Source organism: Anastrepha obliqua, chromosome 4, assembly GCF_027943255.1.
Source record: "Anastrepha obliqua isolate idAnaObli1 chromosome 4, idAnaObli1_1.0, whole genome shotgun sequence".
In the NCBI taxonomy this organism is placed as follows: Eukaryota; Metazoa; Arthropoda; class Insecta; order Diptera; family Tephritidae; genus Anastrepha; species Anastrepha obliqua.
Genome location: NC_072895.1, coordinates 15,509,556 through 15,653,734, shown reverse-complemented (window position 1 = coordinate 15,653,734; position 144,179 = coordinate 15,509,556). Strand labels below are relative to the sequence as shown.

The 144,179-nt window shown below is 37.7% G+C and overlaps 1 protein-coding gene across 1 annotated transcript; it reads right to left on the bottom strand.

Annotated features, from left to right (window-relative positions):
• Positions 1 to 23,885: 23,885 nt before the first annotated feature.
• LOC129243433 (putative lysozyme-like protein) lies at positions 23,886 to 128,833 on the bottom strand. The gene is made up of 4 exons (XM_054880435.1): positions 128,696 to 128,833; positions 44,731 to 45,024; positions 44,119 to 44,625; positions 23,886 to 24,173 (listed from the first exon to the last, which is right to left on the bottom strand). The coding sequence occupies exons 1-4, from the start codon at positions 128,831 to 128,833 to the stop codon at positions 23,886 to 23,888; spliced, it is 1,227 nt and encodes a 408-aa protein (XP_054736410.1).
• Positions 128,834 to 144,179: the final 15,346 nt, after the last annotated feature.

Genomic DNA, 144,179 nt, shown 5'->3' with positions numbered 1-144,179 from the left:
TAATGCTTGTAATTAATTTAATTATTTTTTTTTAACTTTTTGCTTTCCGCTATAATGTTTTTTATTTATTTTTTCATTAAAGTTTTTTAGTTTTCTGTTTAATCGGGTTTATTAAATAATATATTACGCTTCTTATTTTTTTATATTATTATATTTACATTCATTTATACTAATTTTTTTTATTTTTTTTTTCTTTATTTTAAACACATTTTTTTATGTTTTTATAATTTTATTTTATTTTATTTTATTATAACAAAATATTTCGGCTTCTTTTTGTTTTTAATTTTATTTTATTTAGCTTTTTTTCTATTTTTTAATATTCTTTTTTTCCCTTTCAAGTTTTCTTTTTAATCTTATTTTATTTTGATTTTAATTTTAGTTTTTGTTTTAATTTTAGTTTTAACTTTAATTTTAATTTTAACTTAAATTTTAGTTTTAACTTTAATTTTATATTTAATTTTGGTCTTAATTTTAATTTTAATTTTACTTTTAATTTTAATTTTAATTTTAATTTTAATTTTAATTTTAATTTTAATTTTAATTTTAATTTTAATTTTAATTTTAATTTTAATTTTAATTTTAATTTTAATTTTAATTTTAATTTTAATTTTAATTTTAATTTTAATTTTAATTTTAATTTTAATTTTAATTTTAATTTTAATTTTAATTTTAATTTTAATTTTAATTTTACTTTTAACTTTAATTTTAATTTTAATTTTAATTTTAATTTTAATTTTAATTTTAATTTTAATTTTAATTTTAATTTTAATTTTTACTTTTATTTTAATTTTAATTTTATTTTAGTTTTAATTTGAATTTGAATTTTTAATTTAATTTTATTTTAAATTTTAATTTTAGTTTTAATTTAAATTTTACACTTAATTTTAATTTTAGTTTTAAGTTTAATTTCAAACATTATATTTTTTTTAATTATATCTGTTCTTTTATTTCATTTTACCCAATTTTTTCAGTTGATTTCTTTTAATTTTTATTTTTACCATAAGCGTTTTGCATCATTAGTATTTATCGTTTCATTTCTAGTTTTTCTCTGATTTTATTGTTATAATTATTTATTTTTCTCAGAAATCTTTTATATTTAATTTGACTTCCTTTTTCATTTTTTCATTTTTGTTAATGTTCTTTTATTGTAATTTTCTATATTTTTTATTCATAATTTTTCAGATTTTTTCTTTCCAGGTAACGATTTTCATTTTTATTGTTCACTTAAATGTTTTTTATTTTTTTTTATTTTATTAATTTTTTTTCTGCGAAATATTTTTTTATTTAATCAAATCAAATACATTTTATTTATTTTTTAATTTTTTCATTAACTTTCTTATAATTTTACTCTATTTTTTTAGTTTCTTAAATTTTTTATTTTTCCCTTTAATATTTCTTATTTCATTTTACTTTATTTTATAGTCTCATCATGTAATTTAGTTTAACTTTATTTCATTTTCTTTCATTGTGTTTTATTGCAAATGTAAACAGTAAATATGATTTCGTCTTTATTCCCCAATGCGACTATTCGCACGAATTCCAGCCTTCAGTAGAAAAACACTCAACACTACCCACTCTACGAATCAATGTTTGCACACTCATATGTATGTATTAACACATACCTATAAACACAGACAAACAATATGCTTCCACCACCAATAGCAATAACAGTAAACAACAATGGGTAGCAACAGTAGCTGTGGCATCTCTAGAATACAAGTTTACAACGTGAAGCCGGAAAGCGCGGAAAGAGGTTAGACGGCGAGGAAATTCTCTTCATTTGTGTCTGATGAGATTAGAGTTAAATCCAGATAAAGGGATAAGGGATTCACGGTAATGCTGTCTCTACCTCTGCAGCGTTGTAACCACTGCTGTTGCCATCGGCAGCTCTTGCCGTTCTCGCTGCCACTTGTGCTGCTGTGGGGCTGAACATCTTCGAAATTTGGCGGCAAATCTAAACAACCCAACAGTGTACCACAACGCATACAAATAAAGGAAAGTAAAGAGACAGCTATGCATGTGTGTATGTGTGTATGTTGGTTTCTCCTTGTGCACGTGCTCGCTTCGGCTGCCTTGGAAACTTTCATGCCGGCAATTTCTTTCGCCGCACCGTCTCAGTCATACACTCTCTCTCTCTCTCCACCCACTTCTCCTGCTCTACTTGAGCTTCGTGAGGAATTGCGTGTTTTCGATTGTTGTTGCTTCCCTGTAGAATATTGTTGCTTGCAGTAGTTGCCGGCAATACCGTTTGCGTTCTATTGCGTTTGCCGCTAGCAGCGCTGCCACGTCGGATAAGTGTGCGCTTGTATGTATATACGCACGAGTATATCCTACTTACGCCAGACGGCGCGTCGAACGGATTTACGAAGTTTCAATCCTTTTGCAGTGGGAAGGTTAAGCGTTTTACATTCCTTCGTACATTGTGGGGCGTTTGGTTGAGTATGCATTTTATGGTGTTGTTTATGTTTAGCGTTATTGTTGTTGTCGTTGACGGATATCTTAACGCGGCTCTAGCCTGAAAGGAGTGGATGTTGCTTAGACACTTTTAATACAGTGTTTGTTTGTTTCCTTCAAGGATTTCAAACTTTTAACCGAGCACTTTTGGTTTCTTTTTTCACTTGAATTTCTTTTGTTTGATTTTCTTTTAAGGAAAACTGGAAAGAAGCAGGAAAACTGGCATCGAATTTAAGGAAATTGTAAGAATTTTACATACACAAAAAAATAGCTAATCCAAAGCATTCAAGGCAAACGGCTAATGAAGTGAAAAGCTACGGAAGAGTAAATAAAAGTAAGCCTCGCAATTTTTTAAGTGGTTATCATTAATGCATCCCGACGAGCTAAACATGCATATGTATGTATGTATGTATGTATGTGTGTATATTTGACACAAATGGAGTAATTGAAGAGGCTCTTACTTTCGTTGAGAAATTACACAGAGAGTGATAAAGCACTTACGTACCTCCTTTCTGCTTTCAGTATCCGCAATGATAATTTTATGGAATAGCAGTTGTGTGGCATGCAGAATGGTTGAAGGATTACTTGTGCTCACGTAATTGAATCCCATTACCTCTCCATCTTCTTCTTCTTCTTCTTAGTGTCAGAGCCCTTGGAGAACCATTGCTTCCTTCACAGCTTCTTGACATCGATCTCCAACACTTCCCTCCAACATTGCACGCGCATTTTCCTAAGATCAGCTTTCACATCTTCTAGCCACCTGGATGGAACGATGAGCTGTATGAGCTTTACGACGACTTTTTCTTAGACATAGAGCAGCGAATAAAGATCCAGCGACTACGCTGGCTGGGTCATATCGTCCGAATGGAAACAAAGGCTACGGCTCTGAAATTATTCGATGCGGTGACAGTTGGTGGTAGCAGAGGAAGAGGTAGGCCGTCTCTTTGAAGCATCAGGTGGATAAGTGCTTGAGTTCACTTCATGTTTCTAACTGGCGCCGGTTAGCATGACGAGAAGAAACGACTGGCGCGCTTTTTTTAACTCAGCCAAAATCGCGTCAGCGGTTATCGCGCCAATTAAGAAGAAGAAGCGGGTAATTTTGACTTATATTTTTTAAAGCCTGAAAAATATTAAGTGTGTGGGGTCGATGAAGAGTTAAAATGTTCCACAAAAATAATCTTCGGAAAATTTCAGTAGCGGTCTCCTCAGACCAAAACCGTGTGCAATAACGGACGTATAACATATTGTGGTAAAATGTTTCACTACTTTTCATTCCGGCAACGCGGAGTCAACAATTTTGTAACTAAAAACATCATCAGCTTCGGAAGAACGAGCATTATTTAACAACTTTGAGGAGCTGAAATGCTGAAAATATTCAATTTAAAATACTTTGTGGAACCTGGCAATAAATCACCCATTCCAATATTCTTGCCGTATGTACGCAGGCATGTGACTCATCAAATGTTGCAATGTTGCATGTTCCTTGTGTGTGTATTTGAATAAGTATTTGAACAGCTTTGTCGATTGGTCATTCGGACGCCTCGTTCGCTGATCGGGTCTAAGCCTCTATTGTTGCCATATGTCTGTGCTCAGTTTTATAAGCAAATATGTAAAAGCAGTGTTGATCTTTGATAAATTTGCATGCAAACATTTCGAAAAAAATGCGCAGCATCAAAAATTACCCGGTTGGTTTACAAGGACAGTAGTGGAAACAAAATTGGGAACTATTGATATAAGGAAATTAGTATGGCTTGCCATTGTACGCCGAACAGCGATCGCCGTTAGAAAATAATTTGTTTCCATTTGGTGATGCCAGAGATGCGAATGCTGCAGTCAATGAAACAAAGAGGCTTGAAAGTAGTGCAAATAGCCAGCGGCTCAACTGGTTAGGTCATGTCGTAAGAATTGTTATAAACGCGTGTGGATGTATTCTACGCGGTATCTGCTGGTGATCACAGACAAATAAAGAAGAAAAACTTTGAATTTCCAGTTAGCGCCAATTGGCGCGAATATGCGTACTTTTCTCTTGCCCAAAATCGCTTGACGGTTACGACGCTAAAAAATTAGGAGAACAGAAGATGAGCTCAAGATCTTCTACCGAATGACAAATTTTATGTGTTTGCATTAGTTTTTGTTCAACCCAGTAAATCCTGGATAAATATTCGAGATTTTTGCGCAAGACACTGAAACTCGCTCTATGAGATACGAAACATATCCTTGACAACTTGCGATTGCAAAGTGAAGACATGAAATTTAAAAATTGCTGAACTATTTTTTAAAATATTGTTCGATGTTCCTAAAGGCAGTTATCAGAATTTGAACACATGAAAACATAAAGGTTTCTGAAAAAACCATTCCTTTCCAATATCATTTCATAATACTGCCATAGCTAATTACATGGCCACCAGTGTAAAAATGCATGGGCATGCAAGTAAGGTGCATTTGAGTGTGATTATACGCATACAAAATACCCAAACATACACACACGCACACCGTTGCATGTACGCAAGTACGCTGGTATTTACAAATGTCGCGCTGTGCAGGTTGCACTATTTGAGCTGCAGCAGCAGCAGTGGTATTTTCGGTGTTGCAAGCACGATTTCTGGATTAAACGCGATTTGCAAGTGTGTGGCGCTCAAGTTATGTGGCGCATTTCCGCGTAGCGGCCGGCCATAAAAAAGCCCACAAAAATAAACGCACACGAAGCAAATCAAAATAGCCGCTGTTGAGCGCGAAATTACCTTACGGGCGACAAGGGGGTGTTTTTTTTTAATATTTACGTAAATACTTGCCGCCAGAGTGTAAATTGCAAATACCTGTGTACATTTCAAGTATTTTCAAATCGCGTTGATTTTGAAAATTGGTTAAGCATTTTCTTCCATGTAAAATAATTCCGAGTATTATGAAAAAAAAATGATCAAAAATCAATGCGATTTTTAAGCGACCTCAAATTATTACTTTTTTATAGGAAAATTTTTGGCCATAAAACTGCATAACCAGAAGTTTTCTAAAAATTCTAAAAAAAAAGGAAAATTTTGATGAAATCACCAGGATTTTTCTGAAGATTTTTATTAAAAAGTGGAAAAATTTGATGGCATTACCAGAAGTTTTCTAAAAATTCTAAAAAAAAGTGGAAAATTTTGATGACATCACCAGAAGTTTTCTAAAGATTTTTATTAAAAAGTTAAAAATTTTGATGACGTCACCAGAAGTTTTCTTAAGGTTTTTATTAAAAAGTGGAAAGTTTCGATGACATCACCAGGATTTTTCTAAAGATTATAAAAAAAAGTTAAACATTTTGATGGCATTACCAGAAGTTTTCTAAACATTCTAAAAAAAGTGGAACATTTTGGTGAAATCACCAGATGTTTTCTAAAAATTCTAAAAAAAAGTGGAAAGTTTCAATGGCATCACCAGCATTTTTCTAAAGATTCTAAAAAGAAAGTGGAAAATGTTGATGAAATCACCAGAAATTTTGTAAAGATTCTTATTAAAAAGTGGAAAATTTTCCCGGAATTTCTTAAATATCAAAGAACTAATGTAAAGGGTTTTTTTAAGAACTTGAGAACCTAAAAGAGTAGTACAAAATATTTCAGTAAATATGCATTTTTTTATTATAATCTGCTAGATAATTTCATGGCATTTATTTTTTTAGTATGAAGTCCGGCAAATGCCCGCAGCGGCTACGAGTTACATGGTTCATTTAATCAGTCCTATTTTTTACTACTCTTTTGCCGTAAATCTGAACAATAAATCTAAATAATCCCAATCAGCAAAAATACGAAGCAAACGATGGTCAAGCGTTCCCACGACAGTCGGTTCTACGTAACCGGCACGACCCGCATTTATATCTGGCCAAGGACTGTTGGCCATTCCTCGTTTATGTATGCTGCTACAACAACAACATTGGTCAATTCTCCTTCTTGGCGAGCTGTATTCTATAGGCATATCAGTAAAGATCTTTACGTAAAATTTTCCACCTAGTCAAAAGATAGGTGGTTCCAATAAGTTAGAAAGGACGAAAAATTTACATTTCTGCGTTGTTGTTGTTATTGTAGTAGTTAACTAACTGCACCTGCCAGTGCGGTGTAATGACTGATCATCATCGTCCGACTCATCTAGCCGCAGCCTCAGAAAGCGTGCTGTTTCGAGAGGTTAGGTTCAGAGTTAGATCGGTGTTAGGTGAGTGGGCTTGAGAGGGCATGTTAATATATGGCTAATATCGTGTGGTGTACCTTCGCATGCTGAGCATATGTTGAGAATGTCAAAGTATCTTCTGGATACGTGGGAGTTCAACCTACTGGAATATCCAATACGTATTTGAAAAACAAAAACAAAACAAAGAAAGAAGCAAAGTTACGCGGGTTTCACGAGGCAGCTCAAGCTCTTCGTCTACAATAGGTGGTCTCTGATAACGGCAATCGGAAGTCGGGAGTTTAGAAAGATGGTACGTGGGAGACTTGTTTGAATGTCATTTAACGTCCGTCTATTTACATTTCGGCGTCGTTTTCAACACTTCGCTCTATGAACTTCGCGAAAAGATTTATTTAATTTTATAATGATGTGCCAAACTTTACTGAAAAGAAAGTTCGCCATTTTGAGCTGTCAAACCAATGATATCGATAGTTCCCAGACATTCGGGTGTCCCAATCGTTGACGACGGGACTGTCGTTTCGCTACCCGACCTGACGAGGTAAGCATAGCGATAACGCGGCTAAAGAACAACAAAACCGCGGGAGCTGAAGGAAGGCTGACTGAGCTATTCAAACATGGCGGAGAGTAGCTTGTAAAGTGCATGCCACAGCGTCTATGCAAAAAAATAAAAAATAATACGGGGTTCTGGCGAGCGCGTGGTGTGAAAGGCTGAAGCCCACCGTCAACCAACTGATTGGACCTTATCAGTGAGGCTTTAGACCTGGAAAATTCATCATAGTCCAGATATTCACAATACGCCAAGTCTGGGAAAAGACCCCTGAAAGGAGAATCGACACACATCATCTTTTCGTCGATTTCAAAGCTGCTTTTGACAGTACGAAAAGGAGTTTACTGTATGCCGCGATGTCTGAATTTGGTATCCCCGCAAAACTAATAGGGCTATTAAAGACGATGTTGCGCAGAAGTTACTCGTTCAGGCACAATTCTTTATAAGAGCATACAATTGTTGGCGTATGCAGCGCTGTTGGTTCTGCCTTCTCCAAACTTTATAACGAAGCAAAGCGAATGGGTCTGGCGGTGAACGAAGACAAAATGACATACCTCCTGTCACCAAACAAACAGTCGGCACACTCCCGTATCGGCACCCACGTCATTGTTGACAGTTATGATTTCGAGGTTGTAAAAGACTTCTGAGTCAGTAAAGTCTTCTCTCGACGAACAAAACTAACACTCTACAAGGCTCTCATCATGCCCGTCCTAACGTATGACGCCGAAGTGTGGTGGATGACAATATCGGATGAAACGTCGCTTAGAGGGTTTGAGAGAAAGATTCTACGTAAGATTTTTGGACCTTTGCACATTGGCAACGGCGAATATCGCCGGCGATGGAACGATGAGCTGTATGAGATTTACGACGACATAGACATAGCGCAGCGAATAAAGATCTAACGGCTACGTTGGCTGGGTCATGTCCTCCGAATGGAGACAAACGCTCCGGCTTTGAAAATATTCGATGCGGTGACGGTTGGTGATAGCAGTTGCACTAAGCGTGATAAGCGGAAAGAAGCAGACAAATCAGAGGTGAAAAATATATCCAGTGCGCTCTGATTTCTATATCTGCTGATTTCTTTTTGAGGTCCTCACCACTCTTTCGTTATGGTTGGCCTTTGGCTCAACGGCAAAACAGCGCACGCCGGGTGTTTGCTAATGCATCTTTATCAAAAAAAGGCTATCATTTGAAATTATATTTTGAGGGATTACGTATGTATGCACATATTCGAATGGAAGTATTGAAGTCTTCCACATGCACTGTTTAATATAAATTTTTCAAAAACTTAATTTTTCGCCTTTAAATTCCAATAATAGGCACAATGCGAAAATGCGATATGTGCAACTACAACTGTGAACGGATTAATAAAATCCGCCGCACGTCCGGTTGTCAGTCAGATTATTGTTATTTTTATCAGCGTGCTTTACAATGACGCTGCTGTTGTTGTTGATAGTGTAGTTTTTGTACAACACTCGTAGCCACAAAAATTGATTCCTGTTTCAAGCGCTCCCCAGCTGCCGTCATAAAAATTATATCAAATGCTACATAAGCTGTATTGGAAACTCAACAACAGAAACAACAATTGTAATAATAATAATAATAATAACAACAACAACAGAGTGCAAACATTTTCATTAATCGTGTTTTGCAACATAGCTTTGGCTGATTACAAACGAACGAGTTGATTAAGAGTAAAATGTACAATATTGGGAGAAGTATGAGGGTGGAGCGAGCAGGCGAAAGGGATATGGAAGCGACGAGCAGCAGACAGTCAATAGCTGTGTATATGGGGATATACACGTACACGCGCACTTAAAGCTAGGGATTAGGTGTTGTTCCATCAGCGCATGAAGGGGCTGTGGAGCGTTCGGAGTTCGGCGTTCGCTGTACGTGAGGATAAAAGCTTTGCGGGCGTTAACGGCAACGCTGGCGTTGGCTGCAACAGCAAAATATATCCAGCAGCGGCATAAGCCAAGGGATTAAAGCACAATTTTGGGTTGTTGGCAGTGTGGATTTACGTGCAAGTATAGATAGACATATACATATATACATACATACATACATACATATGCTCTTATGGTATGTCTGTGGGTATGGGTAGAAGAGCGAAACAGTGTCGTGCTGAGGTATATTTGCTTTAAAATATTTATTTCTCAATTTCTGTGTGGAACAATTTAAATCTATTGATTGATAAATTTGGCAATGAATTTGACATTGCCTATGTATTATATGTACATTAGGGTGCAGCATTCGTCATAGTGGAAGAATCGGAATTATAAAATTTATTATATTTTAAGGCCTCCGCTAGATGATTTCGAAAAATAATTATGATTTATATGAGCTGAGCCAACTGAAAGTACCTAAAAAAACGAGTTTTTACACATAAATGAGTTTTTCAAGAAAATTATTGTAAAAAAAATCACCACAAATATTAAAGAAGTTTCAGTTTAAGAGATCTGCATACATTTTTTTTTTAATTTTATCAATAGAAAGTGATAATATTGATAAACAAATGTGAATGCATGTGAAAACCCCTTTGCAGTGATGCCCCAAAAGTTTAAATCCGTCATTAATTGGCTGAGTTACTCAAGTTTCCTTTAAAAATGTGTTCAAAAACAGTAAAAAATTTCGTTAAATACTTTGATTCCGCTGATAAAATTGTTTACCATTTTTTTGCAGCCATTTTAAGCTTAAATTCTTCTATTAGATGGAAATTATTTACATAAAATAAATTTGTTTTGCGAATTGTGAATTAAAATAAAGGGTGGTTAAGTTTCACAGGCCGGTGTTGATTTTGAATAAAATAAAATTTTGTTAGGAAATTATTGTCATTTTTCTTTATTATGACAATATTGGTATGGCTCAATTATGCTTAAAACAAAATATCGGCCAAATGACCGCCGCGACCTCGGCGGCACACCTCCACACGACGGTCCAAAGTTTTGATGACGCTGAGGCATAATTGAGGTTATATGCCGTTAATGTGCCGAATTATCTCATCCTTTAGCTCTTGAATTGCTGCTGGCTTATCGACGTGCACTTTTTCTTTCAAATAATTCCAAAGAAAGAAATCCAACGGTGTCGTTGACGTTTAAGTGTGGTTCACATTCAACATCGGCCCTTGAAATTTAACCACCAAGTTCCATGATTTCGTCAAATTATATCATAAGAAAAAAGTTTGTTGGGCTATGTAATTTGAGGTTGGGCTAAGTTCTATGAGAGGATGTCTCTCGCGGTTAGTGCTCCAGAACTTCCTTAGATACGCAAAAGTCACAGGCTTATTACAAGAAGCCTACTACAAGGAAACGTAAGTGTCAAGCTCCATCTGGTACCACTAAGGACCAATAGGTCTATGTGATGGCTTCCAGCCAGCCAGCTCACCCTAACCTAACCTAGGTAATTTTTTTAATCTTAATTTTTTTCCATTAACTTCTTTTGGGCATAGAGTAAAATTACCGAAGTGCTGCGTATTTGAGCGTTCGTTGCTCAGGGCCGGTTACGAGGTTTATTCAAAAACTAAGGCGAATTTTCAAATTTCGCGGACCACGTGCATTCGACTTTCGATTATTATTTTTTTATGTTGGTACACTTGTCTCGAAGATATGTTCACGGATTTAGCAATGTAGCCTGTTTAGTTTGTTTGTGAGAGGCATAAGGTAGTAGTAGTCTGGACAAATACTCATTTTTTATAGATATTTTAGGAATTTTTTTTTAAGAAAATAAAATGCGATCGTTCTGATTTTATAGTATGTTGTTATTGACATCAAATAGTATACAAAAACAATGGGAACATTTTTTGAAAAATAACAAAATGGCGGACTTTTAAAAAAGGGTATGTTTTTTTTTGAGTGGAAATTAGACTGTCGTATGGAAAGGTATGGCTGAAAAGAAACGAAAGTAGCACCTACCAGAATGACAAGCCTACAGAATAATAATCAGTTTAAATTTTTCGTTTCAGATGTCCTGAAGAGCCAAAATCCTGTTGACAGGCGACCTATCTTACTTTTGTGCCATCCTACTACAAAAAAATATGTCAAAAAAGAAAAAAAAATGGTTTTGTAAAAAACTATGAAATCAAAACGATCGCATTTTATTTTCTTGAAAAAATTTATAATTAATAACTACGATAAATAAGACAAATGTTTTTCGCTTCCGGAAATTTTCTGCTATCGAAAAAAATGGATCAAAGAAGTTGTATAAAATTTTGTGTAAAAAAAGGAATTAAATTAAAAACACTTGAAATGTTAACAGTAAAAATTTGTTTAATTTTAATTTTTATCTAATTTGTAATTTTTAGTTTTTTATAATATAGCATTTTTTCATTCCTTTTTTTCATTTAATTTATTTTTGATATTTTTGTACTACGTATTTGTCATTTAGTTTATTTTTGTATTGTTATTTTATAATTTCAATTTTTAAATTTAATATAACTCAAAATGGTTTCTTAATTCATTTTTTCATTTCACTCATTTTTTATATTTTTTTATGATCTTAAATTTTTTAACTAAATTTTTTTAATTTTGTGTTTTACAAATTGTTTTTTTATAATTTCTCATTTTTTAATTTTTTTAATTTCAGATTCTGGAATTTTCATTTTTTATATTTTAATGTTTTCTTATGCTTTCTGATTTTTTTTTTTAATTTTTTATAACATACATTTTTTTCATTTCATTTATTTTTTATAATTTCTAATATTTTAATTTTTATTTTTTATAATTTCCGATTTTTTAATTTTTTATAATCCAAAATTTTTTTCATTTTATTTATTTTCTATATTTTTGTGAATTTAGTTTTAAAATTTTTTATAGTTTTACGTTTTTATATTTTTCTATATTTTGTATTTTCAACATCTTTAATTTTTATTTAGTTCCCATTATTTTTTATAATTTTCCAATTTTTTAACCTTTTTTAATTTAACAGTTGTTCATATTTCTCATTTTTTATTTAAATTGTTTTTAAACTTTTTTAATTTTTTCAATTTAAATTTTCTGTATCTTTAAAATTTTTTAAATTTGCAGTTTTGGAAACTTTTGGAATTTAAAATTTTTTCGTAATTCTTGTTTTTTCGTTTCATTTATTGGTTCATGATTTCAGTTTTTAGATTTTTTATAGTGAAACACTTTCATATATGGTATTTTTTATAACTCATTTTTTCATTTGATTTTTTCTTACTTTTTTATAACTTCCAATTTGTAAATTTTTTACATGTCAAATTGTTTTATATTTTTCATTTTTTATTTAACAATTTTTTTTAATTTTTTTATATTTTTACTTTTTATTTAATTAATTCTTAAATTTTTATAATTTATAATTTTTAAGTTTTTTTGAGTATATTTTAATGTTTTTTACAATTGCCGGTTTTTTAATTTTGTATAATTTAAACATTTTTCATTGCACTTATTTTATACATAATATTTTTTATGACTTTAGTTTTTTAATTTTTTATTGTTTTACATTTTTCCATATTTTGTATTTTCCACATTTGATATTTTTTAATTTATTTATTTTTAAAATTTTCTATAATTTTTTTAATTTAATTTATTAATTTTTATCATGCTACATTTTTTCATATTTATTTTTTTTATTTTTTATTTAAATTATTTTTTGCATTTTGTGTAATTTTTGATTTTGGGGAAGTAAAATTAAAAAAAAAGAAAATTGTTTTATTTTTTTTTTAATTTGGATTTTTTTTTGGAGGATTTTCGGAGGTATTTCCAATGGTATAATTTTTTTTTTGGTCAGGCACCCTAATGACCATGTCGTCATAGTGCAATTGTTCTGAGTGGAAGGGTAACGTAAGTAAGCACAAAAGCACCTAAATATTATTCAATATTCAGAAATGTTCCTGCCCAAATCCAGGATTTCGCAACATTTTCCCAAATCTGAACCATCTGAAAAATTAATTAGACAGCAAAAGTTTTTTGTTGGCCTTTAGTGCGTGTAGCTAATCCTCCTCATTTCAGAAGCATCTGAGAAAATGTGAGCAAATCAGCGTAGCGAGATTCAATGATAGGTACGAGTATACAAGCTGGGGTATTTTAAGTTAAAACTGCTTGGATATTGAGGGAACTTAAAGCTTGTGCCTGGTAACAAATGCAGTTATTAGTCATCAACTTCCAAGCGTAAGAATTAGTGTTTAGAGTAACTGTAGACTATTGCGAAGCAATATATTTTCAATTACTCAAGCAGCACTTCTGTCGTTGATACATCAAAGGAACTTATTCGAGGCAGCTGATTAATTGGCCTGAGCTGGAACCAGGCACCTAGATGTCTCGTAAAGTATCCCTCAAACAATTTGAAGTTTAGGCTCGTTGACAAGGTGACATTTCACACTAAAAAATTCATCTGTTGGTTTTTGTTTGTTTCATTCAGTTGTGGATTGTGAGTTATTAAAAATTGTGATTTTCATCGAGTATTGAACATTTCAGCATTTATCTTATGAAACACGGTGTTTAAAAATAAGATTCCAGAAGGAGATTTGTACACTGATCTAAAGTAAGACTAGAATGCAAAAAAATATTGGATTCTAAGTCGTGCAATGAAGTGAGTAAGTAAATTAATTTGTTGATGTGAAAGACCGAATCGAAAAATTGCTTACATTTCTTATAAAAAAATTATGCTTTTGCACAATTCAATTTTCACATATTACAAATAGTAGATTACAAGACATTAGTGAGTGTTTATTTAATGTTGCTTTAAGCTTTCGTATGAGAATGTGAGTGTTCGTGTGTGCGTTCTCAAGGCCGATTTCAATAGGATAATTATGTAATTTAATTAATATAAACAGTTCTAAGTACTCTTCAACTGCATTATTGCCCTTCTACGGACACACACGCGCATATATACTCGTATATGTGCATGCACGCATACACACACACATTTGCATACACATAAGTCACGAAAGTATCGCTTGTGTGTAGAGGAAAACAAGTAACCTTTTTCAGCTTAACAAAAATAACAACCACACACTGCTCATTCCTTCAGCCACTGGATTTTCAGAGAATAGGGTGGTGTCGTTGGCACTGCCAAGCTCTGCTGTGTTTCCAATAAATACGAATAACTAACAAATATTTCGTTGCTACACGCACACACACATACATGCATATGCATATCTAATGCCATTATCCCATTTGTTTATATTGTAGCTGGTGCATACAAACGGACTGTTTTGCCTGTAATGCCTTGGTATTGCATCCGATAGTTATTTTGTCTAAATCGTTTGCCAAAGTGTTGCCGGTTTTTGATAATGCCATACCAAAGTTGTGAGCGCACAGCCCAAAGTGGCGGTGGTGTTGGTGGTGGGGTGTAGTGGTAGGAGCGTTAAGGTGAATAGAAGAGCCTAGTCAGATTTACAGACGCATATGTCTATTGACATTGCAATAGGAATGGCAGCAGCGGCTGATACACAGCTTCAATTCGTTACTCCTCATCTTCCAGGCGACCTCATTCTATCCAATACTATTACGAATTTTAATCCGTTTATAATACGCACATTTAAGTGTATGCAAAATGCAGAGGATGATGCCACAGGCATAAATGCCCAATCGAACACGAATAGCAAAATTTATTCCACCTAAACAAAATGCTTCTAAAATATTGTTTCATGAATATTGGAGTACACTTTATTTGTCATCAAATTGTCACTTTTAACCCTACCAGTGGATTTGCTTATTATAGAGACTACAACAGAAAAGATTTTTTTTATTTTTTTCCAACATATAATACTTTTTTTGCTACTATGAAAATAAGTTTTACCAATATTTTGAAAAAAAAAAAATTATTTAAATTCATTTATGGACTTAAGTCTTACCAATATTTTGGTTAACCCGGCAAAAGGCTGGTAAAAATCAAATAAGTTCCGTTTTTAGGATCCAAATGATTTCGAAAAAATTATTTCATATTTCTCTATCAGCAGTGAAAGCTTACAAAACCAAGTACCAATCAATTGGCGAAAGAACTGAAAATATCTGACCGCAGCATCCACCGCATGCGATGGACGGGACAAGGCAAGAAAAGCGTAGGTCCTTGCGACATCTACTACAGCTGCCATGTAAAGGAGCGCAAATTCGGTGTCGGATTTGTTGTGGGAGAGAGACTTCGTCGCCAAGTACTGTCGTTTACTCCAGTGGACAAGCGCCTCGCAATAATCCGCATCAAAGCCCGTTTTTTTAACATCTCACTCATTAGCGCCCACGCTCCGACGGAAGAGAAGGACGATGCGACCAAAGATTCCTTCTATGAGCGCCTGGAACGTTCCTATGAGCGCTACCCCCTCACGACATAAAAATCGTGCTTGGCGACTTCAACGCTAGGGTGGGCAAGGAGAGAATTTTTGGTCCCACAGTCGGAAAATTCAGCCTGCACAACGAAACATCCGGCAACGGACAGAGGCTGATCGACTTCGCTGGGGCCCGAAACATGGTAGTCTGCAGCACCAGATTCCAGCATAAAAAGATACACCAAGCTACCTGGCTGTCTCCTGATCGAAAAACGCGAAACCAGATCGATCATGTTGTGACAGATGGAAGACACAATGTTTTAGATGTACGTACGATCCGAGGACCCAACATAGACTCGGATCCCTACCTTGTTGCAGCCAAACTGCGCACACGCCTCTGTGCAGCAAAAAACGTACATTTACCTACGCAAAGAATGTTCGACATCGAATCTTAAATTATTTAGGGAACACTTCTCGAACCTGTTAAACAGTGATAGCTGCGCATGTCACAAAGAATGTGAAGAACCCGCTACCCCAATCGTCGACGACGAAATTGTCGTTCCGTTACCCGACCATAACGAGGGGAGAATAGCGATAACGCGACTAAAGAACAACAAAGCCGTGGGCGCCGACGGGCTACCGGCTGAGCTATTCAAACATGGAGGCGAGGAGCTTGTAAGGTGCATGCCTCGGCTTCTATGTAAAAAAATACAAAATTATGCGGAGTTCTAGCGAGCGTATTGTGTGAAAGGCTGAAGCCCACCGTCAACCAACTGGTTGGACCTTATCAGTGTGGCCTTAGACCTGGAAGATCCACAATCGACGAAAAATTTTCACAATACGAAAAATCTTGTAAAAGACCCATGAAAGGAGAATCGACACACACCATTTTTTCGTCGACTTCAAAGCTGAAAGGAGTTACTTGTATGCCGCGATGTCTGAATTTGGTATCCCCGTAAAACTAATACGTTGCTCAATACGAGCAGCGCCGTCAGAATTGGGAAGGACCTCTCCGAGCTGTTTGATACCAAACGAGGTTTCAGACAGGGTGACTCGCTGTCGTGTGACTTCTTTAACCTGATGTTGGATAGAATCGTGCGAGCCGTAGAACTTAATCGTTCAGGCACAATTTTTATAGGAGCGTACAATTGTTGGCCTATGCAGCGCTGTTAGTTCTGCCTTCTCCAAACTTTATAACGAGGCAAGGCGAATGAGTCTGGTGGTGAACGAGGACAAAACGAAGTATCTCCTGTCATCAAACAAACAGACGGCGCACTCGCGTATCGGCACCCACGTCACTGTTAACAGTTATGATTTCGAGGTTGTAAAAGACTACGTATATTTAGGAACCAGCATTAACACCGATAACAATGTCGACCTTGAAATCCAACGTAGAATATCTCTTGCCAACAAGTGATACTTTGAACTAAGCAGGCAATTGAGTAGTAAAGTCCTCTCTCGACGAACAAACCTAACACTCTACAAGGTTCTCATCATGTCCGTCCTAACGTATAACGCAGAAGTGTGGGCGATGATAATATCCGATGAAGCGTCGCTTAGAGGGTTTGAGAGGAAGATTTTTAGACCTTTATATATTGGCAACGGCGAATATCGCAGGCGATGGAACGTTGAGCTGTATGAGCTTTACGACGACATAGACCAACGAGTAGTGCACCGAATAAAGATTCAGCAGCTTCGTTGGCTGGTTCATGTCGTTTGAATGGAACAAACGCTGCGGCTCCGAAAGTTAGCAGAGAAAGAGGAAGGCCTCCTTTGCCTTCGAAAAATCAGATGGAAAAAGACTTGGCTTCACTTGGAGTGTTCAACTGGCGCGAGAAAGAAAAGACTGAGGCGCTTTGTTAAACTTGGCCAAATTCGCGTAAGCGGTTATCGTGCCAATTTAGAAGAAGAAGAGTATCCGCCGCATACTGAAAAATGATCTCAAAGTCCAGCAAAAGGCACATGATCTCACACGAATGCAGCAACAAGTCAGACTTGAGAGAGCGAATGAGTTGCTTCGCTTGGACGGAAGTGGTCAATTTCCGAACATTGTTTGTGTCTGACGAGAAAATTTTTCAAAGTGAGCAATTCGTAAACTCCCAAAACGGCAGGGTTTATTTGACCGATCGTCCATACGAGAATTTGAGTCATCGATTGACCACCAGGAGGCAGCACCCGCCACAGGTAATGGTTTGAGCGGCTGTAACTACAGATGGGCGCTCTCCAATCGTTTTCATCGAGGCTGGCGTCAAGGTAAATGCGAAATATTATCGGGAAAGTATTCTGGAGGTTACTTTTAAGCCGAGCCGTGGGCAGACAAACATTTCGGTGACAGAGCATGGACGTTTCAACAGGACTTCCACCGTATACAAATCTCGAGTGAACCACTAATGGCTAAAAAACAATTTTCTGAACTTCATAACGTCCACACAATGGCTCTCAAATTCACCAGACGCGATTCCGATGGATTATTCTCTCGGGGCCATTTTGGAGTCGGAGGTCCGGACTAAGAGATTCACCACTCTCGAGGCCCTGAAAAAAGCCATTGCCTGTGAGTGGCAAATACCTGCAAGTCACATTCGGGCAGCTGGCGATTCGTTTCTGGACCATCTCAAGGCCATAGTCCAGGCAAAAGGTGGTCATATCGAGCAAAAGTAAATTGATTCTTAATTTTGTATTATTTTCACATATTTTTTTACTTTAATTTGAAAAGTAATTTTTCGAACAAAATTGATGGCCCTTTTAATTGGTTACACTTCGAGTGTCGGTCCCAGTATATGTTCCTAGGACCTCAATTCCTTGCCTAGATGGAAACTTTGCTCCATCTATTTCTTCGTTCTACTAAAGTTTGAGTTTTCAGGGCGATAATTGAGTGAGTACCGCCACATTTTGTTGATTGGGTCATCGAACCGCTATATGCGAATGTTTGCGTGCGCGTGTGTGTGTGCATGTGCGTGCATGTATACAACTAAGCTGCTCAATCCTTTTGCTGGCAACATTTGTATGAATATGAATACACAGAGCCGCTTTAGCTACAATTGCAAGTGTTATTGCAATTGTTTGTGTTGTGTTGTTGTATTTGTTGTTGTCATTATTATAGATGTACGTGTGTGTATTTGTGTTGTTTAGCTGTTATTACCACAACCAGCTTGGCAGCTTGCAACCTTGTTTAGAATTTGTGCGCTGAGCGTGTACAGCCTCAGTCCGAGCAACAGCAGCAACAGCTTTAGTCGCAGCAACCTAGCAGCCATACGAGGTGGCAATGATAGCAGTAGCTGCATCAGCAGCAGCGGCGTTAGGCAACGCAAGGATTTAGGATTTTGTATAGCAAACACATTTGAATCCTCGAAATTTGTCCCATTTCGTAGATAAATTTAGCTATCGAATTCATTTGTAGCAAAATTCTAACTAACACGCACACACACACACACTCACACGTATGTATTTTGATGTATATTTATTTGAGTGTATGCGTGCGCTTAGGCAACTTTAGATTCGCCTGTGAGTGTTTGTAATGTGCTTAAGTCGCACACAAACAAGCGCACCATATCTTCAGTGTCAGTGTGCAATCTATGCGAATAAATTTTCTTACATAAGGATATGTGTACATGCATGTAGATATGCTCATGTGTATGTGTATGCGCCTATGTATGTTTGTTGTGGCATTCATGTGATTGCTTGCACAAAAAGCTTTTTGTTGTGCAAATCCCTTTTGCTTATAACTCGTATTCTCCTTCCTGTTGCTTACTAATCGAACTGCCACCAACACATAACCAGCCCACACACGCGCACACATTCACACATACATTCATGCACTCCAAATCAATTCTTTCTAAATCCACTAGAAGGTGTGTAACTATTGCAAGGCCGTTAGTCTGTGAGTGTATTTGAATGGCATACCTATCGACTGCTGTGTACGTAGTAGTTTCAATGATCCTACTCGTAAGCTTATATGTGTGTATGTATGCATTTATTTGTGCGATTTAATGCACACATTCGCATTCGCATGTGCATATATTTTATTTGGCACTTTTCTATGGCTGTGAATGTCGTTTGCGACTTAAAATTTTGTGCCAAATCTGCTCACATATGGGGTTTGCATAATGCTTAACACTTAAGCTCTCAAGGTGTGCTGGTGGTGGTGCGGCGGTGGCAGCAAAGGCAGCAACAGATTGTGCACGTCCGTAGTCGGCAATAGTTGGCTTCAGATTTTTCATGCTGATTGCTGTTGTTGTGCATTCATTCGATCTGCACTTTCATATGATCAAGAGACCCTCATTTGGTTCACTTTAAAATGTGGCTCAGCTTTAACAGAGTGGAGAGAGAAAGCGATTATACTGCGGTTGTAAGGCTTTCTCTCGCTCGAATCATCCAAGAATGATTGAGTTTCAAAGTTTATGTTATACCCTATGATCAAAACGTACCGGGAATGTTTAATTTAAACGAACCGCACACGTGGGAACCGATCCATATTTTTTTCTTATGTTGGTGGGACTGTAAGACACACATCTGTGACTTCTTAGCGCCATCGAATCGTTTGAGAGATGTTGTATGTCGCAAACGACCGGAAATGTGGGCAAACAATTCTTGGATTTTGCGTTGCTGAGGAGATAATTTCTGTAGCCCAAAGTGATCTAACCGTCTTGAAGTGGATAATTACTGAGGACAAGACATGGGCCTATGAATTTGACATGGAAATCAAGCAACAATCGTCTGAGAGGCGCTTCGAAGATGAGCCGAAACTAAAAAATCGCGCCAAAGCCGCTCAAAAGTGAAGGTGATGTTGACTGTTTTCTTCGATTGCCAAGGCGTAGTGCACCATGAGTATCTTCTATCGGGCCAGACAGTCAATAAAGAATATTATTTATCCGTTTTGAAGCGTTTGAGGGATGCTGTACGTTGCAAACGGCCGGAAATGTGTGCAAACAATTCTTGGATTTTGCATGATTATAACGCGCCATCGCACGGAGCTCAAATTGAGCTGGATTATTTGACCAAACAGCAAGAAAATACCATCGCGCAAGGACCGCATTCACCTGATATGGCCCCGTGCGACTTCTTTTTGTCTCCCAAGTTGAAGTTACCAATTCGTGGAAGGAGATTTCAGTCAATAGCGGAAATCAAAGAGAATGCGACGAAGGAGCTGAGGGCGAACCATCCCTTCGTCGGCCTACCAGGGGTGCATGGAGGACTGGGTTAAACGTTGGCACATGTGTGTTGCTTCAGACGGGTCATATTTTGAAGGAGATAAAATAAATTTGCCTGACATTTAACTCTGTTTTGTTTTATTTAAATATTCCGGCTGCTTTCAGATGATAGGGTAAACCCAAATTAATCTGAAATTACCTTAATATAAAGTGCTCAAGTATCCATAAGTAGGAACTCTCTCAGATGACCCTGCATACAAAACTAAAAATAACAAAAACAAGAAATGTTTCAGTAGAACTTTTTTTTCTTTAATGCAGGGTTTGAAATTCAAGTAATTTTAAGAACTTGAGTTATTCTTTAAAGAAGTTAGTTTGGGTGGGCAACGAGACCTCTGACTCCTTAGCTAAGATGGGATCTGAGGCCAATTTCTTTGGCCCGTAGCCCGTTCTGCCACTCCCTTCTGCAGCCATCAAAGCGACGGTTAGGAAATGGGTTACTACAGCCCACACGCGAGCTTGGCAGGCTGAGAGAGGTTGGAGATGGACTAAATTGATGTCCGACTGACAGTCACAGTTCCTCCTATCATGAAGCAGAACGGACTGCAGACAACTGGTATATGATATGATTTAGATTTACTGGAAGTTTGCACTTCGACCTCGCGGCGTTTTGTGCCCTCTACTCATCGCAGTTCCTCGTCCAGACCCAGTTTCTTTATTAAACTTAAGCTAGAACCGAGTTGGATTGTGCGCATGTGCCTGTTTTCTGACTACAAGTGGCCGAGATGTGTCTAGCTTTTCCGCACTATAGCGCAGAAGGTGCATTGGAGTCTCACAAGAGTAATTGCACCATATCCCTATTATGAGCAGCTAACTACGCAGTCTGCAATGACCTGTGAGAATGCCAGTGAGCATTCTCAGTTCATCCTTGGGGAGAGTTATGAGCTTTTTTGAACCACTTTTGGTTGCCCCTCTAAACCCCACAGTAAGGATTTTGCTTGGCGTAGCCCGGTAGTGACAGGTTGGTTACAGCTGACCTCCGTTTGCGAATATTCAGCTCAGGTGTGAAGTTAGTATTGTTGTACGGAAGTGAAACAAAGCTGGTCTCCAACACCGTCACACACGGGCTACAATCTTTCATCAACAAAGGTCTCCGCATCAACTGTAGAATATTCTAGCCGAACACCATCAGCAACGACGCGCAGTGAAGAGCAACGTATGCCGAATCCATCCTAACGCAGAAAGTGGCGACAGATAGATCAAACCACCAGATAGTATAAATATCTACGTTGATAAATAGCTACACAAAAAAACTGAGAGCCGTCTATCGGCTAAGCGCCTTGCGGACTATCTGCGGCTTCCGTACAATTTCGGACGACGCTTTCTTCGTTATAGCCGGTCTAGTCCCATAGACATTTTGGCGAAAAAAATGCAGAGAGTGTATTTAAGGCTATCCGAGCCCGACGGTAGAGCAAGTCGTAAAAATATTGCAGAAGAAGAAAGACGTTATTCGATCGCCCACTGGCAAGACCGGTGGAACAGATCACCGAAAAGTAGATAGAGGCATGAGCTAGTACCCATTCTTACTATGTGGTTATAAAGGAACCATCCCCATTGTTTCCCCACAAACTTCCATCTAATCCAATTCCTTTCAGTGCACGGGGTGTTCCGAAAATACTTCCATAGATTCGGCCATGATAGTTCACCTAACTGCCCAATCTGCACGGATAGGGAAGAAGAGGCTGATCACGTCTTGTTTCAATGCTCACGCTATGCTCCCGAAATTTGTGGTATATTAAACGGAGAAAATATTATAGATTTTATGCTAAAATCGAATGATAATTGGAAGCGAATCTGCGCGCATGCAAAATATATTCACAATGATCTAAGACGCGCAGAGGTTCCTAGATGAAATAACTAGCAGCCTATAAGCTCTAACCAGCCCCGTGAGGTAATTCCTTTTTGGACAGTTCCGGGGGGAGAGTGGTAGATAGTTGAGAGGTATTTATTACGTAGATGTAGCTGTTAGGCTGTAAGTCGTGCATACTGCTATGCCGGCATAGCAGTACTCATGAGAGTTCCCTCTTCACGGGCGTCATCTCGGAAAAAAGCCAAATAGCATTACAATAATGGCACTGGACTTGAACCGGCAAGGGAGCAGAGGTCGCAGTCGGCCAAAGATTACTTAGAGCAGGTCCATGTTACGCGAGCTAGCAGATGCCGATCTCACATGGAACGGCGCAAAAGTAACAGCCCAGAACAGCGATGACAACATCTGTTGAAGCGACGTTTGGAGTGTTTGAGAGAAAGATTCTGCGTAAGATTTTTGGACCTTTGCACGTTGGCGACGGCGAATATCGCAGGCGATGGAACGATGAGCTTTATGAACTTTACGAGGACGTAGACATAGCGCAGCGAATAAAGATCTAGCGGCTAGGTTGGTTGGGTCATGTCGTCCGAATGCATACAAAGGCTCCGGCCCTGAACGTATTCGATGCGGTACCAGCTGGTGGTGGTAGAGGAAGAGGAAGGCTTCCTTTGCGTTGGAAAGATCAGTAGAAAAGGACTTCGCTTCACTTGGTGTGTCCAATTGGCGCCGGTTAGCCCGAGAAAGAAACGACTGGCGCGCTTTGTTAAACTCGGCCAAAATCGCGTAATCGGTTATCGCGCCAATTAAGAAGAAGAAGAAATACATCCATCTTAGGATTCTTGGTCTACAACCCCAAGAAGTTAAAGTAATTCGCAATTTATTTTTATTTATTTTTCCATTTCTCGTTTTAGTGTTTGCTGATAAAAAAAAATTGCTACAGTATTCAGAGTAATTTTATTTAGCATGCAGCACTCCTCTTAAAAGTCACATAAGCATTGATATCGCACGCAAAATTTTTGAAAACACATTTCATTACCTTAAGCCACTCAAAGCTGATTCGTAACATTTTACCAAAAACTAAATCACGTCATAAATTATAAACGAAAAATTACACATACGGAAGCACACGCACAAAAACGAAAAATTATGCAGCTGAAGTGATGCCAAAAAAACTAGCAAAATAAAAATAGAAATGAGAATAAACTACAGCCCATACAAAGCTAACTGAACGAAATGAAACAGTACGACAAATAAATATGCGCACTTAAACACTTGTACAGAAAGGTCAGTTGTCAGTTGTCATCTGTTATTGTTGATGTAGCCATATGCAAGGACGCACACACATAAATCACAGTACACATGTATGCAACTTTAGGCGATTGTACTCCTGCCGCATATACAACAACTAACATGCAACAAGTGTTACTAACTACACTACAATAGAATGCAACAATAGCTGTGATGTGCTCGCAGCAACTCGCTTAACCCATTCAACTAAGCTCTCGTGTCATTTAGCCGTTGTGGGTGTGCGCCAATAACTATGCTACAAATGTGCAAACCGAAATATATTTGTGTTAGCGCTCGGCGTTGTCGGGTGCGTGTTTGGGTAGTGATGCTGCTGCTGCTGCTGCCGGATAGTTTATACCTTTGCATAAGGCTCGTCATTGAGTTGACTAGCGCGCACAGTTGGATTGTCAGATTGCTGAGCTGCTGTTGCTTCGTAGTCCAGTTTGGAGTTGAAGCCTCTTCACCTTCCTCCGCACGCTCACACCCGACAAGTGACTATTGTTATTTATAAATGTTTAGATGTAAAGAGCTCTTGCGAAAATCCTTAATCCTCTTCGTATAAATACCTCCCATTCAAAAGCTGTCAAACAACAACACTACACTATGGAGGCACGCTCGTGTGCTTATATCCACATGCATGTGTATGTGTGCGTGAGTACACCTATGACACCGGCATAGTTTATACAACTGTAAATATGCACATAAGGTGCCAACACAAACACGCATACATACAGGTACATGAACAGACAGACAAACCGAACAGTGACACATAAAATTCTCAAACATTCTGATACAACAAAATATTGTGTCTCGCATGTGTGTGAGTGCGCCTATGCCATATGCGAGCTGGCTATTGATGATGCAGATCAAATAGAGGATTTTCACAAAAATTAACACAAAAACCCCTCCATCAACGTTTGGCACATCTCAGCAGGATATGTTGAGTATACAAAATAAAAGCAACAGTAGAAATAACCAACAACAAGCACCAGTAGCAGCAGCATTAGGCCATGAGTTTGTTTGGGCACATTTTGAGTTTATTTCAGTGCTTACTTACTTAGTTGAATACGCATGGATCAGTAGAGTCGATGCGATGCGATGCGATGTGATGCAAAGCAGTGTGGCTAACACCCTATTTCTGTACCTGTGCCGTTCCCTGTCGGGGATCGGGGATGGCGTGCAGCAGGCTGATGTTACTTAAAATTGCGGCCAATGCAGGCTAAGCTTTTACGATAGCACTCATCGGCGCTGGTCTGCAGTGGCGCTCGTTTGCTGCCGAACATATCAGTTTGCTGAGGATTTGCACATTCAAGTTGCATTTAGAGTATAGTTTGTAGTCAATTTTTAAGGGGGTGGTTGGACTGCTGCAACTCCATGCGGGTACCTCGAAAAATCGAAATACCTGCTCATTGCTGGCTTCGTAGTGATTTTTGTTTTGTTTTCTTTTTCAGTTTTAGTTGCAACTATTTTGTACATGAGCGATATGTTTGTTGTAGGCCACTTTTTAGGCATAGCTGAGATTAAGTTTACGAACTGTTACTTATCACTTCGCCATATAAATAATAACAAAAACAAGCTGGATAGCGAGCAGGCGTGCATTTAAGGAGTTAGAGTCCAGTTTTAGAGTTTGGTATACACATTTATGCAGGTACATTAGGGTGTACCAGTATTTCTACCAAAAAAAACAACAAAAAAAAAAAAAACGACGGCACGGTAAAATGAAAATTTAAAAACATTATCTATTTTTTCAAAAAGACTTAGATGTTATAAAAGTTTCATAAAAATACGAAAAATTCTCATAAAAATATCAAACTTTTAATCACATTTTTAAAAAACAAAAAATTTTTTTTTTTGCAACTTTTTTCGCAAAAATGGAACTTTTAAAAAAATTTCTTTTTTCAAACATGAGTTGTTTCATAACTGACTTTAGCTAGATATTAAATTTTCAATATTTTAAACTTTTAATCACATTTTTAAAAAACTTTTTTGTTTTTAATTTTTTTTCGCTACTCCTTTTTTTGCAAAAAAGAAACATTTAAAAAATTTTCTTCTTTCAAAAAAGAATTGTTTCATAACTGACTTTAGAAGGGTTTAACATTTTTATGGAAATACGAAAAATTTTCATGAATATTTCAAACTTTTAATTACAATTAAAAAAAAAAAAATTTTTTATTTTTTTCTCTACACCTTTTTCCGCAAAAATGGAAATTTAAAAAAATTATCTTTTTTTTTAAATGAATTGTTTCATAACTGACTTCAGAAGGGTATAACATTTTCATAAAAATACGAAAAATGCCCATAAAAATATCAAACTTTTAATCACATTTTTAAAAAACAATTTTTTTTCGCTACACTTTTTTTTGTAAAAGTGGAAGTTTTAAAAAATTATATTTTTTCCATAATGAATTGTTTCTAACTGACATAAAAGGGTATAACATTTTTATAAAAATACGAAAAATGCCCATAAAAATATCAAACTTTTAATCACATTTTTAAAAAACAATTAAAAAAAATTTTTTTTTGCAACTTTTTTCGCAAAAATGGAAATTTAAAAAAATTATGTTTTCTCAAAAGTGAATTGTTACATAACTGACATTAGAAGGGTATAACATTTTTATAAAAATACGAAAAATTTTGATCAATATTTCAAACTTTTAATCACTTTTTTAAAAAACTAATTTTTTTAAATTTTTTTCGCAAAAATGAAACTTTTTTCAAAAGTGAATTGTTTCATAACTGACTTCAGAAGGGTATAAAATTTTCATAAAAATACGAAAAATGCTCATAAAAATATCAAACTTTTAATCACATTTTTAAAAAACAATTTTTTTTCGCTACACCTTTTTTCGCAAAAATGGAGATTTAAAAAAAATTATCTTTTTCTTTAAAACATGAATTGCTTCATAACTGACTTTACGTGGATATAACATTTTCAATATTTGAAACTTTTAATCACATTTTTTTTTTAATTTTTTTTCGCTACACCTTGTTTTGTAAAAATGGAAATTTAAAAAAATTATGTTTTCTCAAAAATTAATTGTTTCATAGCTGACTTTGGATGGGTATAAAATTTTCATAAAAATACGAAAATTTTTCATCAATATTTTAAACTTTTGATCGCATTTAGAAAAAAAAACTTCTAATTTTTTTTCGCTACACTTTTTGTCGCAAAAATGGAAATTTAAAAAAAATATATTCTTTTCCAAAATGAATTGTTTCTAACTGACTTCAGAAGGGTATAACATTTTTATAAAAACACGAACAATTTGCATCAATATTTCAAACTTTTAATTACAATTAAAAAAAAAAAAAACGAAAAAAGGTTTAGCGAATTTTTTTTTGTTTTTTAATTTCAATTACAATTAAAAAAAATTTTTATTTATTAAATTTTATTAAATTTTATTAAATTTTTTTTTGAAATACTCATAAAAATTTCAAACTTAAAAAAAAAATTTTATTACAATAAATTAAAATTATTAAATTAAATAATTTTTTGTTTTTAAGTTTGAAATTTTTATGAGTATTTCAAAAAAAAAATTACGAAAAAAGGTTTTTAATTTTTATTTTTTTAAATATAAAAAAAAATTTTAAATTCTAATTAAAAGTTTGAAATTAAAAATACTTTAAACTTTTGATCGCATTTAAAAAAAAAAATTTAAATTTTTTTCGCTACAGTTTTTTTTGCAAAAATGGAAATTAAAAAAAATTTATTTTTTTCCAAAATGAATTGTTTCTAACTGACTTCAGAAGAGTATAACATTTTTATAAAAATACGAACAATTTGAATCAATATTTTAAACTTTTAATTACAATTAAAAAAAAATGTTTTAATTACAATTAAAAAAAAATGTTTAAATTTTTTTTATTTCAATTACAATTAAAAAAAAGATTTTCATATGTAAAATTTTTTTGTTAAGTTTGAAATTTTTATGAGTATTTAAAAAAAAATGTACAAAAAAAGGATTTACATTTTTAATTTTTAAATATAAAAAAAAAAAAATTAAATTGTAATAAAAACCTTGAAATTAAAAAAAAAAATTTCGCAAAACTTTTTTTCGCATACCTTTTTTATATGCAGAAAATGCGCAGCACTGTGAATAAAAAAACGTATGAAAAATCTGGAATAGTTTTGAACCAATTCACACTTGCGCTTACTTCTTCTTATTCTATAATACCTTGCTTTTAATTTGCTTAAAAAGTTACATTTTGATAAAATTGGTCGATTTGCTCAGAATATGTTAGAATATCATGTATGATGGAGTGCTACGCGCTGAACAGCACGAACAAGGAAGTATTGTTGGGTATGCGGATGACCTAGCTGTGGTAGTCGTAGGGAAAATACTAGAAGAGGTCTCACGAAGGGTAGAGGACACTATAAATAAAATCAAGCAATGGTTACAATCGTCTGGGCTAAGACTAGCAGACCCTAAGACCGAACGGGTTCTCATAAGGTCTCGACGAAAAGTTGAAAACCTTGAAATAAAGGTTGGTGGTCACAATGTAACATCAACAGCTACCATAAAATGTTTAGTGGTGATGATCGACAGAAGACTCAGTTTCAAAAAGCATCTGGAATACGCAAGCTCGAAAGCTGCAAAATACTGCGCGAATATGAAAGAAAATCAAATCGAATTTATATGAAACTATATTCGATTAAATGTATGAAATTAAAATTTACCACAATACATACATATGATAAACTGAATAAATGTATTATAAAGACATTTGAAATATATGGAAAATATCATCAATTATCAATACTGCCTCAGCGTCATCGAAAATTTGGACCATCGGATGGAGGTGTGCCGCCGAGGCCATACGTAATTGCGCCATACCAGTATTATCAGAGTAAAGAAAAATTATAATATTTAATTTCTTAAAAGAGTTGTATTTTATTCAAAATCAACATCGGCCCTTGAAACTTAACTTCTTATAAAGAAAAAATCAAATCAGCTGCGCCTCTGATTGATCAGCTGCCCTAATCAATATGCCTTGAGTGGAACTGCAAGATACTCAATATTTGACACCCACTTCGTGAATATAGAATAGTTATTCAAATTAAATTTCCATAAAACATTGTCACATCATAAACCATATGCACAAACCCATACAGGCTACCCACCTGCCAAAAGGGATACAAATGCAGAGCAGCAACGTCTCTTTCATACTCACTGCCACATTTGTATTTTTGTATGTATGGCTGTATGTGGATATGTAGATATGTATGCTTATTTGTATGTTTGTTTGCCCGTCTTTATGTCCATTCAGATTTATCGAGCTGTGCACACATTTGAATGTGGCGCTGGGAAATCCTTTGGATTAAGGATTTGCAGCATTCGTTGTTGTAACTGTGTATGTTGCGCACATGCGAGTAGGTGGCATTGAAAGCGTTCATAATAAGCGACAAGTATAGAGCAAAGTGAATAAAATGTATGTATGTAGGTGCGGTTGGCAGAGGCGACACGAGATGTGGCTACTTGTTAGAGGAGAAGTAAAGTTGTTGGCGACGGCGACATCATCGATGGATGACACTATTGACGACGTTGTCAGCGTTGAATTACACACACACACACACATCACACAGTGGTGACACCTGCACACATGCACTCATGCCTACGTGTGCATTACAATTCGAGATGCTGCCACTGCCGCTGCCGCTGCCGAAACTGATGATGATGATAAATGTGCGGCTTTATTTGATGGACCGAAGCAGAGTCCACAAAAATTTGGACTTGCAACTATTCGGGGACTAATGGGAAACAGTAGCAGGAAGGTGCAATATGTATGCGTGCATGTATATGATTATGTCACATACATACATACAGACAAAAACATATTCATACATACGTAGAGACGTTGCTGTAATAACAGTGCGCGCTAAATGTTGATACTCACATTCATACCTATAAATCTATGTATGTGTGTGCGTGTGTATACCTGTGCGTGCATATATTGGGACGTGTCTCAGCGCAATTCGTTGGTAATCGCACAAACCTTTGCTACTATTTGCCTATCTATAAATAGCAACTACTGAATTACATACTTGCATACACTTGTGTTCAAAATAATAGCAGCACGATATGTTGCATACTTTCAGCGATTTTTTTTTTATATATTTAAAAAAAAAAATTTTTTATATAAAATAATACTATATTACAACAAAAACCAGGTAACTCAAAGTTTCAAACTCTGTACAAAACTTAAAAAAATCAACAAATTTTCATGGAAAATTCAAACTTTTTTGTCGGATTTTTTAGTAAAATTCTAGGCATTCAATTTTCTAGCCCATTCAGTTTCCGCAATTTCGGTGTCCGCTTAAAGTCCCATAAAAATCCCATTCGTTTTTCACAACTTTTTTGTTGACGGTGTAAGGCATTTTAGATTCGGTTAGGGTAAATAGCTGCCCAAACCAGGGCCCGCTTGGACAAAAAATCAAATTCGTCCATTGTGGTGACATGCAGCAGAAAAACAGAGGGGCAAAAGCAAAACAAAAAATGAAAAGAGGGGAAAGGAAAAGAACGGAAAGGACGAAAGAAGGAAGATGGTCATCAACCAGACCAAACAGTGACTAATTACGTTAACCGCTTCAATCTGCTGATAAAATTCACCAGGTGCGTAATATTTAAATCTACCATATCCGCAAGTGCAACAAAATAGTGGGAGCCCAGTTATCTGAATCTTAGACCGACGAGAGCAGGGCAGGCGGAGGATAATTCCACCTCATCCTTCAGGTACTCAGCTTCAGTAGAAATAACTTGAAGCAATCGTTCAAGTCTCACCGCATATACACTTAACGGACAATTACCGGTAAGGGCACCCGTCATATTTGAGATCTGCGATTTTGTTAGCCTCAGGAGTTCCCTCAAGCACCCCCGATTTAGCCGTGTCCAGAAGGCTCCCCCGACTTTGCACGTGTGCATACTAAACTAGCGCTCATTGAGTTGGCGCGAGGCCCACCTTTCCAGGAGAAGACCAAAGATTCCCAAGTGTGCCCCAATCCTCTCATTTTGCGGTCTCATCGCGGTTAGCTCATCAGCCCAGTAGTTTCCCGCTATGCCACTGTGACCGGGGATCCAAATGAGCCCTAATTGCTGCTTGGCTGTGCGAGTAGATATTTACATCCTTTACAGTAATTGCAGAGGTAAGCAGCCCAATAGCGACTGCTCGACATCGTTTTTTTTTTTCTTGTGAAGAAAATGAGCAACACCGACAGGGAAAAAAATTATCAAAAATTAACGAGAATTTTTACCCACTTTAAACTTGCATTTTAATGCACCAAAATTCAATTGACTATAAAACTGCGTACTGGAATTTCTCCAAAAATTCTGAAAAAAATTTTTAAAATTTTGATTAAAAAAATTTTTAAATATTGATGAAAAAAATTTTGAAATTTTGATGAAAAAAATTTTTCAAATTTTGATGAAATTTTCTTTTATGTTTTGTACAACGTTTCTAACTAGAAGTTACTTGGTTTTTATTTAATAAAAATCATATTTTTATAAAGAAATAAAAAAAAAATTTCCTAAAAATTCAGAAAAAAAAGTTTGAAATTGTAATGAAAATTTCTTCTTGTTGTAATATAAAACATATTTTTTTGAACAAATGGAAAAAGAATGTATAGGACGTAAAATTATTTTCCTAAAAATTCTAAAAAAAATAATTTAAATTGAAATGAAAAGTTCTTGAATTATTTGCAGTTGTGTGCCAAGTTTGAAACTTTAAGTCACTTGGCTTTTGTTGTAATATAATCATATTTTTATAAAAAAATTTAAAAAATTTTATAGCAAATAAAAAAAATTTTTCTAAAAATTCAGGTAAAAAAGTTTGAGATTTTGATGAAAATTTGTTGAACTTTAAGTTTGGTAGAAAGTTTGAAACTTTAAGTTACATGGTTTTTGTAAGGGGAAAAATTTTTTTATAAAAAAAAATTTTAAAAATTTTATAGAAAATAAAATAATTTTTCTAAAAATTCTGATAAAAAAAAGGTTGAGATTTTGATGAGCATTTTTGGAAATTTTGTAGCACTTCAAGTTACATGGTTTTTGTTGTAATATAAATCATATTTTTATAAAAAAACATTTAACTTTATAGGAAGTAAAAAATTGTACAGGAAATAAATTAGTTCGTTTTCCTGAAAATTCTGAAAAAAAGTTTGCAATTTTGATGAAAATTTCTTCTGATTGTAATACATGGTTTTTGTTGCAATATAAATCATATTTTTATAAAAACAACAATTTTTTAAGTTTATAGGAAGTAAAAAATTTTATAGGAAATAAATAAAAAGTTAGTTTGCCTGAACATTTTGAGAAAAAGTTTGCAATGTTGATGAAAACTTTGTCTTGTTGTAAAAAAAGAAATATTTTTTATAATTTTTCAAAACTTTCTGGAAAAAAATTAAAAATTTAATGAATTCTTGAATTTTTTTAAGTTTTGTAAAAAGTTTAAAACTTTAAGTTACATGGTTCTTGTTTTAATATAAATAATTTTTTATAAAACTTTTTTAAAAATTTTATAGCAAATAAAATAATCTTTCTTAAAACTCTGATAAAAAAAGTTTGAGATTTTGATGAAAATTTTTTGAAGTTTTGTTACTTTTTTTTAATTTTGTTGCAAATAAAGTAGTTTTTCTAAAAATTTTGATAAATAAAATTTGAGATTTTGTTGAATTTAGAGTTTTATAGAAGTTTAAAAATTGAAGTTACATGGTTTTTGTTGTAATATAAATCATATTTTTATGAACAAATGAAAAAATTTGTATAGGAAATAAAATAATTTTCCTAAAAACTCGAAAAAAAAATTTGAAATTTCATATATGCATAAAAAATTAAAAAAATCGTACATAAAATAAATATTGTAAATTGTTAATTTTTATGAGAATTGTAGTATAAAAGTTGGAAATTTTGATGTTAATTTCTTGAATTTTTTTAAAGTTTTAAAACAAAAAGTTTGCAGTTTTAGGTTAGATGATTTTTATTATAATATAAATCATATTTTTACAAAAAATGTATACGAAATTAATTATGAAATATAATAATAAAATATAAAAAAATAAACAATAAAAAATAAATAAAATAAAAAATAAATATAATAAAAAATAGTTTAAATTTTGCAATATGTTTCTCTGCTATTATTGTGAGCACTGGTGTACATTTATTCTACCAGACCAGCAAAAGTAGTGTCACACTTCCAGCAGCAGACCAGACCGACAAAGGCAACAGCCTACTCTTATGCGTGTACATATATACATATGTGTGTGTGTGTGTGTTTGGCAGCATAGTGTGTGATTTTGGTTTCGGCATTTTTGCTGAATTTGTTTGGCTGCAGATTAAGGGAGCCCAACAATTCGTGGCAATATGCGAAATGACTGGGATAACTCTGACTTTAGCTCCCCAGCACAGCTGGTAACAACCGTTGGGGTTACTGCTTGAGGTCTACTACATTTACTTTCTCACCTCACGCTGTGTATGGGTATGCATGTATGTATATGTGCAAGTACCTATGGTGTGAGTGTGGGCGTGTGGGCCTTTATAAATATGAAATAAGTTGCAATTGGTGACGATATCTTTGCTGCTGCTGCCTAATCAGTTGTGGTGATTTGTCAAATTGCATAAACTAAAAGATTTTGATGGTTTATCCTTCTTTTTTAGATTTTATACTACAACATAATTGATTTAAATTACGTTCTATAATTGTACATGTACATACTATATAAATAGTTAGAGAATTTGTTGTTGTATTGTACTAGACTTGAGTTTCGGTAGTTGTCAGAAAGTTTAGTGACAAAAGGCTTTAATAACAGATTGCTTAAGTTCGACTTGATCTAGGACATATGACCCATCTGGATAGAAAAGTTACGGGAATACGAGGGGTGCCTTTTATATGTCGGGATTAGAGAACAAAAATAAATTTTAATCATCGAAAATCACTTTATTGTTTTTCAAAATATTCTCCATGAAGATCTATACACTTTTGCATGCGCTTGAACCAATTGTCCAAGCACTTTTGCTACTCTGAATGAGGTACCTCCAAAACATGCATTCTGAATGCCGCAACCGCTTCTTCAGGTTTCGAAAAACGTTGACCTCTCAGTCATAGACGTGTTTCGAAGCCCCGCGATCGTATTTTTGGAGCATTTCCTTCGACCAATCGACACGAGCCTTTTTTTGAGAGATTGACAAATTGTGTGGGATCCAACTCGAACAAATTTTTTTGACAGTCAAATGTTTATGCAATATTGAATGTATGCTGGCCCCACTAATGCCTAAGATTGTCTCAATCTCACGATAGGTCACATGACGATCTTGCAATATCAGTTCGCGCACAGCATCAATGGTTTTCAGAACAACAACTGATTTTGGACGACCTTCACGAAATTCGTCTTTGAGTGAACTACGACCACGATTGAATTCACCATACCATCGATAAACACTGGTCCTTGATGGAGCTTCATCGCCAAAAATGAATTAAGTTCATCCATGCAATGTTGCTGAGTTAATCCACGTCGAAAGTTGTAAAAAATAATCGCACGAAAATGTTCACGATTTAATTCCATTTTTGGACCGAGATGAATCTTTTAAGTTACTGTAAACAACACAAATAGCGCTGGTATTTCAAAACGTTCTGAGTACGTAAAAGCCAAAAAATGTCAAACTTTGCGATACAGCTGTCAGTTGCCAGATTGCAACACCAGGATTGCCAAATCCCGAAATATAAAAGGCACCCCTCGTAGCACTGCTTACATACTATTCACAATAGAGCAACCGCATCCAACTTTGCACTAAACGTCAACCGACTTTTTGTTACAGACGTACACGGGGACAAATTTGTTTCTTTTTCGTAATATTTGAAGGTAAATTAGTTAAAAAATTCTTAATTTACCAATTATCGAGGAAAAAAAGAAATACGGTACGCAACGACTATGGATCTGAGCTTGGTCGAAATATTTAAAACCAAAAAGATTGCTCGACCATCAGCAGTTAAGAAATTGTAAGTATATCGAAATATATTTCCCTGCGTTCAAGTCTGAGCAATCTGAAATCTTTTGGTTAACGCTTTTCATTCATTGCAGCAACAATTCGGAAAACCCACTTAAAGGATTAACATTGCGAAAAACCTTAATGAAGCCGATATTTAAATAGTGCGTTTTGACTGATGCCCGTAATAAAATAATACAAAATATAAACTGTCAAATATCAGACGGTTAACAGCAAATAATCAACAGAAAATGGTGAGATTTATGATGGTGAATTACTATAAAATATATAAGGTATAGCTCCCTCTCTCCTTTTCCTCTACGTTATATCTTTTTTCTCTCTCGCGGAACGAAAATGCCCAAACCGTTGCATGGCCTTGAAATTTTACTCTCCATTCACGCTCGTCCATCGAAGTCTAAGAAGTTTCACTTCAAAAATTATTGAAAATCATCATTTTTTCGTGCTTCTGACTGCCCTTAATTTTTCAAAGTGAAATGTCTAAATCCGTCAAAATTTCGCTGATTGCTTCAAGTTTGCCTTAAAAATTTTCCAAAAAAAAAAACAATCAGAATTTGCTTCAAAAAACTAAAATTTTTAAAATTTTGTATGCCCACTTCTTCTACTACCTGAGGTTATTTATGCTTTGGAAAAAATACTTTTAAAAACTTTTAATTTTAAATATAATATGTATTTTTACAAAGTATTTGTTGCGGAAGAAAGTTAGTAAACACCATTTTTTTTTTGTTTTGTATGATGAGTTCAGCATTAAAATGTTTATTTGAAATTTAAAGCCTTTCAAAAGCTAAACACAGCAGTCAAATAGAAAATTTCTAAATTTCATCGCACTCCGCAAACTAATTGGAAAATTCGTAAATCTCAGCATACTTTTTTTCTACTTCAAAATATGCCAGATAACGACGTTTTCACTTGCTGCTCCACGCTTTTGTGCACATCTGCTAGCCTATACAGTTACTGCGGGGAGCTGGTGGTAGCATTATGGGCCTTAGACAGCGGTTTGGTTTTCGCGTTAATCCTGCACAGTAGCGTTCAGATGTATGTAGCTAGCGCTGTGTTTGTATGTGCCTACGTACCTACATTTTAACGATATCCTGCACGTAAATATACATATGTATGTAGGCGCACATGTTTGCTTGTTTGTACTTTCTATACAGCCATATAACAATTAATTTGTAAGCGCCCAAAATCAATATTTTCCTTTAAATGGTAATTTTTAGGCAAATCCTTGAAATCCTTTAACAGTTCTATGTATTTGAATACAGATTTAATAATAACAACAACGACGGTCGAATCGAATTCCGGCAAATCCTTTAAATACAAATCGTTAAATTTTTATTTTTTTCTTTTTTTTCTTTCGCTTTATCATTTACTGTCTGTATGTTTTAACGATTTGTTTACAAACATATAAGCTAACATTGCCCATATGTGTGTGTGTGTGTGTATGTTGGTGTGTTTGTTTAGAAACCGCAATGTTACAATTTTCATTAGCGTAGTCGATTAATCTCTTTAATCCCTTAGCCGCTTTTGAATTATTTTAATACATACCATCGCTTTGTAGCTTCAAGCGCAGGAACACACTCACATACTACATAGGCCGACATGCATACATTCATACACGCCAGCTATGCCTGCACTGTACGCATTGCTGTATTGAAGGCTGAGTGAGTTTAACAGCACGTGGGTATGTTGGGTGTTTGTTGTTAACAGCGAATAAAAGGGGTTGTACTGTGCAATTTTGATCGGGCTGAGTAAAGCCGGATGTGTGCGTAGATGTAAGAGTGCGAGTGCGAGTGCGAGTACGAGTACGAGTGGGGAATGCCATAAGCTAAATTTAAACAATGGTTTGAGGCAAATTATTTTAAGCCGCCTTTTAAATTTTTAATAGATTAAAGTAAATTTAAATCAAAAATGGAAATGTGGAATGATGTTATGGATTATTATGGGAGATGAAGGGGAAAATTAAGCCCACATTAGAGTCATCTACATATGTATGTATGTAGACTTCCTAATTTACTTATATGGCCTGATCAAGGATCGCAACCCGTGAGCGGATTAAGACCTGGATACGAGTATACATCTATATAAATATGCCACAGTCAGAAATTGAGTACCTCATTTTAGTGGGCTGCGGTTATTCAATTTCATTTATACCGATTTGAGACTAACTTCCATCTCTAATACACAAATATTAATGCCGATATTTCGTTGACATGAGCATGGAATCCCTTCCGAAATTTTTTTACATAAAATAAATACTAATAGACGCTTTTATGAGTTTTGAAAAATCAAGCAAATCAATTTCATTGATTTTCGTTCGATTTTTGCAGTTAAAAAATAAATAAAATAATAATAAATTAATATTTAATAAATTAGTGTTAAAAATAAATAAAATATTAATAAATTACGATTTTACAACTGAAATTGCAAAAAATTTTATATTTTGTAAAATTGAATTCGAAAAACTGAAAAAAGGCTTGCACTTAAAACCAAAAATTAGCCGCAAAATAGAATCCTTTAACTAAAAACCATAGAAAAAATATAGAAAAAAATGAACGGAAAATAAAAAAAGATGAGAGTTGCCGGTTTCGAGATCACAAAATTTGACTTTGCAATTGAAAATGCAAAAAAAAAAAAATTATTTTGTAAATTCGGGTTTAAAAAAACGAAATGAAATTTGCAAAAAAAAATTTTTTTGTAAATTCAAGTTTAAGAGGGCGAAAATGAAATTTGCAATTGAAGTCAAAAATTAACCGGAAAAAGGAGTCCTTCAACTAAGAACCATAGAAAAAATATAGAAAAAAAAATCAACGGAAAATAGAAAAAATCGGATGAGAGTTGCAGGTTTCGAGATCAACAAATTCGGATTTGCAATTGAAAATGCAAAAAAAAATATTTTTGTATTAGGTGCGCAACTAAGTTCCCGCTGTTTGTCAATAGATGTCGCCAGCAGTGTGTGCTAGTCGATTCTAACCTAACCTAAACGTCTCAAACCAAGCTTAGACATATGGTAAACCAACAGCTTCGACACATTAGTGATTTTGTTTTGGTATCATCTACTTTTGGTTTTTTGAAAATCTCGGATTTTGTGCCGAATAATCGTCATTTGCGGGAAGTGTTGATTTTCCTCTTTCATTCGAAAAAAGACGGCGGTTGAAGCGCATCGAGAGCTACAAAAAGTTTATGGAGCTGCTGCTTTAAGTGAAACAACGTGCCGAGATTGGTTCCGTCGCTTCAGAGACGGTGATTTTAATGTTGACCGTCCGCGTGAAGGAAGGCCAAAGACCTTCGAAGACGATGAATTGGAGGCATTGCTCAATGGGGATCAGTGTCAAACACAAGAAGAGCTTGCTTCAGTATTAGGAGTTACCCGCCAATCCATTTCCAAGCGATTGCATGCTTTGGGAATGATTCAGAAAGAGAAGACTTGGGTTCCTTATGAGTTAAAACCAAGGGATGTTGAACGTCGTGTTTTCGACGTTTCGCCTGTGAACAACTGCTCTGGCGGCAAAAAAGGAAGAGTTTTCTTCATTAAAGCAATCTAAAGAAAAGAAAGTCATGGGGACCGGGCATGTTTCTACGTCGTCGCCTGGGCCGAATATTCACGCTGCGAAGATTATACTATGTATTTGGTGGGACCAAGTTGGTGTTATTTATTATGAACTGTTAAAACCAAGCGAAACTTTCACTGGGGTTCGGTATCGACTTCAATTGATGCGAAAAGGCAAGAAAAAGTGATTCTACAGCATGACAACGCTCAGCCTCACGTAGCAAAACCCGTTAAAACCTACCTGGAAACATTGAAATGGGAGAACCTACCCCACCCGCCATATTCTCCAGGTATTGCGCCGTCCGATTATCACCTGACTAGCAGTTCCATTCATATGAAGACATCAAAAAACGGTTTGAGCCGTGGATAGCCTCAAAAGATGAACAGTTTTACCGCGACGGTGTACCAGATCTACCAGAAAGATGGAAAAAAGTAGTAGCCAGCGATAGGCAATACTTTCAATGATTCACTTGTAACCATTTTTTCAGAATAAAAATGTATTTTCGTAAAAAAAACAGCGAGAACTTAGTTGCGCACATAATGAATTCGATGGAAGAAAGCCAAAATGAAATTTGCAATTAAAAAAAAAAAGTTGCGCAAAAAGAAGACCATCAACTAAAAACTATGAAAATAATTTTTGAGTAGAAAAATTGAAAGAGAGTCTTTGTCCTTTATCTATCCTATCTCTTTCTCTTTGTTACTTCTCTCCTTTGCTCCTTGAGGATAGATAATCTTTTTACCTTGCAGAGCTTCGAATACAATGGACTTTTTAGCCAGAGTGTTTTAGTAGTTACCCAACATTCGCTGCCTCTTGGTTCGCCTCTTCCAAATTTCAATTTCAGCAGCATTTTACTATGCTTTCATGCCAACATTACTTTAATTTTACGAGCAGCTGATATTAAATTACTCCAGAACCCTAAATTGTCTGTATAAACATAAATAATCTTTAAGAGAGAAATTAGAAATCAACTCGAAATGTTAATCAACTCGGAGTTACTCAAGAATGATAGGAACAAGATTGCGCCCATCAGAGAGTGCGTGACATTGCATTAGCTGAGTTGTGCAGTGTTGCCAACCATTTGCTCTTCGCAATAAATTTAGTGCTTTTTTATACCCAAAATGCGAAGATTTTTAGTTAAAAAAAAATGTATTATCCAAGAAAAGATTGTTAAAGAAGGTCACTCTGTGAAAATTTTAGTGTTAATGAACCTTTTTTGGTTCTTATAAAATTTGACGTTTTGAAAGTGAAATTTTAATTTTTTGCTCCTTTTATGGTTTTGCTAGAATATTAAACCTTCTTCTTTCAACACTTCTTAAGATTGAAAATCTTTTCATACATTTTAAAAAGCATTGGAATTTACGGAATGCGAATTAAAACCATAGAAGTGTAATCGTTTCTTCCGGTCCTCAATCCTAAGTGCCACATAGGGCATCAAGAGGTGTATTCATAGTAAGAATAAGCAACAAAATACCAGAAAATACTGAAGAAACTATAACGACATTTTTACAGAAAGAGTACCTTATCTTGTTACATAATCTGACAAAAGAGTGTCTCTTAACAAAAACACTCATAAATTAAATTATACATAACCATAACACATTTATTTAAAAAACCGCACGTTTTAAAAACAATTTGTCACACATACAAAGTTCTTTAAGTAATTCAATAAAAATTTGGTATTTTATTTTTTTTATATTAAATGGGCATTTTAGTGCGTTTTTATAACCAAAGCTAGGCAGCACTTCAGAAGCGAGAGAGAGATTTGACTGCTGGAAGGAGAAGAACACCAACAACAATTGCAATCGCGGGCAATGCGACCAGATGTTAAAAAAAGTAAAGCTAAATAAATCTGAGTTAATCATTGAACTAATTTTTAAAAAATTTATATTGTGCAAAGTTACAAACATTACATTTTAATTAGAACAGGCTAGAAAAATGTCATGAACAAAGAACTAAGACTCCGAGACAAAATAACAAAAAAAACGGCTAAATCAAGTTACGAAAACGGTAATCTGGCCATACTGGTGCTAATACGACGTCACTCTCAATTCGCTTAGAATAAAGTAACGGTACCACGGTAGGCGCCATCTCATTATTCCTTCCATCATAGAAGTTAGTGACTTCAAAATAGGGCAAGTATTAGAGTAAATATGATCATATCACTTTATTTTAGTACTCACACACTGCGGATATCTTTGGAGTATAAGTATTTATGCTGAATTTGATGCTGAGTACTCTGAATCTATACTGAGTAATTACGTAGAATATCAAGTAATGTTTCTGCGCTGTGTACAATTGAGAATTCAGCAGGTTGGGTAGGTTCAGAATTCAGTATACAGTAAATACTTTTAGGAATCGGGTGCTGCAAATTCCTTTCAGAATCGAGTAACTCACCACTTTAAGTATCAATTTTATCCAACACTTAATTATAGTTAAATGCATACATATAAAATATATACAAACATATGTATATATTAATTTATGTACACTTATTTGTGCGCATTCATATTTACTTTGCATGGCACTTTTGATAAAGTCTCATTGCATAGGATTAAGGGATTTGCGTATTATTCGCCTCCAAGTAGCAATAGCACCGGTTTACCCAGGCACAAAGGAAATACCGTTTCCAGAAACCATACTTTACTCACACTCGCCATTTCCTCGCCCTTCCCCTTTGCCTATGCCCAGACTACTAATCACTTCTAACCCGTTTGTGATTTGATGAAACGAGTGTAGATTGTTGTTATTTTAATGATGTGCTACGTAAAGAGGTAAAGAGGGGGGCAAAGGGGGAAGCAACGAACAAGAAATCCTTGAACTGGCATCGAAGGCATTAGGAAATAAATAATAATAGGGTTAGCAAAATTGCACTTATGCAAGGCAGAGAAATTGGCAAAGCGTAAAAGCGTATAGCCAACAAAAAGGGATTATACATTTTATAAAGTTGAGTATACAAACAAGCAAACCTGCAGAAATATAACTACATACACACAAATATACGAGTATTTACATACCCATACAATATCATTATAATGAGGGATAAGTGTATGTATGTATGTATGTAGGCCTGTTTGCATGTGTAAATATGTGGATAAGAAATAAGAGGAAATCCGGTTGGGCTTAATGCTTCAATTTATATGTGTTCTGTATACATGCACACGTACATACATATGTTGTTGCCTGGGGAGTGTCTAGGAAGATACGATTGCCACAGAATGGATTTCAAGCAAGTCATTTTAAAGGTTTTTTTTTCAAATTGCAGAATGAATAAGATTTATGGAGCTATTGAGCTATAGTTGGGATCAGCTGGTAGATTACAGAGAGAAAGATAGATAGTGACTGAATGAGGGGAATAACTGCAGCGGATGAGTTGTGAGGCAGTATGTGTTTTAGATTGAGTATGAGAGAGCATAAGCTTCAGAGTAAGCATAATGTCGAGTGTGTTAGTTCTTATTCAGCATAGGCAGTGTGTAAGTATGAAAGAACAACAACAAGACTGGTGAGAATTAAATGAAAATTTGAAAAAATTACTCCCACACAATCTTTTTCAGAGAGTTGCGTGTGAGAAATGAGGGGAAAGTGTCAAAACAGTAAACTTTTTTGAAAAACTGTGATAACCTAATTCGGGTTAATTGGAAAAGGAAAATATTTAAAAAAGCGCTTAAAAAATGATAATAAATAAACATTTAAAATTATTTCAGTTCAATAACCGGTTATTCCCATTAAAAGTTTGAAATTTGAAATTTGAAAGAAGATTTGTATTTTTTTTTAATTTACACAAAGTTTGAATGGGTAGCTGAAAGGGTTGATGCGTGACTACCATTCGGAAGTGCGTAAGTACGATCTCCGTGCATGAAATATCAAATGATAGAAAACATTTTTTCTAATAGAGGTTGCCCGTCCTCATAAAAGACCATCTGCCATTCGGAGTCGGCTTAAAAATGTAGGTCCCTCGGCAGGCAATGCAAAACCTTCGAGTGTATTTCTGTCATGAAAAATCTTCGTATTAAAAACAGCTGGCGTTCTGAGTCGGCTTGAAACTGTGGGGCCCTCCATCAAGATGCACACCACAATAGAAGGAGGAGCTCGGCTAAACACCCAAAACGGGTGTAAGCGTCAATTATACGAGGTGTGTTCAAAAAGTATCGCGAATTTTGAATTTTCGCAGGTTACGTGCATTCGAATTTCGATTTTTTTGTGGCGATATGTTGGTACTCATGTCTCTCACTCATGCCGACGAGTTCGGCCATTTTGAATGTTCATTTAATTGTTGACAGCTGCTTTGCTTGCACATATTTCGGCTCGTCTTCGATTTTTACCTATTCAAGAAGATGGTTCAAAGAACCTGTATCAAATTTTGTGCGAAAAACGAAATTAAGTCCGCGAATGCATTCCGAATGTTGACTGTGTCATACGGAGAAGCTACGCTACTTTGGACTAAAGCAGCGTTTATCGGTGGTCCAATTGTTCTCAGAAGGCCGAGAAGATGTGAACGAAGAAAAGCGTGCCGGACGCCCGAGTATTTCAAGAACCGACGAAAAAATTGATGTAGTGAAGAAAATGGTCAATTGGAAAATGTGAAGTACGATGCCTAAAACACCCAGCGTGCGTTCTCAAATTCACCAAAATAACAACAGACAAACATGGTGGTCGACCAGTAATGTTATCGGGTTGTTTTTCTGCATTCGGTGTACGAACTTCGGTGCGCCACGGACTACATAAATGCTTTATACAGCCACGCTACCATTTCCTAGGAGAAGGAGATGCTTATAAAGGGAGAGTTGATGCACGATAATGGCCCCAAAAATGCGTCAGTGGTTGTTAAGGTATAAGTGAATGGTTTTGCAGTGGGCACCAGACCTTAAAGCCCTATAGAATATCTGTGGGGAATACTAAAAAAAGGATATGGGGATATAGAGCGTGAAGCAAGCATGCAATTTGGGAAAGGATTAAGAGAGAGTGGTATTCTATAGCTCCTGAAACTTGTGTTAAGCTCTTCAATTCCTAGAGCAAGTTTTTTTCTAATAGAGGTCACCCATCCTCATAAAAAACTATCTGCCGTTCGGAGTCGGCTTAAAAATGTAGGTCCCTCTGGCGTTCTTAGTCGGTTTGAAACTGTAGGGCTCTTCATCAAGATGCATGCCAAAAATAGGGGGAGAAGCTCGGCCAAATACCCAAAGAAGGTGTAAGCGCCAATTATATATTTTTATAAAAAGTTTGAAACTTGAATTCATGTGATTTTTGCAATGAAAATGAACATCATTTACACAAAAAAAATTAATAAAAATAAATAAAAAACTCATAAATTGTCAAAGCTTGTCAATAAGTTCGTGTGCTGTAGATTTTTAGTGCAGTGTTTGTTGTACATTCATAAATACTCACACTTTTTCAATCATACGTAGGGATATTTTGATTTCTTTTTTTTTTTTATTATCAGAAAAAATGAGTAGTTCGAACCAAGGCGCATTCATTAAAGGTTGTGGCACTAGACAAACAATATTATGTACGTTTGATTGTTTGAGTAGTTCGAACCAAGGCGCATTCATTAAAGGTTGTGGCACTAGACAAACAATATTATGTACGTTTGATTGTCAAGGCAGAGTATTGAGAAACTAGAAAATGAATGAATTCGCCTTGTTTCATTCTGAGCTGACAGCCACGTGGACACGGCGAAAGAAAAATCAAAGCTCAGCTGATTTACCAACACCACCGTTAATAGATTCGCCTTGGTTCGAACGCGAGCTCCGGGATCACGTTTCATATATTTACGTACTTACATATTTAATTTGAAATAGTATTTTTTGGAAATTAACTTTTTTATGTTTACTATTTTTTAACGTCCTAATTCATAGCAAATAGAATAAGAATAATAAAAACAAATCTTGTATACTCACAATTCACTTTCGCCGCCGAATCGAATTCACGTGCACGGCTTTCTATCGCCGACGGCGCCGCCAACAGCTGTTCCGCCTGCGTAGTCACACCACCAACACCGACACCGGAATGCATTGGCACACCGCTCGCCATGCTGCTAGCAACTGCATTCAAAGCCGCCGGTGGCAAGCAGCTAATGCTACCTACAAGCGCCGGGACCGCACCACTACCACTAAGACCCACACCACCACTACCACCACTGCCGGCGGCGCCGCGTTCATCGCGCTCCAACAATTTCGGTGTGGCAGCCAAGGAAACATTTTGACTAGAAGGCGTTGAGGAAATATGACGTTCGTTGTCTGTGCTGAGATGTGATGTGGCATTGGGTGATGAAGTGGCATCTGTGGAGCGTGACCGACCAATGCCAATGCCGCTGGCGCCACTGATAGCGCCCAGTCCAACTGGCATAACGCCGAAGCGCGGACTGCGTGCCTCATCGTGAGCGGCAAGCTGTTCACGCAGCTGCTGTTGATGCTGTTCGTGCAAGTGTTGCTGTTGTTGTTGATGATGGTGGTGCTGCTGCTGCTGTTGCTGATGCTGTTGGTGTTGCATTTGCAATTGTGCCAATTTGTCTTGTACTCCTTGCAGTGAGGGGCGTCGTCGATAATTGGCAGCGCCACCACCACCAGCAATGCCGCCACCGCCCTCATCCACATTGCCGGCTAACGTACCACCACCACCACCACCACCACCTGTTGCACCACAACTGCTGCCGACGCTTTGTGGTGGCGACAAAGAATGCTCCTTCTTCAGCGCTAATTCAGCTAGACTTGCCGCGCTGCTGGGTTTGATGCCTTGTGCTGCCGCATTCGCTGAGGCAGCTGCCGCGGCTGCGGCGGCATTGGCGGCACGTGTTAATGCCAAAGCTTGGCTCTGTAATGCAGAGATGAGAAAAAATTTGATTCACTAATTGTGTATTTGTATGCGTGGCTTATAAAATATATATTTTTATGGATTGTTTTCATACTTTTTGTTTGCTGTGAAAATCTCAAGCGATTTGCTCCCAATAACTATAATTTTTTTCCATAAACATTTTTCGCCATTAATTACCTTATTTGCACAACTAAGTGCAAGTTTTTGGAAAAAAAGCAAAAATCTGTATTTTCATTTTGCGTCTAGTTTTGTCAATTTATCTCGGTTTCTATTGTCTACTCTATTTTTTGCCACTAAGCAGCAAATTTCACTTGGCCTGCATTACGCACACTTACGCGCTTCAATGTTAGCTTTGGAAATTTGCTGCTAATTGTTAAAACTCTCGATCATTGTTAGTTCAGCCGAAATCTCTTGACAGCAGTCATTGTCAGAGCAGCAAACAACCCAATTTCGACTATTCTACGAGTAGCTGCAGTGCTGGGCCTGCGCCTGGGTTGTTTGCGCTCGCTTTGTATTTGTGAAAAAAGCAAAGATCGCATTGACCGTCACAATTAATTTCATGATCACCATTGAAGAGCTATTCTGCGCGCGTGCATGATACTCATGTATGTGTGTGCAACTACGCTGATTGTCGCTGTGATTGGATTGATTTACTTACTTGCTGATACTTGATTTGTTTTTGTCCATAAGCAATGGCTTCTAACGATCGATACACCAGCTCGCACTTGATTGGCGCGACATTTTCCTACTCCGTACCTACCTACCTACTCGCTTTCTTTGTTCGTTGTTTCTTTATTAAAATAAATAAATACTTAAATAGATACTTTTACTTGAACATATTTAATTTAGGTCTTGGAAATCTAACTAGAAATCATCGCTCTACAATTGAACGCCTCACATGTCTCAATCGTACGATCAGCGTGATCACTTAAAGTTCGCTTTTATTTCCCTCTTTATGTTCACCATTCATTATTCTTAATATTTGTTTTCTCGCACTGCTCTTTAAAGTTCTTTATGCGCCTTTGGATGCTATCATCTTTGTGCTTTTTACACTTTGCTTTGGTGGCATGCGGAGCTACTAAGTCTGTATGTATGAATGGATGGGTTTGCACTTAATGGACAACGTTTTTTGTCAGATTCGCATTCAATGAAATCAACGAAATTCCATAAATGATTTTATTAGCAAATTAAAAAAAAAAATTTTTGAAAAAGTTTGTAGTTAAGTTTGCTATGAATTGCAAACAATATAAACTTATCTACGAGGGTGGGCCAACGAGTCGGTGAAAATTGGAAGAGCAGGTTTAGCCAACTCATAGCCCACTTTTTGATTGTTATACGCGCAAAAGCCATCACGAGAATGGCACTGGACTGGAACCCGTAAGAGAGTAGAGGTCGCGGTCGACCAAACCACACTTGGAGAAGGTTGATGCTGCGCGAACTGGCAGATGCCGACCTCATATGGAACGGCGCATAAACAACAGCACAGAGCCGTGTACGATGGAAGAAGAGTCTCTTGTCGATGCTCCCGAAAGGAGTGAAAAAAAGCGCAAAAGCACGCACTCAATTTTCTGATCGTTTTGTTAAATAATTTTGTTATGACAGCGATTTTTGTTGGGCGCCAACGCGCATTTTTGGAAAAATGCAATGGAAGTGGAGTGAAACGTAGTCACGAAAAATATAAAAGCTTGTGAGGCATTACGCGAAGTATTAGCAGAAATGACGCCAAAATTTCTGGTCGCCCAACTGAAGTCAGTATACCAAAAGTTGTACATAAAAACCACTTAGCGATATTGAGGATCGACAAGTGAAGGCACGTGAACTTAAAGAAGCTAAAAGCTTATTACATAGAGCAGTGATTTCATGCCTTTTTGGTGCTGTTGAATTAACGCATGAGACACCAAACCTCATAATTACCCACGATACGGAAACGACCCGGATTTATATTCGACCAAAGACTGTCACTCCAGTGGCATTCCACAAGTATGCATGAGGAATGTTGATGCTGCTATAACAAGAACAACGCCAGAACTACTAGTCGCCCTGGCAGAAATGGTCCAGAAACTACATATAATAATTATATTGAAGCCTTTTAATATATAGTAAACGATAGTCAAGTGAAGCCACGTAAACTTGAAGAGGCTACCTGCTAATCGCATGGATGGTACAAAATTAATCAGCTTAACCACAGATTTATAATTTTTACAAGTGGCGTCGTACGTCAATCATATTTGCCACTTGCGAACAAGACAGCTGCAGTGCACAAACAGACAGGGAATGAAGCGCGTAAAGGTTAAAAGTTAAAGATTTGCATAACTCAAAGTAATGTTTTTAATTATTAAAAAAATTAATTTCATTTTATTTCATTTTTAATTTTAATAATTAAAAAAAATGATTCTAAAACAAAATTGTATGATTAATTTTTTACCAACTGATGGTGAGGTGCATTTTCTCTATACTCAAAAAAAATGTCGTTTATCGGTATTTCCATACGAAAGCTGCCGTAGTGTCAGCTGTACAGTTTCAAATGCTTGCAAGCGGTTTTCCATTTTTGTACGAAAATCATTATTCAGTAAAAAAGTAAGTTGGATGTAATTTTTCGGTGCTTAGTACTACATTAGTAATTTAAGTTTTATATAAATATTTGAAATGAATGAAAATGTCATCCACAAGAACTGTTTCATGATAGTATAGTTTTTTTAATTTTTGGAAAAAATTTTGTTTTTATTTATTCCGAAAACCAAAAAGTCAGCTGAACAGAATTTTGAAAAAACTGTAATATATTAATTGTGAGATGTATTATATGTTGAAAATTTTGAAGTTTTTTAAACTCAAATATCTGACGGTCTTTTAAAATTTTTAACATTTATTTTTAGAAATATACTTAAAACCAAAAAAAAAATTAAAATTATTAAATTAAAATTTTTCTTCCTAAAAATTAATTTTTTTTTGTAATTGAAATATTAAGAAAAACTGAAATATAATTAATTTTGTTTTTTAATTGAAATATTAAATTTTTTTTTTAAATGTTTTTTTTTTATTGTCATAGATATTTTGATTTTTAGGTTTTTGAAAATTTAAAAATAATTTTTTTTTTTAATAATTTTTCTAATTTTCGGAAAACATTTTTTGTTTTAATTTAATCCACAAAACAACAAGTAAGCTGAAACAATTTTGAAAAAACTGTAATAATGTTGAGATTTATTCGTGTAGAAAATTTTGTAGTTCCTGAAACTCTAATATCTGACTGACTTTTAAAATTTTCAACGTTTATTTTTTTGAAATATGCTTAAAACCAAAAGAAAGAAAAATTGTTTCCTAAAAATTAAAAAAAAATTTTTTTATTGAAAATTGAAAAAATAAAAAAAAATTTTCTTTTTAAAAGTGTTATGTTTTTTTTAAATTATTTCGTTTTTTTAATTTTTGGGAAACATTTTTTTTTTAATTTAATCCACAAAATAACTGGAAAAATTTTGATAAAACCTAAAAATTAAAATTTTTTTTTTTTTGAAAATTCAGAAGTTAATAAAATTTTTCTTTTGAAAACTGTTTTTTTTTATTTTTTCAGTTATTTCGTTTTTTTAAGTTTTTGAAAATTTAAAAAATTGTTTTTTTTTAATATTTTTTTTAATCCATTTGAAGCATTTTTTCAAATTTAATCCTTAAAACAACAAGTAAGCTGAAAAAATTTTGAAGAAACTGCAATTATTTTGAGATTTATTCAATTTTGAAAATTTTAAAGTTCTTTAAACTCAAATATCTGAAGGACTTTTAAAATTTTCAACATTTTTTTTTAAATATACTTACACCGAAAAAGAAAATTGTTTCCTAAAAATTAAAAAAAAATTTTTTTTTTTCGAAAATTTAAAAATTAAAGAACATTTTTTTTTGAAAATGTTTAATTTTTTTTTTTAGTTATTTCGTTTACTAAGTTTTTGAATATTAAACAACTTTTTTTTTTTAATTTTTGTTTTAATTTAATCCCCAAAACAACAAATAAACTGAAAAATTTTTGAAGAAAGCCTTAAACTCAAATATTTTGAACACTTATTTTTTAGAAATATACTTAAAACCAAAAACAAGTTGCATCCGAAAAATTAGAAATTAAATTGACAAATTAAAAAACAATTTTTATTTTTATTATAATTTGAAAATTGAAAACTTAAAAAACAATTATTATTATTGTTATGTGTTTTTTGAATTTTTTTAATTATTTGTTAAATATTTTGAAAATTAAAAAAAAAAAAATTTTTTTTGAATTTTTGAGAAAGAAGTAAACTGAAAAAAAATAAAAAAAACTCTAATAATTTTGAGTTCTTTAAGGTGAAATATCTAACGAAATTAAAAAATTAAAAAGGATTTTTCTTCTTTAAAAATTGTTTTTTTTTAATTTTCTTAATTATTTTGCTTTTTCATTTTTTTTAATTTTTGTATTTATTTTTAAATATTTTTGAATTCTTGGGAAACATTTTTTTAATGTATTCCAGTAAATAATAAGTAAACTGAAAAAAATTTGAAGAGAACTGTAACAATTTAGAGTTCTTTAAGCTCAAATATCTGTCGGCATTTTTGCAATTTATTTTATAGAATGAAATATATCGAAAACGAAATAAAAATTTTTTTCCAAAAATTAAAAAAAAAAATAAATTTTCTTTGTTTAAATAATTTTTTAAAATAAATTTTTAAAAAAATTTTTTAAATATGTTTTTGTTTCGCTTGTTTCTTTTGAAATTTTTGTTTCTTAAATTATTCTAAAAAATTACAAAAAAAAATTGTAATATCCGCCGTACTTTTTAACATTTTTAACACATATTTTTCAGAATAAAATATACTTATAAAAATAAAAATTATTTTTAAAAAATCCAGAAATTAAAAAAATTATATATATGTACATAATTTTCTATAATTTGTTGAAATTTTTTAAAGTTATTTCTTCCTAAAAATTACAAAAAAAAAAAAAACTGCATATGCCAGACTCTTTAGCATTTTTAACAATTATTTTAAAGAAAAAAATATACATAAAACTAAAACAAGAAATTTTTTCTAAAAAATAAAACAAAAAAAAAATGTTTAGTTAACATTTTTTTGTAATTTTTTATTTTTTTTTAAAGTGATTCCATCCTAAAAATTGCAAGCAAAAAAATTATAAAAATGTTTAAAATAACTGAAGATATTTGACTTAAACCACTCGGTACTTAAACCTTGAATAAATCTCAAAATTATAAAAATATTTTCAAAATTTCTTCAGTATACTTTTTATTACACTCAAGCCTACAAATGAAACAATTTTCAGGAAACTCAAAGCCACGTCCAAAATATTTGACCACTTAACAAAGAAAGCGCTCCCATGCGACTATTTCTTGTTTCGAAAAACAATAAATAATTTGTCTCGAACACAAAGTTTATCGGAGGAACAAACGCCTTCAGAACCACTAGATAACGCGTGAAATATATTTTCATCAAAAAGAAAGAATACTTCAAAACATACTGCAATTTTCAGGACTTATTTAGCCACCCTAGTTTAGTCGCTTGTTTTTTAATAAAACTTAAATGCCCATTTTACCTCGCACTTACCTTCTCTTCTGCGTTGATAGAAAGTCACTTGAAGTTTTCATGGTAGATCTAACGATTCTAATGATTCCCATGCATTTGTTTGTAAATACCCAGTCTGTCAAAGTGTGTGTGTGTGCTTTATGATCTCCGGGGTTAAATGCGCATACGAACAAGTTTTACTTGAAAAAAATTCCAATTATTTTAATAGCGAGCTTACGGCATGGCTTTACTACATATGTTTCGAAAAACATGTGCATGTATTGAATGCCTATGCGTGTGTGTCTAGCACATAACTACATAAGTATGCGAATCAAGCTGCATGTCACAGAGGTTAAACAAGATCACTGATGTCCAATCGTAAGCATTCAGCAACTTAATTAATTGTGGCAAATAAGCGAGAAAGTATGATAATTGACTTTGTGAAAGTAAATGGTAAAAAATAACAAAAAAAAAATGTTTCTTGTTCCACTTTAATTTGTTAAAAAAATATATATATATATATAATATACGAATTAAGTTTAGTTAATCAATCCGAAAGATAGCAAAGTGTGCGCACTCGCTTAAGATTTCTGTACACACCGATAATGATAAATTCTTTTCTATTGCGCACTTCTCATTTGCAAGGCCATAAATGTTGGGCACAGAGAGGGACATTAACATTTGGGAATAGTCCAAAGTTTTTTTTTTAATATCTTTTATGAGCTCTCAGCCATCTTTGGCAATTTTTCTACTTGAGCCATTATTCCATAAGCTTAAAGCTTTTGAAGGATTTTCTTAGCGAAAAATGGTTCGTTGCATTTTGCAAAGTTTTATCGAATTCAAGTTTACATTATTAGGTTTGTCCTGCATAGACAAAAATACTCGTATATGATAATTTGTGGTTATCAGAACGGAATTATATCGTGGATGCCTCAAAACCTTCCAGCCCAGGTCCAGCAGTCTTTTCTGATTTGATGAATGAACTAAGTTCGCAAGTCGCCAGAAAAGTGTTGAGCAAATGGTAAGAAGCAAGTGCAGAACACTTTACCGCCATTTTTCACATTGACCGTAAAGTGGTTTTAGTACAGTCCAAAGTGGGTCAAATCCTTTTAAAATTAAAAAAAAAAAATAAACATAAATTAATTTTTGGTTTATTTCGAAAGCCATCTCGGCTGGCTTCGCAGCAGCCCATAATGCGGGTTTTGGTTTCCAAAACCTTGGCGATGATTTCACGGCATCACACAAAGCAAGGTTTAACGGCGTTAAAACACAACGTCGAGGTGGCTACTTGACATTCCCGAGATGGCTGATAGTACGATTACCGATTTTGGCGCGCAACTCGATTGTGGCATGGGCTGTGTGGCCCGGCGTGGCATTATGTAAGTCTATGTCTTTATTTTTTTGCCACAAAAAGCCGTTTATTAGTGTCATTGTGGCACACACCGTTGACCAAAATGTCGTTTCCAACAACGAGGTCCAAGGAAAAATGGGCCTCTCATGCAACCGGTCCAAGAACGGCTACCTAATTATCACTCCCTAAGTATGCATTGATTTCTCGATGATTTCGTGCAAGAATCCTCAGAAACCTCGGGTTCATCCCTTTGGCAACTCATCAATGTACACTCTCGCGGAACATTCTTCACTCACATTCAATCGTGAACCTGTTCAAGGATGGCTCGAAGATTGATGGAAGGGTTGGCGGAGGAGTATTCGGCGAAGAGTTCCCCATCAGACTCAAGTTTAGGTTACCGGATCATCGCAATGTGTTTCAAGCAGAGGTAGCCGCAATCAAAGAAGCACTAATATAAGACTCATCTGGGACCTGATCACGGCGACAATGCGGCAAACTGCGAGACGGAGGAGCTGGCTAAACAAGAGACCGGTGAGGTAGGTCCCCGTGAAAGGAGAGGATGGGGATCCACTTGCCTCCCTGCGGTCTGCTCCTGGGTTGTGCACATAAAATCGGGGTTTCACGGCATCCTACAAAGGAAGGTTTAACCACTCTCGCTTAGTGCAGACGGAACATTCTTCACGCACAAAATCAAGCTCGAAGGTGGATGGAAGGATTGGCGAAGGAGTATTCTGCGAGGATCATGGCGACAATGCGGCAAACTGCGAGGCGGGGGAGCTGGCTACACAAGGAACCTGTGAGGTAGGTCGCCACGAAAGGAGGGAATTGGGATCCACTTGACTACCTGCGGCCTGCTCCTGTGCGAGTGCACTACGCGTCAACTCAGTGAGCGCTGGGCAAGTACACAAAGGATCGGAGGCGCTCGAGGCATCTTTTGAGATTAACAAAATCTCAGCTCGCGACTTTTGTGTCTTCCCTTACCAAACATTAACCGCGAGGTTTGTATGGTGTGAGACTCAGCATTACTTCGAGTCCTTTTTGCGTCAGCTGTATGGAGGAGGAGGTGTAATCAGCTCACCACCTTCGCGTTAGATGCCTTGCTCGCGCGAGCATCTTGGCAAATTTAGGCGTCTCGGCTCTCATTTCTTTGCTATGCCTGCTGATAACAGGCCTTGATATTAACAACCTCATGTAGGTACTTCATCAGCAGCATGAAGCGGTTAAGACAACCGTAACTCAGTCATCGTTCGGTCGTCGTCGTCAAATACTCAACGCAACCAAATATTTAATGGGATTTAAAATTGCATACCCAGAAGTTTTCAAAATATTCTGATTAAAAAGTTGAAAATTTTGCTGACGCTTTTTTGAAACTTCTTAAATTTCGGTTTATTTAGCATAAAGTTAGGAACTCAGCGTTATGAGATTTTTGTTATAAAATGAGATATATCTTGATCAAAGACTTACGAAAGAAATGCAACATGAAAAAATACGAGTGTGCATATGTTTTTTTTTTTTTATGAGGAGGAACCATCGAAAACCTTACCCCATCAGTATGGAAATTTAACCCGACCTAAACCTCCTACCGTCAAAGTACCAATCCCCCCGGTACAACCGTCAAGTATTTCGTCGGGAGGCGGTTTGAGCGTTGCACTCAACGTCAATTACTGTTCTGGTGCAAAATGTCACAAGCTGCATCTGCCTATTACCACCACTGTTAAGTCATATATGAAGAGAACCACCCCAGTCGGATCTGTATGCCCCCTCCCCCGATGTCCGTTACCATAGAAAAGTTAGTTCTAATAGTGGTATCGTCAGTTTACCTGCGTTTTCATCTCTGGATAGGTTTGCTGCTTCACGGCCTTATTTGGCGTTCGCGCATCCTCCTTGCCTGCTCGCTATGTCGGAGTTGCTGAATTATTTCAGCATCTATGTGCTGGGCTTTGCTCCAATTGTCCTGGCTCTTCAACATCAGTGGCACTAAGTTCTCGGGCGTGATGCTGCTGCCAAGGCTGCCTTCCAGTTTAGCCCTTACTCTTCTGAAGCGGGGACACGTCAGAAGTACATGTTCTGCGTCCTCCTCAACTACTGGTGTGCACTGCTCGCAGTATGAACTTTCTTCGTGTCCAAAGCGGCGAAGGTACGCTTTAAAGCAGCTATGACCACTTAGGATTTGGCAGAGATAGACGTCTACTTCTCCGTGCTTTCAGCTTCAACGTTGGGGATGAGACCGTGGGTCCACCTGGCTTTATTTGCACTGTCCCATCGCGTCTGCCACTGGTCCATGCAGCGGTTGTTTATTGATTTCCTCAGCGCCATGCGACCAGCTGGGTTTCTCATACGTCTCATTTCGCACATCTCCTGCACTATCAGGTCAAGTGGGCATATACCAGCTATGATGAGCGTCGCATCTTCTGAGACTGTCCTGAAGGCAGAGCAGACTCTAAGAGCACACAAGCGGTACGTGGCGTTACTGCTTCGTACTTATGAAGCGTGTTGGAATGCATCGCACCGAACTGTCGCGCCATATAAGAGGATAGACCTCAGTACTCCAGCCAGGATCTTTCTTGTCTGCTGTCTTGGTCCTCCAATATTCGCCATTATTCTGGCCAGGGCTGCTGTCGCGGTCGCAGCTTTGTTGCTAGCGTACTCCAAGTGGTCTCGAAAGCTAATTCGATGGTCTACCAAGACGACTAAGTATTGCATATGTAAGCCCATGTATCTGTATGTATTGGCACACAAATTGCATCCCAAGTTTTTGATATCTCTTTACACCCTTCTTCCAATTTCCGCACTCACTTTCAATGAATTCAACACTTCATTGTGAATACTCAGCTATCAGCAGAATCTGCATACGATCTGCGTGCTGATCCTGTGGATAAACATTAATCACTTCGCCAAAAAATACTTCAATTAAGTTAATGTTAAACCTTATTTCAAACACGCTGCATAGCCCAGAGCGAAACTTGTCAAATAAACTTTGCTGTTGCTACTCGACATTGTGGCCCGGGTAGTTATGTAAGTAGTGAGTGCGTAGTGGGTATCGCTGATAGGCGGTGCGGGCAGGTAGTGGTGAAGCGTGTTCTGAAATTTAATAACGCAATTTTCTCCCTACGACTAAGCCATACACCCTTTTAGCAGACACATGCACTGCATAATTTCCTGCAAATTGTAAAACAAAAGACAAAAAACGAAACGAAAACTACTTTTTTCATGCGCATTCTTTGGGTTTATTTCTGCAGGGCTGCCAGTCAGTCGCCGCAGTACGTCAACTTTTTTCTACAGTAGCCGCATCAAGTTAGCGATCAACGACATCAAGTGATCGATCTCAAGTTATAATCATCTTTCCGGCAGAAAGAAGAAAAAAAAACAACAAAAAAACAAAAAAAAGGAAGCAGCTACGACAATGCAGGCCGGCTATTGAGGGAGAGACAAGTGCTCGCCCGGCTTGCGATTTCGGCAGTTATTGTTGGCAGCAGAAATTCATTTACGCTTTAATAAAAATGTGCCACCCTTTGTGCCGCCCGGGCAGCTATGCCGCGCTATGCAGCTATTCGTGAATGCGCGGGCATGTTGGCGCTGACCGGCGCATGTAGGCATAGCGGTGTATTGTCGTCCGTAGTCAGCGTTTAGCTGGAGGCGTTAAAATTTTACATTGATCTGTTGGAGTTGCAGCTTTCATTATGATTTAGGTTGATACACACAAAACAGTCACCGAGGGGCGAAGGCAGGCCATGATCGACTGTAGGATACCGCTTCGCTTCGCTGATGCAGATGAAGTTGATTGAAGCTATGCATGCGAGTGAGTGTGACGTTGTGTGATGTGGTTCGGTTTGGTTTGGTGGAGATAGTCATAGCTGGCGACGGGCACATGTCAAGCATCATGCACAAATTGACGAAAATTCGATCAAAATTTTAATTGATCGCCCTGCAGTTATGCTGAAATTGCGATCAGCACAAAGCGGCCGTCTATCCAGCCAAACCAGCCAGTCCCCGGTGTATTAATAAAATATACCAATAACCGAGTGTTTGGATGTTGACTAAAGAATTACTTATAAGTGCATAAGTATGTACGAGTATAGTAGCGTATGCATGTATGTGTGTCACTGGTTAGTTGGTTGGTTGGTACGGTGGCTGGCTTGATTACTTGCTGATGGCGTTGGCTCACCGCTCGCCAGTGGCCATGTCGAGTGACTGTGATTATGTTAATATCAGCTACTGCACAGATTTTGATTATACAAGACGGTTTTTCTCGAGATGAATATAGAGTACCCACAAAAACAAATTGTACATGTAGTACGCACACACACATACAGATACACACACATATATATATGTAAGTAGGTATATGTGTTGTACGCACCGGGACCGGAAATTCGAATGCTAATGGCAAGAAAAATGGGATGATTTAAGTTTAAATTAAGTGATGTGCTAGCAATTGATCTCTATAAGGGAAGGTTATTTGTTTTAGAAGACTATTTTTATATGACTTTTTTTTGTTTTGAATTAAATGAAGTTTTTTAGTAAAAATAATTAGATAATTTCCAGGTTGCCAAAAAAAAAGTACAATGCAATTAAAGCCGAATGGAAGCCATGTATTTCCAGTTGATCCTTTAACGTAAGCGATGACGATCATTTGGAACAGACCACGAGTAGAGAGTTTTTTGTTTTTTTTTTCCTTGCTCACTCCTCTTGGGAGCATAAGGCCTCGACAAGACTCAGTGTTACGTTGGTTTCGTTAATCTATTTTGACGAGTAGAGAGTATCCACGACAAATGGATTTATTTATGAATGAAAAGAACGAGCTGCCTCATAATCGGTTGATTTAATGCAGGAAAAAAATAATGAGAAATCAATGAGATTTACGAGCCACTTCAAGCTTGCACTTTATTATATTACGAGCAAAATTTAATGAGTTATAAAACTGCGTAGTCAAACTTTTTTGTTAAATTCCGATGAGATAGTTTGAAATTTTTACGAAAATTGGTCGAATTTTTGTAAGTCTTATGCAATTTTTCAAACTTTGTTTTATATGATCGTTTATTCCGTTATATTATTTTGTTGTAAGTGGGTTATATATTAGTTTAATGAAAATAGATAAGTACATTATGTTTGCGAAAATGTTTAAAACTCTTCTCTGGCCGATCTTTAGCTCCTGGGAGATGCTACGAATACTAATTTGCCAGTCAACTTTGATTATTTCTGTAATTTTATCGACATTTTCGAAATTTTCGAAATTTTCTTAAAAACCAAAAACGCCTTGAACGGAATAGACGAAACTAAAATTGTTCTCGTAATTACCTGTTACAGTATCGGCACCATAAACACCTTTCACAATTTCAATGGACTGGCTGGCATTTTCGCCTTTATCAAAGAGAAATTTTAAAATGTACCGAATTTTCCCTTTGTTGACTTCCATTGTTAACACCCTGTAACTCAAGATAGAATGGAACAAACAAAAAAGAGCAAAAGAATTGGCTTAGAGTGAAATGTCGCCTTGACAACGAGCTTAAACTTGTTGAGCAATACTTTACGAGATATCGATTATCACCGCCATGCACCGAGAAAATAATGTATTTTTTCCCCAAATTAATACTGCTGATATATTTTAAGGCTTTTTTTTAATTTACCACGTTCTGTGGTGTATTGTTCCACAATTTATATGGAGGCACGGCAAGAGTTTTGGTGGCTCCTAAAACACTCAGGCTAAAAACCCCATGGGATTTCGGGCTCTGGAAAGATGGCGGATAGTAAATGGGGAAAGGAGAAAATTATCAGAGAAAGAGATAGGAAAGAACAGAAACAAAGATTAAGGCTAAGTTAAGTTAATCCTGTGAGGATTTTCCAGATTTCCAGATTTACATCACGAATATTACGCATTCTCACGACATCGGAACCGAAAACTCGTAGCCTTGCTCTAGCAAATGCAGGACACTCACAGAGAAAGTGCTCAGTGCTATCCGCCTCCTCCAAGCAAGACAGGTACATTGGGTCTTCAATGATTCCAATAGTGGTCATATGATGGCCCCATAGGTTGTGTCCTGTAATAATACCGACCATCAGCCGCACGTCTTTCCTTCCAATCAGTCTACTGTCTTGTCTCTCGAAGCATTTTGAAATTGATATCTAAAAGAAATCCTTTCCCTAATAGTCTTGATAAAATACCAACTTATCAGTTTCGATTTCGAGAAAAACACGGAACTATTTATTTAAAAGGTTGAACGTATTACCAACGAAATAAGAACGAAACTTGAACAAAAATTGTATAGCTAGGCATTCCTTCTTGACATTGCCCAAGCATTAAACAAGGTTTGGCACAAAGGCGCAACAATATTTAAAAATTCATAGAATATTCAAGTCGTCGGCTAGTGTGCCTCAAGAAATCATTCTTGGTCCAACTTTAAGCCATTAACTTCAACATTTGCGGATGATACCGCGGCAAATGTCTTATAAAAGCCTCTAATGCTTGTAGAGGCGTGGACGGCGAAAGTATAAAAAAATAATTTTTAGTAGACTAAATGAGAACTAAAATATTCTACGAGATTATTTGTTACAAAATTTTATTGGGGTTGTCGACAAGTATAATAGAAACAAGATTGCGCCCATCAGAGAGCGAGTGACGTCATATTAGTCTAGCTGTACAATGTTGCAAACCCTTTGTTTTCGCTAGCGCTTTTTTATGCTCAAAATGCGAAAGTTTTTGGGTTTGGTGTTTTTCCCCTTTTTTAATTTGAAGCTACCAAACAGTAAGTTAAAAAAAAAATTGTGTAATTACAAAAAAATTTAATTTACAAAAAAAGTCCACTTTTGGATTAAAAGCTTATGCTGAGAAGATTTCAGAGCAATAGAAAATTTGTTTATTCTTATGAAATTTGATTTTTTGCTCCTTTTGTGGTTATGCAAGAATATTAGATCTACTTCTCTCAACTCTTCTTAATACTTGAAACATTTGTATAAATTTAAAAAAACCTTTGAATTTACTGAATACGAATTAAAAGCCATAGTAACAAGCCATGAATACACCATAGTAAAAATAAACAAAAAAATATACCAGATAATATTGCGACGTTTTTGAAAAAGGAGTATCTCAACTTGTTACATAACTTCAAATTAGCAAAAAAGTGGTTTTAAGGAAATTCTTTTAAAACTTTGTTTCTTCAACATAACTAAACAAATTTATTTAAAAAAACGCACACAAGAAAGACAATTTCTCACGCATACAAAGTTCTTCGAGAAATCCAATAAAAAATTGGTATTTGCTTTTCTTTAAATGGGCAAAACTAGGCAACCTTGCAGTTGCGAGGGAGAGATTTGACTGCTCGAAGAAGAAGAAAAAACTTGGAAAAAATATAAATAAAGCGAAAAAATGTCACACACAAATAATAACCAACACCAACAACAATCGCAATCGCCGAAAATGTGACCGAACGGTAAATAAAAAGTGAAGCTAAATAAAGTAGAACTGACTGAATTATTGAATTCATTTATAAAAAACATAGATTTCACATAATTATAAATAAACATTTTACCTAAAAAAGGCTAGAAAAATGCCAGGAATGAAGAAATAAAACTCCGAGGCTAGAGAATAAAGAAAATGGTAGAAAATCTGGTCACACTAATCTTCAATTGGACTAGAGTGATGTCACGAAAATCTGCTGATATTTTCAAATTCACAGAGAACAAAACAACGGTACCACTTTAGGCGCCACCTCATTATCCTCTCCCTCGTGGGTGGCCAAAGATACTAAAGCCCTGAAACTAGCGTTTACTCATAATTGAGAGAAATACTTATGTGACGTGTTAGACTACAACTTTGTTCTACAATACTGATCTATCCATGATGCACTTTCAGGATTATATGGCTGCTTTTCAATTCCAAACTAAAAGTATGAAATTGTTGTACTGCGCAATTAAATGCTTGTAATTAGGTTAGGCTCAGTTTTTCTGGCAGTCGGTATATAGTCGGAATAGCCAATACACTTAGACCAGGTAAGTTCGTTGTGGTACCACTGTGTAACACACGAGAGCCTCAATTTTTATTTGTCATGGAACCATTTAGGCGCTCTTATGAAAGCGTAGGATAGGTTTTATCCCAACACCGAATAGTTCCGTGAGAGAGTCAAAAGAGTATTTTCCCAACAATCTTGCTCTACTCCTAGCTAAGGTTGGACAATTACAGAGGAAGTGTTCTACTGTTTCTTCCTCTTTCTCGTCTGTACAAATTCTGCAACATTGTGGATATGTTCTCTCTTGAGAGGTTGAGCAATTCTGCCAACCTTTTCTTATCTATTTGCGAGCAAATCAGCCTGGTTGTAACACAAGTATTTTATTTTCTCCATGACATATTGGCTTCCTGGAGAATATTATTTTTTATGCTGCATTTCCAAGTTGCCTTGAGAATTCCAATATTTCCTCTATTTTCAAGCAGTGGCAGATAAGTACCGTTCTGGTTAGCTCATCGGCCTTTGCAATTTCCTTCAATATCTATATGTCCCGAAAGCCATATAAGATTAACCTTGAAGACGGCGCTAATATCGTTTAGAGCTGCCAAATCACAGAGAATTTTACATGTCTATTTCTTTGTTTTTTATTTTTTATTTTTGTTAATTTCTTATAAATAAATTCGTTTGTAACACAAAATCAGACTAAATAACTTGACAGAAGTGTCATAACGCCAAATATGTCAAACACAAAGAAGTCAGTCACAAAAAAATGTTAATGTAAAAACAACAATAAATAGCAAATTCAATAAAAACCAATCTGACTGCAACTGACAAATAACTTAACCAAACCCGACTCAATAACTATAAAAAGCATAAAAATGTGTGGCAACAACAATAACAAGAACAACAGAAACAATGTAGCGCACATCAATTAGCAAGCAACCGCAACATGGCATGTTCGGTACCAAAAATCTTAAAACAACAACAACAACAACAACAACAACAACAACAAGGGACACTAACTACAATTTACGAAAAAATCAAGTAGCAGCTTCTGTGTTTGCTGCAATGCAAAGAAAAAAGTGAAGCCACCACTAAGGCCACATCATCAGACTGGACATCAACATGCACATCAACGCCGCTGATCAGCGTAAATTGAAACTGTTGTCGAAGTTATGTATCTTGCCAAAAAATTGCTTATACTCCTTTTTATTTGTTGTTGTTGTTGATGGACGCTTTAGTTGACTCTTTTTGGCCGACTGGCTATTTGGTTGGGTTGATGATGAGTACAAGTTGACGTTTGGCTGTCGTCGCGACGTCGTTTAATAACACACATCACAACAGGTAGTCGTCGAGACGACTGTTCCCCCTGCCCCTCTTGGCACTCCTTATGAATGCAACAACGCAAAACGTGCAATATATTATAACAAATAAAAAATATATGAAAAAAGTAACGAAATTCTATGTTGCAAGAACATGGCATTTAGTGGTGCAAGTGGTGCACCACCGAAAACTCGTCACAAAAATGCAATCCCTTGGTAGAAAGAAAGGGGGCAATGCGTATGCACGTATTTCGATGCACAAGTATCACCATCACATATGTGCGTGTGTGTGTGTGTGTGTGTTCAAATTACGTGTTGCAATGACGTTGATAAGAATGATCGCGCAGTGCCGTGTTTCGCATGCATCGATCGCGGACCTTAGAGGACAAAGTTGTTACAGAACTCAAGCTAAGAAAAGTTGCGTCCTCCTTTGACTTCATATCACTTTGTATTATTAGGCACTCACAGAAAGACAACCAGAGTGCTTTGGTAGGTACCCAACCCACAAGAGATGCTACCAAATGTTGGAGGACCTCATGGAGGTAGAAGAAAGACGCTTTCAACTGAACGTTACTGTTTATATTAGCAGTCCCCACGCCTGAAGACAAGATAACATACCTCGCGTATTCCATAGGAAAGTGGCGAAATAGATGAGATCACTCATTCAGAGGCTGATAGACCTATAAGTTGATTCTCAAACTAGATAAACGTTTAAGTAGAAAACACGACGAAACAGATATCTATCTAACCCAGATTCTCAGCCGACATGCTGGCTTTCTTGCTTATCTCCACCGTTTTAATCCAGCAGATAATTCGACTGGCCCGGAATGCCACAGCGCAGATGAGAGAGCAGAACACCTAACTTTTTACTGCGCCAGAATTTTCGAGGAGCGCTCCGAGCTCGCAAATGTCCTCGGCGTCGTTCCCACACCAGATAACCTGGTAACGCGAATACTGAACTCGAAAGAGAAATGGAAAGCAGTAAAGAATTTTAAGTTAAGTTTAAAAGTTGAAGCCCATAATCGGAATCAGTTCCGCAGGAATCATGAACTGGATCTACGACTACGTATGCAATTTACATAAATAGCGCTGGTCCGGTCTAGAACGCTGCAGAACTGCAAAGTGTTTTGTGACAAGCCCGAACAGAAAACTGTCAAACTTTAGTACTAAAACTTGGAAGGAAAGACGTTCGGTTGATGGTCGGTAATATTACAGGGCTCAACTCATGGGGTCAGCATATGACCACCATTGGAATCATTGAGCATCCAATGTGCCGGTCTTGCTTGGAGAAGGCGGATAGCACTGAGCACTTTCTCTGTGAGTGTGATGCCTTTGATAGAGCAAGACTACGAGTTTTGGATTCCGATGTAGTGAGAATGAGTAATATTCGTTCTCTTAAACTGGAGGATATTTTCAGATTTGCTAAAGAATCTGGAAAGTTCCCACAGGAATAACTACCTTTGTCTCTATCTCTATTCTTTCCTATCTCTTTCTCTGATACTTTTCTCATTTCCTCCTTGACTATCTATCCTCTTTCCAGAGCTCTAAATACAATGGGCTTTTTTGCCTGAGTGTTTTAGGAGCCACCAAATCTCTTAGTACTTCTTGGCTCGAGCTGTTCAAATTTCAAAAAATTTCAAGCAAGAGTGTATAAAGTGGCATAAAAAAGACGCAGTCGCCCCTAAGAATTTAAAGTCACTTCAAAGAAATTTCATAGATTGAGCACACGAAAAACGTCGAAATCATAAACGCTGCATCCTGTGCCACTACTTTGCCTAAATTAAGGAAAGCGGAGCCGCGCAAGCCTCGGGCAGGAAACACCAAATGATAGAAAAGTGTATCTAATAGCGGTCGCTTCTGACATGAAAAATTTCCTCATAAAAACTATCTGCCATTCGGGGTCGGCTAATAATTATAAGTCCCTCCACTCGTGCAAGAACGCACAACACAAACAGTGGGAAGAGCAGCTCGGTCAAACAACCGTTTGAACGGAAAAAGGTGCACAAAACTGACTGCCGTTGTATTGCTGCTTCACGACAACGCTCCAGTTCACACAGCACCTGTTTCGAAAATCCCTGTACCGGATTGTGGCTACGAAGCAAACAATTACTTTTCGTATAGTTTAGTCTCCTGGTCTCCTCTAGAGTTTACTCTTTGTTCCCTAATTTGAAAAAAAATCTTAGTGTAAAAAAATTTTCTGACGATGAAGATCTCAAGGATACAATAAATGCACATTTTTTTGGGCAATGAGCGAAAACATTTTTTTAGAGGGCATTGGTAGTTAATTTTAAGATATAACAATTAACTGGAGATTATGAAGGATTATATTGAAAACGAAAATTTACATAAACCTATGTATATCGAATTTAGTACGATTTGCTTTTGATAATGACACTGATAATACATTGAATGTGCGTCGCAAGCCATAGCAAAAGTATCTGCGGCTTAATGGAGGATAGATTTATGAAATTATCGTCAATATTCAAATGTGAGTTTCAGTATCAAAAAATCCTTTAGAAAATGTTTTTTAACTACAAGTACTGAGAAAGTTTTAGCGGTAATCCAGCACAAAATCTGCGAAAAGTTGGTTAGCTTAGGTTGCCCACTATGAGGAACACACGGGCTTATATCCCGTTGTATTGTCGCATGGGGAACTTTTGCATGTTCGGAAACTTTAGAAGATACCAGATTTCCGCCGTCGTGAGATCATCCAACTTACTGAAAAATTGTTTACTTAAAAATTCACGTCCGCATTGAAAATTTAGCTACCTAAAAATCCATGTCTGCATAGAGCAGAATAGCGGCTTAGAAGGTGCAAAATCTTTTCTATCTCCTACTCATTCAGGTAGTTCTGCCTATTAAATTTTATTTTCATAAGGGGTCGAGTTTTTAGTTTTGTCTATTATTTTTTGTGCCATCAGAAACATCATCAAAGGCGCCATCACACCAGTGGTATGTGGGACATGGCCCCACTTACACTAAAACATACCTCCTTTCACAGCTGATTCCACCTGGGATTGCTTGATATCAACTTGTCGTCTGTTTGAATTCATTTACCTCAGGCATTTCGTGCTTGTCGTCTGTTCGTAAATACAGTCATCCCCACAGGATGTGTGCTTAAAAATTACTTCTTTGGATGACGCCTCTCTTGAATGTTCTAGCTCGCTTGCATTCGTCTTGTTTCCGCTTTGCGCTCCTCCCATTCAATATTATGAAGTTGTATTACAATTCTTGTTGCAAACGTTTTTGAAATTTGAATACGTCGAGCCAAAGAGCACCAGGAGATTTGGTGGCTCTTAGAACACTCAGGCTAAAAAGCCCATTGTATTCAGAGCTCTGGAAAAAGGTAGACAGTCAAGGAGGAAAGGAGAAAAGTGATAGAAGAGAAAGAAATAGGAAAGAATAGAGACAGAGACAAAGGTAGTTAGTCCTGTGGGAACTTTCCAGATTCTTTAGCAAATCTGAAAATATCCTCCAGTTCAAGAGAACGAATCTTACTCATTCTCACTACATCAGAACCCAAAATTAGTGGTCTTGCTCTAGCAAAGGCAGGATACTCACAGAGAAAGTGCTCAGTTGCATCCGCCTCTTCCAAGCAAGACAGGTACATTGGGTCCTCAATGATGCTAATGGTGGTCATATGCTGAATCCATGAGTTGAGCGCTGTAATAATACTGACCATCAACCGAATCTCTTTCCTTCCAAGTTTTAGTAGAAAGTTTTACAGTTTCTAAGCCGGACCATCGCTCTTTATGTAGGTTGCATACATAATTGTTGATCCAGTTCATGATTCCTGCGGAACTGATTCCGATTATTGGCTCTGGCCCTTGTGGGGGAACCGCTGATCCACGCTTGGCCATTCATATGCACTTTCGGTTCTTTGAACACCGGAGGGTCCTGGAACCCATATAAGTACAGGGTAGGCCATTTAAAGCGGGCCCATCGGGCAACCCTATAACTTTTGACAGGAACGTCAGATCGACTAATGACATAGCGCGTTGGAAGCGTCAGTCCAAGACAATTTTTACCATGGAGCAGTACACTCCAAAAGAACGCGCTGAAATAATTCAGCTTTACATCCAAAATAACTTCTCAATTGTGAAAACTCAACGTGCGTTTAAAAAAAAAAATAAAGTTAAAAGTGCGCCATCCAAAAGCACTTTACAGCGTTTATACGCAAAATTTATTAACCACGGTAGTCTCAGCAATACCAGCCACGCATCCAGACAACGTACACGACGTTCTGCTGAAAATATCGAGGCTGTACGAGCCAGTGTTGAGGAGGCTCCGCGAACATCGAGTTATCCCAATGTTTATGCCAATCATCGAAGAAAATGACATGGAAGGCTACTGGTTCCAACAGGACGGGGCTACATGCCACACTTCAAGCGCTACAATCGATTTTTTGAAGCCATTGTTCCCTGGAAGGTTGATTTCGAAAAATGGTGATTTTCCGTGGCCACCGAGATTACCAGATTTGACGCCACCGGACTTTTATTTGTGGGGTTATCTGAAATCCAAGGTATACATCAACAAGCCAAGGACTCTAACTCAACTTAAAAACAATATCCGACGCGAAATCGCCGCCATACCGGCCGAAATATTGGCCAAAACGATGGAAAACGCCGAAAAAAGGACACATTTGGCCATCAAGGCCAGAGGCAAACATTTGAAGGATATCATTTTCAAAAACTAGCTGGAACAAATCTCCTTGAATCAAAATAAATGATTTTTCATATCAACACAAAAAAAAATGTTTTTTCAATGTTTTTTTTCAGAAACAAATGGGCCCGCTTTAAATGGCCTACCCTGTACAAGCCTGTTCTGTCTTGCGACATAATTAAGCTTCTTCTTACATTCTTGAATAATCTTTGAGATGTGCTTCGCGTTCTCCAGGGCCCTTAGTTCAGTCTGACTGTCACTGAATACACTCTTGATTACTTTCACGGTCATAGTGATGAAGCCATGTTTCATCTCCAGTAATAATGCGGCCAAAAATGCTCTTTGAATTCCGTAATCGTTGTAAGTTGATAAGTTTACAATGCGGACTCGTGAAACAAACTTTTTGCGGTTTGAACTTTAACGCTTGAATTACTGAAAAAAATTCTTTTAATGTTTGTTTTAATATTTACTTCTCGAACTAGTAATAGTGATTCTTAATACGCGGAAATATGAAGGAAAATATTACTGGTGAATCCTGGAAATTACTTGCTTGAAAGAACTACTTTAGAGGCCATATTTGAAGGGCACCCAAAGGCGCGCTAATGCTTTAAAGCTGATTCTGTTGTACAGTCAAATCGAGGATTGATCATCACTGATTGGATTCTATTGAGAAAAGAATTGTCACAATAACTTTTATATTCATAAACATACGCACATACACACACACACATATTTTTATGCGAAAAATATGATATAAGTTGATGCTCACAGCAGGCACCACCGACTTGGATGATAAAATGCAAGCGTAAGACGGTCGGTCATCCATATCCTTTTTGGTGCTACACCAAGTCTGCTTTTTTATGAGCGTCTATGCACTCGTGTGTCTTTGTATGTTGCGCTCAGCACGATCATCTTGGGCTACTGGAGTTTTTAATATGTTTTAATCATGGCAAGCACATCTTGCTCGTCGCACTAGCAGTATTCAGCTACGATAATGATGACGACGATGCTGTGCAGAAGACGAGAAGACGCAATGTCTGCCTGTTAAATACATTTTTTACAGACACACTTTCCGCTCGATCGCGATCATACACGTGCAAATACATGCAGAGGCACTGTATCATACATACTCGTATGTATGTATATATGTAAGTGCTCACGTGTGTTGTGCTCATGCCTAGTAGGTGATTAAAATATGATCGTCTGCGTTTAATACTTTGAGAAATGAATTATATTTACATCGACTATTGGATGAACTGTGGTATTGCTTCAGAAATTTATTGAATGTGTGTCAGACACGTATGTGCAGTGGCAGTGCATACCATAAATAGGTATTATTATGCAGTTCGATTATCGTCCATGATCGCTTATGTTCAGCAAGGCTTTTTCTTCATAATATATTGGTTTGTTAGTGGTAAGTCATAAAATGAATTACTTTATTGTTAAAGGTATTGGCAAATCGGAATTTATTAAATTAAATGAGCAGATTGAGTTATTGAAATTATACTTGCCATTTTAGGTGACTTTAACTACTGCACGCAGGTTCTTGAAATCTATCAAAATGGTGGCATACTTCGTAAATATATGTGAGGGCTAGTGCGTTAATTGAAAAAGGAAGTATTGAAATCTCGAGGATGCCATTTGGAGTGATTGTTTGAGCTAAAAATTTGTTAAAGTGTAAAAAGTGTATAAAATAATCTTAAATTGAGAAAAAAAAATTTCAGTGATTTACTTTTCCATCTAAGCCAAGCGTGACAGTCCGAATACTTCTTCCTCATTCATGTCTTCAGACTCAATACTGATTAAGAACAGCAATCATCAAAATCATCAATAATTCTCCAATATAAGGGTTTTCCAATAACAGGTGTTATTTACGATATTAACAAGTATTATAACGACTCGGCCGGAATTGGATGGTATTGATCTGGACAACGTTTATTTTCAACAAAACGGCGCTACGTGCCACACAAGCAACGAAACCATTGATCTTTTACGGGAAAACTTTCCGGACCGTGTTATCTCTCGAAGAGGTGATCAGAATTGGTGACACCTTGTGACTTTTTTCTTTGGGGTCACGCCAAGAGCCCAGGGTCGATTCAAGACCTCAAAGGTGGAATTCGTGAGGCTATCGAGGACGAGTGTAGTATGATTATAAGTTGAACATGCTTAATGTAGTATACTCAGTTGTTTTTAATTTAATTAATGCATGCTTCATATTTCAAAGGTTCATTGCATGAGCTGCCAGTGTTGCCAATTTAGCGACTTTGTCGCTAGAATTGACGACTTTTGCTTGAGTCTTGGCGACAAAAAAAAAGTTTTGACGACAAAAATGATTTAGCGACTTATCTGGCGACTTTTGGAGAACAAATCAAAACCGTTTTAGGCAATAGATACTTTTCTGTCAACTTGATTACCCGTGAATGCCCTTTACCTTCCATAATCTGGGGTAACAATTTACTGACTATAGGTAAAATAACGCACTTCCTATTGGTGTGTTATCGTCAATAAATTTCTGATCTATAATTGAAATTTTAAATTTATTTTTACCTTAAAATTTTTTATGAAATTAACAAAAATCATACGTTGTATTAAGAAATAATAAAATATATGCAATTCAACTACACCTTGTTTCACACAATTGTAATGAGTAACCAAATTATTTTTACCACTGATCACATAAGAGCAATGCGGTCAGGGAATCCCCGGATTTTACTATGTTCTGTACGTGAAACAATTGAATTGATATCGGCTCAGTTGATTGTTTACTATCCTCTAGTGTACTTACTTTTTAATTCATTTTAAGTAAATATAAAATATTTAAATCTATATCTCAGAATGAAATTTAGGATCCGCCCCTGATGGAGTTAGCGACTTTCTAGCGACTCAGATCTATTGGCGTTGGCAACACTGTGAGCTGCACAAGCTGACACAAGCATTTTTCGGCATGTGCCTAAATTGTTTGTCCGCACACTCAGTGGAATCAAATTACATTTCTCTTTGCTGCTAAAATTTGTTAAATAAACGTTAAGTAAACATGTGTTATAGAATATGTAGAAATAAGTAAAATAAGTATAAAAGCTCGACCATATCTTAAAGATAAATCAATAAATATTTGACAATACAACCTCCCGGTTATCCGGCATTGGTTATCAAATAGAAAATCGTCTTTTATTTATTACACGAGGACATAGGGCACTTTGCAATTCGGTTATGGAAAATTTCATGAAAAGGATATCGTCCTGTAAGCTTGGTCGTGGTGGTCATTTGCCTGATGTTATTTTCCACTATTACCGGCATATCCTCCTCTTTATAATGAAATAAACATCCGATCATTTATATTAAAAAATAGCATTTTTCTTTGAATATCAAAATAACACCTCTTATTGGAAAAAATATAAGCAAAAGATGATACGAAATTACCTACTTAAAGAAAGCAAACGTAACTAAACATGAAAATTTCTAAGCATACTCGTAAACATGGGCTAAAAAGTCCCGGACTTATCAAAGAAAAAACGGCTTTTTTTTTGGTTCAAAATTAACTTTATTCATCAACGCCATTTCCATGAAGAACAATGCAATCATTCCAGCGCCGCTCTAACACTTCAATACCACTTTTGTAGAACGATTTATTTTACGACCTTTTGCCTCAAAAGAGGCCTCAATTTCTCAGTTTCAGCGATAATCTCTTCATTCGAGCGAAATTTCTTACCAGCGCGATGAGCAATTTTTTAGGTCTGCGAACAGCTAGTAGTCGCTGGGAGCAATTCGAAGTTCAATATATTGTTTTGCCATTGATCGACTTGTGACACGGTGCGTTGTCTTGATGAAACAAAGTTTTTTCCTTTGTCATATGCGGACGTTTCGTTGCAATTTCGGCCTTCAAATGCTCCAATAATACTAAAAAATATTCACTGTTGATGGTATTTCTCTTCTCAAGATAGTCGATGAATATTACACCACGCACATCCCAAACTACCAAGGACATACACCAGCCGATTGTTGTGCTTTCGGGCGCTTTAGACGAGTTGCTGTGCACTCAGATGACGATCGCTTTGATTCCGAAGTGAAGTGATGGATCCATGTTTCATCCATTGTCACATATCGACGCAAAAATTTCGGTTCATTACGTTTGAGCATGGCCAAACACTGCTCAGAATCATCAACACGTTTTTGTTTTTGATCAACAGTGATCAAACGCGCCACCCACTTTGAACAGAGCTTTCTCATAGTCAACTGCTCGTGCAATATAAAGCCAAGACGTCTTTTGATATCTCACGCAACTCCGCTTTCCGGTCACTCAATACGATGTTGTGGATTTTTTAGTTGTTTTCTGTTGTTATCGCCTCATTTGTACGTCCACTGCGTTGTGCATCAGACCGAGATCGGTGTCTCTACGACGACGTTTGAAATCAACAAACCATTGTTTTATTGTTGTCTCTGATGGAACGGAATGAAGCGGAGTCCCCATAACACTTTTCAAGTCATTGCTTCGCTCAACGATCCCATCAAGAAGCAAAGTAAAATTAAAATAACTAGTAATAATTTATCACTGAGTCATTTTGACTTTTCAAAAATTTTGTTATTAATTTCCTTAAGTTCAAATAAACCACAGAAAGACGGGGTAGTAAAAAGAAAATGATTTGCACTATTGATTCTTGACTTGTGACTCTTGTCAAGAGGCATCAAAGGCCATTGCAACTGAAATCAACAACATAGCATCAGCGAGAATTGCACAACATAAATCGATCAGGCAGAATAACTTGTAAATTTCCTCTGTTGAAACAAACAAATTTAAGGAAAACGAAAAGTTTGGCGCAAGAGCACAAGTCTTGGGTGTGGAACAAATGAAAGAAAAATACACCCAGAAAGGGTGTACGCACCAATTATATATGTTACATGGTCTACGAAAAGGTACCTTACGTGCGAAAACAAGTTTTCGAGAAAACAGCAGTTAAAGTTTAACTTCTAAAAACCCTTGCAACTTTTTTAAATATTAATATTTTTCAATCTAGTTTGGCTTATTTTCTTCAGCATAGGTATATCACGGTATCAATAAAATCACAGAAGCAGTGAAAAACATTTTTTTATATATAAATAAATAAGAAAAAGTTAATGCAAATCGCAGAAATCGTGACAAAAATGTTGACAAATTCTTAAAAACCACCATTTATAAAGTTATGAATACATTTTTTGTAACACATTTTTTTGAAAACAGACTTCAGTATCGTATTCATTACACCTCAGACTGTCCAGGAATGGTTCAGTTTTTAATTTGCACAAATTATTGTCTTCGTTATTCTAATTTGTATCATGACAAAAATATCAGTGTTTTTCGTATTTGTACTTTTCTTTTTTTTACTTTTATCAAACTTTTAAACAAATTATGACATTCTGGTTTTCACCATTTTAAAGAGCCTTTCACACACTATTCGAATCAACAAAAAAGTGAAAAATGATTTTTTGACACGTAAGGTACCTTCTCATAGACCAGGTCACATATATAAAATGACACAAAACACAATATTAGTACGAGAATGGTTTTACAAAATAATGTTAAAGCTATGGATTGGGCAAGCCAGTCAACCGACCTAAGCCCCATTCAAAACCTTTGAGGAGATTTAAAAAAGCGAGTCGGGAAGAAAACATTCAAATATCATATAAGAAAGATTTATGGCAACAAATCAAAGAATTATGGGCGATTTGCATAAGGATTCTGGTATTTTCAAGTTAATCTTTCTTAAAACGTTTTTTTTTTTTGACATACAATTTTTTATTTTTTTACTTGTTCACTCCTCTCGGGAGCATAGGGCCTTGAAAAGACTCATTCTTGCGTAGGTTTCGTTAATTTATTTGATATCTGACAGGATAGGTGATTAGCCTGCCGCTACAAGCCTATCTGTCGTTGCTTAGGAAGAACGCCTTCTTACTGATTGGAGCGCCATCTGTGTTTCATATTTTTCGGCCGGAAGGATCGCACAGATAGTTGAGAACTTCGCTAAATTTTTGGTGGGTCTGCCACTGATGCAATGTGTAACTGTTTTGGTGTTGGGGTTGGGCTTGGTTTTTTTGTTTTACTTAGAAACAGGGAAAGGAGGTAAATTTGGAAAAGTGTGGGAACCGTGCTTTACGTGTGATTCGAATCCACAACCTCTGGAATGGCAGGCTAGTGCACTTACGCTAAATTACATATATGTACATAATTACAGATATTGACATACATACGACATTGTTTTTTGTTTTTTTGTAATTATGGAGAAATTGCAGCTCACCGTTAGTTGGCGCAAAATTACCCAGTTTTGTTTTCGAATAACTTCTTTACTAAATAAAGAAACAAGATTTTGAGTGATGGAAATCTTTACTTATATTTTGACATTTACGCGCTCCGTTGCTTGTCTGTTTGTGCACTGAAGCTGTCTTGTTCAAAAGTGTCAAATATGTTTGACGTACGACGCGACTTTGTATTTGTTTCCCGATTGGTTCATTTGGCTATTATTTTTGTTAATATTAATATTTATTATTGTTTTTTTATCATTTTATTATTTAATATTATTTTTTTTTTTAATAAAAATTTTGAACTAATTTTGCAAATATAATATTTTTTTTTTAGGATTTGAAATGAATTTGTAGTTGATTAGGCAACACATTCTATACGATTTTTTTTCATTTAATTTCATTCTAGCAATGCATGAGGCACTTTTAAGCATTTGAAGCTGTAGTAAACGGCGCATAACATCCTGTCAATGTAATCACGGTATTACCAGCCTACAACAAAAACAAAAACCTTTCCAATCTATAGCATCGCACAGTTTAAAGTGAAAAGGCACCTTTCAATTTCAAATTATTTATTGAATACTGTCATCATACCAATTTCATATCGGTCCCTGTATGGTCACAATTAATTTTTTTCCACTGAAATTTACTTAATTTCTTACTCATATTGATATGCTGGCGAGAATGTAAGTTGCATCGGTATACTTACAAAATTTTGGAAATTTCAATAATTCTTGCAAAAATATTATACATATGCATGTAGGTATGAGCCGCATGCAACACCTCAACACGAGACATACGCAGGCAGTCGTACGTAAAATCTTAGCTCGGACATGCGCGTAATAATAAATTCACAACAACGTACATGCCAATGCGTACCAAATTAATGCCAGACAGTAGAATAAGTGCGAAACGTAGAAACATTTCTACAAGCCAAAAATATAAAAATACAAAAATACAATAAGAAATACAAAAAAAAAAGAAAAAACGATAACAAATCCATTCGAATGCAACTTAGTAGCTGCTCTCGAAAAACCTCAACGAACGTTGGTGACAGCGAGCATAATTAGGGAATGCAACGCCATAATTTGTGTGCACATATTAGGGATGCCTATATTAGTAGAAACTCTTGATCGATCCCGCGATTTCGGTATACATTTTTCTATAGTAATCTCGCAACGAAATTTTCCGATTTGAGTCCCGATGCGAACTCTGGAATACCGAGATTTATTTATTATATAAATATTTATTATAAAGGGTGGTTAAATTTTAAGGGCCGATGTTGAATGTGAACACCTAAACATCAAGTTTTTTCTGCATTTAATTTGACATTTTTCAATTTCAGACTAACTCAATTTGAACCATCGAAAAACACACAATCGAGCAACGTGTTAAAGTTATTCAGGAAATGGCAACTGTGAATGACGAATTTTCGAAGAAAATCATCTTCAGTGATGAGGCACATTTTCTGTGAGGCACCTCAGTGGACTCGTCAATAAGCAGAATTGCCGCATTTGGGCGAATGATAATCCAAGAGTGATTGCCGAAAAACCAATGCACCCACAAAGAGTACCTGTTTGGTGCGGTTTATGGGCCGGCGGCATCAATTGAAAACCTTTTAATGCCATAAAATTTTGTGCTTCACTTTTGTCAATTCGATATATCAAATTTTTCGCGATACCGAACTTTTCGAGAGCTGCAAAGCGACAGGATCCCGGAATTACGGGATCCCGCAATTGGAGTCCTCACTCGAAGTGTACACAGCGCACGCACAACGCTTCCAAGCACAGTCTTTGGCTAACTAACGCAATCGGACCAACGCAATATTTTTGTGCTCCACTGCTGTATTGGCCATTTGCCAATGGTACAGCTTCTGTTTTATGATTATTGTTATTATTATGAATGCCTACAATTGGACATGACCACGCAGTGGAAGCGAACAAGTACGAGGTAATACATGTGCGTACGCACACACACACATACATTGATGCAGTCAAGCCAATCATCGGTTTTTCAATGTTCTTAAGCAAAGCCTGGATGATGTGGCGTGGCGTAGCATCGAGTGGATTGTAAGAAGAGTAAAATTTGTATGCTACCGCATTTTGCCCAAAAATAAATAATTAAATGTTTTGCACAAAGTGATATTCAATGCGACCGGTTGGTTGTGCAGCAAAGGCTATAGGCACGTACGCCTTTTTGTATATGTAGTAGATATGCATGCGTTTGTGTGTGCGTTCGCTTGTGTTAGTTGGCAATTTGGCAAAATTCCTGTTGCAGATCAGGCTGCCTGACATTCCATCTTGTGCTTGATGACGTTGATGATGTTAAAGTTGGCGCTGTTGATGACAGACGCGCGCCTCCACGACGAGCAACAAGCGACAAGCGGTCATCTTGTCAACCAGTTGCCATTGCAAGTTAGGCGATCCAACGCGCTGCTTATCTTTGAGTAAAACCCATACACACGCTTGTCTTCAAAGCAGTGATTGTGTTGTTGTGTTGTTGTTTTTTTGCTTTTTTGTTTTTTTTTTTGCTTTCTTCTCAAAGCAAAGTCTCTTTCGCTGCGTGCTCGGTTGCCCGATTCATGCAGCGCAGGCAGCGGAATGCAAACGCATTTTGATTTTTAATTATTTTCAATGAAGGATCATAAGAGGATCGGCGAAGCCACTTAACAATCAATGCGAAGTTTCAAGTGGCGCAAGTTTAAGTTTTGATGCGCGTTTTGATGCGGTGGACAGATTTGTGGATATTTTTTTTTTTTTTTGTAAAGGGTGGTTAAATTTTAAGAGCCGGTATTGATTTTGAATGAAATACAATTTTTCTAGAAAATTATTATCATTTCTCTTTATGATGATAATACTGGTACAGCTCAATTACGTACGGAACAAAATATCGGGGCCAAATAGCCGCCGCGGCCTCGGCGGCACACCTCCATCCGATGGTCCCCATTTTCGATGACGCTGAGGCATAATTGAGGTTCTATGCCGTTAAAGTGCCGAATTATCTCATCCTTTAGCTCGTGAATTGTTGCTGGCTTATCAACGTACACCCATTCTTTCAAATAGCCCCAAAGAAAGAAGTCCAACGGTGTCAAAGCACATGATCTTGGCGGCCAATTGTCACCGCCGCGACGGGAGATTATTCGGCCATCAAATTTTTCGCGCAAAAGAGCCATTGTTTCGTTAGCTGTGCCGTCCTGTTAAAACCACATATCGCCCACATCCATATCTTCCAATTCGTGTCATAAAAAGTTCGTTATCATCTCACGATAGCGAACACTATTCACAGTAACTGCCTGACCGGCCTCATTTTGCAAAAAATACGGCCCAATGATGCCGCTGCCCCATAAACCGCACCAAACAGTCACTCTTTGTGGGTGCATTGGTTTTTCGGCAATCACTCTGGGATTATCATTCGCCCAAATGCGTCAATTCTGCTTATCGACGAATCTACTGAGGTGAAAATGTGCCTCATCACTGAAGATGATTTTCTGCGAAAATTGGTCATTCACTGTTGCCATTTCCTGCCACCATTCTGACCATTGACGACGCTTGAAATGGTCAAGAGGCTTTAGTTCTTGAGTCAATTGCACCTTGTAAGCGTGTAAATGCAAGTCTTTACGCATAATCGATCATCAACGACGAGCGTGAGAGGTGCAATTGTTAGGCACGAGGACGAGTTGAGGTGGATGGCTCTTCCACCACACTATCGCTAACAGCAGCAATATTTTCTGCAGTACGAGCTGTACGAGCAAACTTTTGCACAATTTTTCCGATTGTAGGCACATTTGGACGATTAAATTGACCGAAAATTTCACGAAGTGCGCGATATGCATTTTGATTTGAACGCCCGTTTTCATAATAAGCCTGAGTAACTTTAACGAGTTGCTCGATTGTGTATCTTAACATGGTTCAAATTGAGTTAGTCTGAAATTGAAAAATGTCAAATGAAATGCAGAAAATAGCTTTACGTTTTGGTGTGGTTTATATTCAGTATCGGCCCTTAAAACTTAACCATCGTTTAGAAAAGGAACTATTTGCATTTGGTGGTCTTTGGAGGTGTGCCGCCGAGGCCGCGGCGGCCATTTGGCCAATATTTTGTTCCATGCATAATTGAGCCATACCAATATTATCATAATAAGGAGAAATAATAATAATTTCTTACTAAAATTGTATCTTATTTAACATCAACACCGGGCCTTAAAACTTAACCACCCTTTATATAGAAACATAAACGCAGACGCTCCATGACTTTGAAACACTTAATCATAAGCTGGTATGAGAGTTTTTATTGAATCTACGCGTAATTAAAAACTAAACGGCCGCCACGAACGCCAGTTAGTCTGGAGACGTTTTTCTGCGGCGCTCACAGGCCGCGCGCAATGGCAATACCGAATTTTCAAATCAACAGTTAAACACCTAAAGCATACTAATACCAATAATAATAAAAAATTAATAAATAAAAAAAAGCAAAAAGGAAAAAAAAACACAAACACACCAACAACAAATCTGTAGGTGATCGTGTCAAATCGACTCAAATCATCTTGCACGCAATCCAAGCGAAATGTGTTTAAGAGGCGTATAAAAACCATGCCACCCAATCCCAAAATCCGAATGGCAAAAATGGCATGAGAACTCCAAACAGCCAACAGACCAATAATCAAAACACATACTGGCGTACAAAAAACAAAAAACAACAAAAAATAAAACAAAAAAAAACGAACGGAAGGTACGAACAGACATAATCTCAGACGCATAAGAATGTACACGATCAGTGCTCGTGTAAAGTAGCAAAAAACGCATAACATAAAACGGAATTCCTGGCGCAATCGCGGAAAAAATGTCGGCTGGCTGGTGTTTTGCACAAAAATGTTGTACGCAATGCGTAAGATGACGTTTCTCAAGCAAGCGAGTACAAGAGCTTATGATACACACACATACAAATGTATCTGTGTGTGTGTAGAAATCGTTAATTTTCCGATAAAGATCACAAGATTGGCACTTTTTACAGCAGCCTGCCAACCAAGCAACCAACCAACCAATCAGCCGACTAGCAGGCGTTGAAGAGCAAACGAATGACAGCAGCAGATCTCATTTGGCAGTTGGACGTACATATGTATGTGCATGTAAAATTGCTGCTACTGCTACTGTAGGCGAGTAGGCGAAGAGTTGTTGAGTTCGATAAGTGAATTTTCGCACTTCATAAGGCGTTGCTGGATGACGATGTGATGATGAACACTGCCTCAGATGGAGTAACAGTTGCCAGAGCGTTAAGCTATGTCCCTACATACCAAAAAAGGGATTGCATACTATAAGAAAAGCTGCTAAAGTTGCTGAAGTTTTTCAGAAATAAGGCGAAGTGAAATGAAAAATGCAAAATAAGCAGCATAAGAAAGGGAACAAAAGCGAAAAATCTTCGCTACAAAAAACCCAAAAATTTGTAAAAATCAGTAAAAACGTCACATCGTCAACAATCGCTGGGGACATCAAGTGAGCGAGCAACAAAGGGCACAAGGTGTATGGGGCGGGTATAAAAATCGGAATTGTTCATTGGAATATGATGATTTATTGCACTTTGTGATGAACAGTAGCCGAGAGTAGCTGAGCGCGTGAATTGCAGCAAACAAAAATACAAAAAAACAAAAAAAAAACACAAAAAAAAAAACAAAAAAAAAAAAACAAAAAGCAAAAACCCAAACAAAATTGGCATGCAATGCAGACAGCAGCAATAAAGTGAATAAAAACCAAAGACGTGATTTGAAGATTTGCTGTGGCTGCACACACATCCATACATACAGCCATACTAATACCAGCATATATGTATGTAAGGCTTAGGGCGGCGTAAAGCGCCTGCAGTTATGCCTCATTCGCTCTAAGTGGGCACCTTAAAAATTATTTGCTTGGCGAAAGACCTTTGGCTTTATTCTCTTTTCTTAGCTCTTAGCTGAGCTTTTTTTTTGTGGGCGTTGAGTTGGCGCAAAAGCTTATCATTTTTGTTCGCTTATTTGTATGGATATTTTTTCGTTAGGCGCTTTCGCGCAGGACGCGTCCAGCCATAGAATTATTTATGCGCTGGAATGTATAATTTTTATTATTGCCTTTATTATTGACTGTATTTATACATATTTTGTGTATTTGATTGCCTGCGGTGACTCTGTTTTTTATTATATTTCGCTTAATAACTTTGCTGTATGGGCTGCAGTTATTTTATAAACTTAGCCATAAGAAAATGTGTGACAAAGCCGTGGAAGAATATGGTGTTAATGATCTGGCGGGGTAAACTTGATGAAGAGTATGCATCATTGTTTTTCTGGAGATAAATAAGCACTTTCACATTGAGATTGATCTTTGAATTGTAAGCATGAAAGCAGGAGTTGAGCTTTGGATGGTGAAGTTTTATTTTCTTCTATTAAAAATAGAGATCTAAATGGAATAATTTCGAGGAAAATCGAAATTTAAAACCAAAATGAACCGAAAATTAAAATTTAAATTAAATTAGTTCAAATTTTAATGCAACCACAGTAGCCGAATGGGTAGGTGCGTGGCTACAATTCGGGTGTGCGTAAGTTCGAAAATAATAGACAATTTTTTTTTCTAATAGCGGCCGCCCCTCAGCAGGCAATGACAAACCTCCGAGTGTATTTCTACCATGAAAAAGCTCCTCAGAAGAAAACCATCTGGCATTTGGAGGTGCTTTTTCACGGTGGAAATGAGCTGTCCACTAGGAGCGCGCAAAAGGAAGATCTTCTTGCTATTCCAGAAACAGGTCGTTGACAGATGGACCAACGCGGATACCTGTAAAATAACTAAACAAACATAGCCCAATTTCAACAAATCCAGAACTGACGAGTTGTTGAGAAATCCACGAGCTGACATATTCGGAATTACGTCAACACTAACCGGCCACTGGTCTTTGGAAGACCCTGCTAGAAATATGGAGTGGCCGTACAACGATAGATGTGTTAGAAGAGTCTACGGAAACAGAAATTCACTATCTGTGTGAGTGCCCAAGCCGGATTGCTCTACGAAATGCGATGCAGGGGGAATTCTCGTTAACTTGAAGAAAATCGCAGTAAAGAAAATCGAAATGGGAAAAATGGGCAGATTCATATTCAAAACAAGATGATCCTACTAATAACAAATAGTGGCTCTACAAGTGGTGTATCAAAGTAGCATCTTTTGTGCTAATTGCATCTGGGCTGTGCCACTCAGACAACACCACCGTCACACTTGGTAAATTTTGCCCCTTAGGTTGGGTTAGGTTAGGTTAGGTTGTCCACTGTGGGACACACTCAGGCTCATAACCCATTGCGATGCCGCGTGGAGAACTAGCCCTTATTCCTCCTAGAACCAATGGGTACTTTTGAAAAAATTTGTAAGATCCTTAATTCTGACATAGCCGAGATCTTCCAATTCATTAAAGGATTGTCTACCTATAATGGCGAGTCTACGTCTGGATAAAGCAGGACAGTGATACAGAAGGTGCGGGATCGACTCTTCCTCTTCCTGATCTAGACAACTTCTGCAGAAGTCATGTGTTTGCACACCCATTCTCTGGGCGTGTCTACCGATTAGGCAGTGCTCCGTAATAACTGAAATAACTGTGCTTATCTCTTCTTAGTAGAAGTTCCCTGCGTTTAGCATTGAGAGTCGGCCACAGCTGTCGGGCGATTATGCAACTGGCTTCATTACGCCATCTTTCATTCGCTACTCTTACAATTTCTTTGAAGATTCGTAGCTTATATAGGGTGATCAATCATGAGGTGCTTTTTTCAATAGTTAAAAAAAAACAAAAATGTAAATTATGTTCAAAACCTTTATTTATCATTTGAAAGGACATTCTTTGACATTTACTTTTTGAATATGACTTCATTCAAATGTTGGCCGCAACTACGCTTAAGGTGGTCCATTCTGAAGGTCGAATTTTCAATCACTCGTTCGAGCATTTCGACTGGTATGTCGTAATGTTGGCTTCCAGAGCTTCAATCGTAGCTGGTTTATCAGCATAGACCTTGGACTTCACGAATCCCCAAAGAAAAAAGTCCAAAGGTGTGATATCACAAGATCTTGGTGGCCAACTCACAGGTCCTAAACGTGAAATCACCTGCTCTCCGAAATGACTTGTCAATAAAGCCATTGTTTCACGAGCTGTATGGCAACAGAACGCTGATTTTCATAATACAGTTGAACAATTTGTATACGTTGTTGCGGTGTGAGTCTTCCATGATGAAATGCCAAACGCTGTTCAACAAATCCACGATGACAGTTTGCCACAACTCGCGCGCGATCTGTAAAAAAAACGCAAATGAAAAAAACTCCTCTTAATTCATCACCCTATATGTTTGTAAGGGTATGACCATGTCATTGTCTATGTACTCATCAGTCAATTTGGTACCGATTTTCGTTAGTTTATCGGCTCTGCAGTTCCACTGAATGTCACAATGGCCAGGAACCTAAGTTATCAGACATCTCGTTAAGAGATGCGCGAGATATCTTGCCTACCTTGGAGGTTGTCGACTGTTTTGTGAAGGATTTTATCGGCGCCTGGCTATCAGCGAAAATGTAGATATCATCTCCAGATATCGCACCACACTCTACCAGTGTCACGGCTTTCATTATTGCCATCAGTTCAGCCTGAAAAACACTACAGTAGTCGGGAGGCCGAAAACTGAAGGAGATCCCCAGATCCTCGGAATATACACCTCCATCCTGCCCTCAGGCATTGATACATCTGTGCATACATGGATGGACTCGCGCTGTCTTACCACGTCCTGTTCCCACTCTTCCCTCGAGGGTAGGAGGGTCGTGAATGTTGCAATGGCAAGTATAGGCGGGACTGTATAGTCCACCTGTCCGGGAAGCCTCAACGTGCCATCCAGGATTTTACTGTGGCCATAGTCTGTGTTTGACCACTTACTTGAAGTGCTCAGCCTTATTGCCGCACTGCGCGCAATGTATCTTGGCTGCAGATCTACCAGTCGCATACAGTTCTTTTGATTGTGCGGTTGAGATTTCACCGGTTATAAGAACAAATGCAAGTCTTTGGACCTTGTCAACTCTTTCAATGTTTACGCCCTTATCAGGGACATTTCACCACATTGCAATGCCCTATATAGACAAAAAATTCTCTTAAATTCTAAGTACAGGGTGGGCCATATAGCGTTTGCTTTTTGAACCACCTACTTTTTTAAGAATGGTAACACAAATGACATGTCAAATGTGTTCATAATTTACTTAAAGGTTTGACATTTACGAAATCGGACCCTATACGCTTGAACAAAATTGGGAAATACTGAAAACCTATTTCCAAAGTGGTGAGTCTTCTTCTTCTTCCGCGGTTACAGTAAATGGCGATCGTTACCGTGACATGCCCAACGAGTTTTTGCTTCCAAAAATTGAAGAGGATGGCATGGACGACATTTCGTTTCAACAGGACGGTGCAACTTGTCACACTGTCAAAGTTACAATCGAACTTTTGGCTGCCGTTTTTGAATTCCGATATCAATTGGCCGCCTCGGAGCTGTGATTTAAGCCCGTTGGACTATTTTTTGTGGGGAGCCGTTAAGGACAAATGCTATGCGAACCATCCAGAGACGATTGATGCTTTAAAACACGAAATCGAAGTTGCCATTCATGAAATTGGAGTCCAAACAATCGAAAATGTGCTTAAAAATTGGGTTGATCGAATGGCCTACTGTAAAGCCAGTCGTGGCAGTCATTTGAACGATATTATTTTTCATTCATAAATGACAATGTTCAATCTTCAAAATAAAAAAAAAAGTTTGAAAAAATATTGATTAGTTTTTTTTTATAGCCGATTCAAAAAGCATATTTTACATGGCCCACCCTATAGCTCAAATTTCTCAGCAAAGAATTTATTCACTTAGAGATAAATATATTCCGGTGTTGTCTATCACACAACAACTGCAACAATTTGTTCATTATCTCTGCACAAAATCTGTCGCTCAAATTCGATTGACGTTATGTAAGCTTTGAGAAAACAACTCGACAAGAAAATTCAATCTGCCCCCAATTAAATATCAATAACGGAAAACATGACAATTGTTTGTTTTCAGCGCGCAGAGTGCTTGGCATTCAACGCATATTTTCCTCTTCATACATACATACAAACATAGATGTTTACATACATACATATCTACATACCAAATCGATAGCACTAGCCGAGTTGATAACCAATAGAAGTGCAGAGCGCAAATTCGATCAACTGTTGCATTGGTCGCCAGCAAAAGATGGGCTGACTGCCTGCTGACTGCCTGCTGATGCATGTACGTTACGCAAGTATCAATTAGCAATGTTGCAAGAACAAATTGATATAAATTACATATGTGAAGTAGTAAAGACAAACCCACAGCTATCGATTCGTAGCATCTAAAGCGGGTTAAACTCATAAGCATGAAATCCGAGCAATTCCTACGCATGCAAATTGAAGTGATCACCGCCGATCAGCCAGCGGCCGTCAGCGATCAGGGCACAGCAAATAGTAAGCAATAAATAAAAGCGCCGATGATCAAGTGCGTAGATTTACTACTCAAGTGATCGAACAAAAAAAAAAAAAGAAAAAAAAAAATATAATAAAAAATACCAAGTAAATATGCAAATTAATATTTATTAATTGCTTGGTTCGGCGTAAAAAGTTTTCTTTGTCTTACCACCACAATTTGTAGCCATAATAACTGTAACATTGTAACAGATTGACACAATTCGTGAATATTTGCTTTTATGTGTCTATCTCATTTGTATATTTGCATGTCTGTAAGAGTGGATATTTGTGTGCGTTCAAGTTCGACTTTGTCTCCGCTGCTCGACTACTCGCGTGTCCGCCTGCTCGCCTGCGCGCAATATCGTATATCACTACCAATTAATTTGGTATTCGTGATTCTACTTAACATCGATTGACCTTAACAGATTAGTAGTACAGCTTGAGCGAATGTTGGAAGAAGTGCACAATCAAGCTGAATAAAAAATGTATAGCGAAGAATGTAACAACAATCAACAAATATGTGTTTTAATAAGCAAATTCTCCGCTTAGGTCATATTTGGCGAAGCAGAAAGAAGAGAGCGAGTTATTGAAGAGAGAATTGACTTAATATATTCAATATGTCATATGTGACATACCTACTGGTCCAATACAAGTGGAAGTCCAAAATAAACAAGACTCGCGTCATAATATAAGATGTTTTTGATGGCGACATCTTTTTAATGAGTTAGTGCATTGGAAGTTACATCCCTAGTTGACTTTCAGTGAAAGCTTGGTGACATTCGGTTCAGTGGAAACGAAGTTATTGCGCCTAAAGTGTCAGTATATTTGTGTCATTGGTGCAAAAATGAGTTTCGAACAAATCATCATCATCATCATCATTCCTTCGCCTCCGTTGCGGAGCATAAAGCCGAAGTAAATTTTTTCCATTTTGGGAGATTCCCGAATATAGTTTTCACTTGCTGCCAGGTCATTGTTTTGTTCACGGGTTTGTATTCCTCTTCGATGCAGCGTCACCGCCAAGAGCCCCTAGGTCTGCCTCTTCTGCGCTGTTCTTGGTGGGTTTCAATTCAGTGCTTGTCTGCTGATTTCAGTGCCATCTTTCCGTAGGTTATGGCCAAGCCATCCCCATTTACGTTCTCTTATTTCAGTTGCGGTTGTCTATTTGATGGCATCGTCGATGCAATTCGGTGTTATATATCCAGTTGTCTGGCCACCAGATACGTAGAATGCATTTCAAGTAGCGGTTCACAAACACTTGAAGCTTCTGTATGATTTTCGCAGACAGACCCCATGTTTCACAGGCGTAGAGCAGGCGTACAAACAACTCGAACAAAGAGCTAGTTTTGTTTTAAAATCGGTATAACGTTTACGGAAACATTTAAATTGATGAAAAAAGTTTATGGCGATGATTGTCTATCCCGTGCCAGAGTTCATGAGTGGTTTACACGTTTCAGAGAAGGTTGTGGGGACATAAATGACAATGAACAAACGGCCCGCCCAAAATCAGTAATCACCGAAAACTCCATCGAAATTTATCAAAAATGGACCGAAATCTTCGTTGAAATTCAGGAAATCGGAGTTGAATATCTCCAACACATCGATCTATCGCATTTTAACTAATCAGTTGGGCTTACGAAAGGTCTGTGCACCTTTTATTCCGCACAAGTTAACTGAGGACCAAAAATTGCTCAGAATTCAACATTTGAAAGACATCATTAAAGAGGCGAGCAGAGACGAGAATTTCTTTTACAACATTGTAACTGGTGATGAAACGTGGAGTTTCCAACATGAACCTGAAACTTAGCATCACTGTACTGAATGGAAGGCCCCAGACTACCCACCACTCAAAAAATCGCGCTTCGAGGAGTCAAAAATCAAGTCGATGCTCATTAGTTTTTACAATTCCAAGGGAATTGTCGACAAGGAGTGCGTGCCAAAGGGCCAGGCCGTCAATGTAATTTTTCTTTTTGGGGCTTTGAGGCATTTGTTGCATCGCAATCGTTGAATTCGCCCTGAATAGCGCGAAGGAGGAAGCTGGCGCTTATTGCATGGTAATGCACCAACTCTTCGATCCACTCTTGTGACTGATTTTTCTTCCTCTGACTAGAAACCGCATTTTAACCATCAATCACTCACCGTATTCGCCTGATGTGGCTCCTTGCGACTTCTACCTATTCGTAGGGGACATCCAAAAGGCTTAAACCGACATCCTGAAAGACATTTTGATTAATGACCTGAAATACTCTTTCGAAAAACTTTTAGATCGCGCAACACAGTGTTTCGAGTATGAATAAATAAACTCGAAGTTATCGAAACAAAGCTCCTGTCGTTTCTATTTTAGCTCAGTCTTGTTTGTTTTGGACTTCACCTTGTATTAGGTCAAGTAAGAAGTTCACATAATTTCATATAATTTGCCTTCTCGGCATTAAGATCATCCTACTTAGTTTAAATGTGGACCTCTTGTTTGATAAATGCCCCAGGTTCGCAAGAAAGGAGCACCCGGTGACCTTAATCGTCTAGCTGCCAAACCGGGACATTTACAGAGGTCCCCACAGCTTCTGCGATGGAGGTTAAGTGGTAAGCCCAGCTTTTCCGCGTATGTGTCGATGGTCCAGTGGCCGGTAAACAAAGCTACGAGATTGGAAATTGAATGGCGGGGAGTTGGCAGGACTATTTGCATCCTGTGTCTATTGTACGGGGGCAAAAGGTTTTCGAAATAGCACATGAAGAAACAGAGCTCTATCTGATCTGTGCTTTGCTGAGAACTAATTTGTGCAATTATCCTTTAACAACAGCCAGGGGGATGCCGATGTCTGAGATGGGAGACCTCTGAAATCAATTGAGCCCAGCCCTTCCTGGCAAACTCATCACCAATCTCATTTAGTTCTATGTTGCTATGTCCTGTAAGCCAGATCAGAGAAATATTATCTGCACACTCAAGATATTTGATCTCCTCCTTACAGGAGTTTACTAGTTTCGTTCTACACCATGAAATTGTCAGAGCCTTGATCGCGGCTTGACTGTCGGAGGAACTGTTAATATCTCCCTCACTCCCGCATTCCCTAAGCATTTTGCATGCCTGCAGGATCACAAAGACTTCTGTCTGAAAAGCTCTAGTAGTATTTGGCAATTTTGTGGAAATAGAAAAATTGGCTGATTTAGAGACAACCCCTGCTCCGACTACCGATTCCATCTTGGAGCTGTCAGTGAAGACAGAGACAGAGGTAACAACTTCGATACAGATTTTCCTCTCGTTACAATCCTACCTACTTGGAAAGATTCCCAAGCACGACCCTCAAACTCCACTTTGCGAATAGAAAGATCTGTACGAAGTTCAGAGAAATACGGTGTTAACTGCACAAAAGATTTCTCAATTTACTAGGGATAAATAAAGGTTAGGTTAGGTTAGCCTGGTTGGCAATAAGCCACGCATAGACATTTTGGTCCCTAGCGATACCAGATAGAGACCGACCTCTATGAATACCTAAAGTAGACATTATGTAGGATGTCAGCGCTTTTGGCGAATCTAAGCAGAGCTGGGAGATCCGCTTTTGAGACATCCTTCAGACCCTCAAACAATGGGGCTCCCAGGGCATAAATAAAAAATATATTAAAATAATAAAATTAAAAATAATAAACTATTATAAAATAAATTTAAAAAATATGCTTTTACAAAAAAAAAAACAAAAGAATGGGACTTCAGTCCGTAAGTGATTGAACTTTATTTGAAACCCGTTAAAAGTCACAACAACGAATGTATTCTTTTCAGCCAACATTTTAGTAGATTATTGTGATTGCTTCTGCTTTGCGTGAATATGAAAAGCTGCACTGCATCACTGAATGCTTAGGAAAAACCTGCATAAATTTTATGTAGAATCCTGGGCAAAATTCATAAAGTGTGACGATTCTTTAGAAAAAGTGTGGCGATTCTCAAAAATACACCAACCTAGTGGAGAGCAAACCCCGTAAAGAGAAAATGCAGAATTTTCAAAAAATCGATTTTATGTTTTTTCGATATTTCAAAAGTATAGCATCTTAGGAATATACTGTGAAATTTTCATGCGAAAATTCCCAATATTATAGCTTCTACAGCCCATTAACTAAGTAGAGAGCGGTTCGCGCGCTTCTATACCTCAAACTTTAAACTCGTTTTTCTCGAAACTACTTTTTCCGGCACGGTCTGCATGATAACTCATACAGTTTTTAATATTTTTTGATGCGGGTTTTTTTTGAAATATTCGAAAGTGTTTTCTGTATAGATTTGATTTTTGATATTTTTACTAAAAAATTTTATAAACATAATTGAAGTGTGCATTTATGACGTAAAACGCATCCTTTTTTTAAATTCCGTAAATTGCAAAAATTTGCGATATTAAAAAATCCGGCTCGACATATAACTAAAACTTTATTTTACAAATTTTTTTTCCTTTTGACAGATCCATCAACACTTGAAGGAGAGATGACGCAGGCCGTGGAGCAACCTTTTTTTTATTGCACTTTTTTATGTACAAATTTTTGAAAAGTAAAGAAAAATTAAAATAAATATTTTTATAAAGTTTAAGTACTGATAAACAATGTTTAAAACTTTTTTATATTTATTTCTTTGGTTATCCCTTCGAAAAACATTTTTTCTTTTAGCGCTTTGGCGCCTTTTTTTGCAAGAATTGTATGAATTTAATTTTAGAAAGGAATGCAGTTCAGAGCATTGAAGTGCAAAAGCTATACAATTAGGAAAGGAAACATTGATGATTGCTCCCGTAAGCGATCCTCCAAAAAGTATGACGTCTACCTATAAATAACAAATATCGTCATATATTTTTATTTAGGCACACAAATCACCAGCACAGCAGTGGTCATACATATAAACATATGTATGCATGTATGTATGCACAAACTCTTTAATATTGCTCTACAATTATTAAATGATTGTCTGACGTACATTTGGTAAACGACCTTCTCGTAATGGAGAGGAGCTAAAAATCGCCATAACAAAGCAGCAAATCCAGCCAGCTAAATGTCCGTGAATGCGAGCATGCAACGATATGCGCCCAATACAAACGAATCCAACGAACATATGTATGTATGTGTGTGTAAATATGTGCACACATTTATGGCATCTGCGTCGATATGAAATTTCATTGCGCTGATCATCGTCAGTCAGTAGGTCGACGCTTTTATGACGCAAATAGTCACTTTAAATGTTTTCATTCTTTTAAGATTTCCATACATACATACATACATACATACATATATACATACATACATAAATTTGTATAATACATATGCCATAAAGTCAACAACGAATACATACATACATAAATGCATATCATATACCAAGAAAAAGTGTGTAAAAACTGTGAAGAGGAATTTGATGGTGCATCTGCTGTTGCCAGTGTTGCCAATACTCTCGCTATTCGGTTGCTTAATTGTTGCCCATTCCACTAACACACAATGCGACCTGCAGCGAACGACTTACTGCGACTATTTCGCCGTCGTAATGCCACCCATGGCACACATACATGCATACACACACACACCCATTCATATACAAGTAGAGTACAAAGCGACTTGCCACAGCCATAGAGCAACATTGCACGCACTTGTACATACATACATACATACTATATATACATACACACCTATTTGTAGCAGCAACAATTTCTAGATGGACATTACTTGTTCCCGATCAGCCGATTGCCGACGTTGGTGTGTGCGCGCGCATTGAATACTGAATGCCGCTGAATGTGCTTAATTGGTGCGATTTAATTAAAATCTTTTACTACCGCGCTCAAAGTTTACGCCTGCACACATACATATGCATGTACATACATACATGTGCCAGCAAAGGCAAAATCAGCCTGTATTACTTTTGAATGTTTATAGCGGCACACATACACACGTACACAGTGCATAGCACATGGATTAGAGTGGATCGGAAAAAGGATGGAAAACACACAAATTACTGGGAAAATTCATGCGGGCCTGCAAACTCGATCACGCTTAATCTCGTATGAGATGAATGGAAGCACTCCAGTACATAAATTCTTTACGCAAACGCATCATTCATATCAACTTTGCGGTCAGTCTTTTGACAGTCTCTGATAGGATATAAAAATCCAAAAAAGCCAAATCGCACCATAAATACCATTTTTAGAGATATCTCGACCCCAGCGTCCGCTATCGGACAGCTGAAGCAAAATATTTCGCTACGTAATTTTTGAGCCACCTTACGGAAAGTCCTCCGATTTTCTTCTAATAACAAGGAGCAAACATATCCCGTGGCTTTGAATTCAATTAACTGGCGCAGCTCAAGGATCTATTATCGGCTCCGATCTCTGGAATCTGAGCTACGATGAGATATTGATCATAGAAATGCCAGAAGATTCATATCTAGTGGGATACGCGGACGATATAGTGGCGGTCATACCAGCTCGGGATACTGAGAACGCTTGAAGGAAGCTGAACCAAGTCATGACAAGGACGCAAATATGGCTTGAGGACCACGACCTGAAACTCGCCAAACATAAAACCGAAGTCATCCTTATGACATGAGGTCACATCCCACTCGAGGTCAGCATGCGAATAGGCGACACGTCCTCATATATATATATAATTGGCGCGTACACCCTTTTTGGGTGTTTGGCCGAGCTCCTCCTCGTATTTGTGGTGTGCGTCTTGATGTTGTTCCACAAATGGAGGGACCTACAGTTTCAAGCCGACTCCGAACGGCAGATATTTTTATGAGGAGCTTTTTCATGGCAGAAATACACTCGGAGGTATGCCATTGCCTGCCGAGGGGCGACCGCCGAGAAAGCTAATTATGGTGGTCATAAGCTCAATTCCCTTGTACGGCAGCGAAGTATGGGGAATTGTGCTAAACTGCAAAGCCAAGCGCAAAGCACTGGAGGCTTTCCAACGAACAGCGGCACTCAGAGTTGCCTCAGTCTACGCATTGTCTCAGGCGCAGCAATTTTCGTGCTCAGCGGGCAGATACCCATCGATCTCATGGTCCGGGAACGAATGGATGCGTGGGACTTCAAGAAGAAACACGTCTTCACTTGCTTCTCAGAACGGAGATGCCAAACAATGCTGCGGCAAAGCCGATGGAACACTGAACCGAGTGGCAGATTGACAAAGGAACTTCAGAAAAGTGAAGTACTTCTTAACTCAGTTCCTCTCCGGTCACGGATACTTCCAGAGATACCTATACCGTATGGGCGAGGTAACCGAATCCAAGCGCATATACTGCAAACCGCTGAGCGATGACGCTGAACACACATTTTTTAGTTGTAATAGATGGCTCGCGGAAAGAAATGCTCTGAGCGAGCAAATTGGCGACATCGCACCGAGCAACATAATCAGCAAAATGCTACATTGAGAACGTGCTACAAAAAAAAAGATTGATCTCGACACAGTGCAACAAAGCGAAGCCGCATAGATAGAGACACAAGAAGACGAGCCTATAGCATGAAGGCTGGCTACAAATATGCTGGACCCAGACGTGGGTGAATAGAATTGGTCCTTTATGGATGACGGCCTGGGTCCTCCCGAAGTAATAAAGAAAGCAGTTCCGGCAACTGGCTACTTTGTCAGTTTAGATATATTTCGCGTGGTTCCCAGGAGTAACAATGGGCTTCAACAAGCAAGTTAAATTTTGGTTCACTTAACGCACCAAATTTTATTTGTCTCCATGAACGTTCTGTTTGTAGCGCTGCTGCTTCAAGTAATCGCTTCTACGTGTACGATGATGGTCTTCCGTGCCTGCTACTTCCTTGTGGGCACCAATCTAAGGCTGCTTTTGTAATATCTCTTTGAGGCTTGCGAAGTTAATGCCCAATTCATTTCTATGTTTGCGCCGAATCTCGAGATGCGCAGGAATGTGTTTCGTCATACTCCCGAGTTCAGTGTTGGGGATCGTGTTTGGCCAGCACAACCCAGCGGAGGCAGCGATTGATGAATGCTTGTGTTTGTATATCGCACATTGTCGTGTTCCATGTCTCGCTTCTATAAAGAACGACAGACTTCACGTTTGACCCAAAGACTCTTAGTTTCGTCAACTGGATATTTACGAAGATCTCCAAACATGGTTTAACATACCAAACGCAGCTCGAGCTTTCGCTATTCAATTGCGTATGTCAGCTGCTCAAACCATTGCGCAAACCACGGGATGACATCGCAAGGACGGCGCTAGACTGGAATCCCCAAGGAAGACGTAGATGCGGGAGACCAGCCAACACCTGGAGGCGGCAAGTAGAAGCAGAGGCGCACAGAACAGGCCGTTCCTGGAGTCAAAAATAAACATCTAGATCTGAACAAATGAGATTATAACATGTCTATTGAGGCCCTACGTTTCATCCAGGAACTATGGGAAAATATATAATATATATGTCAGCTGCCAGTTCTGTTGATGATGCTTCTGAGAAGCAGAATTCGTCCACTTCTGCGATGTTAACTCCGCATATTTGGAAGATTCGCGGTTTGAACGCGCACACTACTGCACTCACTCAGCTGACTGGCCACAGAGATATGCGGAAAAGAGGCAATTTTTTTACCTTTCGTTTTACTAATGTCTGAAGCCAAAATTTAAATATGGCAATCAGTGTTCTGCTCCCCTCACGGTACCGCATTATCTGTAGTTCTACATCGAGGATCAACTTTTAAAGTTTCAATTTTGAGCCATTGGAATCAGAAATGGAATATAAGCAGAAATAAATTTTTGGTGAATTCACTGAAGTAAAAACGAGAAGTGTCGGCAAGTATTGGAAAATTTTTTGAGCGCTTTCATTTTTTGAAAGGAAAAATTTCCGTTTCGGTCGAAAACACTGCGTCCAAGACAACTTCACTCATTGAATTTTGGCTTTGGTGATGAATAATATCTGAAAAGATTTGGATATGCCGATCACTTCACAACAACGTATTGTTGATGAAAAATCTCGCAAAAAAATCTTTTTGGCGGTTTTAGGAAGGTAAAAAAAATTTTTGTTTTTTTTTTGGTTTTTGTTTCATGATACTCTCTATAAAACCCTACTTGAGGGTATTTTTTCAAACTTTTTTTTATACTTATATGATGACCGATCTGGCCTAATGTTCGTACATACATAAGTCCGTTTTCAGCAGATATCAGTTGCAAACGCGCTAGCCGATGCTGTGAACACGAAAAAGTGTTGATTAGTTAGTACTGCGTTATTTGCGCTGCGCCAAGCGTGACAAGATCACTTAAGTCACTCTTAATGATTGATCAATGAAGCAATTGGAGATGCGACGCAATGCGATGCGACATCTATTCCATTCTATTAATATTGGAATGCCAAAGTGCGCTGTCAGGGGCGGACGATGGTTCAAGTAAAGTATTAGAATTTGCATATGAAACAATTGATGGCTGTGCTGACGTCGGTGGCTTGCTTGTGCTTGCTGTCCGGCTGACCAGTTGGTTGGTTGGTTGGTTGCTTGGTTGATGATAGGCTTGGTGATGATCGTGTCGATTTCATAGTAGCCGCTAATATTTGCGACCAACTGGTGAACACAAACACGAAAATGTGAGCGAATACCATAAATTTATGCTTTTGCTTCAAAACCGATCAATGACCGTAATTGTGTGTGTGTGCGCAAAAGCTTTTATGGCAATCGCAATATCAATGTGAGCTGGTCTGATTGTTAATAATATTAATTTGAAAGAGATTTATGTTCATTATTGATTGCATAACTAGTAAACTTAATAGAGTGAGAATTCACAAAAAGATTTGAAAGAAATATTTAACGAACGAGCAATGCCGATCAGCAAAGAAGTTTGAGTTTCAATTGCAAAGTGAATATTTCTCACGACTCTCGATGCTTATAGGTATAATTAATATTATAATATATTACAGGTATACTGAAATTATCATTAGATGGAAGTGACCTGTTTGATATTTATTAAGCAGTATTCTTTTTTTCATACGCATCAAATCGTTTATTAGCAAACATATGAGATGATGACCTGATGGGTTCAAAAGCAAAATTATTTCTTATTTTAGCAAACAGATACTTTTATGTGAAATATAGAGACAAACACTCTAACATTCAACTCATGGCAGCCGGTGTACCTCAGGGCAGTGTACTAGGCCCTGTGCTATATGTGCTGCATACAGCTGATATTCCCTTGTCTGCCAGTATCGACATGATAACAACTTTTGCAGATGACCCCGTCCTATTGGCAAGTCACAACACCTGAGAAGCAGCAACAAACAAATTACAGCAGATTTCGAACAAAACACTAACAAGGTTTAATGTTTGGATACCCCACAAATCCATCGTGGTAAAACAATTCATGTAGTTTACTCTAACAAGAAAGTAGGGCATAAGAATCTGACAATAAACAATGCACAAATCCCGATAGACACTAAAGCAAGATACCTTGGAATGGGTATTGACTCAAAATTTCTCTGGAAAAAACATATCACGTTGAAAAGAAATGAGGTAAAAAATGGATTTCGACAACTATAATGGCTACTTGGCAGGCGCTCGAAACACTCTCTGAATAAAACACTTATGTATGTATATAAAAAATTGTGATTATGCCAATCTGGGCATACGGCATAGAAATCTGGGGAACTGCAAGTAAAAGTACCCTTAACATTATTCAACGACTACACTCGAAAATTCTCATAACTATAACCAATGCACCTTGGTACGTCCCAAATGAAGATATTCATCGCAACCTCAACATCGATACAGTAGCAGAAATCATCCGCAAACGCGGCACAAATCATATTGTCCGTTTATTGAACCGTACGAATACTGACATGCGACAACTCCCATCAACAGAAAGGGCAAACTCCAGGCGGCTCAAACAACCAACACCAACTGAGCTGATAACTAGAATAATTTAAAGCTATGTACGTACACTTGTAAGCTCACACAAAAACTTAACCAAAATGTAATATTGATAATGATTAATGTTATGAAATCGAAGCTGTAAAAAGAATTAGTTAGTGTCATATGACAGGTGTAATTAATAATGGATGCAAAAAAAAAAAATAAAAATTTAGCAAAACTAGAAAAATACCTATGGCCTTTGGTTTCTTTGATAGAATCTCGCATATTTTTAAACTAGCACTTTTTTACTTGTACTATGTAATATGATTTATTGTAATAATGCGAAAAGAAACTCACAAAATTATTCGAAATTTTCTCATTGCGAAAATATCCTTAACGTTGCGTTAAATAGCCTAAGCGACGTTAAATAACCTTAAGTAATAATTATTAACAAATTTAGCTAATTTATTTAAATATATTTAGTAGTAAATATTTTTCGTAGGAAATGCAATTCATTCTACTACAAAAACCTTATAAGTAAAAGTTGCAAGCTTTGTACAAATCTAAAAAGTAATGAATAAAATTTCATATAAATTTCACACTTTTTAAAATAATTTTCAGCCAAATTTTTCGTATGCAGTTTTATAGCCCATTAAATTTTGTCACAATAAGTACCATTTTGATGCAGCTCCAATATCGCGTTAATTTTTTTAAATTTTTTTATGGAGGTTTTCTGCATCAGCTCCCTATAAACCATAAACACGCAAGATCGTCAACAAAAAGAAATCATTATAAATCAACCTGACTTTTAAGCCACTTGAAACTTATACCTTTTCATATCAAAATACAATGGGTTTCAAAACTGCGTACTTGAAATTTTTCTAACGATTTGTTTTAAAAAGTTTGAGAGTTTGGTTGGTTTGAGTGGTGATTCATCCAGAATCCAACTAGCGCTTCTGCACCATTTTGTTTTGAGATTTGAAAGTAATTGAATTTTTTTTTAATTTACGTAAAGTTTGGAAACTGGATTTGTATGGTTTTCGTAAAAGAATAAACTATAGGTTAAAAAAAAATTTTTTTAATTAAATGTGAATCGGCAAATGTGCTTAGGGTGAACATATTTCCCATCCTTGAAGGATATTGCTGACAAAAGGCTGAACGGCTTGTTAAAGCCTGCATTATGAATTATATAAAATGATATCGCTGACTCCACATACATAGCACTGACAACACAATGGACGGGATCTAAGTGAGATCTTTTTACAGATCAGCCAGCACTACCTAACCAAAGCTAACTACAAAACCACTTAGATGGCAAAACCTGTTAATAATTCCTTGAGTTTTTGTTATTTAACGCGCAGTATTTTTCACGATTGATTTAGCAATTGATTTAGCATTTTTTGAAAATGTTATTTTTGCGTTCAAGTAATTAAATTCTATGACCTGCTCGATGCTTTCGCCATATAGGGCCAACTTGCATCTTAAAGAATGGTTGACGAAGATTGCGATGAAAGGTCAACAACAGCACAACTTTCAGAAAGACCACAAAAGCGTTGGCACGAGCGCTAGACGTCTGGATCGCCATCCGAATAATGAAATAATTATATTTTATTGCAAACTAGCAACAAAAAAAAAAAAAACAAAAAAAAACATATTGTAAAATTTTTTAATTAAAAATATTTTTTAAATAAAAATTAAATTAAAAACAAAAATAACATATTGTAAAAAACAGAAAACAGTCCTACAATAATGATGAAGAAAAATATGACTAAAACATGTTTCATATAAACAAAAGTGAGGAACACCCGAATGCAGCAGAAAAAACGTACAGTCACATGATAACAAGTCGCACGATAAAAGGTCACATGATATCAAATCATGTGATACAAAATCATGTGATATTGAATCATGCGATTTAAGTCAAATGATTTCAAATCATTCAATGTTGAGTTCAATAAAACTAATAGTGTTTTCTTTTCTCGAAAGATATACCGCTTCATTATATACAGACACTACAAAAATATTGTCATACGCTCTGTAAAATTGGTTTGTATTTCGTGTGAGACTAGAACGAGAAAAATTTAACATTTCCACAAATTAAATATAATATTAAATGAAATAAAATTAAAATTTAAGGGGGTATTCTGGTCGAGAATCAGTTTGACTATAGCTATGTCCCGCTGCTAGAATTAAAAAAAAAAATTGACAAAATTGCGCGGTTTTGAATTTAACACTCTAAAAATCGGGTTTTTCAGTTTTTTAATGAAAAAATACGAAATAAATAAGATAATGATGATGCTAGTACGGGCGATAGCCATTGATGCTGACGAACATTTTAAGATTTCAGACGATTTGGTTGAATAGTTTTTGTTTTTGTTTTGACAACACCAAGCCGAAGAAAGTCGTTTCGAGATAAATGAGTTTAAAGTTAGAGGTACAGAAGCGCGCGGACCGCTCTCGACCTAGTTAATGGGCTGTCAAAGCTATAATAGTGGGAATTTCCACATGAAAATTTCACAGTATATTCTTAAGATACTATATTTTTGAAATATCGAAAAAACAAAAAAATCGATTTTTTGAATTTTCTAGACCACCGGGTCCCCTTAACGTTAAATTAATTGACTAACCGCTTTGGTGTCGCTTTTGTCAATGTTCTGCCGGAGAATTATGGAAATTTTACTCAAAAACTCATATTTTCGGCTACCTTACTGTAAAATTCGGTTGATAAATAGAGGGCCACTGCAAGGTCAGGCCACGCACAGTTACTTAGAGTGTTTACATTTTTTGATAGAACAAATATCACAGCAAAATTGTGATTGGTTAATTCTCTGTTCAACTAATTCGCAATACGAATGTGATGTGATGTGATGAGATGCGATGAATGCCTCTGAGGTGATGTGATGTGATGAGATGTGTACATCTGATGAGATGTGTGCTTCTCATGTGATGTGATGCGATGTGTGCATCTGATGTGCTGTGACGAGATATATGCATCTGAGGTGATCATATGCATGCATGAATTTTTTGCTTTGTTGTAAATTTGGGTAATAAAAAGTGATATGATATGTGGCAAACTTGTACAGTTAGCATGACAATGCAACATTTTATTGAGTGCTGGTGAAGCGTTTTGGACAAGACAGCATTAATAATAAAAAAATGTGTAGCAAACTACTGACCTCAAATTGCAGCTGACATTTGTAGTGCCAACAAATTTTCAACTAATCGCATTGCAAGTTTCATAAAACAAAAAACATACATACATACATACATGCATATATGACATTTTATATACACATGCAAGTAGTAACGATACCTAAAATACATTTGTAATTATTTGTACAAATGCATGTGTATGTGTGCATGTATGTAGGTGCCCTTGCCAATTTCGATTTCAAGTTCACGTACACATTTCCTTTAATTTTATTTGGAGGCGTGTGTAGGGTTCATTTAGTTTATTTATTTTACGCCTACTTCTTCCTGGTTGGTGTATGTGTGTGTGTGTGTTTACCATTATTGTGTGTAGTTATTTCTTTGGACATACATGCAGACACACGTAGGTATTCGCTCATATTAGCTCGACTGTGTATTTGAAGTACTTCCGAAGTCCTTTATGAATAGTTGAAATGTGGCTGGTGAATATTGTCGTTATATAGTACTTAGATACATACACTCGTATAGGGTGGTCCAACAAGCAATTGCAGCTTAAGTTAGTTTCGCATGAATATTTTTCAATGATTTTTTCACACAATTTGATTCAAATGACTTCCATAACTGACTGGCTAGCCCATTCTGACAACCTACTTCTTCAGCACATCTTACCAAAGGTAACTCCGACTTTAGTTTTCAACTTTTGGACAACCTCTTACGTCAGTCAATCACGTAACATTTAATGTCAGCGCCGCCCTACAAAAAATAGTAAGCCTGCTCGATTCGCTACCTCTCTGCTTGCTATCTCTGGGCTTTGCTCGGCGCACTTGACGAAAAATTTGCATGTGCAAGCAACAATTAAGTTATCGAGCAAGATTCGTACACTTATACCTCATCAAACTGGTATAACTCACGATTTTCAATGCCTACAATTCTCCCTTTTAAGAGAATTTCATTAGACGGCGTTCATACAGCGAGAATTTCGATGCTTCAACATTGCAAAGCCTCTTACACCGTGCAAGTGCTAGTTCTTAGTCTAAAGTCAACAATGACATTGAGAAGAAGGAGACCACAAAATGTACTGGCAGAGCACGAGCATCAGAAGTAACAAGTTGAAGCAACAACTGTTTACCTGTATGAACGCGATCTTACTGATACTCATTACGTGCGTCCAAACAAATGTAATTTTAGACATCTCTATTCCAGCGCCACCAAGATGTGGTTTTTTATACTAGTTGCTTCATCTATTCGCTACTTGCTAAGGCTTTTCGAAAAGAAGAGACCTAATATAAGCGAGTCAACTCATAGTTTCTGGGCGGCCAATTGAATCTAATTATTCGATTTGCAGAGACTGTGGCTGTGTGGCAAATAGCCCCGTCTTATTGCAACCAAATATCGACAAAGTCATCCTTCCTTATTTAAGGAAACAAAAGACAGGTTAGCATGAAGTGATAACGCTCGCCATTGACATTACCAGCGGCTTATTGCTCTATTTCGAATACAAAAATGGTCCAATGACGTCGACCGATGAAAATTTACACAAAATAGTTCGTTATAATAGTGCATTGACTTCTCGATGGCGACGTATGGATTTCCTGGTGAGCCTTATATGCGTCGTCGAGCGGAAAATGAGCTTCATCTGAATTGCATAATTTTTAAGTAATCACACTCATCCTCAACCAAGAGGCCTTCAGTCAATTCTTTCAAGCGAAAAGCCACCTATTATTCGTTTCGTAGGTGTCTAAATTATATTTCCTAGCGTCCAATGGTTATAACGTGGGTACCTACCGACGACGGACCGACAATGCGTTGATCACCGTCCCAAAAATGCAAAAAACATTTAACGGCACCAATTGACAATGTGGAATGGACACACTAACCACCTTGGTGGGGTTCGAAGTCTATCTAAACCTCTGCCGTACTATGGGTCCGGCACCAGGTAGCAATGCAACTCCACATCGAGTCAAAAAGGCTCTACCCTCATTTGGGTGTTAAACCACAACTACCACGATACTCCCCGAAGGGCCTATTATCATCCTAGCAACGCAGTTCGGGCTGAGCCATTGCTTTCGTTACAATTCGCCTCCACATCACTCGGCCATCAGCTTTTCGTTGTATATCAGATGTGCCCATAACTCCAAAGTCGCCTTCAATGTCATCTTTCCATCGGCCGGCCTCTTCTTTGTCACCTTGTGGAGTTGTTTTGAAGATCTTTTTTACAGCACCATCATTATTCGTTCGTAGAATGTGGCTGTACCAACGAATTCTTCGCGCTTTGGTGTGCCTGAGTACATTTGAGTACACAAATTGATTCTGCTGCATGACAACGCCAAGCCACACGTTGCTAGGTTAGGTTAGCTTAGGTTAGCCTGGTTGGCAATAAGCCACGCATAGACCTTTTGGGCCCTAGCGATACCAGATGGAGACCGACCTCTATGAATACCGAAAGTAGACATTATGTAGGATGTCAGCGCTTTTGGCGAATCTAAGCAGAGCTGGGAAATCCGCTTTTGAGACGTCCTCCAGACCCTGGAATAATGGGGCTCCCAGGCGTTTTAAACGCGTTTTTAATAATGCCAGACAAACGCATAGAAGGTGTTCTAAAGTTTCTTCAACATCCTCTCCGCACGTTGCTAAATCGGTACAGAAATATTTAGAGGAACTGAATTCGGAAATCTTGCCCACCTCGCCGTATTCCCGAGACATTGCACCTTCGGATTACCATCTGTTCCGATCAATGCAGTCAGCCCTTATTGGAGAGCGATTCACTTCTTACGAGAGCATCGGAAACTGGCTCAAAAGAACTCGAACTTTTCGTCAGAGGAATCCGTATGCTGCCTGAAAGATGGAGTACAGTTGTAGCGTCCAATGGCCCGAACTTCGATATGAGAAAGGACGAAAACTTATTCGCATACCCAATAAATGTCTACAAATATACTATTGTAGATTTATGTCAAGTAGTAGAAATCGTGCCAATTAAGAAGAAGTAGAACTCGATAGTTTCGAACTTCAAACGCTAGATGAACTACCCTGTAGTTACCTGCCAGAGTAAAGATAAAGAGTAAAAAAACTACGTTGCAGAAAATGAAAAGTAAAAGGCAAAAATACCGACAATGAAAGGAAAGTTCTTTTTTTTCAAATAGCGCTGCAACGCTGCCCATTTATTTTTTTGTCTGTTTGTTTGCTGTGTTGCGCTTGAGAAACTTTTCTCCGTGCCACACCAGGTATGCGGCAGTTCTTGTACGCTCATATATGTACTTGCTCATATGTATGTGCGTGTGTTTGGCTGCGTGCTTGCTTATAAAAATTATTAGGTGCACATATGCTCAGTCTGTTGCAAGATGAGCGCGCGTTGCTGCTGTCCAATTATAAGTCAATTAAATAGGTTATTCCCATAGTCCTATGCTGACGGTTTATTTAAATTTTTTTTTTTCATTTTTGTTGTAGCTATTTTTCCTAAGGCTTAGAGTCAGTTGTGCCAGGCGTTGTTGCTATTTAATGCAGGGGACAAATTGTCATGCATAAGTGAGCACTAAGCAAATTTATTACCCTCCTATTTATTGTTGTGAAGTGCTTAGCCATCCGCCGCGCGCGCATAGCCATAGTCAAACTCTTCGCAGGATTACCCTCTGGCCGGAGGCATTTTTTATATGCATGCGAATACATACGAAACACCAGTTGTTCATGTGACATTTTGAATGAAAACGACTTGTTCGGCAGTTTGATGAGTTTTTACTTTTGTCTTTTTGAATTCTTTGCTATTTTTAGTTGTAGAAAACATGTTTTCTAGCGGTCTTACCGAAATGCTTCTATTAGAGTTGTAACGGCTTAAAATGTGTAATTGCTATAAAAACCTTGTCATTATGAATTTGTTTCAGATAACTAAAGGATATTAAAAAACTACTCACTCCATTATCGTCATTTGCTTGTTACAATCGTGCGCAAAAAAACACACAAACAAATTCCCCTAATAACACTGAGGTTGAGAAAGAATTTTTTTTAGCCGTACAGTAGCCCATTTTGTCAATATTCAGCTATGCGCGGGAAATATTTTGCTTCAGCATTTGAATCACTTCTTATGTTTGGCCCTATCGATACAAAAAAAGCTTCACTATTCACTTCTTCAAACCGCATTTGCACTCATGGGCAATAAAATTAGTGTACGACATTTGGACCAGTTTGGCTATTTTACTTTTGTTTATTTAGTCTATTAATTTTTTTAAAATTCAACTCATTGAATGTAGGACAAAACTGCACAGTGTTGAACTGTTGCAAAACACAACAAAGTTTGTCTTATTTGGGTGCTGGACATTGTGGTATTACAGCGAACAAGTTGGCTGACAAACTGGCTAATAAAGGCTCTCAAAGCATACCACTAGGCCCTGAACCCTTTCTAGGTGCCAATTCCGCATCGATTCAACTATGGATAAACGACTTCATGCCGCCTGCCCATAGAAGGCGATGGTCTGAGTTGGATTTCTGCAGAGTAGCCGAGAGCTGATCGATATGACATCATCGGCCTTAACAACCGCGCTGTTAGTTCTGCCTTCTCCAAACTGGATAAAGAGGCAAAGGGTCGGTGGTGAACGAGGACAAAACGAAGTTCCTCCTGTCATCAAACAAACATTCGGCGCACTCGCGTATCGGCACCCACGTCACTGTTGACAGTTATAATTTCGAGGTTGTAAAGGACTTCTGGTATTTAGGAACCAGCATTAACACCGATAACAATGTCAGCCTCGAAATCTAACTCAGAATCTCTCTTGCCAACAAGTGCTACTTTGGACTAAGTAAGCAAATGAGTAGTAAAGTCCTCTCTCGACGAACAAAACTAATACTCTACGCGGCTCTCATCATGCCCGTCCTAACGTATGGCGCAGAAGCGTGGACGATGACAACATCCGATGAAGCGACGCTTGGAGTGTTTGAGAGGAAAATGCTGCAGAAGATTTTTGGACCTTTGCACGTTGGTAACGGCGAGTATCGCAGGCGATGCAATGATGAGCTGTATGAGCTTTACGACGACATAGACATAGCGCAGTTAATAAAGATCCAGCGGCTACGTTGGCTGGGTCATGTCGTCCGAATGGATACAAACGCTCCGGCTCTGAAAGTATTCGATGCGGTACCAGTTGTTGGTAGCAGAAGAAGAGGAAGGACTTGTGTACGTTGGAAAGATCAAGTGGAGAAGGACTTGGCTTCACTTGGTGTGTCCAATTGGTGCCGGTTAGCACGAGAAAGAAACGACTGGTGCGCTTAAGCGGTTATCGCGTCAATTAAGAAGAAGAAGAAGCCGAGTGCTTTGTGAACGAACCAAGCAGGAAACTAGTGCTAAAACTTTCTTAGGATGGACCTGAAAGTACTGGTGGGTGTAATCATAGGGCACAACGCCTGTGGGCAGCATACGAGATGTGTTCAAAAAGTATCGCGAATTTTGTGTTTTTTCAAAAATTATTTATTTATTCATTAATATCTACTTTGCCCCCTTCAAAAAAATCCCCACGAGGTACATATTATGCACTTGCGCCAACGTTTTTTGCAATCTTCGAAGCACTTCAATAAATCTTTTTTTTTATCTTGTTCAGCTCCTCCTTCGATGCCGTCTTTATCTCGCCAATCGTGCGTAGCGTCGTCCTTTCATTGGTCTCTTCAGTTTCGGGAACAAGAAAAAGTCACAGGGGGCTAGATCTGGGGAATACCCCTACGGTGGCTGTGGCATCATTTGTGTGTTGTTTTTGGCCAAAAAGTCGGGCACAAGCAACGATGTGTAAGCTGGGTCGTTATCGTGATATAAGAGCCAATTTTTGTTCTTCCAGAAATCCGAGCGTTTCTGGCGGATTGCTTCACGGAAATTGCGCATAACTTGCAGGTAATATTCCTTATTGACCGTTTTACCCTGTGGCAAGAACTCATGATGCACAACGCCGCTGCAATCGAAGAAAACGGCAAGCATAACTTTTACATTCGACCGAATTTGGTGCGCTTTTTTCGGTCTTCGTTGTCTTGGTTCGTGCGGCAGCTTCCATTGAGATGATTGAGCTTTGGTGTCCACATCATAACTATAAGCCCACGATTCGTCACCAGTTATGACCCTCTGGGGCAAATTTGGGTAGTCGCGAACAGAGTTCAGAGTCCAACATCTCATTAGCAATGTTCATGCGATGCTGCTTTTGGTCGAAATTGAGCAGTTTTGGTACGAATTTTGCGGCGACTCGTTTCATAGCCAAATCATTGAAAAAATCGAATGGTCCTCAGCAACTTCTCTGACGTGGATTCGACGATTGGCCGATTGACTATTTCTTCACTTCATCAATTTTTTCGTCTGTTGCTGAAGTGCTCGGGCGTCCGGCACGCTTTTCGTCGTTCACATCTTCTCGGCCTTCTGAGAATATTTTGTGCCACCGATAAACGTTCCTTTGGTCCAAAGTAGCGTAGCTTCTCCGTATGATACAGTCAACATTCGGAATGCAGCGGCGCACTTAGTTTCGTCCATTCATTTCACACAAAGTTTGATCCAGATTCCTTAATCTATCTTTTTGAATAGGTAAAAATCGAAGACGAGCCGAAACACGTGAAAGCAAAGCAGCTGTCAACAATTAGCTGAACATTCAAAATAGCCGAACTCGTCGGCATGAGTGAGAGACATGAGTACTAACATATCGCCACAAAAAAATAACGAAAACTTAAAATTCGCGATACTTTTTGAACACACCTCGCATGTTGTTGTAACCGATTACTTAATTTTTAGGAAATAGGTGGCAGCACCAGCTTAAATTTTTTTTTTTTACATTTAGCCCTTACATCCTTTCTTTGGGAGTTTGGCCGAGCTCCTCAGCCCACTTTGTGGTGCGTGTCTTAGCGCTTTTCCACAAAAGAAGGGGCCTACAATTTTATGCCGCCTCCAAATGTCAGATGGTTTGGCGGTTTGCCATTGTCTGCACATTTTATTAAAGCTTTTAAAGCTGATATCCATATTTTAATACTCAAATGTAATGTGTCATAAGTTGCTATTTTTGCAATAAACACATCTGATAAAAAATATTGGGTATGGGAATAAGTTTCCGTCCTTTCTTAGCCAAAAATACGAACTATTTAAACAATAAAATAATAAATAAATTTAAAAAATATTATGTGAAGTATGTGCCACTGGAAGCTACAACTTTACTCCATCTTTCAAGCAGCATACAGTTTCCTTTGACGAAAAATTCGAGTGCTTTTGACTTGAACCATTCATTGAGCCACTGTGCGATGCTCTCGTAAGAAGCTTTCCAATAAGGGCTGATTGCATTGATCGGAACAGATGGTAATCTAGTAATCCGAAGGTGCAATGTCTGGGGAATACGCTCCACCCGCCATAGATTTCCCAACTTAGTCCCTCTAAATATTTCTGGACCGATTTAACAACCTGTGGCCTGGCGTTGTCATGCAGCAAAATCAGTTGGTCATATCTACTGTCCCATTTCAGCCACTTTTCTTTGAGAGCTCGATTCAAACGCATCAGCTGTAGTCGGTAACGATCGGCAGTGATCTTTTCACATGGTTTAAGGAGTTCATAATAGAAGGCATCCTTCTGATCCCACCATATGCGCAACATAAACTTTGAAGCATGAACACTTTCTTTCCCTGTCGACGGATCTGGTTCACCTGGCTCCAAAATTTTCAACGCTTAGGGTTATCATCATAGATCGCCAGTGACGATGTGATGCAGAAAACCTTTTCTTTTCTGTCGTTCAAGAAGCATTTCACATGCCACCAAACATCTTTCGATATCCGTCCCCTTCAATTGATGTGGCACCCAGTCACCTGCTTTCTGGACCACTCCTATCGCGTGTATATGTTTATCGACGGTAAATCTGTCAACATCCAACTCTTTAGACATATCATCAAGGGTTCAACATGCGTCTTCATCCAATAATTGTTGTAGTTGAGGAACTTCGAATTTTTTCGGTGCCCCTTCGCGTTCTTCATCACTCACGTCGAAATTACCACTTTGGAAGCGTCGAAACCACTCTTTACAAGTTCTGTTTGATAGAGCGTGATTACCGTGAATATCAGTATACGATGGTCTACTGACTGAGTGCTTGGACTTGTCTAACCCCCCACAAATCTAAATCTGAAATACGACAAGTTTCAGCTGCACTTTTCTTTAAAAGGTAGGTAATAATGGAGCATGACTTCTCGCAAATGCTGTTTTTTCGGGATGAACTTAGACATTTCTGACGTCAGATGAAAAAGGATCTTTACGCTTCAAACGAATGTCAACTACTGCGATCGAGACCTCACTTATACACCTTCAAATCACCAGTATATTACTAGAGCAAACACGAAAATAGTATCAGCAGCGACACCTCTTTTACGAGGGCGGAAACTTATTCCCATACCAAATACTTTTTACTATATAAAGAAATTTGTTCCAAATATTTTTAGCACTGTCGGCAATGTTTGAAAAATCAAATATCTTTACTGCCATCTGTACCGAAACTTCCAATTGTTTATGTTATCCTTGACCCAGTTAACCAAATATCGTGTGCGGGCGCGAAAAAACGCACTGCCACCACCAGCGCTGCAAAAAAAAAAAAAATTCAAAAGCAACAAAAAAGAATGCTGCACATGCGTTGTGGCAACATATCTACATATACACATGCTTACTGATATGTGTAAGTGCTCGAAAAAACTCAATTATTATCTAAGTAGGGCTCTCGGCTATCGACAGCCCCCAACAGTTTTAATTTATTTTTTATTTTTTTATTTTTATATTTGTACGCATTTTTTTACAATTTTCTCGTACTTGTTGTAAATAGCGAAAATTCCTGTGCTCATGTGCAACATCAATCGCCTCAAAGCTTTTTTGACAGACAGACGTGGTTGAGCCAAAATGACCAGGAAGGGTTATTACCGAACGACTGGGGTGAAGGGCAAACAATAAGAGTGAATTTCCTGTGAGTGTACTGCGTTCGGTGCATTTGGCTCAGACAGCGCGCAAAAATACATATGCAGATATCTTTGGCATGTGTGTACACACACATGTACATAGCAGTATGTACGTACTTATGAAAGTATTTCTGCGCTCAGATGCATTGCACAGCGGCTTGTTGCTCGTAAGTGTTGTCAAAGTGGTAACAACCAGAAAGTGCCGGCAAAAGAGTTGCGTGAAGGCAAAAATTATACCTAAACACGTGTGAGTGGGTGTGCGTGTTTGTTTGCTGCAACAAAACTCCTACGACTTACGAACAAACAGGCATCGGTAGTAGTAGTAGTAGCCGATGCCTATGGCGGAGACGGTCTGGCGATTTTGTGGTGCGCTCGGTAGCAACGCTTAATAGGCTGCATATTTAGATGGTTCTTGTACTTGTGAGAATTTACGATATTAGCACACAAACACAGGTGCAATGAATACTGATTATTGTACGTGGTGAAAGAAATTCAGAAGGTGTAGCCAATACCAGACCGTATTTATCATATTACTGGCACACTGCGAATTTACGAAAAGTATCAGCTGATTGGCTGACGTAACCAGGGTCATGAGTCTGGTTTTTTTACGAAAAAAACTGAGATTGTGTTGGTGGTAAATGAAAAAAATCAGCACAGCCTTTGCCTATATCACTTCGTTGCCATCTGAACAATGTCTAATTGGACGAGTGTGTAATTACGTGTGAAATGTGCGGGCAGAATTCTGCTACTGAATCCCCGATGATGTGGCAGCCGAAGTTACTCACTCAATTGCGTTCTCCACCATAACTGAAGGCCAAACCTGGTCTATCTATTATCCTTGACTATTGCACATACTTTAATTTGGGAGAGCCGCAAAAAACTAGCCGAGATATACAAGATGTCACATTTTCTTTCATTATCTTTGTATAAAAGTATAGCTTCGTGTATAACAAAAATTGTGTAAATCGAATTTTTAACATTTTTACAAAACTTGGAAAAACTCCACAAATAAGAAAAATCCCAAAACGAAACTACACCCATTGTCAAAGTAATAGATATCCCAAATTTTCACCAGTTTTGATTAACTTAATTTTTTGTTTTTGTAATTTTCACAAGTTTTTTTTATAAAAATATAGTTAACTACACAACAAATACCATATAAATGTGCTTCTTAAATATAAATCAAGGTTTCAAACTTTGGAATCTATAAAAAATCGACAAATTTGCATACAAATTTGAAACTTTTTAAACAGAATTGAAAAAATGTAGGTTTCAGAAGTTTGAGCCACTCGATACTTGCGCTAAAATTTAATGGCCTTTAAAATTGCGTGCCCAAATTTGTTTTTTAATTTTGTTTGAAACTTTGATTTATTTTCTGTAAAAAACTAAAGACAGAAAAAAAGTCAAAACTTCGCTTATCCACTTCAAATTTGCACTTAATTTAATGGCCTGTAAAACTGCGTCCCTCATTTTTTGGATTTTTTTAAATTAAATTTGTTTTTTTTTAATTTTGGCCTTTAAAACTGCGTACCTAATTTTCCTTGAATTAAAAGAAAATTAATTAAAAAATTTAAATTTATAAAATTTATTGAAAATATTTTACTCAAAAAAAATTTTTTTTTATAATTTTTTTTTAATTTTTTTTTACCTTTGATTTATATGACTTTTGTTGCTCAATTTTTTTTTTTATTTAAAATTTTTTTTTTTTAATTTTCTTTGAAACTTTGATTTATATGATATTTATTGTAGACGGAAATACATTTGTATAAAAAATTAATGGCAGAAAAAAATAGTCAAAATTTCGCTTGTCCACTACAAACTTGCGCTAATTTAATGGCCTATAAAACTGCGTACCTATTTTTTTGAATTAAAATTTTTTTTTTATTTAAAATTTTTTTTTTTTTAATTCTTTTAATTTTTTTTTTTTAATTTTTTTTGAAACTTTGATTTATATGATATTTGTTGTAGACTGAACTATATTTCCATAAAAAATTTATGACAGTAAAAAATAGTCAAACTTTCACGTATCTATTATTTTGATAATGGATGTGTGTACCCTTTTAAATAATCAAAAAATTGGTCTAAAAAAAAAAAAACATTTGGCAGAAATCCGAAATGTGCATAAATAAATTATTTCATTAAAAATCCCATTTGCAACATCTTTTTCCTGCCGGCGTACTATTTTTTATTTTTTACTTTTTCTTTTCGACGTTTGGCCTCTACTTCACAAAAAACTATCCTTAGAACACACAAAAGTTCTTGTTATAATCTGATATTAATTCTCAGTACTGGATTGCCGAGGGTGAAATTTTGTATGGCTAAGCCGCTTTTTTAATTTAGAGTTAAGAATTTAAGCTCGAAAATTCACATAATCCGTATATGCGAATCTATTACAAGAGTGTCTAGCTAACAATTGGACCGATATGACTGCCACAACCTCCAATAAAAGTGTAAGCCTCATCATGTAAAGTATTTCTTGGGTCAGGGTTCAGCCCCGTAGCGACTAGTTCCGCGTTAGTCTGAAAATCGTGCGTTCTACGACATTTCACATAACTAGCGGCTGTTAGCGCTAATGAATGCGCAAGTTGGTGGCACGCAAAGGGATAATGGCAAGAATAGCAAATAACTAAGAGAAGCTTTGCATCTTTCACTTAAGTACGTAAGTATATGCGCATGTTTGCGTAAGTGTCCGTATATGCATGCAATTTCCTAGCTACGGATGCCTACTCCGTACAAGCACAACTACATACTTGCGAGGGTCATTTGTTTGCCTCTTGGATCGGCTGCTCCAGCATTGTTGCCACTAATTTGTTGCACATGCACACTTGCACACTTGCATACCAATACTCGCAGTTCTCGTTCACGCATACAAATCGCTTGGCATCAGCAAAGTGATATAACAACTTAAAGATTTTCAAAACTTGCACGCCGAAGTTTGTATGTTTAGTGATGAGTTGCCGATAGAAGGTGTGCAACAACATTTGAACAACACCTCGAAACAATAACAAGCTTTGTGTGTAAGTGCCAGCAAGAAGAGAGCAAAAACAAAAATAATGTAAAGAAAAGTTCAGAAGCAAAAACAAACGCCAGTGCACTGAAGGCGATTGGAAGGTGGAGAGATCAAAAAGTGCTCAGACTTACTAAACTTATTTAACTAAAACGGCTTTATTTTCGTTTCAATTTTATTTAATTTTGAAAATTGATAATTAAAGTTCAACATCGACTATCTTGGAGATGCTATTAAATTCACTAAAAAGTTCAAAACTTACATGAAAATGGCGATGAAGAGCGGCCACCGTAGCCGAATGGGTCTGTGTGTCACTATCATTCCATGGAATCTAGTTTCAAAACCCACTGTGGTCTGGGAACACCAAATGATAGAAAAGGTTTCAAGGGGTTTCGCCCCTCAGCAGGCAATGCCAAACCTCTGAGTGTATTTCTACCATGAAAAAGCTCCGCATTAAAAACCTATCTGCCATTTGGAGGCGGTATAAAAACTGTAGGCGGCTACATTTACGAAACAATATTAATTCGCACAAGCTACTGGAAAACTACTTTTATTCAATTCAAAGTAAAAAATATGTAAAAACAATACAAAATTAAGAATCAAGTCTTAAGACGGTCCAGAAGCGAATCGCAAGCTGCCCGCATGTGACTTACAGGTATTTTGGCCCACTCGCTAACAATGGCTTATTTCAGTACCTCGAAACTAGTGAATCTTTTAGTGCGGTCTTTGCTCTCCAAAATGGTCCAAAGAGAATTCTCCATCGGATTCGCGTGTGGTGAAATTGTCCGCCATTGTGTGGACGTTATGAAGTTCGATCATTGTTTTTTAGCCATTTTTGGTTCACTCGAGCTCTGTGAGTCGGTGTCGAGTGCTGTTTAAACGTCCATGGTCGGCCACCGAAATGTTTGTCTGCCCACAGCTTCAAAGCAACCACCAGAATACTTTCCCGATAATATTTCGCATTTACCTTGACGCCAGGCTCGATGAAAACGATTGGAGAGCGCCCATCTGCGGTTACAGCGGCCCAAACCATAACCTGTGGCGGGATGGACAATCCTACTGAAGTACAATCGATGACTCAAATTCTCGTATGAATGGTCCATTAAATAAATTCTATCGTTTTGGGAGTTTATGAATTGCTCAGTTTGAAAAATTGTCTCGTCAGAAAACACAATGTTCGGAAATTGACCGATTTCGGCAAAGCGAAGCAACTCTTTTGCTCTCTCTAGTCTGACTTGCTGCTGCTTTGGTGTGAGATCATGCGCCTTCTGGATCTTGTAAGGCTTGACTTTGATATCACTTTTCAGTATGCGGCGGTTGCTACGGTGAGATATTTTCAATTCTTTCACCATTTGATTGGCACTTCGTCGGGGGTCGAGGATTTCGCTCAAGTCGCTTCTTCACTTTTTGAACCATTTCACGTGACGTTGCAGTTTTTTGATGACCACCTCCATGACGTTTCGCGATGCTACCAGTATCGTTGTAACGAGTAATGGTGGGATTAACAAAAACTTTATTTACTTTAAGGTGCTCGAGCTCACGAACAATCGCTGGTTGTGATTTGCCATCCAAATAAGAGGTGGTTAAGTTTCAAGGGCCGATGTTGATTTTGAATAAAGTACAATTTTTTTTAAAATTATTGTCATTTCTCTTTATTATGATAATATTGGTGTTGCTCAATTATGTATGGAACAAAATATTGGCCAAATAGCTGCCGCGGCCTCGGCCAAATGCAAATAGCTCCTTATCTAAATATAATGCAATCCCACTATACGTTTTAAATCCATTACTGATTTTCTTTCTTCACGTTTACTCTCGGCAAACTGCTTCCGCGGTTCGTTTATTTTGCGAAATTCTTTGAAAACTCTCTAACTTCTTACCCCAATACGTAAGATTCCCTTTATTTGTACTCAAACTCTGATTCGCGTAACTTCTCCAAAACTTCACCGCGGAGCTATCCCGATTAATATGTTCATGGATGGCTCGAAATTGGACGGAAGGGTTGGTGGGGGAGTATTCTGTAAGGAGCCTCCCATCAAACTTAAATTTAGGATTTCCAAGCGGAGGTATACGCAATTAAGGCAGCAGTGGACAGGTTGCTTACCTCGGTAATTACCGTTAAGGAAGTAAATATTCATTCCGATAGCCAAGTGGCAATTAGGGCCTTGGGCTCGTTGTTTGTGCGTTCGAGATTGGTCGGGGGAATATCTGGCTTCTCTCTCGATTGCATCCGAATACTTCGACATCAGGCTCATTTGGGTTCCCGGTTATAGCGGCATAGAGGAAACTGCTGGACCGATGAGCTGGCTAGACAGGGAACTTTGGAGATGGTTTCGTCGCGAAATGGGAGAATTGGGGTTCTCTTAAGAATCTGTGGTCTGCTCCTGGAAAGATGGGCCTCGAGTCAACTCAGCGAGCGCTGGGCTAGTGCGCAAACGTGCAAGGTAGCGAGATCCTTCTGGCCACGGGTAGATCGGGGACGCTTCAGGGAACTCCTAACAGCCCTCAAAGCCTCAGCTCTCGAATTTGGTGGGTATCCTTACCGGACATTGTCCGTTAGGTATTCATGCCGTGAGACTTGGGATTGCCTCAAGTCCGTTCTGCAGAAGCTAGCTTGAGGACGAGGTGGAATCATCTCAACACCTTCTTCTCAGCTACCTTGCTCTCGTCTGGCAAAGATTTAGACATCTGGGCTCTCATTTTTTCGGTACGCCTGCGGATACAGCGGGCTTAAATATCTCACCTCTGGTGAAGTTCATCAGTAGCTTGTTGCGGCTAATTACGAACGCAAATCAGCCACCGTTGGCGTCGTCGTAAATGCATGGACATCATTGTCTCTAATCCCAAGGCTCCTTCTGCCTTCCCTTATCCTTTCTCCTCTCCCCTGTATGGCATCACAACGTAACCTAACCTATCCCGATTAATTAATTTTAATAAAATATATTTGCACTTTTCGAACTCCCCTGCCGTCTACACCACCACATCCCAGCATATATCTGTACTACACACACACATCCATACATACATGTGTATATGTATTTGTGATAATCTACCAATCCAAGCGTGTTTGCGTACATAGTATTTCGCATGCATTTGCTTGTATTCTCTCTGCCATTGTTTGATGAGTGCGTTGCATGCTGTGTTTCTTGCAACATGCCGTCAAGTGCATGCCAAACTTTTTTGCAGGTGTTAAAAGACATGTCTTTCTACAACATAATAGCCCATAAGCGCTAGAACACCACAGTTGATTTGCATACGAAATTTTTGCCTGTTAGTTAGTGGCCCGTGCGTTTGTATATATGCATGTAGGTGTTGCAAGCAAACACCTTGGGGCGACGGGCCGATTGTTTATGCCACAACAAATATGTGGTTATTAGTAACTCGAGATAAAATCTTTGCATACCACATAACAGTAATAGTTAAAAGCATCTAATTACATATTAATTAGCAAAAGTGCGAGAGGAGTAAATTTTAATAAAACTTACAACAAATTTAATAAACTTCCATTAGATGACTTAGACGATGAACCAAATGTTTAAAGTAAAACATAGTGGAATAAAGCCAACTTACAGCTGCCTACAGCAATTACACAAGCCTACTGCAGTATCCTTGTGAACGTAGCAAACGCATTGTGGCATGTAACTTTTTACATTCCTGCTAATTTTCTACACTCACCCCGCGCACGGCATCACAACTCAGCTCACCGCATCACAACTCAACTTTGCTAGTTCCTTCTTGCATTGACTTTTCTTCTTCTACTATAGGTATTCCTACTCTACACCTCTACTGCCCTCAGTAGCTGACTGTAATTAACCATGTGTAACATGGCCTATAGCTAATGTGGCCATAAAGAAAAGCCTGTCAGCCGTCTGCTGTCAATTCCTACACATACATACGCACGAGCACAAAACTTCATACCTTCACACACACACACGCACACCCAATGCTGCGTAAACATTCGCTGCATTAGTTACAAGTGGTGTAGCACAATAACAAAGGCATAAAGCAACAACAATGCTTTAAATGCATTAAATTGGCACTGGTAATAATAAAATTAGCCACTACATTAGAAGCGCATTAAAAAGGGTACCGTTTTAATTGTGTATTAATAAATGTAATGTTTATAAAACCATAAATATTTTTGTAGTATTTTTTTTTCTTGTATTTTGTTTTTGTTTTTGCATTTTAATAAGCTAAACTTGATTACAATGGCTGGCAAATTAGTGAGTACAAAATGCTATTTAGTTCTGTTTGACGGTCAATTATTTATGAAGTGTTTTTGTGGGCATGCGAAATTAATAGCAATAAAATACATTATTTTATATTGATTTATTTAAATTAAATATACTTCATTTGTATTCATAATTAAAAGTTAAGGACAAATACAAGGTGGAGCAAAATTAATCACCCGATCGGAAGTTGTGTAATAATTTGCAAATGGCGTTAGACATCAATCATATTTGGCACTTGTGAACAAAACAGCCCCAGCCCTATGTTCCATACAGGAATAAAAGGATAAAATATACGAGTATATAAGGGGTTAGGGGTAGTCAGAGTCCCGAAAAAGCGTGTGTGTTCGCTGTCTAACAACCTCAAAGTGAAAATCACCGCCAGTTTAAAACCCATTTTGCGGCTCTCCGGATGATTACATCATAACCACCGGTTGATCGTTAGCACCTTTGAGGCATTGTTTATTAACTGGATACCTATTGGATACTTGAGCACAAGAAGCACCTAATGGGTTGGTTGGTTGGTTGGTTAGAGTGGTGATTCATCCAGAATCCTACTAGCGCTTCCGCGCCATTTTGTTGCCACATACTCGTTGCCAACTTGTTTAACGGTTTTTTACAGCAAGACTATATCCAGTCTGTGCGGTTAAGGAACCTTATTAGGTTGTTAACGTCTAAGCCAGATAGTTGTTCGAGATTCTCGAACAGCGGTTGGCCCAGGGTTAACATTCTGTCCTTCCATAGGGCAGGGCATTCACAGAGGAAGTGGAAGATTGTTTCCTTTTTCTACGGTTGTTTACAACTATGACAGTATGTGTTGTGAGGGATGCCCATTTTGGCGGCTTGTTCTCCGATAGACCAGAAGCCAATTATGACTGCCGTTAGTCTACAGGCATCCCGTCGTTTCATGTTTAACAATGTCGACGATTGTTTAAGGTTGTAGGTGGGCCATAACGTCCTGCTGATTTTGCATTTCGTCTGCTCTCTCCATCTACAATCTGCTATTCGAAGGTATTTTAGGGAAATTGCAATCTTGACTGCACCTAATGGTGTGAGCACCAATTCTGCAAGAACGTTATTCATGGCAGATCCCCCTCTTGCCAGTTCATCAGCTTTTTCGTTACCTTCTATGTTCCGGGGTCCCGGAACCCAAATTAAGGTAACTTTATGGTTTACACTCAAGGTGGTGAGGCTATTCCTACTTTGCTCCACCACTTTAGAGGTTGTTGTAGCCGATTCCAGTGCCTGGATTGCAGCTTGGCTATCCGAAAGAATAGCGATATTGCCCTTAAAAGACAAATCCGTGTTTAGTAGCCTAAAAGCTTCCCCAATTGCCAGTACTTCCGCCTGGAAGACACTGCTGGTATTAGGGAGACGCACAGATTTTTCAATTCCAAGTCTGTGAGAATATATTATATACCAGCTCCAACACCACAATCCATATTACTGCCATCCGTATAGACTGTAGTGTCGAAGTTCTTTAGAGAGAGTCCCTTATTCCATTCTTCCTTAGGTGGAAAGAGAGTGGCAAAATTCCTATTGAAAGTTACCGTCTGGACGATGTAGTCAGTCCTCACCGAGATTAACTGAGCTTGTCGCAACAATAGCCCAGCATGGCCATAAGTTTTTTCTTTCCAGCGACCCGCTTCATTTAACCTAAATGCACTCATAGCTGCTGTCTTCTTTATATGTAGGTCTATTGGAATAACGTGTGTCAGTGCATTGACAGCCTCTCTTGGACAATATCTTATTGCACCGACCGTTATTGCACAGGCTGATCTTTGTATTCTGCCGAGTAATTTGGTATTATACTCTCTCCCTAGAGCTTTCCACCAAACTACGGAGCCATACGTTAAAATTGGTCGTATAACCGCCTTATACAGCCATAATGAATGCTTAGGTTGAAGACCCCATCTTCTTCCAAGCATACGTTTACAGGCATATAAAGCAATTACTGCTTTCCTCGATGTTTAATTTCCAGCTAAGCTTCGAGTCCAGAATTACCCCTAAGTACTTTGCATTGGGTGAATGAAGAGTTTATCCGTTGATATTTGGTAGGATAAAAGTTGGTATCTTGTATCTGGTGGTAAAAAGCATAAGTTCTGTTTTACGCGGGTTTAAACTTAAGCCACATCCTGTGGCCCAAGAGTTAAGCTCGCCTAACACCCTTTAGATGATCCCACTGATCGTATTTGGACACAGTCATTTTGACACTATTAACACCACATCATCAGCGTACGCCACCACTTTTACCCCACCTCCGTCAAGTTTTGTTAAGATTTTGCTGATCACACATAGCAGTGGAGATAATACTCCCCCTTGTGGAGTGCCCCCGTGGACCTTCTTAGTTATGTTGATATTACCCATATTAGCTTTGATGATCCTGGTTTCTACCATAGAGATGACCCAGTTACTAATGCAACTGTCCACCTCTAGGTCTATCAACGCCTGTTGGATGGCATCTGTACTAACATTGTTGAAGGCGCCTTCTATATCCAAGAATGCCGCCATGGTGTAATGTTTGCTCTCTAGAGAGCCCTCTATAGATTACCTCGTGAAGCGCTGTCTCCGTAGATTTGCCTGTTGCGTGTTGTGCAGTTGATATACCAGAGCCCTCCAAAGAGCTTCTTACGTGTATATCCAAAAGTTTTTAACAAAAAAGACGAAAGACTGATTGGCCTGAAGTCCTTCGCTGATTCATGACCCCTCCTACCTACTTTTGGTATGAAGTCGACCTTGACTAGTTTCCAACTATCTGGAATATGGCCTAAGTTTAAACACGCTTTAAAAACTTCCTCTAGCCGTGGTAAGATACAGTCCAGCGTTTCCTGTAATATCTTTGGAATAATCCCATCTGGCCCCGGAGATTTAAAAGGTGAAAAAGATTTGATTGCCCATGCAACTTTCTCCTTGGTAATTATTTTATTTGCAAGGTGTTGTGGATTATATTGGCTCCGCCTAATATTTCCACTCCCACTTTCGAGGTGGGAGATATTTAAAGTATTTATTAATCAATAATATATTTTCCTTCATTGTTTACAATGTCTTCCCAAAGTTTAGGCAAATTTTTAATTCCCTGTTCAAAAAATTGTTTGTCCTTGGAGCCAAAATACGCTTCGATATCCCTTTTTATAGCTTCTTTTGAGGAGTAGTTCTTGTTACTTATATGGGATTGAAGTCCACGGAAAAGGTGATAATCACAAGGTGCAATATCCGGAGAGTATGGAGGATGCGGCATTAGCTCCCATCCGAGCTCGTTCAGCTTGCCTAATGTTTGCCTTGCGGTATAAGGTCTTGCGTTGTCGTGGTGAAACAAATTTTTGCGTCTATTCACTAAAGACGGTCGATTTTTTTAAGTGCCTCCTTCAGGTTTGATAGGAACGAAATTCTTAAAAAAGTAAGTCTTAAAAAGATGTAAGTGGTTTAGGAAACTTAGTTAGGTGATGGAAATCAAATGCAGGTATCACAATGAGCCTTAGAGCCATCAAGTGTCTTGTCTTAGACAAGCAACCTGGTTAACCTCACCTAACCTCCTAAAAACACTAAACGCCTTGAATTTGTGACGAGAATCATACATTCATTAAGTCTATTAAGCCTTTATTGCCTTAAAGCAGCTTGCTTCAAAATAAATTTATTTTATCTCACTCAAATCTCTCTATGCCTTTTGCAAGCTAATATCACTTAACCGTTATGTTATCCTGCTGCAATGCAAAACATTCACGAAATAAAAAAGAAAAAAAAAAAATTATTAAAAATTTGAAAAATATTAGTATCCAAAACGGAAGTGTCTGCTAATTTCGCTTCGCTTTTTTGACCGGCAGGACAAAAGGCAACAGAGGTCGGACACACAGACAGACAGGAAGTTAACTCAATTTAGTGGCGGGTTAAAATTCGCATAAGCACAAACAAATGACAACAATAACAACAAAAAATATATAATGAAGTTGCAACAAATAAAGTGGCAACAGTCAATACATTGGATGCTTCTAAAATTCTAATAAAATGCAAAAAGGCATCTGGATAGACGGCAGCGCAAACAAAGCAAAAGAAAATAGTAACAAGGAGATAAGCACCGGCAGGAGCAACATATGTGAAGGCTATTGCAATGTTTGGTGTTTTTATTTTTGCTACTTTATGCTACTTTGAAATGATGTCTGGCTGGCATTTGAGCGGACGACACAAAATTAGTTTATTAGTTGGCTTTGTGTTTAACTCATTTTGTGGCAGCAGCAGCAGCAGTAGCAAAAGAATTAAGTTTGAGTGACCAGTTAAACATTAGAAAATTTATGAAGCGAGCGGTGAGTTGGAACGGAAAGTTGTGTAAAGGGATGCGTACTCACATACATATGTACATACGCGCATAGCATAGTTTGATGGAAGGGCGCATAAGTGCTCGTATTTAAATACATTTGCTAGCCGCCGCTTGATTTTAAGTTAAAATTTTCAGTACTTTTTTGTAGGAATTCGATCGAATTCTCAGTGTGCCTTGAATTATTAACCTTTTTTTGCAAAGCGGCAGCGCACAACCAAGCAGACACTTCACAAGGCATTGCATACATACATGTGTGTGTGTGTTTGTGTATGCACACATCTGCATACTCAGCCAAATGTAATAAAATAGTTGAAATAGTCCCTTCAGGTGAGCCAATTAAAATAATTACAATTTTTGCCATTTTTCTGTAATAGGTCACTGCGTACAGCTCAAGCATAAAACGGCCTATTCCGTTGATGAAAAAAAATTAAAAAAAAATGCAAAAAACTATACAAAAAAAATTGAACAAAATACAAATATGTTTATCAGCATGAAAACATACTTACACACCTACAGAGGCACCTACAAATGAATAAATAGCAAACAAATAAGCGGCATTTACGACTGGAATTTTGTAGGCCTTTTAATTTCACTTTTCAAAAACTGTCTGAAGCTTCCTCTTACATAAATGCATATGGACACATATGCAAACACACACACACACACATGCATGCATTTTTTTAGAACATTTTCGCAATTCTTATACTTTTTCGACTACACTTTGATCACGACAGTAGATTATGGGCAGTAAGAAGCAGAAGAATACGTTGAGTAGTTGGTAAAACAAGTGAGTATGGAGAATAACCCAGCCAGCCAGCCCTCAGGCGCAGATCACCAGCGGCAGATAAATGTCGTTTTAGATATAAAACCAAATGACGTGGCCGCATTGCCGTAAACGCAATGTGTGCGGCAGCTAATACTGAGTTATATGTATAGTGAATCCACACACACACGCACACACATGCACACATACGAGTCCAAATGCAGGCATACAAATGCAGGCAAGCGAACACCTCAACCACGCGTTGGCTAATGTGCGCCAACTTCACTTTCATCGCTTTGTGTAGACCGGAAGCGCTTGAAACGACCAATTTGCATTGTAGGTTTGTCGGAGGGTAGGAAAAAGAAACAAGAAAAAAAACGAAAATAAACATCGATGCAAACAAAAGTTTTAAATAAAAGTGAAAATATAAAACTAAGCTGCAGTTTTATTAAAAATAATAAATTGGGGGCACGCAAAAAGTAGGTGTGAGAGCGCACTTTGAAATTTTTTTTTTTTTATAGAAACAAAAAAACCAATAAAACATAAATTCAGCACTTAAAATTGGCACATTTTTTATTCTTTTCTGCATTCAATTTTTTTCCTTAAACCTAAAGAAAATGTAAATTAACCGTTGCGCAGTTGCGCCGCAAGGGTTGCCCGCTAAATTCTTTCTTATGGTAACTTCGTCCTTTTTATGCGGCGCATCCTGTAGAATTTAAGTATTTTGCGTTATTTCGATAAGTTTTTTGTTTGTCTCCTATTTGGCCTACATATTTTTTATGCCACCGCACTTTTTGACCTTATTCGATAAAACAAATATTCGATCGCGCATTTGATGTATGTGCATACATATTTACGTCGATTTTTGAGAACATATGCACAGACAAGGATGTAATGGCGAAAGTGAAAGTGACAGAACACAACTTTTTGGGAATTCGTTATTATATTTTTTCATAAATGCAAGGCTGAAGAAAGAATTTGAAATCTTAGAAAACTGAATGAGCTCTGAAATATCAGCCTTTGAGTGGTAAATTCTAAAGGCATAGCGACTAATTTTGAGAAATTTCGTAAATTTTTAAATAAAAATAAATAAATGGCGCGTACAAAGCATAACAAGAGAAGAGGTGTTAAAAGCAATAAATTCTGCAAAAAATAAAAAATCCGTAGGACCGAATGAAATTCCAGCTGAATTTATATCAACTTGTAGATGAAGAAAATATAGGAATTATGGCTCAAATATTTAATAAAATCTACGATTATGGTCTATATCCAAAGGAGTGGCAGCAGTCGACCTTCGTGGCGTTGCCTAGAAAATCCAGAGCTAACAAAAGCGATGATTATCGACTCATTAGTTTAATGAGTCATGGCTTGAAAATATTCCTTAGGATCCTTCACAACCGTTTATTTACAAAATGCGAACAATCAATGGGTCGTACACAGTTTGGATTCACACAACCTATGGGAACGCGTGCAGCTTTGTTCAGCCTTCAAGTCCTAGTACAAAACTGTAAAGACGTTCAGAAAGATATTTTTATATACTTCATTGACTATGAAAAGGCTTTTGATAAGGTACAGCACAAAACTATTTGAAAAAGAAATAAGGTGCATTTCCAACTTCGATTGGGGCCAAACTGCGAACGTGAGACTACAAAATGATGTGAGGAGTGATGTTTCAATTAAAAAAGGAGTACGCCAAGGATGTGTTTTATCACCAATGCTCTTCAATTTATACTCGGAATATATATTTGAAGAAGCTTTGACATCAGTCAACTTAGGAATAAAAATTAACGGCGAAATAATAAATAACATACGATTTGCCGATGGCATCAGAATATCGGCTGACAAAATTACTGACCTGCAATAACATCATTAAAGAAGTGAGAGGGAAAAGTCTGCAATACGGACTATGTATTAACACCCAAAAACAAAATTCATGGTTGTTTCAAAAAACTCTCAACAAATCACCAATTCAAACATTTATGTATATGACAACCCGATCCAAGGAGTATCCCGATTTAAATACCTAGGATGATGGCTTAGCGGAACATGGACAAATGACATAGAAATTTACTGTCGGATTGAAGCAGCGAGAGAAGCTTTATTCGATTACAAGAAAGTTCTTTTCAATAAAACCTTGAACATGGAATTAAGTCTTCGGTACTGTAAATGTTACGTTTTGTCTGTTTTGTTGTACGGTGTGGAGGCATGGACACCAAAGGTTACGAGTATGAATAAATTAGAGGCGTTTGAGATGTGGCGCTATCGGCGGATGATGAAAATATCGTGGGCAGACAAAGTTAGTAACAAAGAAGTCTTAACGAAACTTAGAAAGGATAGAGAGCTGCTATTAACGATAAAACGCCGCAAAACCGCATATTTTGGTCATATTAATCGTGGTTCTAAATATGAGTTGTTGCAACTGATTGGGCAAGGTGAAATCGAAGGCAAACGAGGAATTTGAAAGATGCAAATGCCTTGGCTACGTAACATAAGAGATGGATAGGATTAAGGGCTATTGCGCAGTTGGTTGAAGCAGCCCGAAGCAGAGACAATTACCATCATATTATATTATATCTAAGATTTTATAGTTTTGTTAAATGTAAAAAAGAATAAATAATTATTTATCACATTTGTATGATATTAAAATTCATGAACAATTTGTTACTGTGATCGCTTACATTCTTTAATAAGAATTTGCAAATGAAGAAGAAGTCTGGCCGAGCTCCTCCTTCTATTTGTGGTGCGCGTCTTGATGTTGTTCCACAAATGGAGGAACCTAAACTTTTAAGCCGACTCCGAATGACAGATATTTTTTATGAGAAGCTTTTTGATGGAGGTTTGCCATTGTCTGCCGTGGGGCGACCGCTATTGGAAAACACTTTTCTATGATTTGAAGTTTTATGCACGTAGATTCGAATCTACATACTCCGAATACACACTAGTCACGCAATAACCTATTCGGCTATGGCGACCGCACGTGAATTTTTTAATTATTTTAAGAATTCGTCAAAGCGACTGCGTTTGAAGCTTAAATTTGCATTGATGCATAAAACCAAAAATACGAAACATTTTTTAGACCTGCAAAAATTTATAAAAAAATTTGCTTCGCTTAATCAAAATTTAGTAGCATTTCAGAACATTTAAGTTCCCACGCATAGGTTTTCATACACAACAACAATATCACAACAATTTGTTCAGCGGTGCCCCAAATATAATATTAAAAGTCAGTTAAAAATATTTTCCACACACTTGGAGCAACTTATGGACACATCATCGACCTTCGGAGCCCTCTATTGTGAATATCGGTCCACACATTATAGGGTCGATGAATTTCGATGCTAATCTCAACATATTGGCTTAAGGGGACCCGGTAGTCTAGAAATTTCAAAAAATCGATTATTTTTGTTTTTTCGATATTTCGAAAGTATAGCACCTTAAAAATATACTGTGAACTTTTCATGCAGAAATTTCCAATATTATAGCTTCTACCGCCCATTAACTAGGTAGCGAGCGGTCCGCGCTCTCCTGTACCTCAAACTTTAAACTCATTTATCTCGAAGCGAGTTTTTTCGGTTGTCAAAAAAAAAACTATTCAACCGAGTCTTCTGAAATTTTAACACCAATGGCTATCGACCGTACTAGAATCATATTATTATTTCAATTATTTCGTATTTTTTTGATTAAAAAACTGAAAAAACCCCGATTTTTAGGTCAAAATTCAAAACCGCGCCATTTTGTCAAATTTTTTTGTTTTTTATTCAAGTACGGGACATAGCTACAGTCCTAATGAGTAAGAAGTTTTTTGGGTTTCGTGTTTCAGATAAAAAGAAGAGCCAAAATGGACAACACCGTCCAGGTCTAATTTTTCGGGAGGGTCAACTTCAGCGCCATTTTTTTAAATTTTTTTTTTCTAATTTTTGTATGTAAAAGAAGTTAAATGAAGGTTAGGTTTTGGTTAGGTTTGGCAGCCGCATCGCACATAGAGGCAACGATGCCACTTAGACCACAAAATGGGTCCGTTGTGAACAGAGGGGGCTGAGCTACATTTCCCTCTCCATATTAAACCATCCTGAGCTTTTGACAAAGCGTAAAAGGTTGTTGACAGCTAAAATGTATAGATTATCTATATTCGTTAAGAAGTAGGATTTTAAAAATCGGTTCCTGCTTTTGGTTAGAGCTGGGCATGTGCAAAAAAGGTGTTGAATTGTTTCCAACTCCTCCTCATTTCTGCAGCTACGCCAGAAATCATGCGTGTAAACGCCTAATCTCTTTGCATGATTTCCTATGAAGTTAAATGAAAAGCCTTAAAAATTAAAATTTCGTTTTTCATTTTTTTTGTTTTTTGGAAAAAAATCCTGAATTTTTTTTTAATTTTTGTATGTAAAAAATTCCTGAATTTTTTTTTTATTTTTGTATGTAAAAAATTGCTGAATTTTTTTTCATATTTGTATGTAAAAGAACTTAAATAAAAAGCCTAAAAAATTTAAATATTGTTTTTAATTTTTTTTATTGTAAAAAAAAAGTCCTGAAATACCCTAAATTTTCGAGCTCTAGACCACCGGGACCCCTAAAGTACACTTTCGGTTTATATTTTCCCTAAGTGAATAATAGAAGTGCCTTATTTTACATCGAAAGTTTCTGCAGTGGCCTGGGATATTTCTGGTGCAATTGGTACGGTCACAAAAAATCACAGTTAGATGTGGTTTAAAGGCCGGTGAATCGATTAAACAGACTTTTGGGGAGCACAATCTGAGAGGTTTCTGACGCTTCAGATGATCAAACGGCTTCACTTTTTCTGCTTATTTGATCTGCTGAGGATGTAGGCCAAAATTTTTAAGGTAAATTTAGCACAAAGGGAACTGAGATATTGCCAAATCTTCTCAATGGCAGGGAAGCTACTAAGCAAATTATCGGGAATCGATTAAAAGTAAAAATACAATAAAAAGTCAGATGGTAAATAAAAAATATCGTCTCGACGTTACGCAGCGTTTAACAAAAAAACTCATAGATTACAACGATAACGGACTATCTCACAAGACTACAATTATGAAAGAATTTGTGGGAAAGAAGTATCATCAAATATCTACCGTATTCACCTGATAAGTACTAAGTCGCTCCGGTTGACTTTTTTCTTCCAGTTACAAAACTCAAATCACTACCTCGGCCTACGAATTTTGAAATGAAAGAAGACATAAACGAAAGATTTTTACAAAAACTGAAGTCGATATGGAATAATTCGTTTGAAACATTTTGTTATGGTAGGATTATGCATTGGCATCATAGAAATATTTTGAAGTAGCGTAAACTGGCAACGACACTCAATAAGTGCGCTACATAGTAGTAGGGTCAAAATTAAGGGGACAGCTCCTCCAGCACTTTATAATTTTCCATTTTTTTTTTTTTTTGCTTTAAAAATTCATTTACAATCTAATGAGCGTCGAACGTGAGATCAGTAAAAACGAAAACTTCAATCGCGTTTTTAACGAATTTTTTTTTCCGAGAATGTCGAATATAATTCAAAGAGTAATCAAGATATCAACTTAAAATTTTGCAGGGATATTCTTTAACATATTGGTCTTTGCAAGTACCTAAATTTTTATATTATATTATCCCTAAAAATTTTGTTTTGATCAATTTGTTTAGAAAAAAATGTAATTTTTTTTTTCGTTAAAAATAAGTAAGTGCAAAGCGGAATAACTTATTTTAATGAAAAATTTCTATCTGGTTGATTACAAGAGGGTATGCATTCCCTGGCGCAAGTTAAAGGAGCCACGTTTGAGCAGCTGTACCACCGTCATTTGGTTTTTTGTTGTGTCTGGCAAAGTCCGATGTAGTTGAAACTAGCGCTTTAGTTCTGGTTTTGTTTATTTCTAAACCCCATATATTTTGCTGCTCTCTCCACACTTGCGAAGGCTGCTTTCAAACTCGGCAGCGAGGATGCGGTTATGTCTATGTCGTCCGCGTAAGCCAACAATTGAACCGATTTAAACAAAATAGTTCCCTTTGCGTTCACGACAGAGTCTCTGATAACCTTTCAAGGGCAGTATTAAAGAGTAGACATGAGAACCCCATCGCCTTGCCGAGGTCCGTTCAAGGTGGCGAAATCTCGCGACGGATTGTGCTGAACTCTTACTACTTATCGGGAATACCGATAGCTGCTTTGTAGTCTATGAAAAGATGATACGTCGTCATGTCGTATTCGTGAGACTTTTCTAAAATCTGTCTTAGCACGAAAATTTGGTCAATCGTTGATCTTCGCTCTTGAATGCCAGCCTGGTAGCTGCCAATGATGCGTTTAGCATGCGGTTTAAGTCTAGCGCTTGGAATATTTGAAAATATTTTATAGATGTTGTTCAAAAGAGTTATGGGCTGGTAATTTTCACAGATCAACATGTCTTCTTTTTTATGTAGAGGAAAAATTATTCATATTTCCCACATCTTTGGCACGCGTTCTTCACTCCAGATTTTGCAGACCAACTGATATGTGGTAAGCAAATTATGCTGTTCACAAGAACAATACACCTATTAGACTCTTACGTTTTCTGAACTTACTTTTTTTAATAAAGAGATGGTTAGGTTAGGTTAGGTTAGCCTGGTTGGCAATAAGCTACGCATAGACCTTTTGGTCCCTAGCGATACCAGATGGTGACCGACCTCTATGAATACCTAAAGTAGACATCATGTAGGATGTCAGCGCTTTTGGCGAATCTAAGGGAGCTCCGCTTTTGAGACGTCTTCCAGACCCTCAAACAGTGGGGCTCCCGGACATCTTAGTCGCGTTTTTAATAATGCCGGACAAACGCACAGAAGGTGTTCTAAAGTCTCCTCAACATCCTCTCTGCATTTTCTGCATTTGTCCGTATTAGCAATCCCTATCTTGCACGCATGTGCAGCCAACCCATTATGACCTGTTAGCATACCTATGATAGTTCTGCAGTCCTTTCGCGAAAGCGTAAGTACGAATTGAGTCAGTTTTTTGTCGTTAGTTCTACACGTGACTTTTGCTGTTTTGCAAGTGGTCAGAATAGTCCACCGGTTTTGGTAAGTCGTTCTCTTGTTCAAATGGTAGTTTCACAGCACTTTTTGCTATCTCATCTAGTATTTCGTTCCCCATTATGCCTTTGTGACCAGATACCCAATTGATATGCAGTCTTCTCCTTGCGGCTAGCCTTTCTATGGCCTCCCTGCTCCGTCGAACATTTTTGGACTTAATACAATATGAGCTTATTGCTCTTATTGCTGCTTGACTATCCACGTATATATTAATTGTTGAGTTCTTTCTTGTTCTAGTGTAGGCTAGCTCCGCGGCTTTCCCCACAGCAAAAACTTCCGCTTGGAAAATACTGCTGTGGTCTGGCAGCTTGATAGGCTACCTTATTCCTTGTTTTGAGCAGTAAATACCCGCTCCCAATCCGTCTGGAGTTTTCGAGTCGTCTGTATAGATGTGAAAAGTTCTATGGCCAGGCTTCATGCCTTTGTGCTATCCCTCCTCTTCAATTGTAGTGCGAAACCTTCTCTCCTAATTAAAGTACGGCGTCATGTAGTCCATGCCACCTGAGCTCCACTTTCCTACTGAGCTGTGACCGAAGTTTCTGCAGGTGAATACCCCCGCAGAAATTAGCCTGATCGCGGATTTCGCTGCCAGGTTTTCCGCCATGAGGTCAATAGGTGGCATGCTGAGTATCATTTCCAGCGCCGCCGTTGGAGTGGTTTTCATCGCTCCTGTTATGCACAGAGCAGCGAGTCGTTGAATCCTTTCCAGTGGCATTAAGTATGTCAGTTTTCTTGTCGCAGTCCACCACACTAAGGTTCCATACAGCAATATCGGTCTGACTACTGCTGTATAGCACCAATGCATCAGAGAGGGTGATAGACCCCAAGTAAAGAGATGGTTAAAGACATAAAAACAATTCAACTAAAAAAGACTGCTATTGCGCTAGAATAATAAGAATACCGCATTTAAACAGATCTGAAATTCGTTTTTATGCTATTCGTCGCATGCGAATATTTGTGAATTTAAATTAAGTTTATATGCATATTATCCAAAACAAAAAAACAAAAAAAAACTTCAAACAATCAAACTTCGTCATATATCTCAAATATTGAGGAATTTATCGACCTCACCATACCTACAGCTTCTGCTCGCGCCAAAACTCAAACATTCGCGTCAAGCGCAAACGGCATCACTGCCTCCGAGGCAATTGCAATTCCTTGTCTGCCCGGCTTGGCTTCGCAGTTATCGCAAGTAATAAAGCAAAATTTATGAATGGCAACGCACATAAAATTAGTAATTAAAACTATTTTCATATAAGCATTTATGGGCGCAAGCAATACTCGCTCATAAGCGAGCTTAAATATGAGGGAATCTGTCGCAACGAAATGAGTAAAATGCCATAACTAATTCCCTAACAACGGCGGTGAAAAGGACGAATGAAGAGCAGTGGCTGAATGATCGGAGAGGTGCTTGCAGTGATCGGAGCGAACGCAGCAGTGACAGTGACGATGATCACGATGATCATGCGCACATCAACACCAGCTTCGAAATAAAAACGAACAAGCAGCAACAATAAGCGCAAAAGCGCAAGCACGCCACGGGGGGAGACACACGCTCGATGACAGCCCGATCGACAGCAGTGGCAGTAGCAGTAGCCGTAGCGGTAGCAATGGCAGTGTCAGCAACATATTTCTCATTGTTGCTTGATCGCATTTAAGCAACGTTTATGATTATGGCACGCGATTGTCATTGCGAATTGTTGTCAACGCGCTGGCTGGTTTGCTGACTGGTTGGATGGTTGGACGGTTGGATGGCTTGATGGCTGGTTGGATGCCTGCTAGTTAGCAACAACAAATTTTAATGCGTAGCCAAAGCAACACGCCAACATGACATAATGACAGCCATACATGTGCAATAACAACATAGACAGTGATGCTATTGCTGTTGTTACTATCGACGTATTTGCTATATATATTCGTTGTTGTTGTTTTTTGGTTTTTGCTGTTTTCTTTGGTTATTCCTGTTTTCACTTACAATTACACCAAAGCAAAGCATTGACAGCATATTTCGAATTGTAGTCGCACATTTGTGATCACTTTGGCAACACGAAGCGAATGTCGCAGCGGCAATAAAATAGGCGACACGCCGACGGACGGACAAACAGCAAAGATAAAAAGGCAAAACGCACAATGGAGTAGAGATACTATTTACGTACGCCAGCGGGAGGGGTAGCGAACTCGTGAACAAATGAGCAGACAGTCAGGCTAAGTTATCCCAGCCGACAGTTAATTGTGTGTGCCCAAGTGCGTGCGCAAATGTTGCTGCAACATGCTGCACACACAGCATACACTCCGCCAAGGCAGCTGCGACAGCAGCGGAAACTATGCGCACAACGTTAATGTGCGGCGCGCAAATTAAATGCTCACGCACAGCCCACAGTGGCGATGTGCGATGTTGGACAATTATCGATAAGACCATCCAATGGTGACAATGAGCAGCCAAAATCGATACCCAGCAAACAGAAATCGGTGATTTAATTAAAAATAATTTGTGAAATTCCCCTTTAAGAACAGTCAGGGAGATGCCGATGTCTGAGATGGGAAGCCAATTCAGTCCCTCCATCAGGAATTAAATTTTTCTCTATGTTCCTTTGTTCAGTCTGGAACCCAGATCAGAGAAATGTTACCTGTAAACCTAAGTGATTTCATCTCCCCCTTACAGAAGCTGAATAGTTTGGATCTGAACCATAGCATCGTCAGAGCTTTGATCGGACAGTCGACTTGACTATCGGAGAAAATATTAATATCTCCCTCGCTCCCGCGTTCCGTAAGCATTTTGCATGCATGCAGGATCGCAAAAACTTCTGCTTGAAAAACACTAGCAGTATTCGGCAGTTTAAAAGAGATAAATAAATTGGCTCATTTAGAGAGAAGCCCTGCTCCGACTCCCGATTCATTCTTGGAGTCGTCAGAGAAGACAGAGGCACCACCTTCGGTGCAGATTTTCTCCTCCTTCCAATCCTGCCTACTTAGAAGGATTGCACGGTGAGAGCTTCCCACCAGAGGCCAACCTTCTTTAACCTGATTGCACTTTGAGCAACGATGGAAATAAAGTAAAGGTCAATGGGAAGCAAACGCAAATGTTTAGGCGGCCACAGGTAGCCTGGCGTAAGTGCACTAGCCTGCCATCCCAGAGTTTGTGGGTTCGAACCACACGTGAAGCACGTGAGAAAAACACCAGATTGGCACTGGACTGAAACCTGTAAGGGAGCAGAGGTCACGGTCGACCAGGAGAAGATCGATGCTGCGCGAAGTAGCAGATGCCGACATCTCATGGGACAGTACAAAAACAACGGCTCAGAACCGTGTACGATGGAAGAGTCGTGTCAAGGCTCTAGGCTCACGAGAGGAATGAACAAGGAAAAAAAAGTGAGGTTTATATTTTCTAATAAATAGCACCAGCTTCGTTTTGTTAGAGTTGTCTCTGAAGCCATAACTGGCAGCCCAGCGACTAAGCACAGTCAGTTACCAGTGGCTCAGATATAGGAGTTTATAAAAGTGCTCACACTTTCTCCTTGACTACTACCATTTCACTCCCGCTATTGATGCAGCCACCTTCTCGGCTGATTTGTTTCCCCCTTTTTTGCGGAAATGCTTTTCATTTTTAACCAAGCCTTAGGTTAGATTAGGTTGAAGCGGTTGTCCACTGTGGGACACTCTCAGGCTCATATCTCATTGTGATGCCGGGTGGGGAACTAGCCCTTATCCCTCCTGAAACCAATGTGTACTTTTCAAGAATTTCGTAAGATTTCGACAGAGCCCTGCCTTGGGTATGAAAGTAACTCGCACAGCCCTCCAAAATCTGGGTATGTAACCCCTATCTATGCAGCTTGCGTAGATAGGAAGAAGCCAACCACATGATACCTCAGCAGATTTCTGCAGTTGAGCCGGTATAATGCCATCGGGCCCAAGTAACTTGAAGGGCTTGAAAGAGTCAATCGCCCAATCGCCCAGGCGTCGCTTATTCAGCCAGCGGTGGTGGGTGTGTGGAGTGCTATGCATTCTATCCAAGCCGATATTAAACGAGTCCGGACTTGTCGGAAAATGGACGTCAAGAAGTAACCTGAGTGACTCCTCGTCGCTCATCGTTCAGCACCCCGAGCCGTCTTTCAGGTACACCATAGGTGTGGAACTCCTCAAGAGAATACGTCTGAATCTCGCGGACTTATGACAGCCTTCCAAGCTTTCGCAGAATCTCCTCCATGAGTCTCGCTTCACTTTCCTAAATTCCTAGTCTTGCTTTGTACAGTTCCCATCCCGAGGGAGACTTAATTCTTCTGGCTCTATTAAAGAGTCGCCTACATGAAGACCTGATTTCCGTAAGCTCGGTAGTCCACCAAGGCGGCTTTTCCTTTCTGGGGGCGGTCTTAGTGGACAAGCGCTCTCGAGAGCTCTATCACACGCAACAGTGAATGTCTCCAACAGTACATCTATCGATTCTACCAAGAGATCCGCATTTCCTTGCGGTGCTTCCGAAAGGAAAACCTGCAGGTTTCTGCAGTATAGGTCTCAGTACGTGCTTCTAAGGTTCCTGCGGAGGGTCTGTTCGGTTTAGTTTCATTCAGAGAAAACTGGATGTATCTGTGATCCAAAAATGAATGAACGCTGAGCACCCTCCAATAGTAAGAAAAGTTTCACTTATTTTCTCACTTGAGCAGATCGTTTGCCAAATAAAAAACTGGAAATTTTGATTGCTTTTGTATACTACAATTCTTCTTCATGCTCACTTGACTTTACTTAGCTTTACTTTATTCATATCTGAACAGGAGTACTTCGCATGAATGCTTTAAATATTTTGAAAATAAACTAAAAGTCCCGCTTTTGACCGATCTTCGTATGCTTGCCACATCTACCTAGGAATATTTTCTAAAATACATACATTTCTGCGCTTCCACCCTCTATGCAAACCCCAATTATGCGTACACGCCATCGTGTACATTGTAAATCATCGTTGCTTCATTTCATACCATCGATAATCATCGATTATTCCTAGCCCACAGAGCCGGCTGGCTGCTCGCTACGAACTACTGGCGTGTAATTTTGCCGTCGAACGCACTGCTGTTAGTGGCGTCAGAAAACAGCCGCAGGTGCATTAATGGCGATCATCACATGCCGTGGCATGTAGCACGTTACTCGTTGCACATTGCACATTGCGCATTGCCTATTATTACCCACTGCGCCGTCACCGCTACTGTCTCACACCTTCAAATCAAATAAAAACTTTTAATCAAAAAGTCTTTTGATTTCTATTCCAACTGACTTTTTTATGCGCGCTTCTATTTGTGTTGCAATTGTTTGGCATCTATGTGCAATTGGCGCCGTACACCTTGCTCCGCCTAACTCCACTATTTGTTTGCCGCAAATTAAAAATATTCATTGGCGCGAATTAATTTTATTGCCCAATTTCTTCACAGTTCTTTGGTGGCTGTGGTGGTGGTGGTGCTGCTGCTGCTGGTCGTTTTGTGTGACTATTCTGCGCCCTTCCTGTGTCACAGCGTTGAAATGTTGCATGCAACAGATGTGGTAAGTGTGCAAAACGTGGAAAAAGAGTTTAGTTGACAACACGTCGCCAGTTTTATGTGATCGTTACTAGTTTTTGCCGATTTTTGACATATTGAAACTATTAAACGTTTGTTAACCCTCCACAGTCGCTACGCTGTTGCACGCAGACGCCCACTTACCAATTGCATTGCTGCTGCTGCTGCTGCTGGTGCTGCTGCTTGTCTCCGCATTTTGCATTATTGTCGCACTAAACACAACTAAGTAATTTTTATGTGTTTACAACAGCAAATTGTCAACGAAATTGCATAGAAAAATTAGAGAGTAAAGTTCTGTGTTGCCATTTCCGAAGATCCTCTGTGGCATGCTGCATGTGTGCGTTGCAAATGCAATGTTGCGCCATATGTGCCAAAGGATTGGCTGTACGAATGGGTGTCTTTGTTTTTTATGCGCATATTTTCCGCTAATTCTTATTTTTTTCGCTTGGAGTGTTAGACATTCACATGTTTTCGAGCGAACGCTAATTGCTATATTTAAGAGAAAATTTAAAATTTCCGTAATTTTATGCGTCATTGGAAAGTGTTTGTGCTCATAGAGATTCGTAGAAAAATTTGATGTATGATACAAGTGCAACATTTAACAAAGTCCTTGGTTTGCGCAATATCTCAGGAGGTAAACGAAATTGTTCAGGAATGAGTTTTTCATAACAGAAATTAGCTGTTTAAGGTGCTTATATAGGTTAGGTTAGGTTAACCTGGCTGGGTGAAAGCTATCACATAGACTTATTCAACCTGTTTCTTTGTAGTAGACATATTGTAGTACGACTGCGTCTTTTGCGAATCTAAGTAAACTTTGGAGTTCTATCCCCGAGTGGTTTTCTAACTTCTCACATTTTAAAGCTCCTAAGAGGGGTGCCTTTTATTTCACGATTGCATTTCGGAATCATATTATATTATATATAGTCCGTTTGGACCCTATAACTAATGCCTATTGAGCTATGTCCGAATGTTTTACAGGTAAATTCGCCTGTCGCGCTGAGTCTTACGGCGGATTTAGCTGCTAGGCATTCCGCCGCAATATCAATCGGTGAGTATTCTTTCAAGCACTGCCGTTGGAGTAGTTCTCAATGCTGCCTGTTGTGCAAAGTGCACCAAGACGTTGAATACTTTCGATAGGCTTTTTATATGTCGGTTTTCTTAGCACAGTCCACCACACCCGAGCGCCGTATAGCAATATTGGCTTTACTATAGCTGAGTAGCACCAATACATTATAGCAGGAGATAGACCCCATGTAACTCCCAGCATCTTTTTACATGTGTATAGTGCGTTGCTGGCCTTTTTTTCCTCCCTCTTCTCTACTTGTACCTACTTCCATGATAGTTTACTATCCAAAATTACTCCAACGTACTTTGTGTGGTTTTTAAGAGTTAGTTCCACGTCGTTTAGCTTCTCGGGTTGCCAATAGGGGATCTTGTATCTTCTAGTAAAAAGTATCATATCCGTTTTATCAGCATTTATCCCTAGGCCTGCCTGTGTTGTCCATTCGTACACTGCTGCGAGTGTGTTATTCATTATGTCACTCACGGTGTTTAGGTATTTGCCTGTCACTATAATGTCCATGTCATCTGCACAGGCTACGAGTTTCGATGCTGTACCTTCAAATTTCTTTAGTAACTAATTAACAGCGAGTAGCCAGAGAAGTGGCGATAGAACACCACTCTGTGGCGTACCCTCGCGTGCTACTTTAGTGAGTTTAGCTTCGTTCCACTCCGCTCTTATTATTCTGCTACCTAACAGGTTCTTTATCCATGAATAAACAGCGGGTTCTGTATTCGTTGTATTTAAGCCCCTTAAAATGGCTGCACTCGACACATTGTTGAATGCATCAGTAATGTCTAGAAATACTCCTAAAGCATATTCCTTACGCCACTGCCATGCAACAACATTTTCGGAACAGAGAACTTCATCCTCAAAATACCTGACGACTAGACCACTTTACAGGGCAAGGCACTCGAAGTGTAACCAACTTCAGACCACTCGCTCAGCTGAGGCACGAGCATCAGTTGTCTCTTAGTTGGATAAGTGACAGTCCAGAGTATTGTTTACAAGCACCTGGAAGTCGAATAAACGCCGAGAGTAAACGCGAAAAAAGATTGCTTTATATTTGGCTGGCAAATCACCACCAGCAATTGTTCGTGAGCTCGAAAGTAAATAAAGTTTTTTTTTATCGCATCATTACTCGTTACAATGAGACTGGTAGCATCTCGAAACGTCATGGAGGTGGTCATCAAAAAACTGCAACGTCACGTGAAATGGTTCAAAAAGTGAAGAAGCATCTTGAGCGAAATCCCCGACCCCCGACGAAGTGCCAATCAAATGGCGAAAGAACTGAAAATATTTGACCGTAACATCCGCCGCACACTGAAAAATGATCTCAAAGTCAAGCCTTACAAGATCCAAAGGGGGCATGATCTCACACCAAAGCAGCCGCAAGCCAGACTTGAGGAAGCGAAGGCGTTCCTTCGCTTGGCCAAAAGCGGTCAATTTCCGAACATTGTGTTTTCTGACGAGACAATTTTTCAAACTGAGCAATTCATAAACTCCCAAAACGATAGAGTTTATTTGACTGGCCATTCAAACGAGAATTTGAGTCCTCGATTGTCCATGGTCCATGGTTTGGGCCGCTGTAACCGCTGATGGGCGCTCTCCAATCGTTTTCATCGAGCCTGGCGTCAAGGTAAATGCGAAATATTATCGGGAAAGTATTCTGGAGGTTGATTTGAAGCGAGGGCAGACAAACATTTCGGTGGCCGACCATGGACGTTTAAACAGCACTCGGCACCATCTCACAAAGCTCGAGTGAACCAAGAACGGCTAAAAAACAATGATTGAACTTTATAACGTCCACACAATGGCGGTCAAATTCACCAAACGCGAATCCGATGGAGAATTCTCTTTGGACCACTTTGGAGAGCAAAGCCCGCACTAAAAGATGCACCAGTTTTGAGGCACTGAAAAAAGCCATTGTCTGCGAGTGGGACAAAATGCCTGTAAGTCACATTCAGGCGGATTGCGATTCGTTGCTGGACCGTCGCAAGGCCATAGTCAAGGCAAAAGGTGGTCATATCGAGCAAAAGTAAATTGATTCTTAAGTTTGTATTATTTTCACATATTTTTTACTTTGAATTGAATAGAAGTAATTTTTCATACTATTTAATACGACATAAATCAAGCGTGTGTTCGATTTCAAACTTCGACTGGAATTAGAGGAAAGAAGACTTGGCCAGGGACAGAACAGAGTTCACAGTAATAGCAGCGCGACATATTGCAAAGGTTTAACGATTTATTTATTTTTTATTCAATTTTCTTAATAATTAATAGAAACCTAGTACAAAAAAATGCATAATAAAAATTATGTGCAAGTTTCAAGTCACTACCAAATAGCGCTAATTTTTTGCATTTTTTTTTTGCTGACTATTCACGGATTATAGACATTTGTCGACGTGCGTTTTTGGTTTTTTGTTTTGGCTGTACGCGCAGATTTTATGCGCGTAAAAGAGACACAACTAATGAGGAAATGGTCCCACTTAACCTTCCTCATTCTGCAATGGTGCAGAGATCATTGATTGGCAATACTCAATTTTTCATTGAATTCGTGCGCCTCACAAAAATTTGTTAATTCATAGATGGGTACATTAAATCTATATATATAAAAGAAAGTCATGTTAGTTACAGTATTTATAACTCCAGAACGGCTGAACCGATTTGGCTGAAAATTGGTGGAGAGGTAGCTTAGAACCAGGAGACGGGCATAGGATACTTTTTATCCCATTCGAACGCGTTGCCATGAAGTCACTATAAAATGTGGTATAACAAAAACGCATCTCATATGGAATAACAAAACGCAAATGACAGCTAAACGTAATTTTGTCTATGGTTAAGTACAAAATTTGATAATATAAATTTTGTCAGAAATACAATATATAATCACAGTAATTTGTATTCTCTTTGAATCATCATTATCAATGCCGCGACCAAGACGATCGAATCTTTCCCGACAAAGCTGTAATGCAAGAAGGATACGAAACATTGCGAATGAAACGACTGAAGAAGCGCAAGGAATTGCCCGTGAAGAGCGCCGTGTTAGTATGGCTCGACTTCGTGCATCTCAATCACAAGAGCAAAGCGAGGCAGCCCGTGAAACGGCTCGGTTGGCAATGCGAAAACGTCGAGCGAATAACAGAGATCAACAAGTAGATCATTTTCAACGCACAAAAAGAGAATTATCAAGTGCTGATTTGAATCGAGCATCGTTTGGGCCAATGAACGTTGTTCGCGAGTATTGTGGCGCAATGAAGTTTTCCGGAGAAACGCCCGGATTGTGCTGCCTTAGTGGAAGAGTGAAATTGCCATTATTGACTACGCCACCTGAGCCATTGCATTCATTGCTTTGTGGCGAAACACCAGAATCACGTCATTTTCTTGCAAACACTCAAAAATACAATGGTTGTTTCCAAATGACCTCATTTGGGGCAGACATTATCGAAGAACGAGGATTTAATCCGACATTCAAGGTATTTATTGATTTGTTTTTGAACTTACTATAATTATTCATACGTATTATCTTTGCTGATTATAAAAAAAAGTGTTTATAAATAAAAAATACTGACTTTGCTTTTTATAGATACAAGGACAGATTCACCATCTAATTGGATCATTGCAACCTCTCGAAGATGCACAGCACATAAGCCCACCAAACGTTTGGTGGTAAGTACGCGTTTGGTGGTAAATAAATTGATGAACAATGTGATTTACGCGACGATACTCAAAGGAAATTTCGAAGGTGAAGAAGTTCTCATTCCGAGGATCCCGATGATCCCAACCGATCTTTCGCTTGAGGTTAAAAGACTTCAATTTACGATCCGTCTTGCATTCGCCATGACCATTAACAAATCACAGGGCCAATACTTGAAAATTTTTTGTCTGAATCTAGAAAATCAATGTTTCTCACATGGTCAATTATATGTGGCATGTTCACGGGTTGGAAACCCATCTGCGTTGTTTGTTCTTGCACCTGATAATAAAACAAAAAATGTCGTGTATGACAAGGTGCTTAACTGAATAGTGCAATCTATTAAAGCTTCATTGAAATACTTGATTAGTAAAAAAATTAACTTAATAAAATCAAAAATTTGCTTTTTTATTGCCTCTAGGGCGGAACAAAGTTCGCCGGGTCAGCTAGTATTTTATATAATTTTTTGACTTCAAGGAATTACAAAATATTTCCACAATTTCACATTTTTTGCGTTAAATTCGGTTAAATTGAAACATTGTCACTTGGAAGTTAAAAAGCAAAATTGTTTTAAACAAAAGCATTTTTTTCTTATAAAATTCTTAAAGTCGTTGTCAGCGAATTGTGAGAGAGCTAAGTAGTTCAACAAAGGGCCAATACATGCGCGCACGTATAAAATCCTGCATCATAATTACGTTGCATGTGTTCACACATTTTAAAAACAGCTCAAAAGAATACAGAACTGTCGGTATGCATTTTTTGACCCCAGCCGCACTGCATTTACCGCTGCCGAAAATGCGCTCATGTCAGATTATCCCATAATTTATGATGATCTCAAATAAACGATCTTTCAAGGATTTAACTACGCGCACAAGAGTGAAGTGAAGAAAAAACAAATACAATGAAAATTTCCAGTAATGCTGCGTCACTCAAGGCAGCAGCCGTAAGAACAAGAAGGGGGAAAAAACAAAATAGAGTATAATTATTTAAGAAAAGGAGAGGAGAGATCAATCATTAGGCTGTAAGTGAGTAAATGAATGAAAACAGCTACCGGGCATACGAGTACATCAACATATGCGCATATGTGTGTGTGCGTGTGTGCATACAAATACCTATATGTAAAAAATGTGTACCATACAACTACGGCTGTCCCATTGGGGCAGCTGTAAGGTTGTAAGGCTGTATGACAAAACGAAATTGTGTCATTCGAATGAGATAAACAGGATATTACAACAAAAAGTGAAAACGAAATGAAAGGCGAAAAAAAACAAAAAAAACGCAGGCAAACGCTACAGACAACACAAAGTGAGAATAGAAAAAGATGTGATAACAAGAAACCGGAAGAGCGCGAAGAGAAAACACAAGCGCGCACAAATATACAAATATACAAACAAATCAACTAAGTTATAAATGAGGTAAGGGCAATAAAAGTAGCAAAGGAAGCGGCACAAATGTTTTATTTACCGTTGTTGTTGTTGTTGCTGTTGCCCATCTGTGTGTAGGCTGTTGCTTGCGGCAGTTGTTATCAAAAAAAATACACAACACACACATACACGCACACATGCTCACAGGCTGAATTAGAGTTGGGGAACAGGGGAGCTGTGAGTGGAAGGTGAGACGCCTGCAACGAGAGCGCGCAAAAGAAGAAAAATCGAAAATCTGTCACTAGCAAAAGTGCAGGGAAATGCCACTGCAAATAAAATACTGGAGAAAGAAGTACAAAAGCCACAAAACGCAAAAGATAGAGCGTAAAAACAGTTTGTACCAACAGAAGTCTGGGTATTTAACTATTGACAAAACATGCAGAGGCCACGAAAAAGCGCCACTTTCCGCTCATAGACAATGACATCGCGCTGTTTTCATTTTTCTCATCAGCCAGGAAGCGAGAGCAGCGAGTCGCAGCCTAATAATACGACATAGGGTCAATAAAAGCAATTAATAATATTTTACCACATACACGTATGGGCAAAATAATAGAATCGCTACATTTTTCACCAGTTTTTCCTTTTGTTAAGGGGGCAGATAGCTGTAAAATTTCGAAAAAAAAAACAAAATTTTTTTTTCATAAAATATTAATATACTCGTTTAAGAATATGTCAAAAAATGTTTAGAACGTAAATTTAAGCATTTCTTATATTATAGATCGTCAACCGTGACGACTCTATGCTTTGCGTTCGAGCGCTGGGAGAGGTTGAGTTTTCATGTATTCAAATTTGGCGCACACGATAACTCGAAAAGTTATTGATCGATCGCCCTGAAATTTTGCACACATATTTTTTATGATATTACTTTCCATGTGAATTTACAAGTTTTCCAAAGTTTTTCGCAAAATAATTTTTTAGAAGCAGAAATAGTAGGAAAATTCACCCCAAAATTCATGTTTTTTTGGAGCATTTTATCCTGCGAATATTTTTTTCCATTTTTTTTTAATTTATATAGAAATTTAGACATTAATAAAGAAAGAAATTTTGATTTTTTGTATTCAGGTCACTGACGCCGATGCTACAATGCCCGCCGATTGAGAAGCTCCGCTGCGACCTTTCTGGAAGAATTGAGTAAACATTCGCCATTTTAAATGATTAAAATAAAAAAATAAAAATTTATATTATTTTAATGTATAAATAAACTGTAGCCAATTTTAAAAAAAATATATTCACTTCTTCATTTTAAATAATTTTAATGAAAATCAGGGAAAATATGGCCGTTTACAGGTATCTGTTCCCTTAATTGAGTTTTAATTATTTTTTATAGTTATATAGCACATCCTACAACAACAAAAATTATATAAATCAAGCTGTTAGACCTTGTAGAAGATTTATACAAATTCGAATAACCTTCAGCAAAATCTTAAACTTTTTAATCAGAATTTCAAAAAAAAAAAAAACAAAAAAAATTCGGTACGCAGTTTTATAGTGCATTAAATTTTAGTAAAATAAAGTGCAAATTTGAAGTGCCAAAAAATGCCTGTAAAGAATGAATGGCATTTTTTTTATGTACTAGAATTTAATGGGCTATAAAACTGCGTGCCAAAAAAAAATTTTTTTGAGGGGTTAGGGGTAGTCAGAATTTTCAAAAAATTTCAGTTTTTTTTGCATTCTCTTAAAGTCTAATATCTTCAAAATATTTTGTGAAAATTTGAAGTGAATCCGATAATACTTTTCGAGTTATACAATAATTAACAAAGGGCGCTCGGGCAAAAACAAACAAAACTATGTTTTTAAAGTGGTGATTTCTGTAAATTAAAAACCGCTTGACAGATTTCAATAAAATGTATACTACATTTGAAAAACATAAAAAACTCATGCTGATCGAAAGATTTTTCTTTACAAAAATTTCGATTTTTTTAAATTAATTGTAATTTTTTTCTTGAAAATCTGAAAAATATTTCCTGAGGCCACCATATTGTTAATTAAAATGAACGAGTGCGTGTAGCGTAGTACACATAACAGAAGTGAAACTTTCAAGGCAGACAAAGAAAGACGGAGAGACCCGAGGGTGAATGAGAGAGAGAGAGTGAGAGAGAGAGAGAGTGAGAGAGAGAGAGAGAGAGAGAGAGAGAAAGAATATATATCTAAATAAAATCACAACATTTGCAGAGAATACAAATAGACAAAATTTACAAAAGACGGAGAAGGGTCGACCGGTATAGGTAAACGCCGGACGCAAATCGTGGAACAACGCGCACTATTCCGAGCTATAGCACTTTATAGTACGCACAAGGAAACGGAAATAAGCACCAAAAAAACGCCAAAAAAATTGGGACCAAAAAACGCCCCAAACAGTAGACACCAAAGAAGTGTAACGCTAAAAAGTAAGCACCAAAAATATATTTTATACAAATTAGCACCAACAAACAAGCGCTAAAAAGCAGTCAGTGTTATTTTTCGCTGAAGGGCTTGGGCTATAAGCTCAATCTCACATATGGGCACTCAAGCATCCTCAGAAACTTTGAGTTCATCACCTCGTCGACGGATCAGTGTGTGCCCTCGCTTAGTCCAAGCGGAACTTTCTCTACCCACATTCCACCAAGGGAGGAGTGCACCGGGGGCAACACTTGGGGGCAGGGCCTCGTTAACCTGTTCACGGATGGCTCGAAACTGTACGGTAGGGTTGGAAGAAGAGTATTCTGCAAAGAGCTCCCCACCAAACTCAAATTCAGGCTACCGGATCACTGCAGTGCGTTCCAAGCAGAGGTAGCCACAATTAAAGAAACAGCTGGCTGGTTACTTACTTGCGTAATAACTGTTAAGAAGGTAAATATTTATTTCGATAGCCAAGCGGCAATCAGGGCCCTAGGCTCTATTATGGTGCATTCGAAACTGGTCAGAGAATGCCTGGTCTCTCTCTCTCTCGATTGCATCAGAATTCTTCGACATAAAGATAATTTGGGTATCTGGTCACAATGACATTGCAGAAAACTGCGAAGCCGACGAGCTGACCAGAGAACGGACATGTGAGGTAGTGTGCGCGCAAAAGGAGAGGATCGGAATTTCCTTGACAACCTGCGCTCTACTCCTGGAAGGATGGGCTTTGCACCAACTCAGCGAGCGCTGGGCAAGTACACGAACGTGTAAGGTCGCGAAGTCCTTCTGGCCACGTTTGGATAGGAGGCGTTCGAGGGATATTCTGAGGATGACGACAAAATCTCATCTCTCAAATTTCGTGGGCATCTTCACGGGGCACTGTCCGCGGGGTATACATGCCGTGAGACGCGGAATTACTTCGACTCCTTTTTGCGTCAGCTGTATGAAGAATGAGGTGGAATCATCTCAGCACCTGCTACTCAGCTGCCCAGCTCTTGCGGGACTAAGATTCCAGCGTCTTGGTTCTCACTTCTTTTCTGCGCCTGCCGATATGGCAGGTCTTGATAACAAAAATCTGATGAACTTCATCAGCAGCATAAAGAGGTTAACACAACCGCAGACTAGTCACCGTCCGTAGTCCACCAACACTCAACCTTCCCCATCCCTTTCCCTTTCGTCCTCTTTTTTCTTTCACCTCTTTTTCCCCTCTTGCAATGGTACCACAAAGGATGAACCAAACTACTTCGTCCAAGTGGGCCCACTCTCTGGGCAACCATCACTACCTAACCAGGTTAGGTTTCGCGCTAGAAGTTAGCAACCATAAGGAACAGTAGCCTAAAGTGTATCTAAGATATATGTAAGGTATAGCTCACTCTTTTCCTCTACGTTATAGTTTTTTTCTCTCTCGTGGAACGAAAATGCCCAAAACGTTGCATGGCCTTGACATTTTACTCTCCATTCTTGCTCGTCCATCGACGCTTAAGAAGTTTCACTTCAAAAAAAGCTTCAATCAGCCACAAGATTATCTACTATTAAAACTAATTTCTCTTGTCCGTTTGACTTTAGATGAATCTCCAAGGACTTGTGATGATCACGGCAAGGGTCTTCTGGAGAAACGGGCTCCACACACACAGCGATAACTTTTAGAATTATACATTTTTTTTTTTTTGAAATTTTGCTAAAGTGAAGTAGAAACATGATTTATTAATGGTATGTTTTTATTTTTGTAAAATAAAGCAACTGACGAGGGAAAAAAATTATTGAAAACCATACTTTTTTTCGGGCCTCTGACTACCCCTAACCCCTTATTTCTGATTATCCTTTCCTTGGACACCTGTTTAAAACCTTTGGTTAGGCATTCTAGTCTGATTTTTTCTTCGTCCTGTTCGAGAATCCTTTTTAAAAGGTCCGAACCATAAATCAATAGAAAATTAAGGAGGCTACGTGGAAGCTCAAGTCGTGAGCTATAATAGAAATATGTTAAATTCACGTCCAAAGTCGAAGAAGTCTGATCAGACCCGGGTTACAAAGTTCGAAGTTTTGTCGAATTAAAATGAAATTTGATTGAAATTTTAATTTGATTTAGTTGCAAAATGCATTATATTTTTATAAAAAAAATTACTGAAACTAAAAATAAACAAGAGAAAAGTAATCAAAATTGGACAAAATATGGCGTTGCTCATATTTTGTTCGTAAGTGTGTATGCATTAACATAATCATCTATGTAGACAAATGCATATGTTTGTTAAAAATAAATATGCTAACTATCATAGTTACAAACATGCATACATATCTACGAGTGCAGCTAAACACACACACATTGACGACGTAGAAAACAAAAACTCTAATGAAAATTCTGCTACGCGAAGAAACAGCGGAAAAAGGCAAGGAAATAATAGTCAAACTACTAACAAACCGACTAACCCACCAATCGACCAATCGACCAACTGTCTAGCACTGACATGGACATCCATCCACTAAGATGGCCAATTCACCTGTTTATTGTGCGCTTGGCTGAAAAATAGGAGCATGGAAGCACGCCCAGACCTCTACCGAGCAACAACAGCAGTGGCGCTGCTGTGGTTCGTGATAATGGCGTTGGTAGTGCTGGTGCTGGTGCCGGTGCCGGTGCCGGTGCCGCTGCTGGTGTTTACAGCAACAGCCTATAATATTGGCATATGTGTTAAATGTTTTGTATGACGCGCGCACAGCAAATATTTGGAGGGAGGAAAGCAACTGTCAAATAAAAAACATTGCGAGCGGAAAATGGGAAAGAAAAAAACGACGATTACAACTAATAAAGGGAGGGTGCCACTGCGACAATGAAGATGCTATCGGATGGATTTAAAAACAAAAAAAAACAAAAACAGCAAAAAAATAAAACGCAATGTGTGCTGCAAAATACAAAAAAGTGTATTTTTTTATAGACTGCTCTGCTATAAAAGTAGCGACAGACAGCCGTAAGTCAGCTCGTAAATGTCAACTTGTATGTAATTGTAAATTATACAAAAATGTTTGTACTATTGGCTAACCTTGAAGATTATAATGTGTTGCCACAAGAGGTGCGCGGTGCGTCATATGTTTTAGGATATTAGGAAAATAAGTTTTACAAAACACTCGTAATTTGGGCAAGAACTGTTTTAACTTAGCCAAGTGCATTAAGGGCTTCACTCTCCATACAAAATGTCATAATAATATTGCGATATAGGTGAGCTGTACCAATTTGAAAGTGAGGCATCCTAATATACATTTTTTTTGTCGGGACAGACTAGCAACTATAGCACTCAGATACAATTAAATCCATTGTACTGCACTCGGATTCACTTTTTAATTTTCTTTAAATCTACCCGACCTCCGAAGAAATCTGAGTAGATCTTGTGGTGCCAAGGAGCTAAGATAGTCGCTTCTTAACACATCAGTGGCAAAGACCGCAAACCTGATTCGAGCGAGGGCCGGACAGACGCACAGAAAGTGTTCCGCCGACTCATTCACACACAGGACATTCACAAGCTAGGCAGAGTGCACTGTCTGAGATGGCCACCTTTCCCATGTGCCTTGCGCATAGAAAGTGGCTCGTCATCAGTCCAACTGGCTGCCTACAGCCCCTTCTGCATAGTTACAAGAGGAACTGCAACAGTCGGACAAGACAGGTAACATCAGTTTAGTCCATCTGCAGCCTCTCTCAGCCTGCCAAGCTCGTTTGTGGGTTATAGTAACCCATTTGCTAACCGTGGCTTTGATAGCTGCAGAAGAGAGTGGCAAAACGGGCTCTAAGCCAAAGAAGTTGACCTCAGAGCCCGTCCTAGCTAAGGAGTCAGAGGTTTCGTTACCCAAATACCCACGTGTTCCGGAACCTATGTTAGCATCAGGCTATTATGTCTACCGACATAGTTCAGCCAGAATTTACAGTACTCAACTGCCCTTGAAATGGTTGAAGGGTTGTCTAAGGCCATAAGCACAGCTTTAATGTTGATGCAGACACCTATAGATCTGCCTCTCCATCTGTTTTCCACAACCAAGTTTATCACTTCTTCAACAGCATACACCTCCGCTTGAAACACAGATCCTGCATTGCAAGAGCAAAGTGCAATTTTGTCCCGCTGGATTCCACGTAGACCCCAAAGCCGGAACCGTGCTCGGTCCTGGAGCTATGCGTAAAAATGCGAAAACAGTGTTTGTTGGGCTAATTTTCTGAGATTGACCACAGTTGAGCCTCTGGCAGTACCACACAGTACCTCTTTTCAAGTACGACACTTGATGGCATGGAGAGAATCATTGGATCAAAGTCCATGCCTTCTCTGTGTTCCAATGCCGGACAAGGGCCGCACCAATTTCCATTGTGTTTCAGCCTGCAGATGGGCTTCAAAGCCTTTCCTTGGATGAGAACATCAAGTGGTGGTAGACCAACCAGAGCATCTAATGCCGGGCCTGAAGTAGGCCGAAAAACTCCGGTGCAACAGATGACAACTTCGATCTACCGTTGCATCCATTTATTTATGAACATTTTCAACTTCTTCAGATATTTTGCTGCAGAAACGCGTGACATTTTTAAACCTTGGGTGTGCACATTGAAACACTGCTTCAAATGGTTTTTCATAAGCGGCTCTAACTTTGTAAAAGCAGCGCACGCTTTCTAAATTTCTCAGAAAGCTAATTAATTCCAAATCGCGTATAGCGAAAGAAATGCGCCTGAATTTTAAATAACCAAACTCTGAGCATGAATTTTGTTGGTCACACTTCAGTTAGGCGGACTGTATCTATACCACAAATACTTAATTAATTATTTACTTTCATGAAGTATAATTTCTAAAAGGCAACTACTTAGCAATAAATATTATAATTTGTATTGATTTTATATTAGCATAAAGGGTGCGTCATCGGCTGGTTCGTTTTAATGCTATTGCAATGTGATATTTTATTTATTTAAAATATGGAGAATAACAAATTATTATTTAAATAAATAAAAGGAGTCACTCAATAAAGTGAGTGACTTAAAGGTAAGACCCCGCATATTGAAAGTTTACGCAAATTTTTTTTTTCTCAAATTAATTTTAATAATTTTTTTATACTAATGACTAGTTTCCCTTTAACTTCGAATTATTATTATTTTTTTTAATATAGTTCATTAAAAAAGGCAGTTTTATTAAAGTTTCAAACTTGACACGAAATTCACGAAAATTGCACAAATTTTCATCAAAATTTCAAACTTTTTAAACAGAATTAATTTAATAATGGCAATGGCAAACCACCTTTC

Bases quoted from the DNA above. Each gene is read 5' to 3' on its own strand.
- LOC129243433 (XM_054880435.1), bottom strand. From the start codon at position 128,833: ATGCATAGCACTCCACACACCCACCACCGCTGGCTGAATAAGCGACGC. The intron at 45,025-128,695 runs GTATCATGTGGT...TCTGCATTACAG, and splicing joins AACTGCAGAAATCTGCTGAG to AGCCAAGCTTTGGCATTAAC. The intron at 24,174-44,118 runs GTGAATTGTGAG...AAATAACAATAG, and splicing joins AATTCGATTCGGCGGCGAAA to TCACTTGTCGGGTGTGAGCG.